Source organism: Pristis pectinata, chromosome 30 (genome assembly GCF_009764475.1).
Source record: "Pristis pectinata isolate sPriPec2 chromosome 30, sPriPec2.1.pri, whole genome shotgun sequence".
In the NCBI taxonomy this organism is placed as follows: domain Eukaryota; kingdom Metazoa; phylum Chordata; class Chondrichthyes; order Rhinopristiformes; family Pristidae; genus Pristis; species Pristis pectinata.
In genome coordinates, this window is record NC_067434.1 from 25,264,177 (window position 1) to 25,408,355 (window position 144,179).

Here is a 144,179-nt window from a genome sequence, read left to right on the forward strand (position 1 = left end):
TCCAAGGTCTCTCTGACCTACAACACTCCCAGGACCCAGCCATTTACTGTGCAAGTACTGCCCTGGTTTAACTTACAAAATGCAACACTTCTCACTAGTCTGGGTTAAATTCCATCTGCCATTCCTTAGCCCACATTCCCAGTTGATCCCGATCCTGTTGAACTGTAGGCAAACTTCTTCACTGTCCAATATGTCATCAATTTTGGTGTCACCTGCAAACTTACTAACCATGCCGACTACATCCTTATCCAAATCGTTTACATATATGACAAGCAACAGTGGTCCCAGCACCGATCCCTGCGGCACACCACTGGTCACAGCCCTCCAATCTAAAAAATAACCCTCCACTACAACCCTCTGACTCCTTTCACAGTCAGTTTTGTATCTAATTGGCTACCTCACGCTGGATCCCATGTGACCTGACCTTCCAGACCAGCCTACCGTGCGGGAAGTTGTCAAAGGCCTCGCTAAAGTCCATGTCGGCAACATCTACCTCATGTCCTCGTTAATCCTCTTGGTCATCTCTTCAAAAGACTCAACTCAATTCATGAGACACCATTTCCCAAGCGTAAAGTCAAGCTGCCAGTCCCTAATTAGTCCTTGCCTTTCTAAATGCAGGTAGACCCTGTTTCTCAGAATCCCATCCAGTAACTGTCCCAGCATTGGTGTTAGGTTCACCAAGATCTAATACTCTCATTCCATTTAAATAATTGAATTTAGAAGCTGGGAGGTATTGTTGCAGCTATATAGGTCCCTGGTCAGACCCCACTTGGAGTATTGTGCTCAGTTCTGGTCACCTCACTACAGGAAAGATGTGGAAGCCATAGCGAGGGTGCAGAGGAGATTTACAAGGATGCTGCCTGGGATGCGGAGCATACCTTATGAAAGCAGGTTGAGGGAACTCGGCCTTTTCTCCTTGGAGAGATGGAGGATGAGGGGGGACCTGATAGAGGTGTATAAGATGATGAGAGGTATTGATAGGGTAGATAGTCAGAGGTTTTTCCCCAGGGCTGAATTGGTGGCCACAAGCAGACATAGGTTTAAGGTGCTGGGGAGTAGATATAGAGGAGATGTCAGGGGTAAGTTTTTTACTCAGAGAGTGGTGAGTGCGTGGAATGGACTGCCGGCAACGGCGGTGGAGGCTGATAGGATAGGGTCTTTCAAGAGGCTGTTAGATAGGTACATGGAGCTGAGTAAAATAGAGGGCTATGGGTAAGCCTAGTAATTTCTAGGGTAGGGACATGTTCAGCACAGCTTTGTGGGCCAAAAGGCCTGAATTGTGCTGTAATTGTTCTATGTTCTATGTTCTAATACTCTGCTTTTCTATTTTTCTACCAATGTGAATGGCCTCACCTTTCCCCTCATTTTCCTCCAGTGTCCATTCACTTAACTTGTCCATATTCCTCTGCAGACACCATGTCTTTGTTGCAACTTATTTTCCCACTTACCTTGGTACCGTCAGTACCTCCAGATGCACTGCACTCAGTCCCTTTATTTAAGTCATCAATTATAGATCACACGTAGCTGTGGCCCGAGTACCGATCCCAATGGCACCCCACTCATAACAGCTTGCCAACTTAAAAATGAAAATGGTTATTGTCAACAGCTCTCTGTATTAAATATTTATCACCATCTATAAACATTTCACCATCTTCAATGTGTATGGCTAATTACCACAAAATAATGTAATTATATCAGAGATAAATATTTTTAATTTCAGTGTAATCCTATCAATGGAAACCAATATTGGCATTGCTCAGGGTTTGAAGGAATTGTACTGGGGTACTTGTCAAATAGAATTTCCTCAGAGAGCTCCTGAAGGTTTAATCAAGAGCTGAATGGGTTTGTAATCAGCCAGTCTGAGATATTTAGTGGTATGGAACTATAGTTGAAATGGCCTGACATCATCAATGAGAGGAAAATGCTGGAATCTATTATTAATGAAGTGGAGCAGAGAACTTGAAAAACAGCAGAATATTTGGGCAAAGTCAATATGGATTCTGGAAAGAAAAATTATATTTGACAACTTTGTTGAAGTACTTGGAGGCTGTAATGAACAGAAAGTACAAGGGAACACCATCTGATGTGGTGGAATCGGACTTCTAGGACGCTTTCGATAAATTGCCACACAAGAGGTTATTAAACAAAATTAGAGTACATAGTATTAAAGGTAACATACTGGCATGGTCTGAGGATTAGTTGGTGAACAGAAAAATCAGTGATCGCTGTGTTGGGAAGCCGTAACTGATGGAGTATCAGTGCTGAGGCCCCAGTTATTCATGACCCATGATGATGATTTGGATAAGGGTTCAAGTGTAATATTTCTGCTCACTGAAGATACAAAGCTGGGTGGCAATGTGGGTAGTGAGGAGGATGCAGAGAGGTTTCAGAGCATATCAACTAAGGTGAAGTGAATGAGTAAAGGGTGGGGCAGAATGTGGTGAAGTGTGGGTTAATCAATTTAGTAGAAGAAGTAAGAAGGTGAAGCAAAAAATGAGCTGCTGGAGGAACTCAGCGGCTCAGGCAACATCTGTGGAGGGAAACAGACAGTCGATGTTTCGGGTCGAGACCCTTCATCTGGACTGGGTGGAGTGATTTTTAAATGATGAAATATGGAAAGTTGTTGGTGCTCAGAGGAACCTTGTATGTGAATCATTGAAAGGTAATATGCATGTACAGCCAGTAAATAGGAAGGTAAATGGTATATTGACTTTCACTGCAAGAGGGGTTAAGTGCAAGAATAAAGATGCGCTACTACAGTTAATGAGCTGATGAAAGGTCACTGACCTGAAACGTTAACTCTGTTTCTCAGTCCACACAGGCAGTGTTTACCTGCTGAATGTTTCCAGCAATTTCTGTTTCCTCCCAGGAGCTCCCGTATCTCAGTCAGATTGCTTCTCTTCTTCACTCAGCCTCACAGACTTAATCCTTCCTCAAAGAATAATTCTGCATCCCAGGAATCAATCTAATGAACCTTCTCTGAACTGCCTTCAAAGCAAGAATACCCTCCCCTGAGACGAAGTATACACCATGGTGCAGGTGTGGTCCCGTTAAGGTCCTGTACCACTGTAGCAGTGCTGCACCCAGTCCCCTTTGCAGCAGAAGGCAACCCTCCACTCACCTCCCTAATTACCTCCTGCTTCTTCTGCAGTGGCAGCCAGTCCTCTCTGGACACAGCACGCGATGTTCTCCTGACGTAATGCACTGCTTTGTCTACTCTTCCTACCCACGTGGATAACCTCACATCTCCCCACGTTATTCTCCACCCTGCCACTCAATTCTTCCACTGATGTCCCTTCACAAACTCCTCTGTACAACGTCATTGTATCATCACAAAACTTCAGTAAAATACCTGGTCCCGTTGACAAGATCATTAATGGCTTGGATCACACTGATACCATCGACTAGCCACAACGAACATGCCGATGGACAGTTCAGCTGTGCCTGACCTTTCATTCACCCCTGGACTTAACAATGTGTGAAGCTGGGGGGCCTGATGTGGACTGTATCCAGCCCCTCAGCTTTCTACCATGTTCAGGGAGATGACAAGTACCGTAAAAGGCAAAAGGAAAACAATTGAGGATCTTAAGAAGCAGGTCTGCTCCCAAATGGAGGCAGAACGTTCTGCAGCCGCTGCACAGCTGCAAGGAGGAAGAACCTTGCCGGCTGCAGGTCCTTGATAAGAACAATGAGGTATGAAAGATGCACTGGAAAAGAGCCAGGCTGAAAATGTGGTCTGGGAAGGAGAGGTAGATGAAGGAAGAAAAGCACTTAGGGAAGTCATCAAGCAACCGCAAGGGGAGATGGACTGTTCTCTGTGTGACCTTAGGATGTCAGAGCGAATGGAGAGGTTGGGCAGGCAAAAGCCAGTAGTAACAGTGATAACTGTGACTCCATCTGGTTATAGTGAGGAATATGGATGTTCTGAGAGATTTTGTGGAGTGGCCAAACCTCGAGGTAGAGGCAGCCAATATACTGATGGACCAAGAAACATTCCTCCCCACAAGACCTCGGTGCCAGTATGGGTAAGTTTGATTAGTGACAGAGTTTTCAAAAATCCTGGTGATGGCAGGTGGCATGAAATCTGTCCCACATCTCAGAGGCACATTGGGAACCCAATCGCTGGAGATGGGAGTGGGGGTGGGATGGAAGCCAGGCAGGACAAGCTCCACTGATGGCAACTTCAGGGGACTGGAGATCTGGTCCAGCTCTCTGTGGAGTCCAACAATGAAACTCATAAAGGAGAAATGCAACACCTGCCCCACACACAGGTGGAAGTAAGAGGAGTCCAGAATGAAGGATGTTCCTGGGAGACAACATTTGATTGGTTGGGATTATCGGGCAAATTAGTTTTGTAATCTGCGTTCTATCATAGACCAGAGATATTGGCTATTGGAGCTTTGGTGGATGTGGAGGTGTTTGAATGATCAATGGGGGGGGGGGGGGAGAGAGAGAGAGGGGGAGAGGGGGAGAGAGATAACTGTTTACAACATCTGGGTACTGTCAAACAATGAATAGAGAAGCTGATCTTGAATCAATCAAACCAGAAGTAAAACACATGCATGTCTTTGAGACAAATGATGAAGTAGTTCATAGATGTTGGACGGTGATAGTTGGAGGTAATCCTTTGAAATGATCTCCTACAGGATGGATATGTCTAAAAAGGATCACTGAACAATGTTATGTCCATTTTTTGTAATGAGGCATTGTGATTGTCTTTGTCTGTATATGTTATTTGCAGCACCTAACTGAGACGTTACAGAACCAAGCCTGTGATCTAGAGACAGTTCACATAGTCAAGTGTTAACTGCCTTGGTCTTAAGGTGGAAATATTCAGAGTTTTGGGTAAAACAGTGTGGTAGAACGTTAGGTTAAGGATCTGTTGGCAGGGTTAGGATTAGTTGGAAAGGTTGAAGGAAAATACTGGCAGTAATATTGGAATAGGAATGGTTGGGATATCATGATCAAGGGAAAAGTCATAAAGAAATGGATGCTGAGAGGGACAGGGCACAACATCCATGGATCAGGATGATCTTCCTTGTGCCAGTAGCCATACAGTTCTGGTATTGGTTAGTTTGTTAATCTGTACAGAGGTCAAAGAGGTCACAGAGAGAGAGATACAGCACGGAAACAGGCCCTTCGGCCCATCAAGAGCGTGCTGACCAACCACACCTTTACACTAACTGTACAATCTTCCCATTTTTCACTCTCTCCACATTCCCATCAACTCCCCCCAGACTTTACGACTCACCTACACACTAGGGGCAAATTATAGTGGCCAATTAATTTACCATCCATCATGTCTTTGGGATGTGGGATGACACCGGAGCACCCGGAGGAAACCCACACAGTCACAGGGAGAATGAGCAAACTCCACACAGACGGCAGACGAGGTCAGGATTGAAGCGGATCCTTGGGGCTTGTGAGGCATGGTCCACTGTGCCATACGGAGTATTTGAAAAGATTAATTCAAGAACTGCTCATGAAATCAATAGTTATCAGTGCCCAGTGCTGAATGGAACCCAAAATATCCCCCTATGTTGAAATGGACATCATTAACCTGGTTGAAATTAAGAGCCTCGTGGTCCAGGGGTGGCACATCTGATACAAGATTAATGATGAGGGTGAAGCATGAGAATATTTGGTTGTCAATGTGGGAACTGTGGACATGAATAAATCCTTCTTGATCTTTTATCTGTTAATAGTTATAACATTGTACATGTAAAATATGAAGTTTGGTGAAGTAACTTAAAGGTTAAAGAATTATGTAGCTAATATGTAAACCACACATGTGCCAGGGTTTATGCTAACTGTGATAAGGATCTTTGGGTCTAGAATTCCCTGAGGGGGTGCTGTGGAACCGGGAGGAGGTATAGTTGCTTCTTTATTGAAGTGGTTCTTTCTGTTCAATGATCATTAGTGCAATAGTCGTCTGTTATTTAGAGAGGTTTCAATCAAAGATAAGGCTGACTAAACTTGCATGGTGCCACAAACAAGATGCTGGAGGAACTCAGTGGTCAGGCAGCATCTGTGGAGGGAAATAGACAGTCAATGTTCAGGGTCGAGACCCTTCACCTGGACTGAAAGACAGAGGGGAGGTAGTCAGTGTAAAGAGGTGAGGGGGAGGGATGATATGGTGATTGGGATGGCAGAGTCAGAGTTGTGTGAGTCATAGAACGTGAGATGAGAGTTCTGCAGGGAGATGTGGGTTGGAAGGGGTGTGTTTGATCAGTGTGCAGGAGTTAATGGTAGACAATGGTGAACTACCACAGCCAGGGTCACCGGGATATTTCTGGCTAAAGAAATCAAGTAGACTTTGGTAGAGACCACTATGGGCACTGATGGAAGCCTTCCTCTGACCTTTGAGGGATAAAGCTAAGCACATGAAGAAAGATTCATGGGGGCTGAGGGGTGAGAAGGGAAGTCAGGAGAGAAGAAGTTAGATTGAAGACAAGAGCTCCAGAGACCAAGGACTGCAAGCTACTCATCAGCTGTCACCACTGTTAATAAACTCTTGATCTTTTGCACAAACAACCAGTTGATGCTCTTGGTGACACAAGAGACCGTAGATCCTGGAATCTGGAGGAACAAACAGTCTGCTGCGGAAACCCCATGCAGGGTTTCGACCCAAAACGTGGACAGTTCCTTTCTGCTCAAACTGCCGAGTTCCTGCAGCAGATTGTTTGTTGCTGCAGTTTTTAAAATTTTATTTACAGCGTGATAACAGGCCCTTCTGGCCCAACGAGTCCGCGCCGCCCATTTTTTTAAACCCAAATTAACCTACCCGTACGTCGTTAGATTGTGGGAGGAAACTGGAGAGCTCGGAGGAGACGCACGCAGACACGGGAGAACGTACAAACTCCTTACAGACAATGACGGGAATCGAAGCCTGATCGCTGGCGCTGTAATAGTGTCACGCTAACCACTACACTACTGTGCTGCCCCCTCATGATGATGCTCATATTGTTTGTCCAGAGAACTGTTCCAGTCTTGGACACAAGGAAATGTTCTCCCCAGTGGGTGGATCTGACTTGTACTGCTGGGGAGTGGTGAGGTGTTCCACAGGGGGCTGTGGGAAGACCGTGGGAATGGGACTGATGGGAGGGTGCTCTTACATTGAGCCAATATGGATTTGACGGGCCAGATGGCCTTTTTCCATGCTGCAACCATTCCCTGATCCCGTGAAACTGTCTTGCAAGTTCCGTTAAGTCCACATTCTTGCCTGATTCCTATCCAGATGCATCACGGTTTGGTATGGCAACTGCTCTGCCCATGACCGCAAGAAACTGCAGAGAGTTGTGGACACAGCTCAGCACATCAGGGAAACCAGCCTCCCCTCCATGGACTCTGTCAGCACTTTCCACTGCCTCAGTAAAGCAGCCAACATAATCAAAGACCCCCACCCACCCCAGACATTCTCTCTTCCCCCATCCCATCAGACAGAAGATCCAAAAGCCTGAAAGCACCTACCACAAGGCTCAAGGACAGCTTCTATCCCGCTGTTATAAGACTATTAAATGGTCCCCTAGTATCATAAGATAGACTCTCGATCTTACAATCTACCTCGTCATGGCCTTGCACCTTATTGTCTGCCTGCACTGCACTTTCTCTGTAACTGTGACACTTTGCAAGCTTTTTATTGTACCTCAGTACAGGTGACAATAATAAACCAATTCCATTCCCGTATTGTTTTACCCTGTACTTTTTCAATGCACTATGTAATGAATTGATCTGTATGAACGGTATGCAAGACAAGTTTTTCACTGCACCTCGGTACGTGACAATAACAAACCAATTTATCAGTTTGTCCATATGACACGCACGCTGACATTTTATTCGCCTTACTTTTCCGTTGCCGTTAAATAAACATCTCCCAAATCCTGTTAAAATTATTTCCTTAACCAATTTACCGCTTTCCAGATCGGATGATGTGAGTGAGGCGGCCTGATTTTGCCGAGATCACAAACCTTCATCCTCCGAGCTATGAGCCGCTTTCCCCGCAGTTCAGCCGGCTGGAGGTGGAGAGGGGTCCCGGCGCCCACCCGCAGTGGCTTCACCCTCCCCGGCCTCTCCCGGGTGGGAGCGCGGTGAGTGGCCGGGAGGGTGTGACTGGGGCTCCGGCGACACGAGGAGAGGGTCCCGGCGACTGGAGGTGAGACCAAACTGTTCCACATTCCGACACCGTCGGCGAAAAGGTCGGTTCAGAATAAACATTGCCGATGGATCACATTATCCCATTAACTCAGGGAGCTGATGCCTGCGATTTGGAAACCGTTTTAACATTAGAACGGCAATGGGACTCCGTCCCAGAAAAGAATTTCATTTTTAATCTTTAAAAAGTTGAACTGGTCCATTCTGAAAATTCCCGTTGCCTCGCTGAGTGTTCAGCTCCCGCTCAAACGAATCTTTCTTATTTTTTAACTCATGGCGAAACAGTGAACAGTTCTGGTGATTTAAACTTGCCTTTTTGAGACAAAATATTTCCCCTGATCAGAAGAGGAATCATCGAGTTATCAATACAGGCTTTCTTGTCCAGAAAACCCGACCTCCGGGGGTCTAACCTGCCGGGTGGGTGGAACGGAGCTTGTCCCGGGGTCACCTCGTTTCGTTCAACTTTCCCCGGTTTAAACACACGCACAGTTTTTTCGCAGAGAACGTACTTTATCTAAAAGAATAAAAGGCCCCTTTGCAGCAGAGATTGTGTTGAAGACAACACGAGATGGACGAATCTGTGACATTTTCCATCTCGTACCAGGCGAGTTAGGGGCACGTTGACGGTTATTAAAAGTAACTGTACCTCATATTGTGCTTCGAGCTGACGTTTGTAGCATCGATAAAGGCTTTGCAAACTGTAGAAGCTATTACCAAGGCCAATAACCTATTACAGTGTAACAGCGTCTGTCAGTGCACGGGGGTGGGGGGTGGGGGTGGTTGGGATATATCAGGGACTGTCCACGAGGACAATGATAAAGGCAAATTGTCGGAGGTTGTGAGGGACACGTTAGATGCACATTCTCCGGTTCATTTCAGTTCCTCTCCTCCCTCAGTTGTCGGGTCTCGCTTCCAGCCGGGACACTGGAGCAGTCAAGGGAAGCGGTGGTTGTTGATCCAGATGTAAAATAAACGTGGCATTTGTTGCTTCTTTCCGACTGGCATCAGAAAAGGAGAATCATCACTTTCTTGCCAAATTGTGATTTTTTTTCATTTCTGCTCATTGCATCGACCGGGAAAGAACCTCCAGGATGAAAATGTAGTAGGCTTTCATTAATATTTCTTGATCAGATTTAGATCGGCTCTGCAGAATGCTTGGCTATATCCCCGCCAGTTATTTGAATTATTTGGGAAGAATCAAGAGGTTTTTTTTATTACTAGGTTTCGATAGTAATTTTTTTTTGCTGATGCGGGGCTTCGACACGGTGCTCACAATTCCTTCCCCCCCCCCCACCACCCCACAGATGCTGCTCGACCCGCTGAGTTCCTCCAGCAGATTGAGTATTGCTCCAGTTTCCAGCGCCTGCAGCCTTCCGTGTCTCTAAATATTCCCAAGTCTTGATATAAATGTTTAAACTGGGAGGAACAGAATCACATCTTCTGACATTTTACCTCTGTCACAGTGACCTGACTCCAACAACGGGATATCTAAAGGGATAATGAGATACCTAGTGGGAGATCTGTGGTCAGTTATGTCAGGTCACCTCTTCGATTTCGGGTTAGACTGGGTCGGTTCTCCCTCGGGTCGGGAGCTGAGAGTGAATCGCGTTCTGAAACAGGTGAACAATAACCGGGGTGTGGAAACACCATGTTTATTTTTCCTTCATTTCGGTTTAAGTCCTTCAACGTTCTTGCAGTCGAGGCACCATCAAGGGAGGACTCAAGCGTGGGGGTAAAAAGGCGAAGACAAGCCAACAAAAGCCAGGTTAAACAAGATAGGTACAACTTTCGGGTGATACCTGGGTTGGTTTTAGTTGAAAAATGTGGGGTAGGAAGAGTGTATTTCGCAGGTTAACACGGAAGGCGGAGGAACGCGGCGTTTCAGGGGTGTGCGGACTTGCTGAAAATTACCCTCTGGGCCGTTTGCTTCGCCCCAACAGTAAACGTGTCCACCACAGGAACGTTAACGTGGAGATGTGACGCACCCGTGTCCCGCTTCCCGTTCCCACCCATGCCGTTTTACAACAAATACTCAGCGGGTCAGGCAGCATCCGCGGAGGGCAAGAAACGAGTTAACTTCTCAGGTGGATGCGAAGCCTCCCAGATTTTATTTCCGACTTCCAGCACCTGTGGTTTTTTTTGGGTACACGGCGCTGTTTAACTTTCACCCTTCACAAGGATTTGCCTATTACCAATTCCGCAGATCAGTTTAAACAATGATAAATTGTTTATTCTCAATATATTTGCTAAGTTCTACGTTATAATCATTTACTGTCAATTCGAAACAAACTAAAGCAAATTTAATTTCCTGTCAAACTTTTCTTCAGAACAGATTCATTAACTAAAGGCTCCATTAAATGATTGTAAAGCATTATTTAATGTGTGTGGGAGTGGCGAAGTCAATAAAGGCCCATATTTTCATTAGTACTTTCTCACGGGGAAAATCTCGAGAAGCCTCGCAGGCCTGTAGTTGTTTTTCATTAGTACCTAACAATTCCGCTGACACGGTTATCTAATCCAAAGCGTTCTTTAGGTTTCCAGGAGCATTTAGGGGTTAGATCTTGGGCGGTATAATCAGTAAAATGTGATTGATAAGAAGGCGGCAGTTCAACAAAGTGTAATTACCAGGATTGATATTAACGTGTCCAGCTGTTGCAGGTCCAAAATGATCATTTGGATTGTAACTGACTCGAAGCCTGAAGCCAAGGACGCGCTCTACGTCTGTATTACATTGGTTGTGTCTGTTCTCACGATGCACAGTACAGTCGGTGCTGTGACTGGCTACGCTGAGCTGGATTCGACTTTCAGCTCCTGAAATCAGTGAGTGCAGAGGTCACAGAAACAACCTGCAGCACCCTCGTCCTACCTCACCAACGGAACACCTCTTGCACTACCGTGGACTTCCCTCTGATTGGGCTTGTATTTTTGCATTAACGTCTCGTTTTGCAGTCTTTTGTTTCTTCAGTCTGGTGTAATTTATGTATAACTTATGTTCTGTGTGTTGTCTGAATCTACGTGTCCGCGACTCTGCTGCAAGTTTTTCACTGTACCTGTACCTATGACAATAAACTCGACTTGACATGAGATACCTTGGTTTCCTGGCATGGCGGCCGCCCCACTCTCATTCCCGACCACACGATGCCATCACCGCACACTTCAACCCCTCACACCCCACCCCCTCCCCCTTTCCAAAGGGACTGTTCCTCCACATTCTCCGGTTCACTCTCTCATCTCCAGCAACACTCGCTCCCATTCTCACAGCACCTTCCCACACAACTGCAGATGCTTCAGATACCTTTTACTTCTGTCCTTCCAATCATCCAGACCCCAAACACTCCTTCCTGGGTGAAGCAACTTGCTCTTAGAACATAAAACATAACAGCACAGTACAGGCCCTTCAGCCCACAATGTTGTGCCTACATTTTATCCTGCTCTAAGATCTATCTAACCCTTCCCTCCCACATAGCCCCCCCCCCCCCCCGGGTTCAATTCCGGCAGCTGTCTGTAAGGAGTTTGTACGTTCTCCCCATGTCTGCGTGGGTTTCCTCCCACATTCCAAAGATGTACAGGTTAGGAAGTTGAGGGCATGCTACGTTGGTGCTGGAAGTGTGGCGACACTTGCAGGCTGCCCCCAGAACACTCTACACAAATAATGCATTTCACTGTGTGTTTTGATGTACATGTGACTAATAAGGATATCTTATCTTCTCCCACTCTGGTGGACTGCATTTAGTGCTCACAATGTCATCTCCTCTATACCGGAGAAGCAAAAGTAGTTTGGGTGGCTGCTTTGCAGAACACCTCCACTTAGTCTGCAGGGGTAACTCTGAGCTCCATTCCCCCATTACTTTTAATTCTCCATCTAACCCCCCACCCCGATTTGTGTCTTTGCCTTCTCCACTAAAGCCCAGCCAGATCTTGAAGAACAGCTTCTCAACATCTGTCCAGGCACATTACAGTCCTCAGGATGTAACACTGAATTCAGCAAGTTCAGACCACCAGCATGTTCAGTTGGTATGAGCACTGACCAGGTCATCCACCCATAACTCAGTTCCTTTCTCCATAGCTGGAACTCAACCTGCATTTCAGCTTTCTGCTACCCAGTGTCATATCCCACAGCTCCAGCATTGTACTTTACTCTTTCCTACTCTCTCCTACTCTCTCCATTCAGCCATTTCCATCTGTTCCAGACAAGGCAGTGGTAATCAACAAACTGTCACCACCCTCTCTCCTCCACCACAGTGTCATTCAGACTTGCGTGGTCATCACCTGTCACAAACATTTCCTTTGTTCTACCAACACCGGCCCTCCCTCCCCGCCTCCCGTCCACCCCACACTGCCCCTCCCTCCCCTCCATCCCCCAACGCCTCTCGTCTCTCCTCCAATGCCACCCCTCCCTCCCCAACCCACCTCTTCAGCTGCAGCTTATAAATAACTTTGCCTTGTTCTGATGGAAGGTCATCAATCTGAAACATTAAACTTTGCTTCTCTCTCCACAGGTGCTGTCAGACCTGTTGACATTTTCAGCATTTTGTTTCCATTTCAGATTTACAATATCTGCAATTCTTTGCTTTCTGTTTTTATTTTATTCAGCTATGAATTGGCAGAAGCAGATGTTGTCTCCATCGTAGTAACGCCAATTGATTGATAATCATTGAATGTGCTTGGAAATCAATATGGGAATTTTCAATGCATTGTTGGAATGATAAAGAATGGCTTCCCAAAATTAAGTAAAGAAATTGAATTTTATTTGAAGAAGAGAAATCCTCTACATTCAATATTGCTAGTTTAGAAACATACACCCTGGTCCTGTGTTGTCCACAGTAATGTGGAGGAATATGTGAATGATCCACACTGAAGAGATGAACCTGCCTCGCATTTTCTGAACCAGTATTCTTGACCTCAAATATCTGTCTTTCACCAAGCTTTTGGCCACCTTTGCTGGAACCCCTCTCTTCAGTTCAATATCCATTCAGTTACCAAATTCTACTTTTTTTTTACCCTACCTCCCATAAAACATCTGGTTATATTTTCTGCATTTGGATATTACATGAATGCAAAGCTAAAATATTAACCACAGTGTGTGAATTGGAAAAAAAATGTCCACTGAAATATAACTTCTAGAAACGTGAAGGCTGGTTTCACATGAATCTTTCTTCGTTAAAAATAAAGAATTTTTCAGCAAATATGAATAAGCCACACTAACTTAAAATACATTTCTGCATTTTAATATTTTGAAAATGTAATTAGAATGTGCAAAAACCTTTGCCATCAACATTTTACCACAATAATACAAAATGCAGACACTTTGATTGAATTGCAGTTGTCCTGCCTGCAGCACAGCTTTACATATTACACCAGGGAGTGGTGTTGATGCACAGAACACTACAGAAACTGCTTGTACTCTGTTGCTCGATATTTGATCCAGAAACCATGTAACTCTTAATCTTTGCCTCATTGAAGACCTTAGTTTAGAGCAAAGGGCCAAATCCAGGCACTTGTAGAAAACAACAATCAAGGGAAGAGATCTGGAATGATGGAGTAACAAATGTCAAATGAAACAGGTTCTCTGGCAGTCTACAGATAATTAATAATACCCTTAAGCTTAAAAAAGTTATCAACAACCCATCACCGGTGCAATCTGTAAGGGGGCATAAACAGTATGCACATCTCAAAAATGCTGAAAACAATTCATGGCCTGTTTTTACAGAACTTTAAGTTTTGCACACATTGGATATGATGAATGCACTGTTTGGTAATGAACAGTAGCACTTGGAGCTACAGTCAGCATTTGTGGGATGATGACTGTGGGTGTTGTTGGGGCAGCAAAAGTGAAATACCTTCTGCTGAAAGTTTAGAAAGAATATTGCAGGAAGGGAGATTTCAACATGCACCACGTCTTCACCAAAATGACTTGATTATACCTTCCTCCCTTGTGTGGACTGGCTTCTGTCCCTGCACACTATGTTGACAAAGACATTAGTGTTGGTCCATGACACACTTTTGATGTTTCATTTTAAAGCAGAGAAACAATTTAAGGAAACAGTCTGAAACAATGGACTAAGTTCATTATAAACAGTTTACAGCAGAATCATAAGAGAATTCAAAGTGTGAATGGACACACAAAGGAATATTTAAAGCTCACTTTGTTGCCTCTCAAGATTCCACAAGTCAGCTTCAAAATAATTTTAGTAGGCAGGAAGCAGACAACTCCTAAAGCAGCTTGGAAGAGAGCTTTGGATTTCACCATCGTCAAAGAGAGTAAATCAGTGCCAAGTTGTAATGTAATCACCTACACAAGTTCTATTCAGCTCTAAGACAGTTAACAAAGGTGTATTAAAATGGCTCAAAGTGAAACAAATTGAAGGTAATCTTTCAATGATAGCATCTAAATAAATTTAACAGTCGAGATTTAAAATCACTCTTAACATAAACAAGATTTTAATTAAGATCTCTCTTCCAGAACTAAGAGGGTATTCTGAAATAATTCCATTTATTTATTTGTTTTTTCACTTTATTTATTTATGCAGCACGGTAACAGGCCCTTCCGGCCCAACGAGTCCGCACTGCCCATTTAAACCCACGTTAACCTACTAACCCATATGTCTTTGGAATGTGGGAGGAAACCAGAGCACCTGGAGGAAACCCACAGAGACATGGGGAGACTGTACAAACTCCTTACAGACAGCGGCTGGAATTGAACCCGGGTCGCTGGCGCTGTAATAGCGTTATGCTAACTGCTACACTACTAATTTGCCATCGTCTGAACAGAAGATTATGGGTTCAAGTCCTGTTACAGACCTTTTAGCGTATGATATTGCTCTGGATACTGACACTACTGTATTACCAGTGGTGAAGCATTAAATCAAGACCCTGATAAAAACAGGAAACACTGGAAATACTCAGCAGGTCCACTGAGATAGCAGAAACAAAGCTAACATTTCAGGTTGATGACCTTTCATCAGAGTTAGGCAAGGTTAGGAAGCAGGCATGTTTGAGCTGTGGAGGGGGGGGCGGGGGGGAGCAGTGGAGAGAACAAGAATGTCTGTGACAGGATGGAGACAGCGATGCACACGGCTGTGCTGTCATCCTGTTACATAAGTAAACATAATGAAAGGACGTAGGCCCCTTCGAGCATGCTCCACCACTCATCAACATCATGGTTGATCTTCGACCCCAGGTCCGTTTTCCCGCGCTCTCTCCATATCCCTAATTTCCAGAAATTTATTGACCTGTTTTGAAAGTACATATCAGGAGCAGGAATAGGCCACCTAGCCCCTTGAGCCTGGTCTATGATTCAATGAGATCATGGCTGGTCACGTAGTAAACTCAACCCCACATTCCTGCCTTCCCCGATAACCTTTTAACGCTCAGCGACTCTCGGTTCTCAGAGAAAATAAATACTTCTCCTCATCTCTACCTTAAATGGATGACGCCTTGGTAAACAGTGAGCTCTGATTCTAGATCTTCCCATGAGGGAGCACCCTCTCCACATCTACCCTGTCATGACCATTCAGGGTATTACTTGTATCCATCACTTCCCCTCTCACTGTACTGAGCTCCAGTGGATACCAGCCCAGCCTATCCTCTGATAATAACCGGCCCATTCCAGCTATCAGTTCAGTTATTCAGAGTGGCCTGCAGGAGATGGATGAGATAAGATATCTTTATTAGTCACATGTACACTGAAACACACAGTGAAATGCATCTTTTGTGTAGAGTGTTCTGGGGGCAGCCCGCAAGTGTCACCACGCTTCCAGCGCCAACATAGCATGTCCACAACTTCCTAACCCATATGTCTTTGGAATATGGGAGGAAACCGGAGCACCTGGAGGAAACCCATGCAGACATGGGGAGACTGTACAAACTCCTTACAGACAGCGGCTGGAATTGAACCCGGGTTGCTGGCACTGTAATAGCATTACACTAGCCGCTAGAGGACAAACAATGTGGAACTGAAAAATGCAGAAAATTACAGTTGCTGGTAGAAAAACACGATGATGCTGGAGGAACTCAGCGGGCCAGGCAGCATCCGTGGAGAAAAGCAGGCGGTCAACGTTTCGGGTCAGGATCCTTCTTCAGGACTGAAGATAGGAAAAGGGGAAGCCCAATATATAGGAGGGAAAAGCAGAGCAGTGATAGGTGGACAAAAGAGGGGAGGTGGGGTGGGCACAGGGTGGTGATCATTAGATGCAGGTAAGAGATAGTGATAGGCAGGTGAGAGGGAGGAGGGGAGAGCAGATCCACCGGGAGACGGGGCAAAGGTAAGGAGAGGAAGGAGAAAAAAGGTTGAAAAAGAGGCTGGGAAAGGGAAGAAGCATGGTGGGGGGTGTGGTTTACCTAAAGTGGGAGAATTCAATGTTCATGCTGTCAGGCTGCAAGGTTCCAAGACGGAAAATGAGGTGCTGTTCCTTCAGTTTGCGCTTGGAATTCTCCCGGCAGTGGAGGAGGTCGAGGACTGACATACCAGTGATGGTGTGGGAAGGGGAGCCGGGAGATGCAGATCGCGGTTACGGACAGAGTGCAGGTGTTCTGTGAAAAGGTCACTGTTTGCCAGTCACTTCAACTCCCCCTCCCACACTATCACTGATATGTCAGTCCTCGGCCTCCTCCACTGCTGGGAGAATTCCAAGCGCAAATTGGAGGAACAGCAGCTCATTTTCCGACTTGGAACCTTGCAGCCTGATGGCATGAACATTGAATTCTCCCACTTTAGGTAATCCCCCCCCCCACCCCCCCCCCATGCTTCTCCTTTTCTTCCCATTTCTACCCTCTTTTTCTGCCTTTCTTCCCCTCTCTCCCTACCTTTGGCCCATCCCCCCGTGGATCTGCTCTCCCCTCCTCCCCCACACCTGCCCATCACTATCTCTTAACCTGCATCTCCCTATCACCACCCTGTACCCACCCCACCTCTCCTCTTTTGTCCACCTATCACTGCTCTGCTTTTCCCTCCTATATATCGGGCTTCCCCTTTTCCTATCTTCAGTCCTGAAGAAGGATCCTGACCTGAAACGTTGACCGCCTGCTTTTCTCCGCGGATGCTGCTTGGCCTGCTGAGTTCCTCCAGCATCACAGCGTTTTTCATCTGGATTCCAGCATCTGCAGTCCTTTTTTTTTCTACAGTTACTGGAATCCTGAAATAAATGAGAATGCTGGAAATACCCAGCAGGTCAGACAGCATCTGTGGAGAGAGAAAAAAAAATGAGTTAATGTTACAGGCTGATGACCTTCCATCAGAGCTGGCCAGTTCCGATACAAACCGGAGAGGCTGGCTATCTGAAATTATTGAATTCAATTTTGAGCTCTAATGTCTGTAAAACGCTTGCACAGAAAATCAGTTGCTGTTCCTCAGGCTTACATTGGGCTTTGTTAGAAGAGCATAAGAGGCCAAAGACATGTCATGGTGGGGGTGGAGAATTAGTGACCGGCAACTGGAAGTTCAAAGGTCACCTTTGTGAACTGATTAGAGCTGTTCTCCAAAACAGACATCAAATCCAGTATTGAGGCGATCACATCATGAGCACTAACTGTAGTACACCGGACTGAAAGTACAACTGAATTACTCCTTGGAGTATTTGTGTCATTGGATGGTGGGAAGAGAAGAGGTTGAAAAAAAAGGTGTTACCCCTTTTCCACCATCCACGAACCCAAGGGTGACCCTGAGCTTCCATTGTTTGGCACTTTAATTCTCCATCCCATTCTGATCTATATTTGTCCTCTTACACTGTTCCAACAAATCCCAACGTACATTCAAGGAAAAGATCTGATCTTCCATGCAGACGCATGACAGCCCTCAACACTCAACACTGATTCGGTAATTTTAGGTAACCAGCCTTTCCAGCTTGTTTCAGAACTGACCAACTCCAATGAAAGGTCACCAGCTCGTGACACTGTTTCAGGTTTTCTGTCTGCACAGCTGTCGCCTACCCTGCTGAGAGTTTCAGAGTTCTCTTCTATTTCAGATTTCCAGCAACCAACAAATCACACAATTCCAACACTGATTTTTCACTCTCTCCTTCAATTATTTCCTTCCAATTACAGTTGCTCCAGACAGATAAGCTGGAGTTAACATGCCGTCACCACCCTTTCCCAGCCAGCAGCAGCACCATTTGACCACAGTGTGTCTTGGTCTCCACCTTATCACAGACACCCCCTTTGATCTCTCATTCTAACATACTATTTTCCTAACTTTACCAGGTTCTGATGATCTGAAACTTTAACTCTGTTTCTTCATAGATGCAACCTGATCTAATTCCATAACATTGTTTTTTTTAAAAAAAAACATTCAGATTTAGTAGATCTACATGTCTGTTCAAACTGGCATAAGAGGTCCCATGACACCATGCAAAGAACTGCATAAAGTTCTAAGTTCAATGCCCTTGCCAGTAATCTTGCCAACACCAGAAACAAATAATCCGGTCGGTGATTCATTCGATGTTGCTGGACTTGTGTTCAAAACATTTATATACATAACATACATATACACAGAACAGTGACTGCACATCATAAAGCAATTCACTGATTGTAAACTTCAAATATCCTATTGAAGTGATAAGGTGCTATATAAATTCAAGTTCCTCATGTTGTTACTGGGATTCATGAATAGAATAATATTGGTGGTATGTAATTTGCGACTTCTGCCTGTTTAACCATCGAGGGAAAACCGGCCACAAGTAGTGATCACTGTCAGCACGGACACCAGGATGAGTTATGGGCAGTGAAGTGATCATGATGTGACACTGAACCTTTTCCCTATATGGCTTTTCCCATAACCTAAACCAAATCTAGTCTTAACTGCACTGAAAATTCAGGTGTCCGATGTTTAAAATTTGTAACTTGATAATCTATAAATTCACAAAGGTGAACAAATAGAGATCTAACTTCTGCATATTCAGGATGTTTCTCTATATCCAGTTCTTAATTATTACTTGGAATAATATTATCCACGTTATTAGAAGTAGCTGTTAAATGAGCTAACTTAAACACCCCCAGATGACCAAACTGACCAAAAGAAATCAGGTGATCCAATAGTGAATTACAAATAGTTTGGGACCAAAATAGTAATTGTAATGAAATGGAAGGTAGTCATAGATTTAACCTTAAAGCACGCAGTTTTAAAGCTTTTCCCACATGAGGTAGGTAGCAATATTTTCTCAACATTAAATATCAAAGAAGCTCAACATAAATATTTTTCTTTTAAGTCTATGCCACTGACTAAAATGGAAACATTTCAGTATTAATCCTGCACAGATGAAAACTGAAACAGTTATTGTACCATAAAGAATGTTTTGTTAACTTTCATAAAATTTGTCATGGATAATTTAAACTTTACTCATAAAATTAAATCAATAGTTGCCACATCGCTGATACAACATACAGCAATGGAATAGGCAGGAATATTCACCGGAAGTCTGGTTTCAGTTTCCAGATTCCATCCCCTGAGGAGCTTCTGTGGAAAGTGCACAAATTCCGAAGTAGTTCTCGGAAAACAACTGTCTGTGTTGATGATAATTTGGACTGGAACTCTTGTAACAACTCTGCAGTTGTGGCTTGCCCATCGCTACCAGCCTGGAATGCAATGAAGTTCCTCATTTCCACCAGCAGATCATCGTGTTCGGTTGGAACAGGGGGAGGTGCTGCTTCTGGCTCTGAACTCCCGTCAGTCTCGAGTGCTTGAGAGAGAGTCAGATGGTTCCTGGCACGCATTTTGGCCAGTAACGAAGATGAGGATGGAAGTACACGACTTGTCTCCTCTTCTGTTGCAATGCCACTGAAATGAGACCTGGCAAAATTGTCCTTTTCAAGTATAGCAGCATCCTAACCATAACAAATAAACCAAAAGAAAAGATGTTATTCAAATAATTCACAGCACTCTTCAGTTAAACAAAGTTATTGTGTACAGCACAGCTCAATAAAGACAAACCATTAACCCTTTCTCAACCTTTGCAGTAGCTATTACAAAAGTAAAAAAAATGAAACCTCTGATATAAAATATGAAGTCAATGCAGAGTTTCAGAAACTCAGTGCTCAACTTTATTCAATAGTCTTACGAAAGTGGGGAATTATCCAAGCACTGTTCATTGTTACCAGTAGAGATAGGTCATGTTATGATTAAAGTACTCTTTGCACTGGAGCTCCAGCACCTTAGCACTTAATGCTGTTGAAACTTTCATTTTGATGAAAAAAATTCTCTGCTTCTAACAATTAAATCAGAAGATAAATCAAATAAAGTGCATGGTGATGGATACTTCAAGCTACTTAATTGCAGGTATCCTGCCATGCTACTTTTCTGAACTAAGGTTAGCTCACAAGCCTATCTTTTAAATTTGTCTGCATGAATTCCCAGCTCAAATATCTCTTTATTCAACAGACTCAGCACACTATGAGCTTGGCTGAACACAGCTGATCAGTTCAACTAGAAACAGAAATTTTTGGGCCAGAGGATACAAATACTTATGGTATCATTTTACTGTCCATTTAATTGATGCAATATTCTTTCTCATGACCTCGTGCATGATAGGCACGAGTACAATTTCTGTACTTATAATTAATCTGAGGCTTCACACCTCATTCCTACAGCACAGAACTCACTTTTGGCTAAGGCTAAATCAGTAATGTTTTCCAAACAGGAACTTAATGTCCTTTGGTTCCAGTAACAACAATTTACACATAGATTATCATCTAACAAAAACTGTCCCAAGGAATATCACAAATATGCACAAAAGGAGCAACCAAGCCAAGGACTAAAGAACAAGGCAGTAGATCTTGGGTAATGCTTCTTGGATGGAAGTGGTTTTGATGATTGAGGTGACGTCTGGCTTCAAACTCAACTCAGAAATGACAGAAGAACCTTGCGCATTGGTCACTCGGAGGTTCGTTAGTAGTATATTTGACAGCCAAAGTCCAACTGAAACCAATTGCCAATATCGTAAATCTGAGAAAACAGTCAGTCCTCAGGATGTTTGATATGCCTGAATAGTACTGCTGCAATTAGTCAAGCAGGCAAATTATGCTGAACTGGTATAAAACACTGATTAGACGATAGCTATTGCATCATGTCCAATTCTGGTTATCTAACTTTTTGGATGGATGTGGAGGTCTTCGAGAAGATGCAGGAAAAGGTTACTCAAATGGTTCCAGGGATGTAAAATTGGAACAATAAGGTTAAGACTGCAGAAGCAGGGTCGTTCTCCTTGCAGCAAAGAATGTTAAGAGGAGGTTCTTAGAGGTGTACAAAGTCAAGGGTTGACTGGGGGAAGAAAGCTATCCCCATTAATGGATGGCTCCAGGACAGGGGCTCATATTTAAATTTTGGGCATGATAAAAGAGGGAGATGTGAGAAAAAAAATGTATGCAGGAAGTAGTTATGATCTGGAATTCACTGAATCACAGAATGGTTACAGCACAAGAGGGAGCCAACTGGATTGTCAAGTGTGCACAGCCTATAGGAAAAGAGCAATCTAGCTCATCCTACTCTCTCCATAGCAAATTCCTTCCTTTCAGGTACTTATCTTTAGAATACTCCCATTGACCTGCCTCCACCACTACCCCTGGACCCCAGCTAATTGCTGGACAAGGTTTGGTCATCAGTTTGGGTCCTTTTACTGATCATTCTATGACCCCTAGTTTTTGACCCTTTGACCAATAGTTTCAGTTTCTCTAGCTAGTCTGTCTATACTCTGTGTGATTTGGGATACCCCCACCAGACCTGTCACAACATCCTCTGTTCCAGCAACAATAATCTCAGTATGTCTAGTTCATTCACATAACCAAAGTTCCTCATCCCAGAAAGATATTGGTAAATCTCTTCTGCACAGATTCTAGAGCCTTTACATTTTTTCTAAAGTGTGGTGCCCAAAAAGTGACAGAGTTGTGGCCAAACAAGTGTTTTATAAAAGGTTCAACATGACTGAGGAAGTGGTTGAGGCAGGTACAATAACAACATTTAAAAGACATTTGGACAGGTACATGGATAGGAAAGGTTTAGAGGGATATGGGCCAAACGTGGGCAAATGAGAATCTTGATCAGCATGTTCTAACTGTCACCCTGGTAATAACATGCAAATATTCTCTTACTCTTTTTTATAAGTAATTTGTAAAAATCATGAAAAAACTACCTTGCATTTTTCTGGCGTGGATTTGGAAACAGGACTGCTAGTTGGGATCAGCGGGTTCTTTTTCTGACCAAATCTCAACCTAGAACACAAGAAACAGTAAATGATTTTGAACTTTCACAAAAACATTTTACAAGTGTGCATAATGCTCACACAGTATGTTATTAGACTTATTTTCAATGCATGATATTGCTTTTTAAACTTCATAAGAACATTGTTTACACAGCAATGTTTTTGAAATTCTCATTTTGCTCTCATCCTAATCAAACGGGTGTTGAAATTATATTACCACGTAAACAATGTAAAAGTAGAACTAAATATGTAACCAGAAGAATTGAATGACATCTATGGGTAAAGTTCAATCAGTTTATTGACTAAACTAAAATACACATTTTTAATTCATTGATACAATTTTAAGTTGGATTTCTTTCATTCCATTGGCATCAAGCATACCCAAGGGCTGTTCTAGGAGACTGGGCTATTATCTAGGAGTATAAATTTCTTAAAAGTAATTTTCCTCAGCCAGGTGGGTGGCTTTGGAGCATCTCTTATGTGGGTCTTACATTATGGTCTTCGCTGTTTTCTGTGAAACCAATGAAGAACATGGATGTTCACCTGAGATCTCACCAGAATGACTTAATAGATCTGCCAACCTGATCTAACATCACACGTCCCATGTCACAACATAATTATGATTCCTTGATGTCTTGTATTCTCCATGAAACCTATGATCATTTTGCTTGGTTCTCAATTCGTTTACTTCTAGTCAACATAAAAGCCAGTATATATTGGAAAATATATGCTCCCCAAGAACCAGCTTCTGACCTGAAGAAAGTAAGTGTGATAGTGTGTTGTAAGTTTGAACAATGCAAACCTTTTCCAATGCTTAAGCAAGAAATGATAGAAGATGCACAGAATCTCTTTGTGATCCATCTGAATCGACCATGACAACAAATCATTTGGCTTACAGCTATAAATCAGGTCAACTTATATAGAGCTAAGAATTGATTCAATAAAATATTTGAATGTTTCTTGCTACAAAATAGCAGTTGTCATTAGGCTGGATTTTGAGGTCAATGTGAAGTGATAGTGCTTGGTGCTGACCTCACAGGAAGCTGCCCACAAAGATCCAGTCATCTCTGTGGGGTAGATTTCCCCTTTTCTAATGTTGCTTGCGATCAGGCATCATTTCAAAAGGATTCCCTGGTGTTCAGCAACAGCAATGGCACCAAACTGGCTGAGCAGCCAATCGTTCAGAGGAATTCTCAATCAAAAAACTGGTTTTAAACAGTTTACTAAACACAAAATAAAAGACTGAAGCATTCACAAAATTAATGTGACCTACAGATAGAAGAGCTGGCCAATCTGTAATGTCTCAGAGTTTAAGACCTTAAAAGTGCTGCTGGCCTTGTAAGGAAACCAAATAATTTCTGAGAATGTACTATTCAAGGCAAAATGAGTAAGGGTAGTTGATGGGCATCTGAGAGAGAATAGGATACAGGAAATAAGTAGGAGAATGGAGTTGATGGAAAGCCCCAAAAGCTGGCATAAACTTGATGGGATGAATGGCCTCCTCTATGTTGCAAGAACAAATGGGGAAAAATATGCAAGGAATTACATTGTCGCCAATATCTTACTTTGGACCAGCGACTGCTACTGGTGACTGGCTGCTGCAGTTCCTGGATGAAACACCAGAAGAGACAGCCAAGCAACGTTGCCTTGATGCCTTCAGTGCTTTCAAAGCCTCCTGAGCAACTCGATTAGCCTCTGCTTCCACTAGCACATAATCAGGGTTGGATGACTCCATTATAACATCATGCTGCATCACGCTGTGGATTCCTTGATAAATCCAGAAAACACAGCTAAATTAAATTCCAATTCTGCAACAGTTTCCATCCTTGAGTTAAACGAGTAGCTCTGCTTCTATTTCTGACTACTTTAGCTTCCCACTATTATGAACTCACAACATACAAATTATAAGCAGGAAAAATATCTATTTTACAATAAAAATCACCTGACATCAGATTCATAGCCATGCACTTTACATTTGCTCTCCTGCTCAAATAGATTTAATGAAGTGTAATCACAGTGCTCAGTGCATAGTTACGGATCTAACAGTGAGCTTATCTGAGCCACTTTTGAAAGATTTGATTTCATAGTAACATGCAATAGAAAGAAATCTATTTAATATTTTAATATTTAATATTTTGTTATTTTTGTAAAGGCACTTAAATGACCAAAATTACCAGACTTTTTGAAGAGTTTTTCCAACACGTAATCATCACTCTGTCTGCGAATTTCCTTCTCTTTCTGTTCTTCCTCAGGGTCCCTCTTTTTCATTTTCTGCCTCTTTACCAAGTGTGGAATGAGCTCACCTTCACAGTATGCACCTTTGTGGTGCTTGCGTTTCCTGTGCTTGTCCTTATCTTTACGTCCACAGACTGAAAGACCACTATCCTGTTCACCCTCCAAGAGCTGATGTTTTGTTTTAGACTGGTGTTTATGAAGTAGTCTACAACTTTTGCTGGTGTCTGCTGTATTTTGCAATGTTTCTGAAATTAGGTGATTGTTTTTTTTCTCCTCTTCTGATGCAGATTGTCCTGGCTCATGGTCATCAGAGAGTCCAGCTTTCCTGATGGATGCTGGTTGCATCAAGGGTTTACATTCTGCACTATCTGAATTGCTGTTACTTGTCTCGTGCAGTGGATCAGTGGATTCACTTCTATCACAGTTAATATTCAAGCCATGATATTCTGTACGTAACTTAGTTGGACATTCAGCACAATTTGTTTCTACTTTTACCTGAGGCAGAGTTTCAAAACTCTCACAATTATTGGTCTCTTTCACTTCACTTTGTGAGCTATCAGGAAGTCTGTCTGAATGGGTTTTCTGTGAATCACAATGGGAAGATGAATACCGTGGCAATTTAAAATGCTTGATGGAATCTTGAGCTGATGGAGCAATTTTTCGTTTCTGTGAAGAAGTGAAAACTTTTCCAGTTTTCTTTCTGAGTGTGGTTGGCACTTGAACATCTGACCCTGTGCCTGTCAGAAGACAAACAAAATGAAAGATTAGTTGTACTATTTGATTGATGCACACACTTATTTAACTGCATTTCAAAGTAAATTAATTTGCTGTAAAATGATGAAGACCCTCAGACCATGAAACACAAGAACAAATTCACTCTTCTCTGATGACAATTGCTACCATCCATTACCCATTTGTTTGAGTCGTACTCTTTCCTTAACTGCCTGATTTTTCAGTTCAGTTTCTCACAGGAAACAAACTGTGCCATTATTCACCTCCTCTGGGAGAAAATTAACAAGACACAACTCCACAGTCAGCACTATCCAGGCAAGTCCTCAGTGAGTAGGACTCATGCCATTTCGCTCCACAGATGACCCATGGAGTTCCTCTAGCAGTTTGTTTTTTGCTCCAGATTCCAGCATCTGCAGTCTCTAGTGTCTCAGAAGATTGTGGGTACAAGTCCCTCTGCAGAAACTTGAGTAAAAAACCTACTCGAGAACTGACAAAGTGCTGCACTGTCATAATGCTATTACAGCATCAAAGACCCAGGTTCAACTCTGGCCACTGTCTGTAAGGAGTTTGTACGTTCTCCCCGCGTCTATGTGGGTTTCCTCCCACATTCGAAAGACGTACGGGTTAGGAAGTTGTGGGCATGCTATGTTGGCACCGGAAGTGTGGCGACACTTGTGGGCTGCCCCCAGAACACTCTACACAAAAGGTGTTTCGATAAACGTGTGACTAATAAAGATACTTACAGATAAATTATTAAATTGAAGCTTCATCTGGCTAGCTGGATGTAAAAGAACACAAGGCCAATGTTCATCTCTCAACCAAAAACTAAAAGCAAACTGTCTAGCTGTAGAAGCTTGCTCTGTGTAAACTGGTTGTTATGGCTCCTATTTTACATGAGTGCCTACACTTCAGAAATACTACATTGGCTGTAAGTGTTTTGGGACATTGTGAGGTTGTGAAAAGTATTACAAAAATGCAACTCTTTCTTTAATTCCGCATGGGGATTTGCAAAGCTCATGCTTGGTTTAAGAAAATGAAGGACAGCAAAACATGGTGAATTACAATCCTGGCACTCACCTTTACCACGTATTATTTTATTTGTTGACATTAAATTAGGTAATACCTGCAAAAATTGCACTTGTTTCTGTTCCCTGAGAACCATCTGGGCTGCTTAATGTGAAAAGCTCAGTAAGATCATTAGATTTGAAAAACCGTCTCTGCTTTGGATCCTTCAATACTCGATTACACAGGAATTGCTTGAAAATTTGTCTGTAATTAAGTGAGAATGACATAATTTATTTAAAGAAACCACTTGTAAAAAGAATTACAATTTCCTCATAATTACTTTAGCAATAAAAAAGGAAAATTAAAATCACAGGCCTTGTTGGTTATGATGCACTTTTAAGAACTGTGTTGGATTACAGCAAGCTAGCATTCATTTAAAAAATAATCACATAACCTTTCTACAACTCGTAAACTTTACTAGTGTGAATTTATTGCGTTTTAAAATTGTTTCATTTCCCAATTCTAATATAATATTTATCTCAGACAAAAATGTTTGAACATGTAAAATATTACCAAATAATTTTATACAGGAAATTTCAATTTCCTATAGTGCTCACAAAATGACTTATCTACCACCAATCTGATACTGTCCACAGGGGAGAATTCCAGCAAGTGCTCCTTCCCCAAGTGCTTGACAGAATTATTGGTTCTCATCTAAGTGTGGTGCAAACAAGACAAATCTGTTACAGAGGATTATGCAGGAAAAAACATTTGCAGCAGCATGTACCAATGCTACATTTAGTTAAAGATTACAAAAAAATTAACTCATTAATTTTATATTGAATCCTTTCTGTACATCTTCATTTTGATTTATTTACATGGGGAGAGTCAAACTGTAAAGTGCAAGTAACAGAAGGAGGCTGCAGGGAAACAGGAATACTGGAATCAAGTAGCATCTGGAAGTAGACAGGTTTACATCTGAAGTAAGATCCTTCATAGTGCTGCTAGTGAAAGGCGATTGACAAGAGCAGTGGGTAAAGTCATTCATGCCTGGGCCCTAGGTTCAAATAAAATCTAGATGAATGAATGAAAATATCTCCTCCCAGCTATTTTCAAATGTGTAAAATCAGATAACATAGATCGCAACAAAAAAAAGTCTGACAATAGCAGTAACTGGTAACATCACTCAGAGATGCCGAAGGATGGCTGAGAAGGGCCACTGAAATCGACTCATTGCTATAACAGGAGCTGTTCCACTGCTACTGAAGTTGGGTTGATGCATACTTTTAACCTAAAAAACTACTCAGCAGGTCAGGGCAGCAGCTATAGAGGAAAATGGACAGTCGACGTTTTGGGTCGGGAGCCTTCAACTGATTCTGAGGGAAAAGATATACAAACATTTGGAAAGACGGGTTGATTAGGGACAGGCAGCAAGGTTCTGTTGCATGGGAGGTCATGTCTCATGAATTTGATTGAGTTTTCTGAAGAAATAACCAACAAGGTTGATGAGAGCACGGCAGCAGACATGGTCTATATGGACTTCAGTAGGGCCTTTGAGAAGGTTCTGCATGGCAGGCAGCTATGGAAAGTTAGATCACGTGGGATCTAACTAGCTAGCTGGAGACACAATTTGCTTGATGGTAGGATGCAGAAGGTGATGGTGGAAGATTGTTTTTTGGACTGGAGGCCCATGACTAATGGTGTTCTCCAGGGCTCGGTGCTGGGCACATTGCTATTTGCCATCAATATCAATGACATGGATGAGAATGTACAAGGCATGGTTAGCAAGTTTGCAGATGACACTAAAATAGGTGGTGTCGTTGACAGTGAAGATGGTTCTCAGGATTTATAGAAGATCTTGATCAGCTGGGTAAGTGGGCTGAGGAATGGCAAATGGAATTTAATTCAGATAAGTGCAAGGTGATGCATTTTGAGAAGACAAATGAGGGTAGGACTTTCACAGTGAACGGAAGGGCCTTGGGAATGTTGTAGAACAGAGGGACCTAGGTAGTACAAGTACATGGTTCCCTGAAAGTGGCGCTGCAGGTAGACAGGGTGGTAAGGACGCATTTGGAATACTGTGTTCAGTTTTGGTCACCTTGCTATAGGAAAGGTGCCATTAAGCTGGAAAGAGTGCAGAGGAGATTTATGATGAGGTTGCCAGGACTTGAGGGACTGAATTATAGTTAAGCAGGTTGGGACTTTTTTTCATTGAAGCATAGGAGAATGAGTGGTGATCTTACAGAGGTGTATAAGATCACGAGGGGCAGAGATAGGTGTGGTTTTGCGCCTCTTCCCGTGCTACTGATCAGGCCGCAATCCCCCAACCCACTCTTGATCTCATACCGGGGTGCAGATGAAGGTCTTGACCCAAAACGTCCAGTGCCCATTTCTCCCCACAGATGCTGCTTGACCTGCTGAGTTCCTCCAGCATCTTGCTTATTGCTCCAGATTCCAGCGTCTGCAGTCTCTTGTATCTCCACACTTTTAACCTAAACTGGTGATGCCCCTGAGCATGACAACTGGAGTTCTAACCTCCTCATCTTTTGGGGCCATTTATAGGGCCGCAATTTTAATCAATTCTTCTCTTTTTAGTACTGAGCATTTGCAGTGTTTTCTTGTTTTCCTTGCAGTTGTTTCTTTTCTATTACATCTCCATATGGATGAATGCAGAACAATACATCTGTACTTATAACTGAAGAGTACTCAGGGGAGGGGAGAAAATCAAGAGCAATGCTTTGCTGGTCATCCAGTGTGAAATTAAAACGTTCTGGCTTGTAAAATAATTTAGAATAAAACAAAATGGATTCTAGGATAATTTGTATTTTCTACAAAATCAAACTGCAATTTCCATAGTTTAATGTGACAGGGCACATCACCAGTTGTGAACAGACCTGTGATAGATCTTTTCTTCAATCGATCCAGCTGTCAGTAACCTGTAAACAGTCACTTGTTTCTTTTGGCCTATCCTCCAGGCACGCTCTCGAGCCTAAGAGAAGGGTTTAAGTGAATATCATCCATCACTATGTAAAGCGCTTCAGAATCAAAAGGCAAACATGGAGAGCGCATACACAATTCATTTCTCTGAACAGTTACAGCTCGAGTATGTATTTTCATTGCTGAAACTATGAGCTTTTATTGCAGAGAAACTTTCTGCAGCAGGGCAAAGGTTTATAGTCACATTATAGTTCAGGAAAAAATTTGTTATAGCCCCACCTGCACTAAGCAGTCATATTATTTGAATTCCAGCAGTTTTTAATTAAGTTTTCTACTAGCTTTATACTTGCTTTAATTGCTGCCAGCTGAACAACCATACTGCATACACCCAAGCAAATGTGTGTCCGGCTATCTTGTAGGCAACATTTTATTTCAGAATACTCTTCACAGCACAGAGTGAACTGTTTAGTGTTAGCACTGGATCAGGCATTTCAAAGTAATTTAGATTGCTTCAGTATGTACTGCTCATGAAACCTGTCACATTCTCTGTCAAGACCGGAACATTAGCAAAATAAAATATCAGAACAATTGAAACCAGCAATCCCACCTGAGAATACAAGGAAACAAGATATACAGATGGCAGATTTTAGTTGTTATTCTTAATGTTACATTATGTGAACACATAATTGCTTAATAACTAGTCTAAATGCACATGCATGTTTGTGGCCTTATGTGGACTGCAGACAAGAGATGAAAGTACAGTATCTATTCAGCACTGTTTGCTCTGATATAAAATGAAAAGGGCTCACCTGTGTGTCAGTACTTGGGTTCCAATCAGGGTCATAGATAATAACTCTGTTTGCTCCAGTCAAGTTAACTCCCAAACCACCAACACGAGTGGTTAGAAGGAAGACAAATATGGAAGAATTCTGTAACACAAAAACACATCTGTTTTTTCAAAAAGCAGTAAATATTCTACACGCACGGCAAACAGCAAGAATAAAAAAGCATTGATGTAACATAAACAAGTACTGCAATATTCTGCGTAGCTTCTACCTCATTGAATTTAGAAATGAGTGGCTGTCTAGAAGCAATTGTTGTTGATCCATCCATTTTAAGATAAGAATAGCCTAGATTTCGTATAAACAGCTCCAGGATGTCCAGCATCTAGTGCACAGAAAAGGAAAAAAGTGTTTATCTAGCACATGGAAGTGTATCTTTATGGAAATACTTTCTAAGATATCCAGAAATGAACATACACATTTATAACAGAACATGCTCAAGTTGCCACATATATTGAGTATAGACTACAATTCTATTATTTGCACCAGGAATACATAAACTGTAATGAAAGTAGTGCAATAGGTGTACAAACTAATTTTATTTCAAAAGCTGTTTTTATCTTAAACTCAAACCGAATGAACTGAATATTGTTCAGTTATTCTCCAGTTGAAAATATGTCAAAATCTTTTTGAAGCAACATTATCTGTCACTATCAGTTCTGATACAGCTATATAATGAAGCGTTTGATTATATACAAAACACATAACCTTACAAATATAATGTAACTTAGCATTATTTTAATGGATCTATTAAAGGTTTGCATACAATGCACCAAGATGTGGAGGAAGTTAGCATTAAATGTAGTTTGCACTAAACAAACACTGAATTTTAAAATAGGATAAAAACTATTGGTGTTATGGACACCTGGCACTCTTTTATGTTAGGTAGGAAGAGGCAGTAAGTGGATTTGCCAAAACATCCTTAAATCTGACCTGCCGTGACTGTGAAAAGAGCAACACTCGATGTCCTTGTTTGTACCACAGTTTTAGCAAAGCATCGACTACGATCATTTTTCCAGAGCGCTTCCAATATCCAAAATGCTCTTCTTCAGTCAGGTGTTCATCAGGCACACCCTTCAGAATCTTGGGGCCACCTGAAAAGAGATCTGGGTGATTGCAGATCTTCCTGAGAGCTATCAGGCCAGGGAATACCTATGTTAGATAGGGTGAGGGTGTGGGGAGAGAAAGAGAAAGACTGCTTAGCAGCACGCCCATTTGCTCTACTGTTTAAACTATGACATGTTTGTATATAGAATCAGAATTAGGTTTATTACCACTGACTGAGATGTCATGAAGACATGAGAACATGCATGGGCAAGAAATCTTGGTACCAAAACTGAAGATTGTGAGTGAGTGGACGTGATGTATTTGGACTGTACAGGTATTCCATCAATGATAACAAGCAATTTCTACGTCAAAGAACAGAATGGAATCTTAATTACTCAGCAAACACTTTAAGCTCAATTTTTTATCCTCTGTAACCACTCAAGGATTCATATTCATGCTAAAGAGTTCATCATTGTTTCAGTAGTAGGTACTAGTCCCTACTCCACCCACTCCCTGAATTGGGACCAAGCTTCCTTGACGAATATAAAGTAACAGCAAACCAGACCTGCATTTCTCCGTTGAGAATCTGATAGACCTCCTTGGAATCTATAAAACTTTGATAGACCTCACGCTGCTCTTCAGTTAAGCGACAGAACAGCACCTACAAAAAAAGGGCTCCCGTCAGTTTGAAACATTTCTCGTTAAAGCGTTCATTAGGACAACGGTGTTATTTGGCATTGATATTTCAGAATAAAAAATTCTGTGAACCTGCATCTATTTCCTGATAGCACAACTGCTTAAATTGTGTCATGCAATCTATAAAATGTCACACTTGTACGACAAAGTTTAGACTTCAAACATGTTCTGTTTTAAACTGGATGGCATAGTTATTGGAGTCACAGCATGAGACCCAGGTTCAATCTAGACCTCAGGTGCCATCTGTGTGGAGTTGGTACATTCTCTTTGTGACTGTGTGGGTTTCATCCAGGCACTCCATTTTCCTCCCACATCCAAAGACATGTGGGTCGGTAGGTTAATTGGCCATTGTAAGTTGCCTTGGTGTGTAGGTGAGTGGTTGAATCTGAGGAGAGTTAATGAGAACGTGAGGAGTGTATACAAAAAAGAACTGATGTAGGATTGTGAGAAATGGGTGATCCACAGTCGGCATGGATTCAGTGGGCCACAGGGCCTGCTTCCATGCTGTATCACTTCATGAGTCTATTCGTGGTAAATTAACAGATTACAGAACAAGCACAAATTCAGACAGTGAGACACAGAGATTATATACATGTAATGGAAAAAGATAACCTGCATGATCAGTGCCCTTCAAACCAAATGGTCTTATTGATCAAACAACAGCTTACTGCCAAGCTGCTTAGATCATACTGTAGCAATAAGAATCTCACTCTCATCTCCTTGACAGTGTAGAGGCAACATACAACATACAAAAAGAAACACAGTAACACAAGGTATGAATTTTGGGTCACGTTTACAACAGATAATTCCTTTGGTATTTTATTGGAGGTCTCAGCTACGAACATATCTATTTTCCTGTCTCCACACTTAAAGAAAAAATAACAACAGCATCTGGAAGTAGCTTGTTATAAATATATTTTACATCTATGAATGAATAAAATCCTTATTTTTCAATAGTGAATAACCATACAATAGACATCAAAGAATACAGAATAAACCCAATTAACTTGTGGGGCATGTAATCTTATCGTAAGATCCAGATTATTGAGGTTTGTAAATGTGTCCTATTAAGAGTCAGGGCTCATGCACACACTAAACATTCAGTCCCTCTACCATCTGCACACATGGCTGTAGTGTGTACTGTTTACCTAATGCATTATGGCTACTCAGCTGGGCTTTTCCAATTTTACTTCCCGATATATGACTTTAGAGCCAACAAGAACAAGGGCAGCAAGTGCATGTGAACATCAGCTGCAGGTACCCCTCTGTCATGCACCTTCTATTCATTCATCATTGTTGGTCTAACTCTTGGGACTCTATCCCACAACACTGTGGGACCACCGTCAGAAGGACTGCAGAATTCAGGAAGTCAGCACTCCATTACTCTCATAAGGACCATAAATGCTGGGCTTGCCAGTAATGGCTGCATCCTGTACAATAGATTAGATACTACCACTCAAGTAACAGGAAGCCCAGAAGAAATGGAACAGCAAGGTAACATGATTCACAGTATTTCCACTGGGTTATCAATCCTCCCATAAATCTAGAATACAGTAATCATACATAAAAGGATAATATTACTATCTTAAATAGACCTGGGACGAGGTGGGGAAGCAAATACAATGGAAATTTTCTTGGCTCAGTTGCGCAGTACGGAATCCCTGCCAACTGCACCATTCCCTGTGACGTAAGGATTAATATAGTGCAAGGCACATTACATGAATCAGCTGTGTGTGCAAGTAGGTATGCAAAAGCTCATCCACCATCGATCAATAAGATATTAACTCGAGGACTGAGAAAACATGGACCCACTACACAAGGACCAAAAATCCTTTCCATTGCAAAGGGAATTATTTTCTAATACTAAGATACTTCAATAACTTGTTTTCTCAGTACACGCACTGTGCCAACATGAAGGTTTACAGTGTAAACCTGATGGAGTTACGACTTTTGCAGCAAACCATGGCTAACAATATGGAGAATAAATGCATCTGAAATGCTAATATTAGATTTTTTTCCCCCAAGCCCTGTCTCAGGGATAAAGCTTACAAAATAACAAAACTAACTGCAAAGGGAGATGGGATAGAAAAAAAGGCATCTCATTGCCAAAAAATGAAAAGCAGTCAGTGCTGGGATTTGAGGATCTTGAAGTTTTTCCTGATGATTTCAAAAAATCGTCACTAATGAAAGTAAAATTCCTTCAATAGACTGTAACATAATTAGCTGCTGGTAACAACCCAACTCTTCACTATCTCTAATATATACTTAGAAAGATTTTAAAGAATTGCTAAAGGAATACAAGGGAGCCAGTACCAGCAATGCCCAAGCACAATTCGGGACTCTGCCTTTAAAGAATAGTGGCGTCCTAGACCACTAGAGAGGGAAGACAACCAAAATAAGAGCGAGCAACGTGCTTCAGGAATTATTCATATCTTTATATGAAGTGATGATGTTATATCTATGGTATAATGCAGTAGTACAACAATAAAGTGTTGTGTATTATTGATGAATATTCCACTTTGTGATTAGTTCTGCTTTTAAATTAATCACTAGTTTCTCTTCACCACATACACCTTTGCTGGGATATGTTATTGCCAACTCTTTTGGAAAGAAAACATTAAACTGCTTACAATTTATGCATGCTATGTATTTTATAGCAAGCCACAAGACAGACTGCTAATTAATGAATTAAATGTAAAATATTCGTAAATATAATTGTAAAATAGTCATTAAATTTATTGGGATAAAATTAAAAATGATACACTTCCTTTTTAATTCAGCATTAACTTATATAGGTAATTAAAAATTTATAGGGCGCAATTTAAAAAAAACACAATCAGCATCTGCGTCCACAGATGTGAAGTGCTCTTAGTTTTGTATGACTGAAATCTTTGTTATCTTGTATGTATCACCCCTGCTGTGCCTCATGATGGCATTTTAATATTTAATGCAACTACTGTCACACCAAGCTCCAAAGGAGAGGGACCAGTGAAGCTTTGGAGGTCACCCCTCATATTTTGTTCATTTGCTTTCTAAGCAAACCAGCTATCATGCGGGACTCTTGTCTCATTGAGAACAAGAATTCATACAAATTATATTCACCTTTAACTTCAGAAATAAAATGGTGCAGCTGTTACTAATGCATCCCCAAAAGTGATTCAAAAAGAATCAATCTTTTCATTACGAAACGTGCAACTCTCAATAACTCCGTGGGTAAATGCACAAAGAGTGCAGCAGTTGAGTCTTAACAAATCAACAAGTTCCCAGGTGCATTCCCTGGTCTCTGCTGTCAAACAATCTGAACTAAGGCAATGATAGGTACGATAATTGGCCTGTACCCCCCTGCCAAAGGCAGGAAGTTCTGGTTCAGATACACTACAATTTATTCTGCGATTGAGTAAGAATACAGAATACAATGTGCTGTCATGTAACAGAACTTGGATAGTTAAATTATAAACTGCTAAGTAGAAATTTACTTTGAGTGCTAAAGCTCCCGTACTGCACTCACCTGTTCACTCTTATCTGGTAATGCCAGATTCATTTTTACATCTGCTTTTATTCTTCGCAGCAAATAGGGATTTATAGTGTCCCGTAAAACACAGGCACACTTGTAGGCAGTTTGTACCTGGGAAAAAGTGCAGAATAACAATTTAGTGTTATATACTTCAAAGTTCTAGTAATAAATTACAAACTATCAGGGATACATTCACAAGAGTAGTTAAAGCAGAAGTCTGTTTTAAAATTAAACCTTCATCAGCATTTAATAGAGCCCTTAGACATAATGTCCATAATACACACATTTTAGAACACATTAAGAATTGACTGACAACTCCTCTTGTATGTTTATTCTGTTAGATAAAACTGAGAAATAATGCAAGTAAGGTAATTAATACCACAATACAGCTATTAACTATAATAATCTTCAATTTGTGTTAATCCTTCTAGTGGCAAATGTGGTTTTTATATTTAATTTTTAATTGTATCAATGCTCCATTATACTGATATTTGGTTCTATATTTAATGGTTTAAGGCTTAAAAACAGGGTATAGTTCAGAGCTCTCAAGAGGACATGAAATGGAAGTTTTATTAGCTGCGCAAGCCCTTCCCTCAGGGAAATGGACCTTTCATCATGGTACGTTATCTTTGTGTCTAATCCTATCTCAGCCCAAATGTCATTTATCACTAATCTAAGTGGTCCAAAGATCAAAAGGAAACCTGCAGGGGGCCAATAAGAAGCTACATTATACAGAAAGATTAGTGTCCGCTTGATGCAACAAAAGCAAGCTTAAAAGAGAAAATATCATTACACAAACAGAGTGCTGTTTTTAGTTTACAGAACATATGGCAAAGTAATGGAGCTGTTGGATGAAGAGGGTGGGTAACTATAATACAATTTGGATACCTACTTAATTAATGCAAGTGTTATTGTAAACAATGTTTTTATTATGCAAATAAAATATAATTCACCATTCCCAAACAAAATACATCATCAATATATCTGTAACTACCAAATACTGGCAAGGGTAAATAGCCTCACATTCTGATGGCAAGGACAAATAGCTTCACATATTTACTGTAATGGGGGAAAATAAAGGTATAGCCAGCATCTTAAAATGTAGACACATTGGGAGATATTTAACCACCAATTTTACTGTGGAATAGTAAAGGTGGACCGTCTATCTGACTTCCATCCCACCTTTTCCCTCCTTCCCATTTGAAAGCTGTTTTCTTACTTTTGGTTCTGTCTTTCCAGTTCCTTTTTTAGCTTCAAGTTCCTCTTTTGCTTGTCTTTTTAAACTATGACTACTGGGTGTAGCGTTCAAAAGTCATGCATGTATTAATAACAGGCTTCCATTCCCTTAATATGATTAGGATTTAATGTGTAAACAGCAACTCTAAATTAGGAAAGGTTGCAAATACATAGATGGTTGATTTGCATCCAAAAAATGAATCTCTTATTCATTACACTATATGGAAAGCAGCCTTGCTGACGGGTACCTGAACAGGGGAAGCATTCTGATAACCTCCCATTGTGATAGGGACAGAAAACTGCTCCATAAAGACTTGCAATGTTCCAAGCTTTCCTGGAAAAATAAAGTCAAACAAGGACCAGAGCTCCTTCAGGTTATTCTGCATTGGTGAACCAGACAGGATAATTCGATGTGGAGTCCGGAACTGCAAAAATAAACACAATTTATGGAATCAACATTTTCCCCCAAACTTGTTGCTGTTGATTGACTTCACACAGTTGCTTCAAGCTCTCTATAAAATAAAATTTATAGCTCTGCAGTATAAAAATACTGTGACTACAGTTTAATTTTGCTACTCTTAGGCAAGTAGTATCCATTAACAGCACTGAGTGCAAGACCACTGTGAAACTCAGATCAAATACATCTCTTTAAATATTTATCTACATTAAAAGCTCTTATGATTCAATAAAGCAATGCCAAAATTAAGTTCACAAAGATTCTTTTAAGAAAGATATCAGGATAGTTCAAACAATATTAAGTCATGGGATTTCTTCAGCTGCAAACAAAGAGGGGATCTCATTCACTTTTTATATATCCAACTATAATAAATGCTTTTGATTATCTTTAATATGCACTAATTATCTTTCCCATCATTTTACTTCTCTTTCTGTAAGTATTTTATAATTAGCTATCATAGAATCCTGATTATAGCAACATACTGGTTATGTTCCTAGAATATAACGATCTGGACATGCAAATTCAATTCTCACCATAGCAGCTGAGATATTTAAATTCAATTAATGAATTAATCAGGAATTAAAGAATATTATTGGGAATAGTAACCATGAAACTACGCACTTGTCTTAAAAACACTAATGTGTTTTACAGAAGGGAAATCTGCCATCCTTACTTGGTCTGACCTACATCTGACTCCAGACCAGACCCAAGAGCAATAGGGTTGAATTTTAACTGTTCTCTGAAATTGCTGAGTAAATTTAAACTCTAGGATAATTAGGGGAGAGTGCAGAGTCCCCAGCAGAGACTGAGATTGAGACTCAGACTGAGGAAAGGCCAACTGCCTCAAGCTCCTAAATCCCAGCCTCAAGCCCCCCCCAGCCCCTCCCCAAGAGGAGTCAATGGAAGAGGGGAGGGCAGAGGGACAAGATGGGGAATGGCAGGTGGTGAAAAGGTCCCAAAAGACACCACCCAAGAGACAAAAGGCTGCTGAGAGTAAATGTAATGGGAAAAAAAGGGCAATGCAACAGACAGATGCCAGTAACCTCTCCTTGTTGATGAAGCAACAAACGGCACAGGCAGAGGAAGTGCCAAAATGGAGGGGATGAAGAGGAGGGGAGACTATAGACAAATATGGAGGAGGACGAAATTCAGCCTTCCACCCTCAGCTCCAGGAGACTGGTAGTAGCACAGCGTCCAACACACCCCAGCTCTGAGAGATGGAGGGTACAGAACAATCAGAGCCAGAGGTCTGATCTCCCTCCAGTGATACCACCAGCATCGCCACACCCTGGGGAGGACCATTCCTAGTACCTAAGCCTAAAAACAGTGAGGCAGTTCACCAAGGCCGTGGGCCTGAGGGCTCAGGCTGATTGGCAATGTACTGTATTTGTGATCCTCAAACCTGAAATAACTATGGAAATAAAACTGGCATCTCTAAATGTGTGCAGTGTGAAGAGCACCGTGCGATGTGCTAACGCCTTGAAATACCTTGCCAAGGTCAAGACACATGTGATTTTTCTACAGGAGTGTGGGCTGCCACACCTCCGTAACTATCGAAGGTGGTCATGACGGCGGCCCCTAGGTGGTGGTGGGGGTTGGGGGGAAATGATAGTCACGCATCTGGCCTGAGGATTCTGCAGCGCAGAGGTAACTTTTCTATCACTGAAGTCAGAGGTGGTGGGGGCGCAGTTCCTTGAGGCTGATGTAATGTACTGTAACACTCCTCTCTGGCTAATTAATGTGTAGGCCTTGCCCATGCTGAGCGAACAGCTAGCTGTCCTCCAGCAGCTTCCACTGCTGCTGGCGACATCCCTACCAGTTGTCCTGGCGGCTGGACAATCCAGCAGTGCTGACAGGAGAGTGGACAGCAGCCCTAGACTCCTGATGGAGATGGTTAAAGATGCAAAGTTGTGCGACGCCTCCAGCACCCCTGCAGGCGGAGCACAGCCGCAATATACCTGGACCGGACTGGGCAGCTCAGTATGGTCCCGGACAGACCTCCTCTTCACATAGAAGGCAGTCATGGTCAGATGCACCAGTGTTCTTCTCTGACCACCATCTCCTTTGTGCCTCCTGTCACCTATAGGAGGGCCAGAAGGCAGGCAGTGGGGTATGGAAGTTGAATGTCAAGCTGCTGACCCCAGAGAACATCAAAAAACTAAGAAGGGACTACACAAGTTGGAGAACCGTAAAGCCCCTATCTGATTCTCTGATTCACTGGTGGGAGGCAACCAAAGAGAACATCAAGAGGTTCTTCATCCTCAAGACAGAGTCAGAGGGAATTGTGCCATCTCCAGACAGACTTGTAGCAACTCCTCCTTCTGCAGTCGAGGGGGATGGATGTGAGAGAGGAACTCCTAGAGGTGAAGAGTTGGTAAACTGCGCTCTTTGCCTTAGGATCCTCCAAAATCATCTTCAGATCCAGGGTCCACTTTGTGGAGCAGGATGAGACATGTTCATGCTTCTTCTTCTGAAAAGTTCACGGGGGAGCTCTGTCATCCACAGCTCTAAGGAAGAGGACAGCCCAGTAACATCCTCACAGACAGACATACTGAGGATCTGCAGATCCTTTTATGCCAGTCTGTATCACATTAAGACCACAGACAGCACCCAAGATTTCCTGACCTCTATAACGGAGGTGCTAGACAACAGTAAGTGGGAGAGTCTGGATCAGCCACTGTCCCTAGAGGAGGTGACTGGCTCCATCTGTTCCCTTGGCATGAATAAAACTTCCAGAAGCGTCAGCTTACCAGCTGAGTTGTACACGGCTCTGTGGGATAGGATGGGCCCGGACCAGCTGGAAGTGTAAAACACTATGCTTCTGGCTGGCAGCATGTCAGACTCCATGAGGAAGGGCACTATCACCCTCATCAACAAGCAGAAGGGGGAGAGGGAGGACGTCAGGAATTGGAGACCTATTTCACTGCTGAATGTGGATTATAAGATCCTGTCCAAGGCCATTCCCAACCAGGTCAAGTCTGCTCTGGGGCAGATGATCCATCCAGACGAAACCTGTGCTGTACCTGGCAGGAAAATCTCTGACAGCCTTGCGCTGCTGAAGGATACCATTGCCTATGTGCAGGACAGAGGAGTGGATGCCTGCCTGGTCAGCTTGGACCAGGGAGAAGGCCTTCAACAGCATATCACAGACGTACATGATGAATGTGCTCTCCAAAATGGGTTTTGGGGAGGGAATCAGAAAATGGATTCAACTGCTCTACACAGATATCCGGAGTGCAATTCAAATCAATGGGTGGAAGATAGTTTCCCCAGTCTGGAGTCAGGCAGGGTTGCCCAATCTCCCCTATCTTGTTTGTGTAATGCATAGAGCCCTTTGCCAAATCCATTACGAAGGACGAGAGTATAAGAGGAGTGACATTGCAGGCAGTGGAGACACACAAGCAAAAACCTCTCTATACATGGACAATGTCGCCATCTTCTGCTCGGATCCATGGTCAGTTCGCAGATTGATCAGCATCTGCGACCAGTTTGAGTTGGCATCGGGGGCCAGAGTCAACCGCAGGAAGAGCGAGGCCATGCTCTTTGGCAACTGGCCCGACCAATCCAATGTCCCCTTCACCGTCAGGTCCAACTACCTGAAGGTGCTGGGGACATGGTTCGGAGGGGCTGAGGTATGTAACAAGAATTGGCAAGTCCCCTGAGAATGCAGGCAAAAGTGTATCTAACATTACCCTCATGCTGGTCACCACCTTCATATGTGGCGGTATCAGTCGGTGTGTGGATCCAAAGTACGTGGGCACCGAGTGTCACTACATACTGAGGTTCTACCTGTCCCTGGTGTTGTGGAAGATAGGCCTGGCCCCTCTACCATGCAGCGCCCCAGTCAGCTGGACATTGCCGCCCCACCTGTCCTTTGTGGAAGAGTTCTTCCCAGTAAACACCATTGACCACAGTCCATCAGGGAGTGGTCAGCGCAGAATATCCTGCAGACACTGCGGGACGGGGACACTATGGATTCTGTGGGTGATTCCCTGAGCAAACGGTCCAAACCATATGGCAGAACGCCTCATCACTAGATTTGACCAACAAGCACCAAGACCTCGCTTGGCTAGCTGTGAGAGGTGCCCTTCCCGTCAGAGCTTTCCCCTACAGACGACACATCATCCCCAATGTACGCTGCCCTTGGGATGGCTGCAGTGGGGAAGAAACAGTCACCCACCTCTTTGCAGACTGTGGATTTGCTCAGAGGGTGTGGAGCCAGATGCAAGGGTCCGTGTCCTGGTTCATCCCCAGCAGCTGTGTAACAGGACCCTCTGATCTACCGGCTGTTCCCGGGGACACACACCGAGACAGACATCAAGTGCCGCTGGAAGGTCATCAACTTGGTGAAGGACACCCTTTGGTATGCCTGAAACTTGTTGGCCTTTCAGCACACAGAGGTAACTGTAAGGGAATGCTGCAGACTGGCACAGTCCAGGCTGTAGGAGTACGTGCTGAGGGGTGCACTGAAGCTCAGTGCAGCCAACGCAAAAGCTCTTTGGGGAAGGACCACAGGATAGGCTCCTTCTGCTACCGCATATGGAGGGACAGAGTTGGGTGGGGAAGCCCCTAGAACAATGAAAGGGATATCACCTAAGGGAGCCACATAAGGGTTTGTTTGTGTTTTTCTCTAAAGTTTATACTACTGAATGTAACAACCATGAATGTTAAGGTTTTGTTTCTTGCACTGCTTCTTCCTGTGTACATAATTTTTGATCACGAATAAAGTCTATTTTTGAAATTAAAATAAAATTGGAGGAGACCTGACCTGCTATACTTCTTGTACTTATGACACCCAGATCTCTCTTAGCACCCAAAGTGGACAGACCCTCATTCCCTCTAACAATACAGCTTTTTTTTGGTCTATTCAATTAACCTGTCTAAATTTCTTTGCAGAAGTTAGTCCTTTCCTTTCACACTTTGCGTTTGGGACACCTGCCCTGAGACAGATGCCCTATACTCTCTCATACGAAGTTTAGTTTAACTCCCATATTCTAGGAATCAAGATTGATTAATGCTAGCTGGCTTTGGTGTTTAACCCACCACCAGCACTAATGAAGCCCTTATCATCCATCTCCACAACTCCTAACTTGTCCTGGACTGTCTCATGTGCAGCAAAGTTCTAAATGATCCATTACCCACATCATCAATGAACTGCCTGTTGCACAATAACTGAGTGCAACATTTGGTCCTCATGTTCAAATCATTCTGATATTTCAGCCCAACTTCCAGATTTATATTCTCTGCTGCACTTTCGATACCCAGAATTTATTTTACAGATACCCCAACACTCACCACTATAGTGGGTAACAATGGGCTGCCTCAACAATACTGTAAGAACTTCCTTCCTAATACATGCATTTATAAACTTCTACAGTTCCTATCTTTTTGATTTAGCATCTGCCAAGTTTCCCAACTCTCCTACCACAGAATTCAATCCAATCCTTTAATTAATTGGAAACACAAAAGCCAAATATTGTGGAGATCTGGATTCAATGGTGAGGCTGGTGTGAGGCAACAGAGTGATCTAAATGTTAAGACCAAGATTTTATTTGTTGAATTCTTTATGCATTGTGAAGCACCTTGGGATGCTTTGTACATTAACAGAGCTATATATCTAAGCTGTGTTCAGTTTAATGTTGACTCAAGTTTTTTTTTAAATATTCCTTCTCACACTACCATCAAGGAAGCAATCTAGCCCCTAGCTTACTGCCAAAACATATTGGATCTAGCCAATGGTTTGCCTCTTCTTGGTATTTCTGTTCATAAACTAGACAAATCTGTCCTGGTCTGCTGACCTGTCAATGTAATCAACAGCATGTGGTCAACTCATAACATCATCTAAAGAAGCTTAGCAAGTCATTTAATTATAAACATAACCACTTACGATGAGCAACACGTTGTCTGATCTGTGCTGTCCATACCCAAACTATAAGAAAAGGTAACATTATAACTATGATACCTGTTTACACGCAACAGTAACTGCAGCATTTGGGTTTCGGATTTTGTGCCCCTCATCCAGAATTATATAATGCCAATGGTAGTGTGCAATCGACTCCTGCATGATCCGGATGTAGGAATAAGAGGTGATCAGAATACCATTGCATGCTACAATTTCATGAATGAGCCTCTCCTGCAAGATCAAAATACATAGCTGTGATTGCAATAACATATATAGTGATGCTGTCTATATTGCATGTACGGAATGCTAACAAAAATCATTATAAAGTGTACTAAGACCTCCATCAGCAGATCTAATTCTCAAATCATCTCCCGTGATTTCAAATTAAGTGGTTGTAAAATATGTAACCTCTCCTAGTTTTTGCAATTAATAAACGATGCCTGCAATTAGCCTAACTCAATGAACACAGTTCTTCCATCATTAAAAGACATTTTGTGAAAGTGGTGCTGTTATTATTGATGCTCTGGAGACCAATCCCTCCTAGAGGGCAAACAGTGGACTGTTTGAAAACAGCAGCCATAAATCACACTGTCAGATACCAGCAAAACAGAACTCAAATGCAGTGCATGAAGGCCATTCACAGTGAACAGAGCAAAGGAGGTTCACAGACATGAATTGCTGAACCTGTAATTAATTTAAACTTCCTTCAAGCAAAATTTTTAAATAAACAAGGTCTTGTGCTGACAGGGGAAAACAACATGAGTGAAGATGCTCCATGTCAAAGTAAAAAGCCTGGTCTTTGTCAAGCTCTTAATAATGTACAGAACAAATGAAAAAAAACCTTTTTTTTTCATTTTCTGCACTGCTAAACACTAAAGCTGGAGATTGAGCATTCTCATCATTGCAGAAAGTACAGAAGGGTTTTATTTTTTTGAGAAACAAATGATTAGCATGTCATCCCCAGAACATTACCTCATTTCCAGTTATTAAAATCAATCAGATTGGCAAATGATCCATATATACAAAGACGACATTAAATCAGCAAAATGTTGTGAATGCTTCACTGGCAGAAGGAAATGCTTTCAATTAATAATTATCTGCAGAACTTGGATTTCATCACTTAAACTCATGCTATTAAAAGCTGTTGAACTGCAGATACCTAACAAATCATAACTGGTTTCCATATTTCAGTACTGTTGACACTAACTTGAAAATAGAAAGATATCAAGAGAAGTAAAAAGTTTTCAAGTATTCTGTCTGTAACAAAGAAAATGTCAATTTTCTACCAGGTCAAATATTTAAAAAGTATATTACTAGATAGCTGGGAGCACTGTGTGGCAGTACTCTCCTCATTGAATAAAAATAATGCATCAAATTATTAACCTTCCTTAAATCCTTTCTAATATGAAACAAATAAATTTAGAAAGATACAAATAATAGATTGTTGAATAGGAATTGGGAGGTAAGATTCTGCAGGGAGATATTTTCGTTTTAACCTTCTCTAAGCTTATATTAAAATACATTGATTTTGTAGCTCGCCATGGATACCTATTACTTTCTAAATGTTAAACATTCTAATGAATGTAATCTATGTAGCAAACCGTGCAGAAATAAAAGATAACGTTACTTGGTATCTCAACCTACTGCCATGAGGACCAGAAAACGAACATATCAGATTAACCTTGAATGCACCCATCTAACTCTTTTGTCCCAAGTCATTTCAAAGATTCCAGTATCTTTAGCTGGAACTTGTTAACTCTGATAACCAAAATTAACTAAATATACATATTGGTGTTGTATTGAATATTTTTTATCTTCAAATACGTCAGGAAATTATGTAAGATGACAATCATAAAACTGCATGCTAAACAGTAAATACCATAATCCTGTGCATGGAATCTGCATTACAATATTGGCATTTATTAAAAAGTCAACATACTACTGAGTGTAAGTTCATTAAATTCACAAAAATCAATCATTTTCTAAATAATGTGTGTGCTGTGATATGGATAGGAGCACATCCTAAAAGATCACTTTACTTTTGAGGATACTTTACTATAAATTTCTTCGCTTCTCTTGTTCACAAATGTTTGAACTAATGTGATTGTTGAAGTGAATACATTTATAAAACAGACCGATATAAGAATATCAGCAGATTTTAATATTAACCAATTTCTATCATATTGTACTTGTATCACAATTTCCTAATCAAAACTCTGCCAGGACCTTCTTTCATTCACGAACATCTCAATGCAATACCATGACACCAGCTTCCCCAAATACTTACCTTCCTGTTGGTAAAAGAACCTGTTTCATGAAGAACTGCCACTCTGAATGGCGGCCACCAAGTATGGAATTCTTTTACCCACTGGTGGATCACTGTTGCTGGGCAGACAATAACCACAGGCCCCAAGCCCTTATACCTTCAATTCAAAGGAAAAAAAGGAAACATCAACTTTAATATATTCACATGTCACTAATTGAACATGACAAAAAATAGTAATCAATATTGTTGATTATAATTGACAATCAATAATAAAACAATCTTCTAAATTAGGTATATTCTAGTTGCCTGGAAGTTATACACAACAGTAAATATCAATAGTGAAAATGAAAAAACTACAGATGCTGGAAATCTAAAACAAGCAAACAGTAAATTTCAATAGGTTTTGATATGAGAAAAAAAATTCTGTCTTACAAAAGCCCGCATGTTCCAGGACACCACAAAGTATAATCCTTGTGTTAAACCAACAGTGTACAAGAGAAAAACAAAGAGGTGCAAGTCCTCAGGGGCAGAAAAGTACATCTGCATAATAGCATCTTTTAAGCACTGAGTGACAGCATCCAAAGATATTCATTACTACGTAAAAGCTGTGTACATGGAATGCTGCCAAAGGAGATTTTAATACTAGATTTAATAAAGTAAGATAACTTTTTATATACTTGATTTAAAATTCAGTTTACACAAAATATTGATATTGAGGCACAAGTGAGTTTGCAAACAAACCCTATTGAGAAGGGTAACTGTATACATTTATCGACCCATGGCATCATGTGTTTCTCTTCTGCAAAATGAAGTTTCAATGTTTTGCCATTCATTAAATGTGTTACATGTTTAATTTCCCTTGCCCTCAGCTCCTACATCTCGTAAAAATTCCCTTTGATGGTCCTACTAAAAGAATTAAAGGAATATTGTAATTGAAATGTCATTAAAAATTCACGAGTCATTCCTACAACAGCAATACAAATGATGAAATATTAATTGAGCTACACAGACTGACAGTCTGCAGAGGGGCACTTGCCTGTAATTTGAGCCTCGTGTCCTTATCTTGCTGTAGCTCAGGCTTGCCAAAAAGGCAATTATCTGGATGGTCTTGCCCAGTCCCATTTCGTCTCCCAGAATTCCCCCTGCTTGCTGACAGTGCAATTCCCACAGCCACCTCACACCTGTCTGCTGATACCTGGCAGCAGCAAAATTTTGCAGAACATAACGGAAAGCATTTATAAATGAGTCATTAGCAGCAAAATAATCTCCAACTCAATTCAAAACCAGAAATAATAATCGTAATTGTGTCTTAATTTAGCAATTTTAACTCATTATACAATAGTGATGCCGTGACGCTAAGTAAAAAATGATTGAAAGCATAATTGATTTTACGAACCACTTTACAGATAACTTTGTTACACATTTATAGGGCCAGTAGCAGCATGGATGGAAAATTGGCTGAGTAACAGGAAATAGAGGGCAGTGGTTGAAGATTGTTTGTTGGACTTGAGGAAAGTGTGCAGTGCAGTTCCCTAGTGGTTGGTTTGAGAATAAATATAGTGGTTGAATAATGGTTAGATTTGGGTGTACAGAGTACCATTTCCGAATCTGCAGATGGCATAGAACGTTGAGGCGTAATGAAATGTGAGCAGCACAGTAATAGACTTCAAGGAGATAAAGGTGAATGGGCAGATGTCAGATTAAATTTAATGTTAAGAAATGAGAAGAGTTGCCTTTTGACAGGAAAAATGAGAGGTGGTGATATAATTAGAAAGCAGAATTCCAGAAGGGGGCACACCAACAGATATTGGGGTATACATGCATAGCTCGTTGGAAGTGGTGAGGCAGGTTGAGAAAATGGCTGAAAAAGCAGTGGGTGCCCTTGGGTTTATAAACAAAGCTACAGAGCACAAGGTCAAGGATGTGATAATGAATCTTTCAAAACAATGACTTGGCCACAACTGGTGTGTTGTGCCCAGTTGTCAGTGCCACGTTTAAGGAAAGGCATGTAGGCTTTGCACAAGGTACGGAAGAGATTTACCAAAATGATTCAGAAATGAGGGACGAGTAATGAGAATAGCCTGAAGAAGCTGGGGTTGTTCTCTTTGGAACATTAGCAGTTGTGAGGAGATCTGATAGAAGTATTTAAAATCATGAAGGATATAGACAGAATAGACAGAGAGAAACTGTCACCACTGGCAGAGGGGTCAAGAACTAGAGAAACAGAACGAAAGTGATTGGGAAAAGAATTAAAAGTGACACTAAGAAAAAATATTTTTGTTTTAAACAAGTGAGTGATTAGGGTCCGGAATGTACTGCCAGGGCAGTTGTGAAGGGTAATTCAATTATAGTTTTCATAAAGGGAGTTGGAAAAGCGTCTGAAAGGAAAGAATTTTCAGGAACAAGGGGAGAGGCAATAGCTAGATTGCTCTTAGACAAGCCCGTACTGACTCTATAGGCTGAGTCTCCTGTGTTGTGACTCTTGTGATTTTGCCAATATTTTAAAGTAAACAATAAATCCTGTAACAGTTTACGAACAAAGATATTTTGCAAACTATACATTAATGGATTTTAAGTAGGTATTGAATTTTACTACTAATTTGCTAGATGCAGAATGATCCATTTTTGATTCACTCAAAAATGGTTATTAATTGCACCAATGGTCAATAAAATGATCGAGGAAAATAAGAAAGTCTGCATTGCTCTTTCCTACATCAACATAAACTGATTCCATTGAAAGCTGCCTCCACCAAGATGGAAATGTCTACATTATTTAGTCTTGCTACTTGGCCAAAGCCAATAGGAAATAAGCACATGTGCAAACCAATTAACTAAAATGTAATTCAGTGGCAATGACTCTATAACTCCAATAAAGTAAACATATAGTCTGCCAGTTTTAACAATTAATTTGTTTTACATTCCCACATTAACCAAAAACTCAAGACCATACGAGTCATTTTCTTTTACAGCTGCTTATTTTGCTTATCCATAGACAGAGGAAATCCACATGAAGCAGCATTTCCAGATCTTGAAAGATGCATAACCACTCCCGCCAACCATGCCCCACTTCATTCTCGCCCCACCAACGTCTACATTTTAATACTGCCTCCAGAGATACAGAAATTTATGAATCCTTTTCATTCTAATCATCCTTTCCATAGTTTTACATACTTATATAGCTTTCTCCAGAAGAAGCCTGGCACCTTGAACCCCTCATCAAACTCTGCATCACTTTCATCTGATGCAGCAGCTTCTCCACTGGCTCGGCGCTTCTCCTTTTCTACCAGTCGTTTCGTTTTCCACTTCCTGTGTGAAGACAAATTGGGTCACATTAATACAGGAAACGCCTAGAACATGACAAAGTAGCCAAGCTTTTTTTCAGTTAATGGCACATCATGCTGCTGAGAGGGTCAAGTGTTAAACAGAGAACTCCACTGTTCCTCTGCAGCTTCTCCATTTCACCATGGCTCCTCCAGTTCTGCAAGCAGCTTGGTCTAACTGACCAATATATAATCCCGTAACCAAAGTTGCCAGAACTGTGTGTGAGAGAGCTTGCTTTGCTCACTGTGGTTGCCACATCTCCCACACTTTGCTGATTGCAAAATGCTTCTAGACATCTGAGATTATTAAGATAGTATATAAATGTACGTCTTTCATAGATCACTGCTAATTTAAATCTATTAAATTATTCCTACCCAGTAATATGTTATTTCAAAGCTCAAACTGTTCTGGCAATTAAAGACCTATTGCCTCAAAAAACAGGCAATACAAAACATCAACAGTGCTACTTAACGTAGCATTTTTGTTACTCATGACTTCAGGGTTCAAACCCTTTTGAAGATTCTCAGGATGCGATTCTGACACCTATGTACAAATAGGATATGATGAAAGGTAAAACACAATACATAATGACATCTGAGAAAAAACCTTGGCCGATCAACAAGTTGAATTCGAACAGCAGTTTCCAGACAGCACTGAACAAGCTGTTGTGCGCTGCAAAGGTTGCTAATCCTCATGCTTTCCCTGCAGAGCAGATTCTGTTGCTCCCTGCTGGGACAGACAGGTAATATGATTTCTTATTGCATTAGCTCAAAGATACATTCCTAATAAGGGCCTCATTTATTTTAACTTTACTGAAGCAGTTGTTGCTGGGGTTTGGGGGGGGGGGGTGCGGGCGCGGGGGTTGCATTGAATTCTCTTTCTTTACTCCTGCCTCTTTATCACAGCCTGTGCTTGTGACATTGGTATTGTGCAGCAAGTCCACAATCTTTTTTGCAATATACTATATGCATGAATTAGGAGCTCGACACCAAGCAGTTTTTGTAAAAGTTTACTTTTGAGTGCAGAAACCAAGCACAATGGATGAAAAGTGATACATGACAAATGCAAGGAGAAAACAGGCGAGCTACAGATAGCCAAAGTACAAATAAACATGAAAAAAGGAAGAACAGAAGAAATAGAAATAGCCATTTGGCCCCTTGCTGTTCAATAAGATTATGGTTGAACTTCTACTTGGGTGTCAGTTCCCTGCAGAACATCTTGATCCAATAATATTCAAAAATCTATTGATTTGTCTCATGAATATTCTCAGTGAATGAATCTCCACAATCTTAAGTACAAAAATCCTAAGAATCACTACCATCCAGGGGAAGAAGTTTTTTTTCATCTTTGACATTTTGAGACTGTGACCCCCAGTCCTAGACAGCAGCCAGAGGAAACATCATCTAAGGACATAACCTATTGAGCCCCTTAAGAAATTTATGGGTTTCAAAAATATCGCCACTCAAAAGAACAAAGGGCCAATCTGCTTAAAATCACTTTATAGGGCATTCCCAACATCCTAATAATCTGGTGAACGCTCCCTGCACTCCCTCCTTTTCAGTATATTCTTCCTTGGGTACAGAGTCCAAACTTGCACATGACATTCCAAATGCAGCCTCACCAGGGCCCTATATAGTTACAGCAAATGATCTGCTGGAGGAACTCAGCAGGTCAAGCAGCATCTGTGGTAGGAAAGGAATTGTGGGCGTTTCGGGTTGAAACCCTGACGCAGTTGGGTTCAGGGATGAAGCAGGGTTTCAACCCAAAACACCAACAATTCCTTTCCCCCGCCAAAGATGCTCCTGGACCTGCTGAGTTCCTCCAGCAGATTGTTTGTAGCTCCAGATCCCAGCATCAGCCATCTCGTGTCTCCCTATATAGTTACAGCAAGATAATTCTACTTTTGTACTCAAATCCTCTGACAATAAAGTTAGTATTCTTAACTGCTTGCTGTACCTGCACATCATTATTCAGTGATTCATGTACAAGGACTCCCAGGTCCCTCTGAATGCCATAACTTTCAATCTCCCATCTCAGAAAAATATAAGCAGTTTTTAATTTTTTTTCCCACCAAAGTGGATGACTTCATGCTTTCTCACATATTCATCACTTTCCTTGCCCTCACCCATTAACGTGGCTAAGTGAAGACTCTCTGTATCCACCTCACATCTCACACTGCCACCCCCTCACCTACAGCTCTGCATCAATAGCACGCTTGGATATATTATCCTTGGTCCCCATCCAAATCATTAATGTCGAACATGGACAGCTGGGGCCCACTAGTTAAAGCCTCCCAACCTGAAAATGACCTGTATATTCCCAACTCTCGGTATTTTGTCTGTTAACCAATCCATCCTCAAAAGAAATCTAGCTACAGTGGAGAATCATATAGTTTCTAGAACCTTGAAACTTACTGGGGCTGTGATAATAAAAAAAACACTGCTGGATTTTCAACACTAGTGCAAAAAAAATCAATCAAGTGCTACAGTAACTTATGTAGATTGATTTCTTTTCCCAAAAGCCATTCATTATAAGCAGCACTGAGAGCACTTAAACAGCTGAATTCAGATCTATGGAATGTTGCAGACAGGGTTATGCCTGTACAATGTGAAAGGCTACGAGTGGCAATCACAGCCCACATTACTTGTGCAATAACTACATATTTACAATAAGAGTTGGAATCTGAAGAGAAATCCAAAACAAATGAGGAAGATTGAGAAATAGTTTGGACATATAGAATGGTTAGATTGAGGGGTGATGAATGTAAAGCTTGTTATCTACTCATATACATAAATTTCTGGTTCCACTGAATTTGATCTGATTTTTAATAATTATGAAAACTTCTCCCAAGAAAATAAATTTATGAGCAATTGTCTCAATTGTCCCTTCTTCCAACTAGAGCTCCATTGGCCTGGGTACACAGGTCCAGTCTAAGGGATACTTTAAATTATCTCAAAGTGTAAACAATAAATAATGCTTAGTTGCAGATACTTAAACATCTCTGCACACAAAGAATTTGTTTCCCCTTTGACCAGATTATGTTCATAAAATAGGAGTGTAGGATTTGATTTCTGTTACCTTTTCATTTTGGTTTATATCAGGTGAGCAACAGGGAATAAGGGGTGGTGATATGTAATCAATGAGTTATGACTGAAGCATTAACTTTAATCTAGAATTAAAACAGAAGTGAAAAGATCATGAATTACGTACACATGGAACGAAAACAGAATATGGCAGGAGCAGACAGCAACCCTGTCAGCAGCTGTGGAGGGAGACAACACAAACCCATAATATAAATTGGCAATGCCTTTGTCAAACTCAAAAAGTAATGAAGGATAAAGGAAGGTAAAGGCAGACTACTGATATTAGAGGCAGAGTGAAGTGGCTCAATGACTTGAAAATAGATTTCCTGAGAGGTAAAAGGAGTGAACAAAAGGTGGTGGATGTCCAAATTCAGGATGCAGCAAGCATCAGAAAGATAAAGGAAACAGGATGGGGCACAGTTTTTGCCATTTGGTGACAAAACTACCATTTATTGCCCATCTGTAATTGCTCTGAGAAGACTGTGGTGAGCCTCATTCTGAGGCTACAGTAGTGAACACATAGGGAAGGTACTCCCACAGTTCTGTTGGGCAGAGAGACTGGTCATTTTGACCCAACGATGATGAAGGAAGGAAAACATATTTCCAATTCAGGAAAGAATATGACTTGGAGAGAAACCCGCCTGAGGTGGTGTTTCTACATGCCCTCAGCTATTCCTTCTTAGTGGTAGAAGTTGAGGTTTGGAACATGCTTTCAGTGTGGAGGCTAAGCAAGTAACTGCAGTGCATTTTGTAGATGGGAAACACTGTAGCTACTGTGTACCAGAGGTGTGTGAAGTGATAACTTCAGGGGCTGCTTTGCCCTGAATGGTGTCGACCTGTGTTGCTGCAGTTGCTTTCACCGCAACAGTTGAAGATTCCATCACACTTCTGATAATATGCAGTGTAGATGGTGAAAAGAAGGAAAGACTTTGGAAATTCAGAAGATGAGACACTTACCATAAAGACTCAGCCTTTAACCTGCCTTTGTGACAACAACACAAATATGATGTCCAGTTAAGTTTCTGAGATCAGTTTCAAGCCATTATTGGTGGTGGATTCATTAATGGCCATGTCAATGTTGTAAACCGTGAATGGGTAAAAGCAGCAGAACAATCAGTGATTTCAATCTGCTGCAGATAAAATGATGGAAAAAAATTCAAATCTGAAATTGCTCACCTGGACACAAAATGCATCATAAAGCCTGTCACCTTCTAAATAGTTTTCAACTGGATAGTTTTATCGATCAGAATAAGACTTGGTAAAAATGTACCATAATCATTTCATAGAGTGACCTTCATGTCTCTTTTAATTAAGAATGTTTAACTCTCAACTTGGTTATGTGCCAGTAAAAACTAAGAGCACAATGAGAGGCCAATACATGGGACTGATATATCAAAAGCGGGATAGGTTGATGTTCCTAATACTGTTTTTTTTTATTTCTTTAATATCCTGTTCTTGTCCAGGCTTGTGAACAACTTCTACTGGGGAAGAGATAAGACTGGAGCAGTCTCATCCTCACACTGCAGCACCTATATATCCCACAGTGACATGGCTCCCAAGTGGACCCTGGTACCTCTCAGCTGAAAGGAGAAAGGCTGTGAGCTGAAGTAATGAACAATTAAACATAAATGGGTGGGTAATAAATATACCACTTTTTAAAATAAAAGTGTACCCCACAATAATTTATTAATGATGGTAATGAAGTAGCAAACAAAAATTGCAATTTTTATACAAATGTTGTGAAACGCGTTTATGGTCCTGGAAAGCCAATAACAGTTGACTTCAAAGCACTGACGACACTGTTTCATTTGACTTTAAATAAAATAGTCAAGCATTCATAAACAGGAATTATTCTACTATAAAAGGATAATTAAGAATTGGAATCTGATTTCTTAAGTATTTCATTTCTTGGCTCCATACTGTGTTTTTAATATTGTTAACATGTTAAGGTAATATCTCATCCATTTAAAACAACACAGAATTCTCAACTGACTTCTCTAATTCAGTATTTGGACTATTCAATAAAACTAAGATGGAGACACAGTTACATGTCATATCTGAGTGCATTTCATTGATGTGTCTTAACTGCCATAATGCAAGCATTTATTGGCTCTGGAATCATCCAGCAAATTAAGATTGATAAAGTTAATTATACACTTGAGCAAGAAATTAAAGGTGCACATAACGAGGTTAAAATAACTTCCATCGTTCAATTCCCTATTTGGCCATTTTAAAATATATGTACCATCACTATTTTTGTGCCCTGGCAAAAACTTGCTACAGAATTGCTTTTGTGAGATTTGACATAGTCTTCAAGTAAAGTTAACGCACATTTTAAAAAAAGGTTAAAAGTGCAGAGTGAAGTAGATGCTCAGGGAAAAAAAAAATATATATATATGATTGAAAGACTCAGGACGTATTTGCTTTAGTGTAAATAATGCTTTTTCTGTTGTGAGTAGCAAAAACTGTGAAAAGTATGCACATTAAAGTCATCTGATATATACAGAACAGCAAAACACGTACAGATTCACAGAATATAAATAAATTAACAGTATTCCCATTTTTCTGTATGGAAAAAGCACTTTGTAGTCAACAAATCACTAATTAGGCAATAATAACAAAGGAGGTTTAGCTATTCAATTGGTCTAACAAAGCTGCAATCACTACGTTAATTTTTCCTGCTGTTCGGCCCCGACTCTGTAACAAATGCTGTTCAGTTCCTTTCAGCAGCCAGGAATAGCCCTAAGTTCATCAAAATAGGATAAATAATTCATCAAAATGGAAAATATTGACAACTCTTTTGGTGTGCATTTAATTCAAAGTATCATATCCATACAGTTAAAAAAATGTTTCCTGTTGACAGCCTCAATCTATCCGACGGCGCTTCTTCCTGGAATAAAAAATGAAAATGGTGAACACTCAGTGGCTTGAGCAGCATCTGTGGAGAGAGAAACAGAGTTAATGTTTCAGGTTGATTACCTTTGATCAGAACAGGTTAGTTCTGACAGAGAAGTGAAAGGCTGATTTCTAACTTTTCCTAGTTCTGATGAAAGGTCTTTGCACTGAAATGTCAGAGTCATATAGCACAGATATAGACCATCTGGCCCATCACATCCAACACTGACCAATGGGCACCCATCACTATTAATCCCAACTTCCACAGCCTTCAATGCCTGGGTGATTCAAATGTTCATCTAGACATTTCTTAAATGCTGTCAGCGACTCTGCTTCCACCCCTCTCTCAGGCAGTGTGTTCCAGGTACTCACCACTCTCTGGGTGTAAAAGGTCCATGTTAAATCCCCTCCAAATCTCTTATCACTTACTCAGAATCAATGTCCTCTGGTTTTATCCATCTCTGATATGGGGCACAGTTTCCTGCAGTCTAACCTGTCTGAACCCCTCATTATATTATGTACCTTAATCATGTCCCTGTTAACTTACTCTGCTCCAGGGAAAACCCCAGTCTCCCCTTATAACTGAACTGCTCCGTTCTGGTGAACCTCCTCTGCACGCTCTCTAGCGCCATCACATTCCTGTGGTGTGGTGACCAGAAAGGTGCACAGTACTCTAAGCTGTTCACAAGATCACAAGACAAAGGAGAAGAAGGCCATTGGGCTCAAGTCTGTTCCGCCACTTCACCATGAGCTAAACTATTCTCCCATCTAGCCCCAGCTGTTCCGACTAATGTTTTATAAAGTTGGGGCATAACCTTCCTCCTCGTGTTCAATGGCCAGTCAAATGAAGGCCAGTATCCCATACGCCTTCTTAACCACGTACTCACCTGTGCTGCCATCTTCAATGATCCTTGGACTTGTACACCACTCCCTAGGACTCAAGCTTTCATGGTGTATGTCCGAGCTTCATTATTACTCCCAAAATGCATCATCTTCCATTTATCTGGATTAAACTCCATCCACCATTTCGCCCATTTCACCAACAGATCAATATCACCCTGTAGACTAAGTCTAACCCTCCACGCTAAATCAACAACACCACCAAACTTTGAGTCATCTGCAAACCTACTGATCATGCCTCCTATCCACATCCAAATCATTCATGTTACAAACAGCACTGATCCCTGTGGAACACCCTCACTCAAAGACATCCAGTCACAAAAACAACACTTTACCATCACCCTCTGTCTCTGTTAACTATTTCTCCCTCCACAGACGCCTGCTGGGTTGCTGAGTGTTTCCAGAATTTTGTGGTTTCTATTTCAAATTTTCAGCACGTGTAGTTTTGTGCTCCTGATGGCTGATCTTGTGCTGATCTAGTTCCATCTATAATGAGAGATGTGATGGGATATCCAACTAAATGATGCACTCTGAGGAAAATGCTATATGCAGCAAATCAGGGTCAACCTTAACTAACATTGTTTCCTTAAAAGCCAAGTTTACTTTTTGTACGGCAGAACTGATGCTGCTTTAAATAAGCTGAGAATGGAACTTCCTCGTTAATGCAGTTTAAAAGCTCAATGTGATTTAGAATCACAAACCAGAGTCAGCATTCCTTATGATAAATGTCCCTTGAGTTAAAAGTTAAGGGGCACACTATGCACAATGGGTTTGTTGCACTCTTGGAAGACTGCTGGGACCAGTGTGAATGCCCTCTACCACTAGAAGGCACTACTGCATAATATTAGTTTCTCAGTCCAGCTTGCCGACAACAGATCTCATCCAGATTTCACTTTGCTAATAAAAAGGCAGTTTTCATTGCTGGCAAACTAGTTATATAATCTTCCAAGGCAGCTTAACTGGGCAACTTTCCAACTGGCATATCAATTACTCTCAGAAATGTGATGTTGCATAAGCACTGCCATTACATAACTAATCACACACTTTAGCTTTCAAATATAGTTATTTCAAACAATTGACGGAAAACTTAAAATATCCAGAGCTTTAGGACTTTGGGCTACAAGCTGGGGAGGTATTCTGACGTCAGATTTCCACCCCCAAAGTCCCTGGAGAATTTGATTTTGTTCCCTGTGTTACAGCTATTCTGGAAACAGAAATCGCCCTTACAGAATTCATAAATCTCTGCCCAAAAATTTGAGGCAGGGAGTAAAGTTTGCTCATAGAATAAAAGTGGGGAAATAAATAAACACAACATACTAAAGAAACAACAAATTTTGTCAATTTTTAGTTTTAGTCACTCAATATTGTGGGGGCTACAAGACTTGGATATGATGTCACTGCATCAATTGGGTTGGCAGTCACAGCCACCCCTACTTTGCCAGCCCGCTCCAGTCCGAGGACATGTGAACACACGCCTCAGAGTGCAATGCTGCCGCGGTCTTCATCTGCAACACATTTCCTCTGATGTGCAAGGCTAGTGGATTAGCAAAGGTCTTATGAAATGGAGATATCAGGGAAAGGGATGGGATTCGAGGATTGGGGTTCATGGGAAAAAGAACGTGTAGAAGTTTGGGGTATAATGGGTTAAAGCGCAGTGACTTGGTAGAAGTGGAGTAATGGCCGAGAGATTACTTTAAGGGGCAGGCCATGGCTACAGCGGTTCCCCACAATTAGGCAACAGTGTTCATAAACCTCAGGCGTTTCTATGGGGCAAATGTTTTTGATCTTCTGAAAAACTATATTTCTTTTCTTTCTTCCAGTTACAAAAATTGCCACCTTTTATATGAAAAGCATGCGTATGTTTCAAATTAAGGTCAAGTCTACTTGTGTGTTATCTTATGGTTTCATGTTCACTATTGGAGAAAAAAGCAGAGATTCTGTCTGCATTCCTCAATTCAACAGTACCGGTAAAGATATTAAATGCAATGAGAATAGATTTTAAAAAAAGACCTCAATGCAAAGTTGCTTGATTCACATTGTCAGTTCTTGTTCAAATTGAATAAACAAGGCACTTACGGAAAAGAACAGTTCAAACTGAAATAAAAGCAACTGCTAGAAACACTCAGCAGGACAAGCTGCATTTGTGGAAAGACAAGAGTTAACATTTCAGGTTGAACAACACACATCTCTGACCAGAAACAGTAACTCTGTTTCTCTCCACTGATGCTGCCTGACCTGCTGAATGTTTCCAGCATATTCTGTTTTTAATTCAGATTTCCAGCATCTGCAGTTTTTTTGAATTTCAGTTCAAAGTGAAGGTCATTTCTAATTGATTATATCCCTCCTCCTTGTAAGCTGTAGACATAAAGAGTGTCTCAGTTTGAACACAATTGGCAAAATAACAGCTAAAACCTTGTATCTTATTCACACTGTTTGTACTGACCAACAAATTTTATTTATGGTCCTACTGCAGAGTAAAGTCGACAATTCCTTTCCTCCCACAGATGCTGTTCGACCCACTGAGTGTTTGTTTCAACAAATGTTATGTGTTTCATTTTCTAAATGCTACTGGTTTTGCCTATTACTTTGTTGAACCGTTAAAACTACATCAAATCAAGTTCAAATATGACCTTCCTTTATCTTTTCACAGATATATTTCAAATCTGTGACAAAAAGTCAGCTTTTGCATCCTATATTTTAATAATATTACCATGAAATGCAGGGAAATATGATATTTATATAAATTTGGTAAAGAAAAGCAATTGCATAGCAGTACTTGTAAATTTAGGATCTCAGATAATTGTACATTTTATCTTACAACTTACCAGAAGCATTCTAGCAGAACAGGTACATGACAAATTCAAGTAAATTGAAGACAAAAGAAAGGCCTGAGTGCAAAGCTCTAAAATACAATTTGAATAGTATGAATCTATCTCTGGGTACAGAATTCCAAAGATTCATCACTGCGAGTAAAGAAAGTTCTTAATTCACTTCTAAATGGGCCACTCCTTATTTTGAGACTGGACAACAGCATTGATGTGCAGTGGGATCTTGGAATCCAAGTCCACAGCTCACCGAAGGTGGCCATGTAGGTAGATACATAGCATGCTTGCTTTCATTAGTCGGGCCAGTGACTATAAGAGTAAGGAAGTCATGTTGCAGGTATATAAAACTTTGGTTGAGCTGCACTTGGAATCTCGTGTGCAGTTCTGGTCGCCCTATTACAGGAAGGACGTGGAGGCTTTGGAAAGGGTGCTGAAGAGGTTTACCAGGATGTTTCCTGGAGAAGAGGGAGAGGTTGACAACTTGGGCTGTTTTCTCTGAAGAGTTGGAAGCTGAGGGGGGACCTGATAGAAGTTTATAAAATTATGAGACACACAGGTAGGGTAGACAGTCAGAATCTTTTTCCCAGGGTAGAATGTCAAATACTAGAGGACATCCATTTCAGGTGAGAGGGGACAATTTAAAGGAGATGTGCAGGACAAGTTTTATTTTACACAGAAAGTGGCAGGTGTCTGGAATGTGCTGCCAGGGTTAGTGGTGGAAGCAGATATGATAGTGGTGTTTAAGAGGATGTTAGACACACGAATACACAGGAAATAGAGGGATATGGATCGTGTACAGGCAGAAGTGAGTTAATTTAATTTGGCATCATGCTTGATGCAGACATGGTGGGCGAAGGGGCCTGTTCCTGTGCTGTACCGTTCCGTGTTTTGTGCTGAAGCCCCTGGTACATTGAACTCTCAGCTTTGGTTGCCATGTAACCACATTTCTGTTCTGACAATTTCAATGTACTCATTCAAGATTTCTTATGCCATGAATTCCATCTTCTGGTGAGTGCAACAGGTGGCCCTAAATTTTGACTTTTAACATTTTTCTGTGTTCTGACTCTATTTGCTGCCTCACTTTCTCTGCCGCTGATTTGTATTTCTTACTACATTCTCAACTGCCACTTTCAGCTTTCTCTCCCTCCTAACTCTTCCAACCTCTTGCCTAGCTTGATTAAATCCTCCCCAAAGCATTATCAAACCTCCTTGCCGGGATATTTGTTCCAATCCTGATGAGATGTAACCCATCTGATTTGTACAAGTCTCATCTGCCCCAGAAATGGTCCCAATGTCTCAGAAATCTAAAGCCCAGTGTCCTGTAGCCTCTCTTCAATTCGTTTATTTGCTCTATTGTCCTAATTCTCCATTCATTATTGTGTGGCACTCGGAGTAACCTAATAACCTAATGTTACTACCTTTGAGGTCCTGCTTTCCAACTCCCTAAAATCTACTTCAGGCCCTCAAGAGAAAAAACTTTGTCATTTTAGTCTGAAAGGAGGTATAAAAGGGTTGAATGGATTTCCTCATTCTTAATTATGTGTAATTACAGATGGATAATGAATAGACTTTTTTATTAATAACACTCCTGTGAAACACCTTGGGACACTGTTGTTAAATTGAAAGTGCTATATATGTAGTTGTTGAACTATAACAGAAGTAGTAATCACTAATCAATAGCAACAACATGACTAGTTATTCATTAAAAGCCTCCAGTACATTCACTCAGAATGTTGAATACAGAATTTTAACTTCACTCTTAGACTGAATCGACATCAAGTGTTTGACATAGATGATGTAAATAATACCTATTGGAATCTGTTTGACATCCAGCTTAAACAATCTTATTTTATTCAAGTAAATTTATTAGAGTTAACAATAACAGTGGTTTAATGCAAGAATATTGACACGTGTTCCATTTCTCTTTAGAAAAAGGCACATTGGCGATGACTTTATTCCAAAGGACCATTAAAGTAATAGTTAGGGGCTTGGCAAGCAAGAAGGCACACATCCTCTCAAGTCACTAACGTTTATTAAAGGATCAACCTCTGGAACATAGCACTCACAAGGTCAGGATAAGGGAATCCAATCAACTGTTTTCAATTCAACTACCTAAAGAAAGCTCCAGCCCCTTTGCCTCAGAATCCCATTGGTTTCAAGCAATTCCAGGATACTCACCCTTACTGCTATATTTGCAAATCCATTCCTTGTGTTAATCCTCGTGTGGAGACTAATCAAAGATGACATGGGTCCAAGATCCTCTAAATTTGATTATTTACAGCCCAGTAGCCACAAATCACAATGATAATGGAATTGTTGACTATTGAGAGCTATCAATATTAATTAGCTTAAACCAGATCCAACCCAGACATGATATAAAGAGACTTCTAATGAAAGGCCATGACAGATTATTCAAATATCAGTTCTACATTTTCTTTTGCATCTCTTGTCCACTGTCACAATTTAAACTATCCTAGATTCACCAATTCCAACCTTGGATATCATTATAAAGTCACCTCACGTGTGCTTCCTTTCCAGGTTGAAAAGCCCATTTTCTAGTCTTTCCTCTTTATACAATCCTGACATTATAAATCATCCTAGGATCACTGCTTAACCAAAGCCCAGTTTGACCATCATTAGATACCAAGGTTAATCAGAAGCCTATGTTTGGCCTCAGTTTATTACGTGGACAGAGAATGCATGTACTAAGAAGCAAAACATAAACAGAACAAGCTGCAAAGCATTTAATGTTCTCTTGCAAAAGAGCAAATTAACATTCATTATTAACATAATTTTCGTGATGCTCCAATGCAATGTGGGAGGATACATCATTACTTCAGAATAAAACAAAATGATTTTACCACACCAGCCATTGAAAGAGAAATGTTGCCTAGTAAGTTGAATTCCAGCTGGAACATTACACTTACTGCTGTTGAAGATGCCAGGATAGACATTGGCATTGGAAGGATTCTGATATTTGCTCAACTCAGTCGTGGCTACTACCCACAGAATGCCTGCCCACAATTCTGAAGGAATGAAATTCCTCCACACAATATGAGAAATGAACTTTTATTGTAATTGCAATGTGTCTATAATTGTGTGTTTCAAGATGTACCATTAAAGCAAGCTGCTGTGGTCACAAGAAATGAGGCACTACAGGTTTTCTTCTCAAATTGGTCCTCATTGCACATGAATGCAAAATGAAACATTGACATCGGTAGTCAGATTCAAAAACCTAATGATAAATGACTGAGCAGCTTACATTTAACACAGGAGTGTGAGCAGATGCCTCAGCCTTTATCCATAATCTGCATAGTGGATCAGCAGGTCCTCAGACAAAAGTTAGGTCCCCAAAATTTGCTTCACTATAATACAGTCACATATTTAATAACAGGGCTATTAAAGCAACTACTTAATTTTGTGCTGGATTTGTTGGTCTAGCCTTATTTGTTATAAAGTTAAAATCTACTCACCTTAATCTTTTCCGGTATAGATCCTCATTGCCATCATCCTTGTGTTTTCTCATCTTGTGTTTTGCTTCATCTTCAGAGCTTGGAGAGAAATCTTCATCCGTGTGCCTAACTTTTTGCCTTTTCTTTTTTACTTTTTTAAACCTATCGTGGTCCAGTAACTCATCACTGTTGTCAGCTATTTCGTCTGGGTCAAGCAGCTCCTCGTCAGGCACATAAACTGACCCATCACTGTCCGAGCCTTTGTCTTCTCGCTCTGTTATTGACTCCTGACGTGAGCTCTTCTTCACTGGAACTCCTGCTTTAAATTTAATCTCAAGAGCTTTGCTCTGCAATTTCTGTAAATGCTTCTTCAGCTTTTGGTCTACTCTAGATGTGGTGCCACTTTTCTTATGGCTACGTTTTGGATCTGGAGTGCTGCTGTTTGAAGTCGTAGCTTTTGCTGTCTTCATCTTGTTTTTTTTAATGAAAGGTTTCCTCCGTATAGCTGCCATCTTTGCCTGGTCAGCCAGATACTTTTCAAAATCCGAAGCATCATTCAGCATGATCTTGTGAGATTCCTTTTTTGTTTCTTTCTGAGGTATCTTAGTGCCAAAAGGTGTCATCTGTCCTGTACGGATTAAATGTTCCCATTCTGTTTCCTGCACAGGCATCAACATACTTCCCAAGGTTGAAGGACCAGGTTCTGTCAAGGACACAAGTATGATATAGCAGGAGTTCAGCAACGTTCGACAGAAAAACTTCTTGTACAAGTAGTTCTGCTGTAACACACGTTTCCATAACACGAATCGGCTAAAATGCAATTCATGGATTAGGGAACACTATTTGCATTATAGTTATAGCATGATTGTGATAACCTGTTTAAATCCGTGCTTTGAAGGCATCTACAGCTTGTTCTGCTTTAATGCGACTTTCTATATGTGAGGTTTCTTAGGAACATAACTACTGCGTTATAGCAGAAATACCTGCATAATACATTTATAAATAACATTTTTACATTAAAAGTATCAGTGACAATTTCAACAAAGATACACTGGATATACTCCTGCTTTCAGATGCCGAAACCATTCACATTATGCAAGCATTTCATCCCAAACTGTGAATGTAAGGAATACAAAATCAGAGTGTGGTCCCTATTTTAGTCTCGCACAGCCAATTCTAATTAGCAGTTCAAAATATGTTATATTTTTGTCTTATTGGAAAAAGGTACATTTTTTCCATTTTAGATCCTTGGCATAGTTAAAAACAGGAGCTAGTTAAAAACCTCTCTGCAGTGTTGCAAAGTCATACAAGACACCTTTCTGAAAGAGGAAGACTGCTGTATATACACCTATTTAAAATGGGTATTTTGTGTTAAATTATCACCAGTTGGCAAACCATATACATAACATTTGAAGTAGCAGTCTCAGTCGCACCTCCTCCATTATCCACATCTCTGCACTGACAAACCCCTCTCCTCCCAGCCAGAGCAAGGACACGCTCTTCTGGCCCTCACCTCCCAACTTCAACAGATCATCCACAATTTTCACCAACTTCAACGTAATTCCAACACAAGACACATCTTCCCCTCCCCTTTCAGCATTCCGAAGGAACCATTCCTTCTGCAATTCCCTGGTTTACAGTTTGAGCTCACCATCCAATCCCCTTTCATGGCACTTTCCCATGCAACTAAAGATACAACATCTGTCCTTTTACCTCATCCCTTGCCACCAGCCACACACTCAAACAATCCTTCTAGGATTCACTTGCACTTTCTTTCTTTTTCAATCTTTTTATTAAATTTCAAATTAATACACATAACAATAGTAATTATACACACGGTGCGAAGACATCGGGATTACAATAACAACACCTGACATATACAAACACAGGAGGTAAAATATATAATCTGAACCTCCCAATCTCTTACTAAATGAACATGATACAAAAGAATAAGAAATTTGATTACATGAAAAGAGAACCCCAAAATTAAAAAACACAGTAAAACAACAAAAAAATAATAATAATAATAAACAAAATAATAACAAGACAAAAAATTCAAAAAAAAAGCTGGACTGTTATTTCTTTAGTTGAAAAACATTATTATGTCATTAGCTCCGCTCCTCTATATTCAAATAGAAGGTTATTGAAAGGGATTCGCAAAAGGTCTGCTTACATCATATGGAGATACTGAATAAATACCTTTTCAACTTAGTGTATTACATTCAGTACTCATGTCGTCGTCTCTTCTACATTAGAGAAACCCCCCCCCCCCCCACACACATTTGGTGAGCACTTTGGAGAATGAATATACAGGAGCTGGAGCCCCCTTGCCCCTCAAGCCTGCTGCACCATTTAATAAGATCATGGTTGATCCGATCATTACTTCAACTCCACATTCCCGTCTACCTGCGATGACCTTTCATCGCTTTCTTATCAATACCTATGTATCTTAGCCTTACAAATACTCAGAGACTCAGTTTCCACTGTTCTTTGAGGAAGAGAGTTACAAAGATTTATGTCCCTCAGATAAAAAATATTGCCCCATCTCTCCACCTCTAGCCTGCAAGTTGTCGGTCACTTTCACTCTCCATCACAATTCTACACTGATCACCGTCTTTGGCCCTCCTACAATGTTCCAACAGAGCCCAACCTCAAGGAACAACCTCTCACCTTCCTCCTGGGGATGTTGCAGCTGTCAGAGTCAATACTGAATTCAAAGGTCTCAGACAACCAGCATTTCCACCTTGTATCAGACTGGGCAGTTCATCCATCTGTAGCACCCTCAGATTTTTCTCTTTGCATACATGCTGCCTGGTCTGCTGACCATTCCTAGCATCCTCTTTTACCTTAGATTTTCAGCAAATGCTATGCTCTGTATTTCATAGCTCAATAATGCTTTATTTCTCTCTTCTGGCCTCATTAATTTTTCTTTATTGTGCTTCACACTGTTTAACTATGATAAAGCACTCATTTCCCTCTATTAGTTGGCACTGAAAGCAATGTGTCACCTGGACAACCTTGGCTTTCACCCACCACAAACAGTCCCTTTGTTCTTGTCACCGCTCCCCAACGTTGCAACTTAAAACTCACTTGTTTTCCCACTTTTCCAGTTCTGAAGAAGGGTCCCTGATTATCTGTTTCTCTCTCCACAGATACTCCCTGACCTGCTGAGCATGCCCGGCATTTTCCACTTTTAATGTCTTAAATATGCTGTACAATACCCAGGGAACAGGCATCGTAGGAGCTTGAGGAAAGCTGGATAGTGACCTGAGAAAGAGGATCAGCAAATCATGAACCCACAGGCTGAGATGGATAAGGCCCCTACTACTGTTGCAATACTCACCTTCAAACATGCCCCAACGTAGATACGAAACAGTGATCTAACCTTACAAATCTGACACAAATTCACTTTACTAAAGCAGATAATGAAATAGATGGTACCAGAGCATGACCTGAAAAGTAGTAATATGGCTGGGACAAAAAAGTAAATGTCATACATTTTGGATTTTGACAGCTTCTACACCGCTGTTATAAGACTCTTGAACAGCACTCTAGTATGATAAAGACTAACTCCTGATCTCTCAATCTACCTTGATCACGGCCCTTGCACCCTGCTTGTTTACCTGCACTGCACTCTCTCTGTAACTGTCAGACTGTATTCTGTTATTGTTTTTTCTTTTATACTATTGTACTTAAGTAAAGAAGGATCTGTTTGGAAGGCATGCAAACAAAGCTTTTCACTGTATCTCGGTACATGTGACAATAATAAACCAATTAACAATTAAAATAGAAAGCCATTCCAACAAAGGTTATGACCCTGGAGTCAGGCCACAAATGGATTAATAAACAATTTATTGGTTAAAATATAGAAAGCAGGAAATATTTCTTGAAACATTGACAGGTTTCTCTTTCCACAGATGCTGCTTGACTGACTGAATTCTTCCAGCATTTGTGTTTTTGGTTGTAGCTTTAAATATAAGCCACACAACCCATTGAATCATTCAACAAAAAAGATTCAGTGGACTCAATGAACATTTGGTAAGTGGAAACTTTTAAGAAAGAGAAAGTAACTATTATGCAGACTGGCCACTTTACCTTCTTCACAAGGTTCAAATTCAGCTTCAAGCTTCTGAATATCAGCACCAGTGAGCACTGCCTGCAGACGTTTCTGTTTAGCTGTGATCTTCTTCAACTGTTTCTCCTTAGGAATGGTAAACAAAAACATAAGATTAACCATCTTCTGCATCAGTTTTCAACTCACTGGTTCAATAATTTTTAAAAAATCTCACACAATGGTCATACCACAGGAGAACATTCAGCCCATCAGGTCTACACTAGCTCTCCAACAGAGCAACTCTCTAATTCCACCTCTCAGCCCTTTCCCCCTTAGCTTTGCCTATTTTTTCCACACCATATAGTTATTCAAATCACCCTGAAGGCCACAATAGGACCTGCTTCCACCACATTTGCAGAAAGTGCATTCCAGACTCCAACCGTGTAAAGATTTTTCTTACGTCACTCTTAATTCTCTTTCCCTTTATTTTGTAGCTGTGATTTGTCAGCGACCTTACCATTGAGGGGAATAACCAGCCACCATCCACTCTGGCCACACCCTTCATTAACTTAAACACGTCTATCAAATCTCCATTAATTACCTTTTTAAACAAAATTATTCAGTTCAATTTACATTTTCAATTACTTAACTAACCCTTAAAATAGATGCCAATCGATGCACTGGGCTCCTGTAGGATACTTTCTATGGGGCAACAAGTGTGTTATCTCCAGATTACATTCTTGTTCTCCGAGGTCTTCGCACTCCAAAGAATTCATTTTGTCCAATTTGTTATAGTACGGTATTATTAACAACCGAATTTGACATACATATTTTAGGAATTCAAAAAAGAAAAATGATTACACTGAACGCTGAAAGAATGCTTCACAAGAATACAAGAAAATAGGAGCAGGAGTGGACCACTCGGCCCCTCAAGACTGCTCCACCATTCAATATGATCATGGCTGATCTATGCTGGCCTCAACTCCTCTTCTGTACCAGTTCCACATACTCCTCAATCTTTCAAATATTAAATACTCTCCTCCGATCAACAATAACATTCTTTTAGCTTTCCTACCTACTTTGTACTGTACACCAGCCTTTTGTGAATCATGCATTGAGATAACCATATCCTTTTGCATCTCAGAACTCTGCAATCTCTCACCATTTAGATAACGTGCCTTTTCTGGTGACCAAATGGACATTTTCCCACATTACAGCCCAAATGCATTCACACAGATCGCTGCCCTCTCACTTAACCTACCTATGTCCCTTTGTAGCCTCCTTCTGCCCTCTTCACAACTTACTTTTGTTCCTATTTTTGCCATCAGATAATTTTGCAACCATACTTTTGCTGCCTTCATCTAAGTCATTTACAAATATTTAAAGAACCATAAAGTCTCATTTTCTGATGGCACAAGAAATTTAAAGTCTTATTTAGGAGGTAAGAAATCAAGGAAGACCCTAAGAAAATGGAATTCACATTCAAAAGACATCGCTGTAATAGCTAAAGGAGAACTTGGAATGTTTGCTCCATAGAATTGATAGCATTCTTGTATTCTATTGTGGTGAAGTGTAATCCCAAGGAGCTATGTCATCAGTAATGTCACCAACTACTCATCTCAAGCCTGGCAGAGAGCGATGCTGCACCTCCATAGCCTATGTTCAATCTAATTAATTGTGAGCCACAGAAACATTAATGTATCGTATGCTGGGACTATTCCAGAAGGCATGTAACCAGCTCAAGCAACTGAGCACTCAATCTCTGAAAACAAAAAGGCTGCGGATGCTGAAAATCTGAAATAAAAACGGAAAAAGCTGCAAACACTGAACCAGTCAGGGAACGTAGAGGGAGAAGCAGAGCTAACAGGGTTTTCATCAGAACTCTGTATCACTGGCAATTTTTGAATACTAGATTGTGAATCAGCTCTAATCATTCAAATCTACTTGCTTCAGCCATAACTACAAAGGTACAATAACAGACAGAAAAGTACATTGACCATTAAGTCCATTTTTTCCACAAGCAGCAAACGATTTGTACTCCACAAGCAAGCTCAGAAAAATCCCCTGAAATGCAGAAAATCCTCAGCAGGTCAGGCAGCGCCAGTGGAGAGAGAAACAGAGCTAACTTTCTGATGAAAGATCCTCACCCTGAAATGTTAACTCTACTACTGTCCCTGCAGATGCTGCCTGATCTGCTGAGACTTCCTGTCTTTACCGCTGTTGTACACAAACTGTACTCTATCTGATTTATTTAATGTCCTAATAGGCCAGTTCTGAAAAGTGTATTTGCCTCCCCCTTAAAAAAAAATGAAGGCAAAGAATTTCTCAAACTCATAGCTTCTATCAAGTTTCATGGTACAGAATTTGGGGGCATCATGTGGCACAGCAGCTGGCACGTCACTGACAGGGATTTCAGAGCAAGGGTAGGAAGGGAAGCAGCTTGAATAAAGCTCGCAGAAGCATTTTCGATCTCACGTTGATGGTAAAATCTGAACTATCATGACACGTAGTGTATGAGGAGGAGGAGAGGGGCAGCACCTTGTTGTCTTTCTGCCTCTTCACGGACTCCAGCTTCCTGTTTACGTCCTTATTTGTGGCAGCATGAGGAGTCAGCTGCTCAAGGATCTTACTGGTGTGCTTCAGACATGCTGTCGTGGACCTGTAGCAGAAGGAAAACACACACAAACGTGTCACATAAAATAGTTTAAACCAGAAAAAGTTCTTGACTTTGTCTGCCTAACTGCTGGATTTGTCACTGAACATTCTAACAAACTTCTACAAATGTACTGTTGAAAGTATCCTGACTGGTTGCATCACGGTCTGGTACGGCAATTCGAATGCGCAGGAATATAAGAAGCTGCAGAGAGTAGTGGACTCAGCCCAGTACGTCACAGAACATCTCTCCCCACCATCGGTAGTATCTACAGGAGGTGCTGCCTCAAGAAGGCAACATCCACCATCAAAGATCCCACCATCCGGGCCGTGCCATCTTCTCGCAGCTACCATCGGGCAGGAGGTACAGAAGCCTGAAGACCCACACCACCAGGTTCAAGAACAGCTACTTCCCTTCAACCATTGGTTTTTGAGCCAAGCGGCAAAACCCTAATCACTATCTCAGTGTCGTGACACGATGACCACTTTGCACTAAAATGGACTTTGTATCTTTTTGTTTTAATTGTGTTCCTTCTTGTAAAAATTGTGTATAATTTATGTTTATGTTTTTCTTGTGAATGCTGCTTATCTGATGCTCTGTGCCTGTGATACTGCTGCAAGTAAGTTTTTCATTGCACCTGTGCACACATGGACTTGTGCATCTAACAGTAAACTCAACTTTGATTAATTCCATCAGATCTGCAGTGAATGTCTACTTGGAGATCAATGTTAAATTTCATCAAGTGAAACAGCTGAGGTCAGGTGGAGAGTTTATAATTGTGGTGAGTTGGTATCACAATGGAATTCTGAAATGCTGTTTTACACTGTTATACACATCCAAAATCCTAACATGCCCTTCTTTTCGTTAGCATTAATGGTAGGATTTGGCTCAATGTCAAAATAAAGTTTATTGTCATAGCACAAATATATGCATGCACAGGTGCAATAAAAAATTATAAATTATACGCAATTTTTACAAGGAAGGACACAATTAGAACAAAAAAAAAGAGTCCATTTTAGTGCAAAGTGAGCTTTTAAGTAGTCACAAACTGCTGATCCTGAAGTCTAAGGATTCTTTGTTTCCAATTTGGGAAGTAAGGTGGTATCTCAACCCACCAGCAGGGACTAATTTGATCCAGAATTCTAGGATTGGGATTCCTTATTTTGCAACACTATGCTCCATCTCCCTCTCCACATCTATGGTGCATAAGTGCCCCCACTGAAGACTTTGAGTGATGGGGTGGAGTGACATGGTTGGGCACAGCCGGAATTACCCAGCAAAACCTTGGTGCATTTCAGAGTGAATATTCTAGGCAAAATAAAATCTGAATTTCCAAAACAAAGTTTCCAATGGGGACTGGCCATGGCGCAATTCCTCAGGAAAGTCACAACTCTGGCTTCTTTGGGTCTCACATTTTGCTGGAATCTGATTCCAGGCACATGCACAGGTCTAAAAGGACACAGACTTTTTTTTAGCAGTCTAGTAGCATTCTTCATAAATCTACTGGAAACTGTTAAATCCAATCATTTTTTTCTAGTGTCACTTTAAAAACTTCATACCTCAAGTCATCTAACACTGAGTGGTATTCCTTTTCTGCCTCTGCTCTTCTGGCTGCTTGACTAGCTTCATTAATAGCTTGATCCACTTGTTGTAAAACTCCTCGCTCCAACACTTCTTGGTCGTAGACATCCACTCCCAGGCTCTGCAGCTCCATAACCTGGGCACTCTGCTCTGCCACCTGGATCTGCTGCCGGTCAATCTGGAGCAGCTTCGGAGCAGTCCGTACCTCGGCCGGGAGCAGGGTGCCTGAAGTGGACGGTCCGCTGTCAGAGACGTCAGGATCAGCTGAACCATCAGCAGCGAATCCACTTCCTCGTGGGGTCTCCAGGTCAGTCACTGGGGCAACAAGTGGTGCATCTGGACCCTGGCCATCCAAAGACTGGGCTGAGGGAGCTCCCTCGACCGGCATCATCTTCAATCTGCAACAGAAGCAGAGTGAACATGGACACAGACAGCAGCGTCCAGAACTGATTACAGGAGAATGGGATGTACGGGCTTTGAATAACTTAGTAAACAAAATAAAGAGAATCCTGTGGATGCGGCATACTTAGATTTTCAGAAGGGCGTCAATAAGATCCCACACAGTTTGTCAACAAGGTTAGAGATGTGGAACTGGGGTAATATGCTGGAACGGACTGAGAAGTGGTTAACAGGCAGAAAGCAAAATTTGGGAATAAGCAGTGTATCACAGAATGGCAGGCTGTGACCAGCGGGGAAGAACAAGGCAGATGGAATGTAATGTGGAAAAATGTCAGGTCATCTACTTTGGTGGACGTCACAGAAAGTTTTTTGTTAAATTGTGACAGATTGAGAAATGTTGATGTTGAAAGAGGCCCGAATGTCCTCGTCCACAAGTCACTGAAAACAAACATGCAGGTGTGGCAAATAATCGAGAGACAAGAGATTGCAGATGCTGGAATCTGGAGCAATGAGCAAACTGCTGCAAGAACTCAGCGGGTCAGGCAGCATCTGTGAAGGCAGAGGATTAGTCGATGTTTTGGGTTGAGACCCTGCATCAGCCTCCACAGATGCTGCCTGACCCAATGAGTTCCTCCAGTATCTTGTTTTTTGGTGCAGCAAGCCAATAAGGTGGCAAATGAAGTATTAGCCTTTATTATAAAAGGATGTGAGTACAAGTGTAAAGATGTCAAACTGCAATTGTACAGAGCGTTTGGTGAGACCACCTCCAAGTTATCATGCAGACACAAGAGATTGCAGATGCTGGAATGTGGAGCAACAAACAATCTGCTGGAGGAACTCAGCGGGTTGAGCAGCATCTGTGGGAGGAAAGGAATTGTCAATGTTTCGGGTCCTAATGCAGGGTCCCAAACCTAACTCAACGTCAGCAAGACCAAGGAATTGATTGTGGACTTCAGGAAGGGGAAGTCTGGAGAACACACACCAGTCCTCAGTGAAGGTTCAGCGGTGGAAGGGTGAGCAGCTTCAAGTTCCTGGGTATCAACATCTCAGATGATCTATCCTGGGCCCAACACATTGATGCAATCACGAAGAAGGCATGCCAGCAGCTCTATTTCATTAGGAGTTTGAGGAGATTTGATATGTCACCAAAGGCTCTTACAAATTTCTACAGATGTGCAGTGGAGAGCCTTCTGACTGGTTGCATCAACCCCTGGTGTGGGGGCTCCAGTGTGCAGAATCGAAAGAGGCTGCAGAGGGTTGTAGACTCAGCCAGCTCCATCACCGAGGACATCTTCAAGAGACAGCACCTCAAGAAGGCGGCATCCATCACTAAGGAACCTCACCATCCGGGACATGCCCTCTTCTCGTTACTACCATCGGGGAGGAGGTACAGGAGCCTGAAGACCCACACTCAATGATTCAGAAACAGCTTCTTCCCCTCCGCCATCAGATTTCTGAACGGTCCATGAACCCATGAACACTGCCTCGTTATTCCCCTTCTGCACTATTTATGTTTGTAATTTATGTAACTTCTGTCTTGCACTGAACTGCTGCCCTGATCAGCACACAGCTACCGAAACGTGAACCATCCCTCCCCCACAGATGTTGCTCGGGTCCCCCCGGGTACCCACCCCCGGGACCCCCCTCACCGGGACCCCCCACCCCCGGGACTCCCCTCACCGGGACCCCCCCCACCCCCGGGACCCCCCTCACCGGGACCCCCCCCACCCCCGGGACCCCCCTCACCGGGACCCCCCCCCACCCCCGGGACCCCCCTCACCGGGACCCCCCACCCCCGGGACCCCCCTCACCAGGACCCCCGGGACCCCCCCCCCCCCGGGACCCCCCTCACCGGGACCCCCCACCCCCGGGACCCCCCTCACCAGGACCCCCGGGACCCCCCACCCCCGGGACCCCCCTCACCGGGACCCCCCACCCCCGGGACCCCCCTCACCGGGACCCCCGGGACCCCCCACCCCCGGGTACCCACCCCCGGGACCCCCCACCCCCGGGAGCCCCCGGGTCGCCCGACGGTGAGAGCGGGAGACCGGCCCGTGTTCCCCGGGGGTAGAACGATGCTCCCCCGGGCAGGGAGCTGGTCGGTGCCGGGTGTCGGGCTCCTGACCCGGGGGGGGGGGGGGGGGGGGGGATGACCCGTCTCCCGGTATAACTGCGGTCCGGCCGGGACCCTCCGCCGGCCCCCGGTCTCCAGGCCGCTCCCTCCCCGAATCCCCGCCTCACCTGTCGGGCAGGGCGCCCGCTCACACCCCGGGCCGCCGGGCAACACAGCGCGGAGCCGCCGCCTCGCCGCCCCGTCCGGGCACCGGGCGCCGCGGTCCTCCCGCCACAGCGCCGCCACAGGCCCGGAGGACAACCCGCCACAGCGACCCCTGCAGGAGCGGAGGACAACCCGCCACAGCGACCCCTGCAGGAGCGGATGAAAATGCTCTTCACACCGAACCTCTGGCGATGGAGGATAATTCACACTATAGCGACACCTGCCGGAGTGGAGGCCAATCTCTGCCGCTGCAATACCGCTCAGCCAGAGGACAATGTCCTTCCCCCCGCCCAACTGTCAGTCGCGGCATCTGCAGGGGAGGCGGCAACTGGCCCGTCATAGCGAAACCTGCAGGGAAGCTGCAGCCTGAGGACAGTCCCCAACCTCCCTCCACAGCGACGCCCACTGGACCGGAGGACAGTCCCCAACCTCCCTCCACAGCGACGCCCACTGGACCGGAGGACAGTCCCCAACCTCCCTCCACAGCGACGCCCACTGGACCGGAGGACAGTCCCCAACCTCCCTCCACAGCGACGCCCACTGGACCGGAGGACAGTCCCCAACCTCCCTCCACAGCGACGCCCACTGGACCGGAGGACAGTCCCCAACCTCCTGTCATAGCGACACCTGCCGGGCCAGAGTACAATACACAACATCCCGCTATAGCGCCACCTACAGGCCGGAGGACAATCCTCAACCTCCGGCTACAGCGACACCTGCTGGGCCAGAGGAGAGTCCCCAACCTCCCTCCACAGCGGCACCTGCTGGGCCGGATGCTGATATTGAAAATTAAACCTCCACAGATGCAGGAAACCTGAGATAAAAGCCGAGGGTGCCGGAGACATCCAGCGGCTCAGGCGGCACCTGAGGGGAGAGAAGCAGAGTCATGGTTCCAGGTGTGGGACCTTTCACCAGAACCCAACCCACCTCCGAGGTCCCTGCTGCCAACAACGGGTCCCACCTGGTCAGATCAGATTTCTTTATTAGTCACATGTACATCGAAACACACAGTGAAACGCATCTTCTGCGTAGGGTGTTCTGGGGGCAGCCCGCAAGTGTCGCCGCGCCTCCGGCGCCAACATAACATGCCCACAACTTCCTAACCCGTACGTCTTTGGAATGTGGGAGGAAACCGGAGCACCCGGAGGAAACCCACGCAGACACGGGGAGAACGTACAAACTCCTCACAGACAGCGGCCGGGATTGAACCCGGGTCGCTGGCGCTGTAAAGCGTTACGCTAACTGCTACACTACCGTGCCTGCCTGGTCGCTCTGCTCTGATCTCAGTGTCACATTTTCTAAAAAAGTGTTCATTCTGCTTAAGTATATGACTCACTGATTAAATTATGTTATAATCTGCACTTGTTTCAGATTTCCTTTCCCTTTGTGAACACAAAACTGACAACCGGTATTTCTTGGATTTGACAATCTCCAGGTTTGGACTGACAACGTTCAACAATAAAGCCCTGATATTTCCACTCTGGCTCCTTCTCTCTGTTGTTGGACAAGCTCCATCAGGTAGTCCAGTTCGGAGCCAGAGCCTCTGTGAATTGAAGATCCCTCTCCCTATTACAGTCATTAATTGGGTAACGAAAGATAAACATCCCCTTCTAAATGATCTGAAGGCTTCCCAACAGCAGAGTCATCAAGTGGGAGCTTGGGGAAAGGAGATTCAATGATGAAATCCCCTGGAACTGGCCCACCCAGAGGTGGCAACACCAGGTCATCACCCTCCTCTCGCAGATGTCCTCAGCCCCCTACTCTACTCCCAATACACTCGTGACTGTGTGGCCAGGTTCCGCTCTAACTCCATCTACAAGTTTGCAGATGATACCACCGTTGTAGGCCGTATCTCAAACAGCGATGAGTCGGAGTACAGGGAGGAGATAGAGAGCTTAGTGGAATGGTGTCATGACAACAACCTTTCCCTCAATGTCAACAAAAGAGCTGGTTATTGACTTCAGGAAAGAGGGCTGTTCACATGCACCTGTCTACATCAATGGTGCTGAGGTCAAGAGGATTAAGAGCTTCAAGTTCCCAGGAGTGAACATCACCAGTAGTCCAACCACGTAGATGCCACGGCCAAGAAAGCTCACCAGCACCTCTACTTCCTCAGGAGGCTAAAGAAATTCGGCATGTCCCTTTTGACCTTCACCAACTTTTACCAATGCACCATAGAAAGCATTCTATCTGGATGTATCACGGCTTGGTATGGCAACTGCTCTGCCCAGGACTGCAAGAAACTACAGAGAGTTGTGGACAGAGCTCAGTACATCACGGGAACCAGCCTCCCCTCCATGGACTCTGTCTACACTTCTCACTGTCTTGGTAAAGCAGCCAGCATAATCAAAGACCCCACCCACTGGACATTCTCTCTTCTCCCCCCTCCCAAGATACAAAACCCTGAAAGCACGTACCAGGGACTCTTGAACAGTCCCCTAGTATGATAAGATGGACTCTTGACCTCACAATTTACCTTGTTATGGCCTTGCACCTCATTATCTGCCTGCACTGCACTTTCCCTGTAAGTGTAACACTTATTCTGCATTCTGTTATTGCTTTTCCCTTGTACTGCCTCAATGCACTGTAGTAATGAAATGATCTGTACGGACGGCATACAAAACAGTCTTTCACTGTACCTCGGTACATGTGACAATAATAAACCAATTCCAATGTGGGTGGGCTGTCCACAAATCCTACACTAGTTCATTTCTCAATGAAGGAACAGCACACTTGTTGTAATCAATGTAATAGAACCCCATGCACTGAGTCCTGAGAGTTGTTATTATGTTGACAAGATCACAGTGCAAAACTGCACATTGTTCAACATTAATTGGCAATATGTCTGTACTCCCTAATTGATAACTGCAGTGAGTTGGGTGGGGAAAAATTCAAATTGGAGACATGGCTGGAGAATTCATCTCTTGGTGCAGGGCTTATTCCAAGAGTACATCATCAATGCACCCTAGGATATGCCACTTTGGACCTGATGTATGTTGTGTTTGATCCAAACAACAGGCCTCCCGAATGAAACGTAGATCTGTTACAGGGCGATGATCTGCTGCTTTTTCATAAATGGAACAGATTCCTGAAAAGTTCCAGTCATCAGGATGGGAAAAGCGTTTGTTATTTCTGCAGGACATTTTCTCAGCTCTTCCAGATTAGTGACATTGGCAGTTTAAAGGCATGGCCTTGGTATTGCTCTGGTCTTTCTCCATCTTATAAGTAAGTTGTGCGTGCTCTGTACCCACCAGCATCTCCAGAACTGGGTAGCACGGAACCGCCAACGTTCGGTCCACTGTGTGTGGGCACCGTGGTCGGCATAGACCGGTTGGGCTGAAGGGCCTGTATCTGTGCTGTATTGCTCTGTGAGTCTATGACTCTGTACACCCCCAGAACACACACTCTCTGCCTGGAATGCAATGCACAACTTTTTCAACACTTACTCCCATTTCGGTCCATAACTTACTCCTTTTCACAGTCATTCTCGTCTTACACCCCGGGAGCCTCTCCCTCCCCTAGCGCCTCCCCTTTATGCTTAACCCTCACTGGTATCTTGGCCTCTTGTATTTAAGCATTACTTGTGGCTGGACATAAGATAAGATAAGATTTCTTTATTAGTCACATGTACATTGAAACACACAGCGAAATGCATTTTTTGCGTAGAGTGTTCTGGGGGGCAGCCCACAAGTGCCGCCACACTTCCGGCGCCAACATAACACGCCCACAACTCCCTAACCCGTACGTCTTTGGAATGTGGGAGGAAACCGGAGCACCCGGAGGAAACCCACGCAGACACGGGGAGAACGTACAAACTCCTTACAGACAGCGGCGGGAATTGAACCCGGGTCGCTGGTGCTGCAATAGCGTTACGCTAACCGCTACACTACCGTACATCTCACTGAGACTTGAAGTAACCCCTGCATACTTTCCATATCCCTACTCCAAATCTTCTTTTGTATTGACAGAGACCTTACTAAACACATAATACTTTAATTTTTCTTTTTAACTCTTTGTCACATGTTTATCAGAGAATACCTGAGGAAGGGTCCGGAGCTGAAACGTTGACTGGTTTCTCTTACCACAGCTGCTGCCTGACCGGCTGAGTTCTTCCAGCATTTTATGTTTTTTTTTACCCAGGAATGAATTTATTGGTATTGGTTTATTATTGTCACTTGTACCGAGGTCCAGTGAAAAACTTGTCTTACAAACTGATCGTACAGGTCAATTCATTACACAGTGCAGTTACATTGAGTCAGTACAGAGTGCATTGATGTAGTACAGGTAAAAACAATAACAGTACAGAGTAAAGAGTCACAGCTACAGAGAAAGTGCAGTGCAGGTAGACAATAAGGTGCAAGGTCAGAGTCCATCTCATCGTCTAAGGGAACCATTTATGTTCGTAGTGTTTTGCGTTGTTGATTCCACTTTTCTCTTGTTGCTGTCAGCTATTCACAGACTTTTGACAACATGGAGGTGTTTAAATGCAACTTGAGTGAGTACATGGGAGGGAAAGGATTAGAAAGAAATGGCGACAGGTCAGGACTGAACGAAAGCTCATGTGAGGCAGCAACACAGGCAGACCAGGGGGACACAGGCTCCTGCGCTGGAAATCCCACCTCATTTTAAATGAATATTTTTCATCCTCAACCTTCCAGTCCTTCTGATTTCTCTTTGCATCTGATGCATCGTTGTTGATCGTTCACTGACACATTTGCACAATTTCACAGTAGCATCAGAGGGATGGGAATGTCCCGGTGACCCAAGAAGCTGGCTAGCCTGGCTTGGGCAGCACAATACACCCCTCTCCAAGAGGCTGAAGCACGGATTTTAAAAATTCCAGCTGGTTGGGGAGAAACTGGAACCATGCTTCCCAAAACACCCTTCAGGCCTTGAAGCCAATGCAGAAGGCTGCTCCAATCTGACTATGAATCGCGGATCCCCTCCGTCCAGCACACACCACCATCCACCGTTTGATATGAAACACAAGGGAGATGCATTCTACAAAGCTCTGAAAATGCCTGAAGTAATTTACTCCTAATCAGTATCCCGATAATTTACACATTATTTCATGTTACTTTGTTGTATTTACGCATTTGTACAAAAATACATAATCATATTGTATTCTACTTTCTGTGCTTTATTTATGTATATTGTTCAACTTGAGTGGAAAGTGCAAACTCTGTCAGTTATATTATTTTATTCCCCGGTCATTATTTCTCCAATCTGCAGCACTGGATTTTAACCCCAACCCAATGTCAACTGCAAGATCATAATTTGCATTCTGCTGCCCTCTGTCGTCACATATCAAAACTACATCCTTCCTCACCAATCAACTTCTAAATATCTTTGTTCATTGCAACAGAGCCGTTTTGAAAACTTTGGAGATCGGTGCAGAAGAACGATTTACCCATTTTGTAGAAACTGGTTGCCTCTGATTGCCATGATCAACAACGTGTGGCCTGTGACCACACTACAGTTCACACCACAGGACAGCCACACCTTGACCACTCCGATCATTTTGTACAGAAATGGACTTTTTTTTGTTATAATTGTGTTTCCTATCTTATAAAAACTGTGTATAATTTATATTTTTCTTGTGAGTCTTGTGTATCTGATGCTATGTACCTGTGATGCTGCTGCAAGTAAGTTTTTCATTGCACTCTGTACTAACTCAATGTAACTGCACTGTGTAATGAACTGACCTGTATGATCAGTTTGCAAGACAAGTTTTTCACTGTACCTCAGTAAAAGTGACAATAATAAACCAACACCAATACCAATACATGTACTTGTGCATCTGACAATAAACTCGACTGTGACTTTGGCCTTGACAAGGTTCCCTTTTCACAAGAACTGGCTGGTAACAGAAACCTCAAGTAAAAGTCGGCATCTCACAAACCAATAAGTATTATTATTTTTTAAAAAACTAAATTGAAGTTGAGAGGAGTGCCGGGTTGATTCTGGGGAGGGTTGGGGTGGGGGAAGGAGGGAGGTGGTCACAGACTGGGAAAGGTCCAGCGATTCTCCTCTGATGTTTTGATACGATCCTCCATTCTTTGCCAGTATTACTAAAGTCTTCTCATCTTTCCACAAGATTTTAATAGCATTAGACTAGTCAATAGCATTAAATTCACATGAATGTGATACTATCAGAATCAGAGTGCATGAGATGTAATAAAATAGGGTTATGAAATATATAAATCGGGTGATGGAATGTAATTAAATTAGCCATTGAAATGTTATAAAATTAGGCTGTAAAATAAAATAAAACCTCGCAGTGCGGAGTAATGAAAACCGGGTAGTGAAATGTATTAAAATCAGATTATGAAATAAAGTCAATGCAAGAGGATTAATGGAACTCAGTGGAAGAGAGGATATTACATGAAATGAAATCAGAGAGCAGGTTCGTAAATTACTTGGGCTAAATCTGGAAACCACATATAATCTGTAAAGTCAACAATAACAACAGAAAAACTATTATTTCTTAGTAATTTGAGCATTGTTCATAGTCTGATGAAATTGCAGCAACCGTTGTCGGGCTTTCTGTGGAGACAGAAGATTTCTCCAGTCACTGTTGTGTTGCTTTATGTACCAGCCCAGTGATATCCTGGTGACTACAGGTTGGTTATCGCTCAGTAGATCAGCTGTTCATTTTCACAGTGTGGATGCTGTTACAGATCAATAATCAGTAGCAATTTGACTGTCAGGTTCAACACTCCTGGCACTGTCAGCTATTAAACCCCATTAAAACCAGTGCAGCTACTCAAAGCCTAGAGAGACAAGAGGCTGCAGATGCTGAAATCTGGAGCAAGATGCTGGAGGAGCTCAGCGGGTCAGGCAGCATCTGTGCAGAGAAATGGACGGGCGATGTTTCGGTGAAGGGTCTGGACCTGAAACGTTGACTAATTCCCTCCACAGATGCTGCCTGACCTCAGGAAGGCAACATCCATCATCAAAGATCCCTACCATCTGGGCCGTGCCATCTTCCATCAGCTCCCATCGGGCAGGAGGTACAGAAGCCTGAAGTCCCACACCACCAGGTTCAGGGACAGCGGCTTCCCTTCAACCATTCAGTTCTTGAACCAAGCGGCACAACCCCAATCACTACAGTTGAGCAACACTATGACCACTTTGATCACTTTGCACTAAAATGGGACTTTTTTTTGTTCTAATTGTGTTCTTTCTTGTAAAAATTGTGTATAATTTATGTTTCATTTATGTTTTCCTTGTGAATATTGTGTATCTGATGCTCTGTGCCTGTGATGCTGCTGTAGGTAAGTTTTTCATTGCACCTGTGCACACATGTACTTGTGCAGATGACAATAAACTTGACTTTCGACTTTTTGGCTTTCGATCCACTGAATTCCTCCAGCAGATTGTTTGTTACTCAAAGCTCGGTACCCCGCGGTGACTCCTGGAGTGACGTACTGTGCCAGGAGCATGGACGGTGGCGCTAAACTGCCCGAGTTTTGCAGCCACAGTTCATCACACCCTTTAAATCTCTCTTAACATTCACAACTTGTCAACAATCAATATTCTCTGTGTAATGGCCTCAGGTGTGCATTGTTTCCCAGGAACAAATTTTAAACTTTGGTTTCAGAGTTTATTTAACATTGATTGTTCCGTGCGATCATTTGAACAAATTGCTGGTCTTCTCACCATAACAAATGGCAGTGGGAGAAATTTTAGGTGAAGTTGGTTCAAGTCAGCCCCTGTTTGACATCTATCACCTGGTTCCGAGGAATTGAATTCATTCCTACTTCTTGCAAACTCTTGCTTTCTTCTGGACGCTCAGAATATACGTGTAATTCACCCATCACATCCGTGCCTTGTATGGATCAGACGTGACCTAACCTGTCATTGACTGGAAGCAATTTTTGTAGAATTTTCCTGCTGGGATTAAATAACTAATCGCAGGTCTGCAGAGGAAACATGAACTCTGGATTATCAATCATCCAGTTTCAGGTCCATTATGCTGTGGAGCATAAGCCCCCCGCTCCAAAGTAACCTCACCAAATTCAGCACAAATGCTCCTTTCTATTTATACTATTGCTGTCAAACATTTGCCAGCTGTGCTTTGGTATATCAGGCAGAGGAACTTGATATAGTTTAAGGGAAAGAACGTGAAAGAAGAATGGGTGATCTCATTAAAATGCACTGAATTCTTGCTGGGTCTGAAATGGTGGGTGTGATGAGGATGTTTCCTCTGGCTGAGGGGTCTGGGAGCAGGGGTTACAACTCCACAAGAAGGGTAGGACATTTAGGACTGGGATGAGGAGAAATTTCTTTACGCACAGGGTGGTGAATCTTTGGAATCCTCCCCTTACCCCTCCCCAGAGTGTTGCAGAGGCTCAGTCATTGAGTTCACTCAAAGCTGATATCAACAGGTTTCTCAGCACTAAGAGAATCAAGGGATGTGTGGACAGTACAGGAAAATGGTGCTGAGGTAATAGATCATATCTGGCACCATGTAACATGACTTCATTCCGTGACATCATTCCATGACATCATTCTGTGACATCATTCCATGTCACCATTCCATGACCCATTCCGTGACCCATTGCGTGACAATGTTCCATGACAATGTTCCGTGACAGCTTCTCCCCCACTTTCTCCCTGTCCATTCCATCAAACTCTTTCATAGTTCCGAACACCTCCATCAAACCTCAACAAACTTTTCTCCTTCAGGTACAATGAGCCGAACACTTCCAGCTCTTCCACACTCTGGTGACGATCTGAAACACAGGGCTGGCAGGGATGCAGAATCCATCAGGGTTCTTGAAAGGTTCTGGAATGAAAATAATTTGCAGGGCTGCATGGAAAGAGCTGGGAATGGGACTGACGGGATTAGTCTACTCAGAGACAGCCCAGACTTGATGGGCCGAATGGTTTCCTCTTGGGCCGTAACAGTTTCATGATTCCGTCATATTAGTGTTCTGATCCCTTCTGTCCGTGATTTCAACAGAGTGGAAATCCGAATTCAAAACTCTGCTTCATTCTGGAAAGAACGTAAACTCTTTCAACTCCAGACAGTGTACATGTGTGAGTGTAAAGCCAGAGGAATGTATTTGTGCTGGACACCAGTTAAAAGCATGGCACTGTGAATTCCTGATCACACTGCACCTTTCAGTGCTCAGTAAACCTCAGGGTGTAATAGATCATGGTTACAGCTGAGGTGCTCCCATTAATTTCACTTACGTTAGCTCACGATTGCTAGCGTCAGTAGGCTCTCATTCCACCTCTCTGGATGGTTGAAAGGACAAAGCTGTCACAGGCATATGCAAATATTCCTCCAGTGATCCATCATCTCACGTGGCCCATCCCACTCTCTCTTCATCACTGTGCCACCATTCACTTGATTATTTTTTACCCAGAGAGTGGTGGGTGCCTGGAACAGGCTGCCAGGGGTGGTGGTGGAAGCAGATACGATAGAGGGGTTTAAGTAGTTTTTAGACAGACACATGAATATGCAGGGAATGGAGGGATGTAGATCATGTGCAGGCAGAAGGGATCAGTTTAATTCAGCATCATGGTCAGCACAGACATCGTGGGCCGAAGGGCCTGTTCCTGTGCTGTACTGTTCTATGTTGTATGTTCTATGTTCTTTGTCCCGGACCAAATTCTGTTTATTGCAGTTATTGGGAGATTAAGTCAAGAATATGGATTTAGGCACGGTAGTGTAGCAGTTAGCACAACGCTTTACAGCGCCAGTGACACAGGTTCAATTCCGGCCACTGTCTGTAAGGAGTTTGTACGTCCTCCCTGCGTCTGCGTGGGTTTCCTCCAGGTGCTCCGGTTTCCTCCCACATTCCAAAGATGTACGGGTTAGGAAGTTGTGGGCATGCTACATTGGCACCGGAAGTGTGGCGACACTTGCGGGCTGCCCCCAGAACACTCTACACAAAAGATGCATCTCACTGTGTGTTTCCATGTACATGTGACTAATAAAGAAAATCTTATCCCTTCAACGTGGGTTTTTACTTTGAGCTGTGGTTTTCACGGACCTGATTTTGAATTTTAGTTTCAAGTAGACTTCTACTCAAATTGGACTTTGCCCTCAATATTCAAAATTTGGATAACTTGTAATTTCTCATTTTCAGAGACATAAATTCTGCTTTCAACCCGTGACCTTCATTGGTTCGGAGATGCAGGCTCAGGAACTCTACTGGATAAAGCAAAGTTGAAATGCTGCATGTGATATAATTTCAATGAATGTGTAAGAATCAGATTTATTATCACTGATTTAGATGACGTGTTGTTTTGCGGCAGCAGTACGGTGCAAAGACATAAAATTACTGTAAATTACAAAATAAATAAATAGTGCAAAAAATAGAATAACAAGGTAGTGTTCGTGGGTTCATGGACCGTTCAGAAATCTGATGGCGGAGGGGAAGAAGCTGTTCCTGAATCATTGAGTGTGGGTCTTCAGGCTCCTGTACCTCCTCCCCGATGGTGGTAACAAGAAGAGGGCATGTTTCGGATGGTGAGGGTCCTTAGTGATGGATGTGAAATTCTCTGCTTTGGCTGGAGAGAGGAGTCAGACCTTTGAACTGGTGAGGGATTGCAGAGGTGTGAGGAGCAGAGGGATCTGGATGTCCTTGTCCGCTGTGTGGGTACAGTGAGTGACACTGGAGGTGTGGGCTGACAACTGCCCAGTCCTGATGGATTTACTGCAGTTTTTTGCTTTGAGATTGTTTTGGTAAACCTGTTTCCAGTCTCCAGTCACCTTGAGTTTACTCACCTGAATTGGGACCTTGCCCTCCACTGTTGGCAGTCTGTGGCCACGTCTGATCATTCACTCTCTGCTGGAATTTGTAAACTGCTGCTGCTTTACCCTGGATTGTCTGGAGATGTCACCAGTTCCCAAGCTGAGCTGTACTGAACCAACTCTGGTCAATCTGAGCCAATGATAATTAGTGTAATTCAGATTAGGCCTATTTTCACAGACTCTCTTATTAAGAGCTCTTTATTGTTCCTAAGTGTAGTTAATTACCATGTTTCTATATTTGATCAAACGGTATCTGACACAAGCCTTCATCCTACTTATCTACTTTAATACACAATTTGTACTCCTGATTCACAGAGAAATGACCCATCTGTTGCTCCCCCAAATGGAAGAAAACACATTTTCCTTGCTCCTGTCAAACCATCAATAGTCTTCATGATAACACTAAGGGGAGTGATGTCTGAAAATGCTCTTAATTGAATAACCGGCCCAGGAGACAAACGAAAAACTCCTATCTCTCCCGCAACTGAACTTAATCCTTCAAAATCCTAAAAATATCGATGAACTGAAATTTCTGTCTCTGCACAGCTTCTGAGTTGTGTTTGACATCCTGTTAATTAGTGCACAGTGGTGTGAATCAGAGGGGTTTAATTAAAACTAATGAATGATCAGGGGTGTGATTCTGCTCCGAGCAATTAAAAAACATCAGAGGAAATAGTTCATACAAATCAAGGGGAAGGCTGTCTTTGTGTAGACAGGCGATATTCCCTCCTGTGAAAGTCAGTGCTGCAAAGATAAATTCCCTTTAGAGTAGCTTCATAACTGTGTTCATTCTTGATTGAATAAACCATAGGTGGTAGTTGTCCTTTGCAGAGAGAAACTGGAGGAAGGCATCACTATCATTGTAAGTTACCTCATTTGTTTGGGAAGACAATTTAATAAATCCTGAATAATTAAAATAAATTGTTTACCCTTGTTTAAAGAGGAGAAAAGCAAGTTCCTTATGTTACTGAAATGGTAAAGCTTTAACATCTCAGCTCTATGGTGTCACTTGAGGTAATAATTCAGGGGAGGAGGAGAATTTAGTTGCACGATGCATTGCCCCAGAGGTATAGAGCACAATCTTGTCATAGCTTAGCAGAAATGAATCTTCTTGGCAGATCTTAAAGGAACAGTTAAGGCACAAACGAATTATCATGATTAATCAGAGATCTTTGCGCTCTCCTGCGCATATTATTCTCGATAAAGTTGAATGCCCTGAAATGGGTTGTGCTCAGGGGGTTGGATCGAGCCAGAAAGGAATGCTCAGAGATGCCACTCACCAAACAGCCGAAAGTCAGTAATAACACAGAGTACATGGTGGTGAGTGCCTCGTGTGAAGTGCTCCCAAGGAGTTATTGTATCCCAGCAGCTCCTTTGCTCCTGAACATCCCTCCCACCCACCTTTTTATACTGATTATCTCCCCTCTTTCTTTCCAGTCCTGATGAAGGGTCTCAACCCGAAACGTCGACTGTTTATTTCCCTCCATAGATGCTGCCTGACCTGCTGAGTTCCTCCCGCTTCTTGTGGTTGAAGTGGCTCTGAGGTCACACATAGACCAGAGTTGGTAAGGGTGGCAGATTGTGTTCCCTGAAGGATGCTCCTGGCCCAGTTTTGGACTCTCTGCTGCCGTGCTGGGACTCAAATTCATGTCTCCAGATGAGTGGACAAGTCGCCTGGATTTTACAGATGCAAAATACTGCAGCTGCTGGAAATTTGGAATAAAACAGGAAATGTTGGAGATACTGAGCAGGTCAGGCAGTGCCTGTCAGAAGAGAAATACAGTTAACGTTTCAGGTCAAAGATAACTGGAGGCAGCCCATCGACTAAAGCTTTCACTCTGCTTCCCTCTCTGCAGATGCTGACTGACTGCTGAGTGTTTCTACTGGAGGATAGTCTGTAATCCAACCGCTTTGCTATAGAATTTTTTAAAAAAACATCTTGGGAGGAATATCATTATCCAGGAACTTGTGGGCTAAGAGAGAGCGATAGTTCCCCTGTACAATCCTGATATTAATTACAGAAATTCATAAAAAGATTTTTAGTTTATAATTTAATGCAAGGTGAGGTTTAACATCTGGTGGCAGTTAATCTTTTTTAACAGAGACCAGACCTCAGTCTCCATCTTCGACCTGTATAGTCGAGCATTTTCTTACCCACTATGTAGCTGTGTGAAATAAACCACGGCATGGTCACTGTGGTTAGTTGTCCATTGTTCTCGGCAGCCTGAGTCCACGGCTTTCAGTAAAGACCATGTCCATGCCAGTCAGCTGGGGGATCAGCTGTTGAAGGATCAGCCAATGAGAAAGCCTGATGCCAAGCTGAAGTGACCAATAGCCCTTCCCCTGTCACCAAACTGAGGGAAGACTCAGTCCTGCCCAAAGTTATGAGAATCTTAACACGTCAGGGCTTCTCCTGAAGGTGTAACTGAAAGGATGTCCACCAATGGAAGCCAGAGAGGAGGAGGGTAATGGGGACAGGACTGATGGAATGATGTGTATCAGCATTAAGGGAATATGGAAAGATGTTTACAAGAGACGTTCCTGGAGACCGCAGGCTGCCATATACTCCTCGTTGATTTATTGAAAGCGATTAACATCGCTGAGTTTTTCGGTGAGGCTGAGGGTTTGGGGTTGGAAGCTGGGAGGTGTGAACTATCAGGAGCCCAGTGTCCTGCTGTACATTCTCTACACTTCCTGTAGCTGGACTCAGAATCACCCAGAAGGGACTTCCATACAACATAGAACATAGAACACAGACCATCGATCATCAAACATAGAACATACATCATCGAACATAGAACAGTACAGGACATGAACAGGCCCTTCGGCCCACGATGTTGTGCCAAACTAATTAAACATAATTAAATGCCTAACTAAAGGAATCCCTTCTGCCTGCACAATGTCCATCTCCCTCCATTCTCTGCACATTCATGTGCCTATCTAGGAGCCTCTTAAACGCCTCCTATCATATTTGTCTTCACTACCACCCCTGGCAGCACATTCCAGGCACCCACCGCTCTCTGTGTAAAAAGACTTGCCCTGCACATCTCCTCTCCACTGGTATCAGACATTTCAATCCTGGGAAAAAGAAACCGGCTGTCTATACTACCTGTGTGTCTCATAATTTTATTATCAGATCTCCCCTCAGCCTCTGCCGCTCCAGAGAAAACAACCTAATTTATCCAACCTCTCCTTATAGCTCATGCCTCTAATCCAGGCAGCATCCTGGTGAACCTCTCCTGCACCCTCTCCAAAGCCTCGACGTCCTAAATTCCATCACACCATGATCTTCCCCTTTGATTTATGTCATGTTACAAACTGTGTAACAAAATGAGGTTCCTCCCAACCATATCCCCATGTAGTAAAATGCCGTACTATCCCACCAACACATCCCCCTACTTGCATCAAACTTCATGAGGTTGGTACGGGACCTCCAGAGGATTATTGACCTGCTTGGCTGCCTCTGGCACTGTTGGGGCGCTGCCTTGCTCAGACCAAGGCGCTGCCATAACCGACACATGTTGGTGTAAAGGGCAATCCCGGTCAGCTATCCCGAGCACTGAGAACACAACTTGTAAAGGTCCCTCTTTAAATGTCATGAAATGATCCTCATGGCCCACACTGGAGTCTGGTGTCCAAATGTAATTGGTTACTCAGACACCAGAAGTACAACAACCTTGATGGTTACACAAGGAAGTCATTCAGCTGAGCCCCCGGGGTGACCAGGCCTGGTTCTGTGGGTGCTCTTCTCTCTGCAGCTCCTGGGAACCCTTCCCCAGATGACTGATGAATTCTCCATTTCCTTTACATCAAGTCCTGCCCCTTTGATTTATAAGATAAGATATCTTTCTTAGTCACATGTACATCGAAACACTCAGTGAAATGCATCTTTTTGTGTAGAGTGTTCTGGGGGCAGCCCGCAAGTGTTACCACGCTTCCGGTGCCAACATAGCACGTCCACAACTTCCTAACTTGTACATCTTTGGAATGTGGGAGGAAACCGGAGCACCCGGAGGAAACCCACGCAGTCACAGGGAGAACGTACAAACTCCTTACATGCCATGTCATGCTCAAAATGTGCAACAAAATGTGGTTCCTCCCGTCAAGGTTTCTGGACATTGATGAAACAGCCATCAATGCTTTGACCATCATTCAATGTAACCTGTCCCACCAAGGGGCAGGAGACATCCAGAATATGCCCGGTGGCTAGTGAGATCACTGCTGACTCATGCATGTTCACATCTAATCTCAACCAACCACGTCAGTGACATTTTCACTGAGAGACAGCACAAAGCTGTGAATACTTTGACAGGGACACAAGAGAGACTGCAACTTCTGGAAACCTGGACCATCCTAACATTGGGCAACTCCTTGGCTGAATGACCATCTCTCCAATCTGACTGGTGTCTTCCCGTCTCTTTCTCTGGCTCCCCACTGGTGAAGGAGGAGATCCCACCCCTCACCCCCTGTGATACCTGGTGGTGTTTTCCCACAAAGCTCAGTTACATGAATGAATAAGTTGTCACCTGTGCTTCACTCACGCTTTTAGGATGAAGGCTTTTATGAAGCCAACATTCCATGGAGCTTTATATAGTTAAAGTAATCAGAGGGGAGGCAAGGATGAATTTTTGGTGGAGAGATTTACCACCCACAGCCGAGAGAGACAGCAGAGTAGATCCAATTACAACTTTCATAAAGGAATTTGGCCACAAGGCAGCAGCACTGAAGGGCAGCAGGTAAGTAACCAGTGTTTAGGCCCATTGAACCAGAGACAAGTTTAAATCCTGTACCTGCTGGTGAATTTAGAATCAAGTTTTTAAATAATTCTGGAGCTGAAGCTTGGCTGTGTAAGGGTGACCTTGAACTCTCTTTTCGAGGTGGAAGCAGAGTCTTTGAATATTATTAAGGCAGTGGTTGACTTACAAGGTTCGGTAAGTCAAAGCAAGGTCAATATTTTTTTCTTTCTTTTAACCCAGTACTAACTCCAGAGGTAGAAATGGCAGTGGGTGGAGTGGTGCGCTTCTCCTGAGAGATGTGGGAGATCAGGAAGTGGTCAAGTGTTCCTGACGACCATGTCTGCAGGATGCAGGAGGTGTGTCTAACTGCAGCTCCTCCGAGACCGCGTGGATCAGTTGGAGCGGCAGTTGGGCTCACTGAGGAGCACGCAGGAGGCATAGGGTGTTATAGACAGGGGTTTCAGGGATGTTGTTGCATCAAAGGTTCAGCCAGATAGATGGGTGACGGAGGGGGGGGGGGGGGAATAGCCTCTCAGGAGAAAGCAACAGCAGCAGCCGGATGAGTAGCACCACGACTGGCTGTGTTGTACAGCAGTGCAGGGCACAGACTAGCTGAGCAGCAGTGATAGGGGACTCCAGTCAGGGGCAGACAGGCGTGAGTGAGACTCCAGGTTAGTGTGTTGTCTCCCATTTGGCAGGGTCGAGGATACCTCTGCTCTATGCGGGCACGGGACATTCTGAGAGGAGAGGGAGAACAGTCAGAAGTTGTGGTCCATATTGGTACCAATGAATTAGGCAGGAAGGGTGATGAAGTCCTGCCAGGAGAATTTAGGGAGTTAGGCAGAAAGTTGAAAAGCAGGACCTCTAGGGGTATAATCTCAGGATTCCTCCCTGTACCACGTGCTGGTGGTGGTGGGGGGGGGGGGGGGGGGGGAGGCACTAAGAGAATACGGCAAATTAATGTGTGGCTGAAGAGCTGGTACAGGCAGGGGGGCTTCAAATACTTGGTCCATTGGGATCTCTTCTGGGGCAGAGGTGACCTGTACAAGGGGGATGGGTTGCATTTGAACTAGAGGGGGGACCAATATCCATGCAGGTGCTACTTGGGAGGGTTTAAACTTGTCTGACAGGGGTGTGGGACCCAAATAGTAGGTATCACATGATAGTTTGCAGGTAAGTCCAGTAGGCAGGACAGTGAGGGGCAGGACAGACAGGGGCAGGACAGGCGGGGGCAGGACAGACAGGGGCAGGACAGACGGGGCGGGACAGACAGGGACAGGACGGACAGGGGCAGGACAGGCGGGGGCAGGACAGACAGGGGCAGGACAGACGGGGCGGGACAGGCAGAGGCAGCACAGGCAATGAGGAAGGTCTGGCAGAATACACTGCATTTACTTTAATGCAAGAAGTCTGACAGGTGAGGCAGATGAACTCAGGCCCTGGATCAGTACACGGGACTGGGATACTATAGTTATTAGGGAAACATGGTGAAGGGATGGGCAGGACTGACAGCTCAATGTCCCAGGGTACAGATGCTTCCAATGTGACAGAGCATGAGGTAAGGGAGGAGGGAGAGTTGCACTATTGATTCGGGACAACACTGAGGCAGCACTTAGAGAGGATATCCTGGGGGGATCGTCCAGCGAGGGCATATGGGTAGAAGTTAGAAATAAGAAAGGGGATGATTTTGATGGAATTAAATGCAGGGAAGGCACAGAGAGGTGTAGGAATGACAGGATTGTGACAAGAGGTGACTTTTACTTCCCCAATGTTTACTGGGGCTACCTTCATGTTAAGGGACTAGATAGGGCAGAATTTGTTAAGTGTGTCCAGGAGAGTTTTCTGAAGCCAAGAAGTAGATGCCCAACCAGAGAAGGAGCAACACTCCACCTCCTCAGGAAATGAGGCTGGGCAAGTTGTTGATGTCAGCAGGGGAGCACTTAGGGACCAGTGACCATAGATCTATTAGTTTCAACATAGTCATGGCAAAAGACAGGACTAAGTTGAGGGGTTGGGGGGAAGGCTAACTTTGATGGCATCAGACAGGAACACTCAATAGTTCATTGGGAGAGACTATTGGTAGGTAAAAGGATGTTTGGCAAAAGGGGGGCTTTTAAAAGTGGGATAGGAAGAGTTCAGGGCCAGTCTGTTCCTGTTCGAATGAAGGGCAAGGTTGGTACGATGAGGGAGCTTTTGGTTGATGAGGGTATTGAGGATCTGGTTCGGAAAGACTTTCTGTGCTGCGTCAATTTACATTCCTTTAGAAATGATTTCCATCTTATCCAAATCACTTTGCAACAAAGGTTGGCAATTAAATAATTTAGTGAAAATTAATTTAATTAATTTATCCGTTCCTTCCTCCAAACTTGAGTGATGATGGGATCTTTCAAGAAATTGCAGGTACTTGGATTTCAATACCCAAGGGCATCCAGACACATTTTGGCCATGAAGTAGTGCAGAAGTATTTCCATTCTGCAGTCTCTGTAGGAATAATGAGTGTAACGATTAAACAAATAAAAGGAACATGGCTGGATTAATCTTTTGGAGAGAGAATAGGTTGCAGGGAATGGGACTGATATATCACGAGGAAAAACGAAAATATCAACACATAATTCCCGTAAAGCCTTTCCAAGTTGTCACTGTTCTTGTCTCTCCTCACCCCACGACTTTGTGCTGCTCTATTTCAGTCCAGGGCCCTCGTTGTACTTCCTGGAGACCTGAAGTGTGTCTTACTGGTGCAATCAGCAATCTATACTTAAAAACACAGTCACTGTGTTGCTCCAGAGGAGATAAAACTTAGTAAAACAAAGTCTTTTCAAACTTCTCATTGGTCAGTATAGCTCTTCTTAAATTATTATTGTCGTGACTATGATCATGACCCTTATATTGTCATCATTGTTTTGGCTCCCTTTCATCTGTCCATCTGTCTGAATATATGCTTTCCCCACCATGTCCTCAGGAAAGAAAAATTATGAACCACAATGAATATGTGTAAAGCATTTGCAATTTTATTTTGACTGTCTGAATCTATTTCTCAGCTATTAACTCTGTCACTTGCCACCAGGATCTCTATGGCCTTGGCTCAGACAAGAGCTAAAATTAGTAGTGATGCTGCTCGTACAGAAGTGCACAGCGCTTCCCAGTGATGAGCTGTTCTGTTGCAGAGGAAACGTGCTTGGTCCAATAATAGCTGGAGCTCGCACTGACCAGCACCCGAGGATTATGGCTTGAGTGCAGAAAGCCAGCAGGAAGCCTGTGGTGACCCACTGGAGAACAACTACAGGGAAATCAAGGATAAGATCTGAGGAACAGCAGGAGGCCATTCACCCCCAGCCAACCCAAAGTCCCATTCAATGGATTGACAAAATCTTGGGATCAGAATCAGATTTATTATCATTGACTCCTATGACATGAGAGTTGTTGTTTTGCAGCAGCAGTACAGTGCAAAGTCATAGAATTACTGCAGATTACAAAAATAAATAAATAACGCAAACGGAAAGGAATAACGAGGTAGTGTTCATGGGTTCATGGACCGTTCAGAAATCTGATGGTGGAGGAGAAGAAGCTGTTTCCGAATCGTTGAGTGTGGGTCTTCAGGCTCCTGTACCTCAAATCTTCATTCTTCAGTGGTTAAACTCCCTTTTTCAATTGCTTTCCCACTTGGTGCTTTTCTGTTGGAATAGCTAACGGATTTGACCATTGGTCCTGGATGAATAGCTCTTGCTATTATCCAAGGTTTAAGCAGGGCCAGCTCCCTCATCGCATCAGTATGGATCCTTTGTTGCTGGGATTGACAGAGCAGCTTTCTGTTACTGGGCTGCAGCTTGAGAGTTGGGAGCAGTGGATGTTTGGCCATGAGGGAAGACCCTGCTGGAACCACTCAGATTTGAGAAGACCAGCATCTGGTTTGCTGCGGTTCATACGAAATAACCAGTCTACCAGGAACATTTATCACAACTCTGTTTGCATTCCTGAGGTCAACTGAGCAAGTACTGGGGTTGCTGTGCCTGTTAACACCATAATTAATGTCCGAACAACCAGCAAAAGGGAAAAGAAAACAAACTTTTCGACTCTTGTTCATGAAGCACGCATCACTTACTGAATTCTGTGCTGAGGGCTCCTTTGTCTGAAGCCAATTATTTGTGGAGAACGTTCACTGTTGTGTAGACGGAGCAGCAGTCGATCAGTCAGTGTGAAAGTTAATGATATTAAAAGGCCAGAGCACACAAGCTAAAATGGCCAAATATGTTGACATAAAACAGCTGATATAATATTCATTTTGGGACGCAGAAGGTAAATGGACCACAAACTCAACATAATTCCATGTGAACTGAATTAAGCAGCAGGGTCACAAATTTGGGCTGCGTTTGATCCTATTTTCAGGCAGTGTGGGGACTCCTGTCCTCTGCTGCCTGTTCCCGGAGCTGGTCTGGGTGGGAGTTGGAGTGGGCCAGTCAGATTGGTTGAGGAGAATGAACAGTGTCCCTGCCCCACAGCTCAGCATGTCTCTGACTGCCCCGGCTGGAGGAACCAGTCCCATATTTTCTCACTAAGCGAGGCCATTCATTCCATCGAGTCTATGCCAGCTCTCAGAGCAATCCCCTGCCCTCACTTATTTCCCTGTAACCTATTCTCTCATACATGCCCATTAACACTCCCTTGATTTGCCCACCAGCTACTTACAGGGTAATTAACAGCGGCCAATTAACTGACCAACCTGCACATCTTTGGGATGTGGCAGGACACCAGAGTACTCCGGGGAGACCTACATACTCACAGGGAGAATGTGCAAACTCCACACAGACAGCACCCAAGCTCAAGATTGAACCCTGTGTACACCCACAGTGCCCCCTCTGTGTACACCCACAGTGCCCCCCGTGTACACTCACAGTGCCCCCTCTGTGTACACCCACAGTGCCCCCTGTGTACACCCACAGTGCCCCTCTGTGTACACCCACAGTGCCCCCCGTGTACACCCACAGTGTCCCCCCTGTGTACACACACAGTGCCCCCTCTGTGTACACCCACGGTGCCCCCCTGTGTACACTCACAGTGTCCCCCTCTCCCCTCACCCCCATAAACCAATACATTGTGTCCTCTAATGGAAAGATCTATGGGTTAGGTGGATGGACCAGAGAAGAAGATCACAATAATTGTTTGTCAGTGTGCGTGATAAAGTAGAAATGATGATAATGAGAAATGTTTATACCTGTGATTGTGAAATTTTCATTAACAGTTGGTGGGTTAGTTTATGGATCATGAGAAGTTGACTGAAGTTAAAGGTATGAAGCCCATTAGAATGCACCTGGAGATGAGAAGAACCCTGCCATCGGTGGTATCTACAGGAGGCACTGACTCAAGGAGGCAACATCCATTGTCAAAGATCCTCCCACCATCCTGGCCACTACCATCCGGCAGGAGGTATGGAAGCCTGAAGTCCCACACCACCAGGTTCGGGAACAGCTACTTCCCTTCGACTGTTCAGTTCTTGAACCAACCGGCACAACCCCAATCACTGCAGGTTAGCAACACCATGACCACTTTGATCACCTTGCACTAAAATGGACTTTGTTCTTTCTTGTCAAATTTGTGTATAATTTATATTTAATTCATGTTTTTCTTGTGAATGCTGCTGATATGATGCTACGTGCCTGTGATGCTGTCGGAAGTACGTTTTTCATTGCACCTGTGGGTATTTGTACATGTGCAGATGACAATAAACTCGACTTTGACCTGAAAGTGTTGCTGTGTACTGCAGGTGTGAAGTCAGGAGTGTGTCAGTGACATGGATTGATCACTAAAGTGGTTAAAAGAGTGACTATCCTGTTTAACGCCTTAAGATTCTGAGCTGGCTGAGTTACAGGGGACATACAAGACCTGGCTGACTAACATCATTTAATGCAAACACATGAGATTCTTCTCATATGTTTTATCATAATGATATTTGGGTCTCAGATCTACTTTTAGTGGGGTAGGACATCAAATCGGACCATACCCAGAATCACGCAAGTACAATAAATCAATCTCCTACTGGACTTCATGACTATAAAAGCAAAATCTTTCACTTCAAATTTCACCATCAGTGGGGACATCCGAGAACATTCAGATAACATCTTTGTGCGCCCCCCGCCCCCCCCCCCCCCCACCACTCTGGCTGAATCCTAAAACATTAAAAATCAAGTGCTTAACTCCTCTGTGTGAGGAATATTCACACAAAGCACGGTAAAGAGCAGGTAGGACAGTTACTGAGCACAGGAATGATAGGAAACTAAATCTAACACTAAGCCATGTGAGGGATACTTGGCTGTTGACAGAAATAATGTGGTCAAAGAGATGGATTTTAAAGACCCTTGTAAGGAAGGATAGAAAGGGAGTGATGAGGAGAGATTTGGATGGAATTCCGAACTCCTGGCTTTGACAGTTAAAGGTCTGGCCACCAGAGACAGGATAATTAAATTAAACGATGATGAAGAGATCAGAATTGGAAATGCAGAGATTTTGGCAGATTGTACATTGCTGGAGGAGATTTAGAAAGACCACAGAGGGATTTGAAAACAAGAGAAAGAATTTAAACAGGTAATTTACATTCTCTCACTCCCTGTGAAAGATTGGACATTCTGGAGCAGCCTGATTTTCCAAACATTTCCGCTATTTTATTCTGATTGATGAGGTTCCCTATCAGGATCCCAAAGTTAGAAATTTGTCCCCACCCCAGGAATAAAGCCCCTAATAGCACAAAGAGTAACACCAGGGAGTTATTTAATTGTTAGACAGGTGTGGATTAGTAACTATATAAAATAAAACATTAATCTCTTTGAGCCATTGGAATCTGTGCTTCGTTTATTGAGCTCATGTGAAGGTTTGTGGCTAATAAATTATCTGAAATTTGAGAAATGGTATTGGAAGCAGCACTAATAATTGGAGTCACAAAGGTGCCGGATATGGACAGGGGAGTGTTTTGCAGTCTGTACGGTGACCTGGGTGGTTTCTATTGCAGACAGAGTGTCTCTCTGAATCTCTGCCAAACTGGAACACACAACCTCAGATCCTTCCTTTCTGATGTCAGGGGACATGCTGGACGAGAACTCGGTGCAGCAGCCTTGGCATCTCAAGGTGTTTTTGTTTTTGGGTGGCTGATTCACATTTCCCATCTGGTTTGAGGCTGGAGTTCTCTGGCCTGTCTCGCAGAGTTGGAGTGTTGACAGTCAGCGCTGAAGTGGTGAAGAGGAGGGTGGGGGGTGGAATTAACCCAGGGATACCCAGCTACAACAGCCCAGTTTTTCTACAGTCAGACTTTTATTGGGTTGCTGTGGGGCTGTGTTTCCCTGCAAACAACATTGATTTTGACTCGCAAACCATCTCCAGTGTCCCGCTGTCCAAGCGAAGGTAGGTAGGAGAAAGATCTGCATTGTTATGGCATCTGTTGTGACTTTCAGGTTATCAAAAAAGCTTTGGAACAAATGAAGAACTTTGCAAATGGTCTCAAATGTAACATGGGAAACACTGGAGTAGATTTGAGCACAGCAAGCTCCCACAAACAGCAATGAAATAATGACCAGATATTTGCCTGAAAATTAATTGTCATTGCCAGTAGGTTTGTATCAGCCTGAGGAATGAACGTTGAGAGTCACCACTGGGAGGTTCAGTAGCACACATGGCCCAAGGTGTGTTCACCATGGAATGGCATTGCATACTCAACACTTTTCACTGTGTATCTCACTCCAGGGAGCTCAGGTAAGTCAGGGTGAGGATGTGGGTTTACCAGGGAGAGAGATCCAGGAGAAAGGAAAAGCAATGGTTGGTGCTGATCAATGGGCAGAGGAACTAGGGGAGGGGTCAGCTCCTGGCATTGGTGGGGCTGGATCATGTTTCAGGGTTCAGTGTTCAGTGTGTGGGATCAGTGTGTGGCAAGGATCAGGATTGGGCTGGAGGCTTTCCTTGGCAGTCAGGGCTACAGTCAGAATCTGGGGGTGAGTGATTGGTGGGGGGCAATTTCCAGGAGGGGGAAGTGGGGGTGGGGGAAGACAATCAGATTGGTAGGTGGAAGAGAATCAGCTGAGGACTGATAAGTTAGAAGGTCCTGTTGGCTGGTGTGGGGGTCTGGAAGGAGAGCTGGGAAGGAGCTATCTCGAGGTGGACTTCTCTGAGTAATGTTCCCCTTTAAGACACCTGTAATTTACCATGGGTGTGTGCTCCAGTGTTATGGATGTGACATCTAAGTTTTGATCGCAGACCATTGAATGACACTGTGTGTCCTGACACATGTTAACACGTGATACACATGGTTGTCCTGGACTGTAACTCGTGGACCTGGAAACTCACATAAAGTAAACATAGAAAACACCAGAGATAACCAGCTGGGCAAGCAGCATCTGTGGAGAGAAATGTTCATTGACCTTTCTCTCTTCTCAGATGCTGCCTGACCAACAGTTTCTACTTTAGACTTATGGCAGTTTTTTTGCTTTTCAAAGACACATAAAGTCCCCGATTTTCAAATACGTTGTAGTTTTCATTGAAATCAGATGGTGTAGTTCACAGAAAGGTGGTGTGACACAAGCCAGGTTCCAGGCTGGTGTGTGTTGGAGATGTTGAATGAGAAGATCCCAGGCTGAACTGTCCTGCTCTTCCAATGGTGCCAGGAGACCTTCACATCCACCTCGGTTTGAAGTCCCAGGCAAAACAACAGCACAGACTTGCTGGGCTGAAGGGCTTGTTTCCTTGCCGACATTCTCTCAGTAGTTGGGGGCTCTGCTCAGTCCTTGAGCCTGGGAGTAGAATCTGCTGAGGCAGACCAAGGTTTGAAGTGCAGTCTTGGACCTCTCAGCAGCTCCTTTCCAGGAGCCAAGGCCTCTCTCTGGCACTGCCTTCCCTCAGAATCCCCTCTCCTACTCCACCATCTCCAACCTCAACTGAGTATCAGGATAGGCCTCCCCACATCTGGGGCTCATTTGTTCTTTGTTCTTGGCTCACTTCAGATTCCAAGATGTTCTGATCTGAGAGGGGAAAAACACTAACATCATAAAAATAATTACTTCCAGGCTAGTAACTGTAATAATAATAGAACAACCAAGAGGGGGAGCAAATAGTGTGTAGGTGAGTAGTAGAATCATGGACGATGGGAATGTGGAGAGAATAAGGTGCAATTAGTGTAGGATTCTTGTAAATGGTGGTTGATGGTTGGCACAGACTCGATGGGCTGAAGGGCCTTTTGCTATGCTGTGTGACTCTACGATTCTAACACACAAGGGAGGATAGAACCAACTCAGTGCAATTTGTTTTGGACAACCTGCAAGTGGGGATGGTGCTTTTTTAAAGCAAGTGCAAGGTGACTGTCTACCTGATCTAGCGGACAGTGTGGAGCACAACATTTACTTTGGGAGCAGGGCCACGATGTTGTGAGTTGAAAGACAAGCAAAGTTTAAACGTTTGCAGTGGTGGGGCCAGTGGAGAAAATACAGAATTTCCTTCACATCGTCCATGAAAGCTCAGACTCTCTCAATGCAGCAACGAGACAGAGATACAGAGAGAGAAACACGCCAGCTCACATACTCCCTCCCCACTTCCCACACATCAAGTAGAGGAATCACAGTCTCACTCCCCCCACTCACCATACCCCCTCCCACAACAGCCCACTCCCCCAACACCCACCACACTCCACCATCCCATCCCACTCCCCCCACTCACCACACCCCCTCCCACAACACCCTACTCCCCCAACACCCACTACACTCCCCTCCACCTCACCACTCTCCCCCACCCCAGTCCCCCCACCCCATCCACTTCCCCAACACCCACCACACCTCCCACCACTCACCACACTCCCCCCACCCCACCACCACACTCCCACCACCTCACCACCCCACTCCCTGCACCTCACCACACTCTCCCAACACCTCACCACCCCACTCCCCCCACTTACCACACCCCCTCCTACAACACTCCACTCCCCCAACACCCAATACAATCCCACTCCCCCCAGTAACAACACCCCATCCCACAACACCCCACTGCCCCACCCCACCCCATCAAACTCCTCCCACCCCATGAACTGAACAGAACTCTCACCTTGTTGTCACCACTTTGCTGTTCAAATTACATCACCACCAGCCGGCCTTGTGTGAAAGGCATCAGCAAAACCACCTCCTCCCACCACAGATCCTGACCAGCTCCAACAAATATTGCCCACCATTGTCACCTGGTGCAAGCTCAGAAAAAAAGTGCTTGATAACCCTGGAGTCACTGAAACTATTCCCCATAACCTTGAAAGAAGAACAAACGTTTGATGAATTGACACGAGATCCCTGCCCGTGCCATTCTGCCAAATAATTATCATTCTTGTGAGTGAGCACCTCCTCTAGTTTATCTGCCCAGTTCCACATGTTAGTTGGCTCAGTTCACTTTCGAATTCATTCTGACTTGGACTTTCTCCATCAGTTGGATGCCAACCAGCCACAATAAACAATCCATGGTTTATCCAGAGTCCTGATAAAGGGTCTCGCCATGAAATGTCGACTGTCCGTTTCCCTCCGTAGATGCTGCCTGACCTGCTGAGTTCCTCCAGTGTTTTGTGTGCTGCTGAACAATCCATGGTGATCAGTTTTGCACTTTGCAAGGACTGAATCTGTTGTGTAACTGGTAAGACGTGGAGTTACGCAGTGCAGCAATGGGTGTTGAGAAAAGCTGAAGAGTTCTTAACATAGAACATAGAATAGTACAGCACAGGAACAGGCCCTTTGGCCCACCATGTCTGTGCTGACCGTGATGCCAATTTAAACTAATCCCTTCTGCCCGATGAGCCATATCCCTCCATCTACTCCCTAATCATGTGGCTGTCTGAATGCCCCTTAAACGTTGCTATTGTATCTGCACCCATGTTATTTTTGGACCTGACCTGACCTTGGCTTCACTGCAAAACATGGATTCTGATGGCGTAGGGCCTCTGCCTGGTGCATCCTTCCCACTCTGAGAGCTGCCCCAGCTCCAGCACTTGCGGTTGGTGTGGTAACCCAGCTGCCGGGAGACTTGAAGTACAGGATGTGCCAAATGATATTTACATCGAAGGCCCCACTGGTCCACTTTTGTCAAATCTCTGCAAGGAAAATACACACTGTAAGTCAAATAAATTGCCATTTCTTGCTTTTACAGTCTAAGCACCAGTAATTATGCACACAATAGTTAAAGTGCTCGCCTGATCTCTGGCTTACCTGTTCATTAATTTCTCCAGAGCTTCACATTCATTTACTCATGGAAACTGTTACAGCCGTGTAATGTGTGTTCATGTGAGGACACAGTCCAAATTAAGAGGACGCAGTTTCAACTCATGACGTGTTGACAGATTAATGTTGAATTAAGTGGTTTCCTACTGAAGATAAGGCTTTGAAAGTGAGAACTTAATTCACAACAATAATCAACTGATACTTCCAAATTTAAACCCAAACAGCTTCTCCTGTAGCTCTACACACTCTGGGGTCATTTACTAACTGTAGGCCCTCAGAATGTAGCCCTGCCAGCAAGGACACGTCCCGAAATGATATCCTTACATCACAATGATTTTACCAGGTGCTTCTTGATGGAGATCAACGTCTTCCAATTGCTTCCAATTCTGGTTGCTTGCCACCCTCGATTCCCTTTGCTTCACCATTGTTAGCTGGGCCTTCAGCTGCCTGGGTCAAGCTCTGCAATTCCCTCCTGAAACGTCACCACCCACCTCATCCTTCTCTTACGTTGCTTCAGGTCAAGGTCTTGAAGGAAGCTTTGGGATGATTTATGGGGCTTAGGATTCTAAAGAGATAAAATTTGTTGTTCTTTCATTATTCTGAGAATAAAGATCTTGCAAGGCATAATAATTAAGAGGACAGTAAATCAGATGATTGCAAAATGACATGTGTGTGAGAAAGCCACTCCTTTAACCTTTTCAGTCTGGAGTCTGCCAGCCAGGCTCAGATTCAGTGAGTGCGAGACATACCAGAAGCACATCATACCAGACAACACAGCCGAGGTTTTACTCTGACAACGACACACTGCCATCACCTGAAACCAAGAGTCACTTGGTGCAACACACTGGATGGATTCCAATATTACAATATATTTTCTAACATTGGCTGCATTGGTTAGGTGCTCAGATACTGGGAGAGTATTGCAGAGGGTGTGAGAGCCCATCTGGCGAGTGAGTTGGTTGTGGTCAATGAGCCTCAGTGCTCCTCTGGGTCACACAGAATGTCCTGGACAACTCTTCTGTCCCAGTAACATCGCTGAGACAGATCGTGGGCAAGTTGATATTATTTCTGCTTGTGGGATCTTGTTGGGGTTTTACATATCACATTAATTGCAAGTGAAGGGCTTTGGGAGGACTCGAAGAGGTGAAAGGTGTGACCTAAATGCAAAGTTTGATTTCTTTTATTGTCATTAACGCGGGAGTGTACATTGGAAGCTGAGGTAACTAGTAGAATTGTAGAATCATCCCAACTGTGATGTCTACTTACGCTAATCCCACTTGCCTGCATCAGGTCTGCATCCCTCTACACATTTCCTATCTAGGTGCCTGTCCAAATGCCTCTTACACATCGTAATTGTCTCTGCCTTCACAACCTCCTCAGGCAGATTGTTCCCATTAACTACACCCTCTGTGTGAAAAACCAACCCAGCAAATCTCCTTTGAATTTCTCCTCTCTCACCGTAAACCTGCGCCCTCTAGTTCTAGACTCCCCTGCCCTGGGGAAAAAACTTTGACTATCTGTCCAATTTATGCCCCTATAATTTTATAAATCTCTATGAGGTTACCTCTCTGCCTCCTACATTCCAGCGAGGAACCTCTTCTGCACTGTGTTGTTACCACATCATTCCTGTAGCATGGTGACCAGAACTGTACACAATAATACATTTTCTTCCAGATGTATCTTCACGATGACACTGAGGTTGATCTACATTGATGGAAACTTAAATAGGCAATGCAGTAAATGTAATTTCGACTGGATCAGTTCGAGGCACAGTAAATGTTAATAATTAACAAATACGTCAATAATTTTTGAATAAAGAGATCCATATCATTGCAGTTTATTGGTTGAGATTGGGACTAAATGAAGTGTAATCAGGTCCTCTGTGCTCACAAAGAAATGGTGTTTAAGGTTAACCTGGTCAGGCAAGGACTGGGTGGTGATTAAGCATTGACACATGTTAATTTAATCATACCTTGGGGAAGTGGTCTTCAGAGCTCCAGAGCCGGGTGGTCTCCTGCTCTAACAAGCAGGTCACTTCTTGATTTCTTCTTTATTTGTTTATCCTGGCGATGGAGGGTGATTAACAAGGGCAGGGGAGAGGAAATATTGACCGTCTGCAGAAGTGTGGAATGGTGTTGCTTCACAAAATGGCCTCATTGCCAGAAGCTTGGGAGGACTTGAGGAGGTAAAAGGTGCGAGCTAAATGCAAAGTTTGACTTCTTTTATTATCATTAATGGGGGAGGCTTCATCAGAAGTTGAGGCAACTAATAGAACTGTGGACTCAAAAACTGTACAGCACAGATACCAGCCCTTGCAGAACTGTAATGCCAACCTACGCTAATCCCAGTTGCCTACATTAGGCCTCTGGAGATGAGGGAGAAGGTGTCGCAGAGTCAACAGCTCTTCTATTGGATCGGATACAGCTGCCTTACCCTGGGAGCACAAACTGGAAAGCTGAAAGTCACCTGCTCGATTTTCCTGATTATCAGTCATGAAACAATAGGCAGTGTTCTCCTCACAGTTCCAACACCCCCTCCTGGTGTAGGCTGTGCAGCTGAAGGGAAGTTTCCACCTTGCCCTCAGACCAGTAATGGATTCCACTGATAATCCTGCTTTCAGTTGAACTCTGAGAGCAACAGGCGTGTCCTTCAGCAATGTGTGACACTGGACCAGATATCAGGACTGCAGTTCAGCAGCTTGTTCTTCGAGGTAGATTCCAAGCCGCCACTTCAAGCAGGAAAACAAGGTGGAAGGGTAAAGAGGCTGGAGGAGGAATCTCCGATGCTCGGGGCTCAGGCAGCTGCTGAACATGGGGAGCACAATAAGAGCGAGGTATTGATTGATGGGGAGTCAGTGAGTGTAATTAAACATGTGATGGCGGGATACTGGGATCTGTTTAGTTCTTTATAGCCTCAACTTACAGAGGGTAAGACTAGGAGCGAGTCAGGCTTGAACTGACGTTGGCAGGTTGAGTGGTTATGAAGGCACAAAAGGTACCAGTGTTGGACGGAGCAGTGTGGGAGTGGGAACAAAGACATTTCAGACCATTTTCTGTCTGCAATTTGACAAATAGGAGTGAGACCAGCTGGGCAGTGGTGAAGTGTTGGAGTCACCGGATTCTTGAAGGTTTGGCCGATAAATACAACTGCTGAGGTTGACGTTCATAGCCTGATGTTAACAAATGATGCTTGCAGAGATTGAAGGAGCGGTAGGAGGAAGGTCACTGGGTTGTAGGCTGCAGACGTTTCCCTTCAGTATCGGAAGGATGTGTTGTGCTGGAGAGCATCCAGAGGAGATTCACCAGGATGTTGCTGGATTGGAGGACTTTAGTTATGGAAAATGTTTGGGTAGGATGCATTTGCCTGGAGTGAATGGCCTGATAGATATTATGATAATATTATAAGAGGCTTGGGTTTAAGTAAGGGGAAGGAATTGAGGGGATTTTTTTTTCACAGAGAGTTGTGGAATCAGATACAACCACTACAGTTAAGAGGCATTTAGACAGACACTTGTACAGGCAAGGCATACAAGGATATGGATCTAATGTGGGCAAATGGGATTAGTGCAGATGGGGGAAAAGGTTGGCATGGTCATGGTGGGCCGAAGGGCCTTTTTCTGTGCTGTACAACTCCATGACACTATGACAAGTCAGGAAGAAGGGATTGTTTATTAGGGATACAGCACTGGTGCCTGACAGCGTATTGTAGACCAGCCTCTTGACTAGCGCTCCTTGGAATGGGAACTCCACCATCTAGGCAGCAATATCTTTCATACCCTACCCAATGCAGATCGTGATGAAGGCCACGCTAAAGCTGGATTGGAGGGATTCAGACCCACGCCATGGGGATGTTGGTCATGCAGTTGGGAGGCAACAAGATGTTCAGGGACTTGGGGTGGAAAAGTGAGCTGGCAGTCAGGTGGTGGTTTGCAGAGACAGAGTGGTCAAGGGTGAGGTTTTCCAGATGTTTGAGGAGGTAAGGAAGGATGGTTTCAGAAGACAGTTTGCATTCTGGGTGGTCTTTGGATGATCAGTTTTAGCAATGGAGAGCTTGTAAATGCTTAATGTTGTCCAGTCAAATCCAGCAAGGGATGGTTCATCTGGTTCTGCACCAGGTGTTCAGGCCTTGGACATAAGGAGATAAAGGTGAGATCATGGGGAATGGCACACGTAGTGGCTTCAGGTGAGACAAGGGATTCAGTTGTACTGAGTTAGCAGATCCACAGCTGAAGTCATGTTTTGAGTGTTGAGTTGAGAGTTTGAAGGTGCAGCGGAAAGAGATTTGAAGGAAACTTTCTATCTGGTGCAGTGGGGGGAATCTGGAAGGAAACACTGGAGGTGGGAGGGGGGAGAAAGGATGATGGACAAGGCAAAGTGGTCAGAAATTACAGAGAGAGGGAGAGAGAGAGTGAATTCAGAGAGACTTAAGAACTAGGAGCAGCAGGGGGCCATCCAGCCCATCAAGTCTGCTCCGCCATTCAATAAGATCATGGCTGATCTGGCTGTGGACTCAGATCCACCTACCTGCCTTTTCCCCATAAACCTTCATTCCCCTACTATGCAAAAATCTATCTAACTGTGTCTTAAATATATTTAATGAGGTCGCCTCTACTGCTTCCCTGGGCAGAGAATCCCACAGATTCACTACTCTCTGGGAAAAGTAGTTTCTCCTCATCTCTGTACCATAGAACCATAGAACACTACAGCACAGAAAGCAAGCCATTCAACCCTTCTAGTCTGTGCTGAAACTTTATTCGGTTAGTCTCATTGACCTGCACCCAGTCCATAACCCTCCAGACCTCTCCCGTCCATGTATCTATCCAATTTATTCTTAAAACTGAAAAGTGAGCCCACATTTACCATGTCAGGTGGCAGCTCATTCCACACTCCCACCACTCTCTGAGTGAAGAAGTTCCCCCTATCGTTCTACCTAAACCTTTCCCCTTTCTCCCTAAAGCCATGTCCTCTCGTACTTATCTTTCTTAATCTAAGTGGAAAGAGCCTATTCGCATTAACTCTGTCTATACCCCTCATAAATCATAAACTCCATCCTAAATCTATTCCCCTGAATGTTGAGGCCATGTCACTTAGTTCTAGTCTCACCTACCAGTGGAAACAACCTTCCTGCCTCTATCTTGTCTATCCCTTTCATAATTTTATACATTTCTATAAGATCCCTCTCTATTCCAGCGAGTATAGACCCAGGGAACTCAATCTCTCCTCATAGGCTAACCCCCTCATCTCTGGAATCAACCTGGTGAACCTCCTCTGCACCGCCTGCAAAGTCAGTACATCTTTCCTCAAGTAAGGAGCCCAGAACTGCACGCAGTACACCAGGTGTGGCCTCACCTGTAGCCTGTACAGTTGCAGCATAATCTCCCTGCTCTTAAATTCAATCCCTCCAGCAATGAAGGGCAACGTTCCATTTGCCTTCTTGATAACCTGTTGCACCTGCAAACCAACCTTTTGCGATTCATGCACAAGCTCTCCCAAGTCCCTCTGCACAACAGCATGCTGCAATCTTGCACCATTTAAATAATAATCTGATCTTCTATTTTTCCTTCCAAAGTGGATGACTTCGCATTTACCAACATTGTACTGTATCTGCCAGACCCTTGCCCACTCACTGAACCCATCTACATCTCTCAGCAGACTCTCCGCATCCTCTGCACAATTTGCTTTTCCGCTCAATTCAGGGTGTCATCAGCAAACTCAGATATGCTACACTCGGTCCCCTCTTCCAAATCATTAATGTATATCCTGAACAGTTGAGGGCCCAACACCGACCCCTGCGGCACCCCGCTCACCACTGATTGCAAACTAGAGAAACACCCACTAATCCCAACTCTCTGTCTTCTATTGGTTAACCAATCCTCTATCCATGCTAATACATTACCTCCAACTCTATGCATCCTTATCTTATGGATGTCTTTTCTGTGGTATCTTATCAAATGCCTTCTAGAAATCCAAGTATACAACATCCACCTGTTCCCCTCTATCCACTGTGCTCATTATATCCTCAAAGAACTCCAGTAAGTTTGTCAAACAGGACCTGCCCTTCCTGAATCCATGCTGTGTCTGCCTGATGGAACCACTTCTGACCAGATATCTCGCTATTTCTTCCTTAATGATAGCTTCAAGCATTTTCCCGACTACAGACGTTAAGCTAACTGGCCTATAGTTATCTACTTTTTGCCTACATCCTTTTAAAACTGTGGCGTGACATTCGTTCTTTTCCAATCCTCCGGGACCTGCCCAGAGTCCAGAGAATTTTGGTAAATTATCACAAGCACCTCTACTATAACTTCCGCCATTTCTTTCAGTACCCTGGGATGTATCCCATCAGGACCAGGGGACTTGTCTACCTTTCGGCCCACTAGTTTTCTCATCACTACCTCTTTAGTGACAGCGATTGTATCAAGGTCTTCACCTCCCATCGCATCCATAACATCTCTCTTTTGCATGATAGACGTGTCCTCCACCGTGAAGACTGTCACAAAATAGTCGTTCAAGGCCTTGGCCATTTCCACATTACCCAGTATTAAATCCCCCTTCTCACCTTCCAAGGGACCTACGTTCACTTTAGCCACCCTTTTCCTCTTTATATAATTATAAAAACTTTTACTATCTGTTTTTATATTTTGTGCTAGTTTACTTTCATAATCTACCTTCCCTTTCCTTACTGCTTGCTTAGTGGTTCTTTGTTGCTTTTTAAAGTTTTCCCAGTCTTCCGATTTCTCACTACTCTTGGAGACTTTGTATGTATGAGCTTTTAGTCTGATGCCTTCCTTTATTTCCTTAGTTGTCCAAGGCCGGCTCTCCCCACCCTTACTGTCCTTGCTTTTAACTGGAATATACTTTTGTTGAGCACCATGAAAAATCACTTTGAAAGTCTTCCACTGTTCCTCAGCCCTCCCACCACACAGCCTGTGTTCCCAGTCTACGCTAACCAACTCCTCCCTCATCCCATTGTAGTCTCCCCTGTTTAGGCATAATACACTGGTTTTAGATCAAACTACTGCACCCTCCATTTGTATGAGAAATTCAGTCATACTGTGATCACTCTTTCCAAGAGGATCTTTAATTATAGTTAATTTTACCTGTCTCATTGCACAGGCCAAGATCTAAGGTAGCGTTTTCCCTTGTAGGATCAGTAACATGCTGTTCAGGAAAGCTATCACGGATGCATTCTATGAAGTCCTCCTCAAGACTGCCTCGACCAACTTGATTTGTCCAATCTACGTGTAAGTTAAAATCCTCCATGACACTGCCGTTCCGTTCTTCCATGCATCAAATATTTCTTGGTTTATTCCCTGTGCCACCGTAGTGTTATTATTCGGTGGCCCATAGACAAATCCCACCAGTGATATTTCCCCTTTACTGTTCCTAATCTCTACCCAGATGGACTCAACATTCTGCTCCTTAGATCTTCTATTGTCTCTCACTATCACCCTGATCTCATCCTTAATTAAGAGCGCTACCCCACCTCCCTTACCTTTCTGCCTATCCTTCCGTATTACCTGATACCCCTGGATATTTAATTCCCACTCATCTCCACCCTACAGCCACGTTTCTGTAATGGCCACTAAATCATACCCCTTTGTGCTGATTTGTGCCACAAGTTCACTGACCTTGTTTCGAATACTACGGGCATTCAGATAAAGTGCCCTCACACTCATTGTCCTTTCAGAATCCAGTAACCTTTGTGTCTTTTGCATTTGACTTTTCTGTTCTCCACTCTTTCTTTTCTCCTTACTAACTTTTGCTCTGGTCTCTGCGTTGTTTCCCTTCTGTCTCTCTGCATGGATTCCCATCCCCCTGCCATACTAGTTTAAACCCTCCCCAATAGCACTAACAAAGAATCCCCCTAGGCCATTGATCCCAGTCCTGCCCAGGTGTAGACCGTCCAGTTTGTACTGGTCCCACTTCCCCCAGAACCAGTTGCAATGCCCCAGGAATCTGAAACCCTCTCTCCTTCACCACTGCTCGAGCCACATGCTCATCTTAACTATGCTGCTATTCCTACACGTGGCACAGGTAGTAATCCTGAGATTAGTACCTTTGAGGTCCTACTTTTTAATCTATCTCCTAGCTCCCTAAATTCAGCTTGTAGGACCCCATCCCACTTTTTTTCCTATATCATTGGTACCTACATGCACCACGACAACTGGCTGTTCACCATCCCCTTCCAGAATGCCCTGCAGCTGCTCCGAGACATCCCTGACCCTTGCATTTGGGAGGCAACACACCAACCGGGAGTCCCGTTTGCGGCCACAGAAGCTCCTGTCTATTCCCCTCACCATGGAATCCCCGACCACTGTAGCTCTGTCGCTTTTTCCTGCCCTCCTGTGCAGCAGAACCACTCACGGTGCCATGATCCTGGCTACTGCTGCCTCCCCCTGATGAACCATCTCCCCAACAGTATCCAAAGCGGTCTATCTGTTTTGGAGGGAGATGACCGCAGGGGACTCCTGCACTGCCTCCCTGCTACTGCCCTGCCTGTGGGTCACCTGTTCCCTGTCTTTCCCTCGGCCTTTAAACTGCGGTGTGACCAACTCACTAAACGTGCTGTCCACAACATTCTCAGCATCGCGGATGCTCCAAAGTGAATCCGTGCACAGCTCCAGTGCCGGCATGCGGTCTGTCAGGAGCTACAGCTGGACACACTTCCTACACACGTGGGCATCAGGGACACTGGCAGCCTCCCTGAGTTCCATATTGCACAGGAGGAGCACGACACAGGTCTGAGCTCACCTGCCGTGACTAAAAAGCTTTGAGGGAAAATAAAGAGGCAGAAAAAAAGAATAAGAACCTGCCCTCACCTTACCTTAGAGACAGCAATAAAATAAACAGAATGATTAACATTATTTACTTTTAAATTCTCTGATAATAATTTGCTATATGCCATAAACTTGTTCCTGTTCTTCTTGGAGAAGTTGATAGCTTAGCACATCGACAATTATCACATTGTTAAAAGATACTCTCCCAATTAAACCTGACCCTGGATTTTAATAGGTCGTTAACACACAAATCCAGCCTCTTCCTCAAATTTACTGGAAGCCTAATGATGCCGTGCCCGTTGTGCAGAGCAGGCAGCACAACGTGTAAACCAACCAGAAGTTCTGGAGATTCACAACACTAACATTTCTGTCAGCCACCTGAATTTGTTGGTGGATTTACATTTTGCAACACTCTGCATTGTTAACACATTGTTATTTTTCCAGGAAATATAGTTTATGCATTACCATTGAATACTAACTTCATGAGAAAGTCTGTAAATGTAAGCTCTGTGAGGGGGACACAGAGAATATTCCATCCAGTTGTCAGGGTTCCCTCCCATTTGCTCATAAGGGCTCTATTCTGGCAGATAGTTTGCATTCCACCTTCATGTGGCAGTGTTATATTTATTGGGAATTGTTTCTGGTTCAACTATCACTCGTTAACATCAGGCCCAGAACAGTGACCAGCACATCTGTCTTTATTTACAAGAACCAGCCAAATATTCAGAAATGAAATGACTCCAGGAGCAAAGCAATTGATAGCAATTGTGTAAGGTGAGTGCAGAACTGTACACACAGAGTCAGCACTGGCGGAAAGATCTGATTCAGAGTGAGGCAATCAGATCTAAACTTCTCAAATTGCAGTTATTTGCAGGTCAGGAAAGGTCAGACGGATTTATTTCCAGGAGGAGAGTGAAGTAACTACATCTTTGACAAACGTTGTTTTTGGCATCATTGGGATGCTGTGAGGACATGGGAATAGAGGAGGGGTAACTATATTTAAGTGAGGAAAGACTTTGTTTTCATGCACTTCAAACTGGAATTAAAAATACCAGCAGTGTTAAACAACAGACAGCAAGTAATAAAACATAGAGCAAGAGCTTTTTATCAAAGCAGCACCAACCACAAGGTTCTTGGCTTTCAGTACATCTGTTTAGTTCTCCATGTAAATCTTGGAATCTGTTCTAATTTTTGTTTTATTGCCTAGACAAATCATTTAAGTTTTTAATTTGTTCTCTGGTCTGTGTTGAATTGATTAGTTTCACCTCAGAACCAAAGGGAGCACCACAACTGACTCCACCACCTCTCAACTGAAATCAAAATAATCTGGTGTCCAGATCCTGATTGCTGAACCACCTCCCTCTGTGGTCAGTGAACGGACAGTGGAGAGAACAGAAGCTTTGGCACTGATTCATTCACGTGTGAAGGAGGGAAACTTGAACAAGTATCAGACGGCTGTCAACATCTATGGAGCAGTGGTAATTCTGATGTTACTTTATGTGATGACGTGAATATTGAAGTGACTACCCATTGGACACCTTAGAACATAGAACATTACAGCACAGTGCGGGCCCTTTGGCCCACAATATTGTGCCAATGTTTAATCCTGCTCTAAGATCTATCTAACCCTTCCCTCCCACATAGCCCCCCATCTCTCTATCATTCATGTGTCTAACAGTCTCTTAAATGTCCCTAATGTATCTGCCCCCACCATCTCTGCAGGCAGTGCATTGCACACATCCACCACTCTCTGTGTAAAAAACTTACCCCTGACATCCCCCTTATACCTTCCTCCATTCACCTTAAAATTATGTTCCCTTGTGTTTGCCATTGTCGCCCTGGGAAAATGTCTCTAAACCTTGCCCGATTTAGGTTTGGATTTGGGTCTCTGGTGGCGATGTGGAAAGGTGAAGTCTTGCCCACCTCAGACTGTTGTTATTACATCAGTGAAATTTGGAATTAGCCCCATGAGGAAGGAGAGAATCACAGGAATTTGGGCACAAAAGAAGGGCATTCAGCCCATCATGTCCACCTCAGCCTGTGGCAAGCTATGATTACCTTTAGCCGAAGGCTGGGAAGCAAATGGCCAGTGAGGTCTGGTGAGGTAAACTCCTTCCCGTCTCCCACACCTGTACATTACAGCAGGGGGTACAGAACACTCTGGAGGTGAGGTGTCAGCATATCTGCCTCCCCTGCCGCACTGCTGCACTCGGTGCTGAGTCCAGGAGCAGAGCACTAGTGGCTGCACCTCTGGTGTGGTTAATGCGATCCTATTCATCTGAGTGGAGCCACTGACCTGAATGGAAAAGGGCAGTGCAGGTAAATTGCATGATATTCTTTCTTTACTTATGTCAATAATAATGTTTTAAGAAATGTATACAGTTACATCTGTTTGTAATTATATTTACTTTCTAAAAAAATATATTTTAAGATACTTAAATCTATTGGAACGGTTTTAATATCACTGATTATCAGATGTTTGGAAACTGTTGTAATATTCTCTGGATCCACCACCTGATGCCTTGTCACTGTTGGCAGACAGCTCTGCCCCACGAGCAAACCGGACCTTGACAGGACCCTTGGGGGCTGCAAAAGGTTAGTGTGTCCTCGTGAATCCCAGCAGAGTGAGTGTGAGGCACGATCTGGCCCCGTTTGGGTAATACCACCTTGTGGTTCACATCCAGGTAAGTGGATAGTGTTTCACTTGTGCCTTGTAGATCAGAATCAAAATCAGATTTATTATCACTGACTTAAATGACACGAAATTTGTTGTTTTGTGGCAGCAGTACAGTGCAAAGACAAGATTACTATAAATTGCAAAATAGTGGTAAAAGAAGGAATAACGAGGTGGTGTTCATGGGTTCATGGACCGTTCAGAAATTTGACGGCAGAGGGGAAGAAGCTGTTCCTGAATCGTTGAGTGTGGGTCTTCAGGCTCCTGTACCTCCTCCCTGATGGTAGTAACGAGAAGAGGGCATGTCCCAGCTGGCGAAGGTCCTTAGTGATGGATGCTGCCTTCTTGAGGTACCGCCTCTTGAAGACGTCCTCGATGGTGGGGGGGGTTGTGCCTGTGGTGGAGATAGTTGACTACATAGATGGTGGAAAGAATTGCACGCATCAGATGGGTCACTCGCAGTGGGACCCCCAGCCTGTGACCTATTCCTGGAGCCATTGACTATTGAAAATTGATGATGTGAGAGGCCATTCAGCCCATTGTGTCTGTGATGGTCAAAAAAAGCCACCAGCCAGCACGGGGTCCACAGCCCTGCAGATCAAGGCTCCAAGTCCATATCCAAGTACTGTTTCTAAGTTACCGCTGCACTGTTCTATGTTCTGCTGTTTAAATATGACGAGGGTTTCTGCGCCTCCCACCCTCTCAGGCAGTGAGTTCCAAACACCCACCACCTTTTCATGGAATGAAAATAATGGTGATCTTTGACTGGATCATATATCACATAGAGTATGGAGATCAGGGGTCAACAGACTACTAACTGATCAATTAGTCAGTATATATTATTAATACATTTTTTAAGGATTACCAGCATTAACCAGTTTAAGCCTCTTGCTCGTTGTGCCCCACCAATGCCCCTCTGATCTTGTTAGTAAGACCAAGGTGTTGGGGAAAAGAAGGCACATGTTCTCTGGGTGAGACATTGTGTAATTAACAATCGGAATACAGCTGCCACAACAGAAGGGTAATTGGATCCAGCCCAGACTGGTGAAAGTTCAGTATGTGTCAAACAAGTTAACTCTTTGTGCATCAACCTTCAACAGAAGTACAGAACAACAAATCTCCCTTTTATAACAGATTGTTTTGCAGATAGGCACTTTCAAAATATTTTAATCAATGGTAGAAATATAAAGTTGAAATAACATAATGGTTTTGTCACTGTAAAAGCCAAGCTAAAACAAAAATCTGCAATGTGCTCACAGGTAAAAGTTTACAATAAGCACCATCAATGGTTTTTTTTTGAAACACACAAGCAGTGTAACACATGGCTGCCCTGGGGAAACGGAGGCTCTAAGTGACCAATTATCAGCTTCAATGAGTTGCATTCCTTACACATCAGCCCAGCACGAGAGAAGTTTACATCTCATGAGGTTTGTTGCTGCTTATTATGGTGCAGAGAGCATAACTCCAGTAACAGATTGTGTGCTAAAGATTTCCAGGTGGCTGTGTCTCCCAGTACAACTGAACTAGCCTCACCTCAGCTGTTGCTATGCTATAAATGTGGTGGCAAATTCACACGGCATACACCTAATTCATGAGACACACACTGAACTTTCAACAGTCTGAAATCTTCTAGAGGCTGGATCCAATTATTCCTCTTTGGACACAGGTGTCCCAAGTTTTTTGGTATAAATTTCTGTGACCCAGAACTGGGGAAGCATTGATCTGATAGAGAGTCCATGTACACCACTTGGGCACAGTGTGAAGCTTGGACCACTTTGGCACAGTCCAACTGCACCGGAGCTCTGCACCAATGCAGTACTCACACTGAAGATCAGCTTTTGCATGCAAAGCTTCAGAATCCAAAGCTTCATGTACCTACATTCTCATGGGCTGCCATGTTCACAAGAGACACGGGAGACTGCAGACACTGGAATCTGGAGCAACAAACAATCTGCTGGAGGGTGGGGCATCATCTGTGGGGGGGTTCCTGATACAGGGTTTCGACCTGAAATGTCGATAATTCCTTTCCTCCCACAGATGCTGCTCGACCCGCTGAGTTCCTCCAGCAGATTGTGTATTGCTCCTTTCTAAATCAGTCAACACTGCTGCATCGTGTTAGTGGGACACACACTCTGGGCACATATACCAAGGAAAAGCTGTAGATTTAAAAGGCATTTGGATAGGAAAGGTGTCGAGGGATACGGGCCTAACACAGGCAAATGGGACACAAGAGATTCTGCAGATGCCGGAATCTGGAGCAACACACACAAGGTGCTGGAGGAACTCGGCAGGTCAGGCAGCACCTATGGAGGGAAATGAACAGTCGATGTTTGGGGCCGAGACCCTTCATCAGGACTGGAAAGGAAGAAGGTAGAAGCCAGAATAAGAATGTCTGGTGAGGGGGAGGAGCACACACTGGCGGGTAACCAGGTGAGGGGGGAAGGTAGGTGGGTGGGGGAGGGGGGATGTAAGAGGCTGAGAGGTAATAGGTAGAAGAGGCAAAGGGCTGAGGAACGAAAGGCTGATGGGATTAATGTAGATATCACGGTCGCACGGACAAGGTAGGGTGAGAGGTCCTTTTTCTGTGCTGTTTAATTCTTTGAGTCTATGACTTGCTTCTGGGCTTTGAGTTCACATATACTACCACAGAAATAACATTGCTGCATGTTTTGATAGAAATGACAAGACATTCCCTCCTTGCTGGTGTAAGGCAGACAGAATAGATTAATGAATCTCACTGGTCCCAGTGAGAGGGATTTTCAGCCACACCAGTGCTAAATTGGAGTTCTTGATCGGGTTACTGATGCTACTGGTTCCTGTGACATTACTCAACAGGTATCTGCTCGATGCGTTTGGTGGGAGCTGACAGATTTCAAAATCACCAGTCTGCTTGAGTTAAAAATAAATTTTATTGCAACATGTTAGGTGAATATTGTAACCAATATGAGTACTGGGAGTTGAAAAATTAAAAACTGCATAGAGTGCACTGCACCGTGTTAACTGCTGTTTTTAGAATTATTTGGAGACTTTTGGAAGGAGATAGACTGTACTTAACACAGGCCTGATTGTTTTACTCAAATCATAAGGGAAGCTGGCGTAAAAGGTACAAATAGGTTTTAAAACAAAAATGGAATTAAATTCCCGTTACTAAGTGCTGACCAGTGCAGGAAATGTCATTTTGAAAACACTTTAGAAAAGATGTTATTCTGCTCCTGATCCAGTCTGGTTTTATTTCACCGTCAATAGTTGGCCAAAAGGCCACTAAAATCGTCACAGAAAGGTTCCAGACCTAAACACTGCGCTTGGCAGAAAGCACGGAGCTGAAGACAGATTTACAGCTATTCTGCATTTTCTTCCTTTACTTTTTGTCTAATAATTGAACCACTGACAAAAAAAAGTTCTGATTCTGAGGAACCATTCTGGGGGAATTCCAGGAATGCAGAATGGAAAAAATACTCCTGTAAGCAGAATGCCTGAGAATATTCAGTGCTGGGAATTTCATTATCTTGCTTGTATGTTTGAACCTTCCCCCCACTTACCCCCCTCATATCTCAGGGGTCTGGTCTGGGGCGGAAATCCTCACTAGATTGTCGACTGGGTGTCTGTAACTCTGCACAGTAAATAACAGAGAAGTCAGTGAGCCACCCTGCTTTGTCCTGACAACGGGTAGTATCTGGGTACATGACAGAGAAGTCCACAGCAGACTGCATGGACCAAGGTTCCTGTCTGGCATCAGGTATCCCAGTGACTGAGGCACATTGACCAGAGATAGGACCTCACCACAACGAGCTGCAACAACAAAGTCTGTTCAATCCATTGATGGTTTGAAGCATCTTAACCTGAACCACAGCCACTTCTATGGCAGAGTATTTTCCAAAACTAAGTAACACCCTTGTGCGAACTATTCACACATTTACAAAGTACAGGCCTCACACACTGTCCTGCAGTGCAAGCTTTGCAGGCAGCACTCATATGTGGCTTACACACACTACTCCAGCACGCAGACACATTTAGATCATGGGAATTAACAATTAGCCTTTAAATTTAATGACGATCACGTACTTTGAAACAGGATTGTCTTATTAACACAGCACCAATTTAACAAATCCCAAAGTAAAACAAAATATATTCACATCCATTCACAAGGAGTTGTGATAAATATCTAGGCAGGGTAGGCAGGAAGCCATATCTGCACTGCACAATATACACATTGTGCTGCTTATTATCCTCAGCTGTAAAACGTTATCACAAACTGCTTGTTTATCTTCAGTTACATAATGCCATTGACATTTTGGGAACATGAATGTGTTTAACTGCAGCAAACATTGACATATGTCCAAGGGGAAAGTTTTCTTTAAAGAAGAAGTCCAGGCTTCAGATCACTCGTACTCTGTCTGGAAATGGACAGAAAGGTTGGCATTGACCGTGGGGTCGAAGGGCGTTTTTCTCTGCAGTGCCACTCTGTGACTCAAAGGCTGAGAAGGAAATATTTGCAGGGTTGGGGATTTACTGGAGGCCCATCCATTGACCACTCTCCTCCAGTGCTCCCAGAGCCCAGCTCTAACTCATTTGTACATGGTCCAGTGCAGAATGTTGTCCTTGTTCTGGCCACCCCTCTGTGGTGGAGGTCCCTTCAGTTCCCACTCCTCCTGTCACCACGCACCTCCACACCCTGCGCTCTCCTGAGCTCCACTTACCCTTCCTGCTATCTTCTTTTCCATGGTGTCCATATTCAACAAGGTTTGGTGTGGATTATATTTTTCTAGGGCTCTGACTCCGTCAGCCACACTGACAGAAAGCTGTCTGGAGTGACTCTTGCCGTGGTGAAGATGCTATTGTCAAGGCTGACCATCCATAACCAAGGCCATGGGTGATGACAGAGCTTCTCCATAAATCACCTCAGTCCGTGCACTGAAGGTAGCTGAATGGGGAATACACTGCCTCGGCCCACAATTGGGAACTGTACCTTCTCTTGGAATTGGAATTGGTTTACCATTGTTGCACCTGCCATGGTATAGTGAAAAGCTTTTGTCTGCATGCCATCCAGGCAGATCATTCCATATATTTAGTGAGTGAAAAGGAAAACAGAATTCAGAATATAGCGTTACAGTTACAGAGAAAGTGCAGAGCAGGCAGACAAATAAAATGCAAGGGCCACGACGAGGTAGAATCGGAGATCAAGAGTTCATCTTTAGCGTATGAGAGGTCCATTCAAGAGTCTGATAACAGCGGGATAGAAGCTGCCCTTAAGTCTGGTGGTACGTGCTCTCAGGCTTTTGTGCCTCTCTGGGAGAAGATCAGTACACATGACTGAACCATGGTTTGTGATTCAGTGTAAGCTCAGTTCCTCTGAGGTTGCCTTGGCCTGCTCTTCAGAGTGCAGAAGCTTCATACCCGGGGCAAGACCTTGGAAGGAAAATATGTATTTTGTTTTGGTTTTTGCCATTGGGTGGTTATTGAAGGAGGGGCTCAGAAAGGAGAACTGAGTGCATAAACCATTGGAAGTGTCGCCCTTCTAGAGGAAATGGAGGACTCTGCCTTGCAGCTGAGAGAATAAATGAAGAGTGTTTGCTGAAGCTTTACCTTCAACACTGGTGGCGATACCCCTCTCCTTCACATCATCCGTCTCTGACTCGCCTGCTAGAAAACAACAAACTTCACATCATAAAAGTCAGTAATAATAAATCTGCTCTGATTCCCTTCCCTTTCTGGATCTTTCCATCTCCATCTCAGGAGCTAGACTAGCCACAAACATCCATTACAAGCCCATACACCCACACAGCTATCTTGACCACACTTCCTCCCATCCCACATCCTGTAAGGACTCCACTCCATTCTCAGTTTCTCCATCTCTGATTGCTCCAACGATGAGACATTCTGCACAGATCCTCTGAAATCTCTTCCTTCTTCCTAAGCTTCAGCCTCCTCTCTGCTAGTGTGGACGGAGCCCTTGGCCTCATCTCATCTACTTCCCGCATCCCTGCTCTCACCTCCTCTCCTCCTGGACAAAGGACAGAGTTCCCCAGGTCCTCACTATCCATCCTACCAACCTTTGCTTTCAACAGATCATTCTTCACAACTTCTGCCAGCTCCAATATTATTCCTCCACCAGACATACCCCTCCCCTTCCAGTATTTTGAAGAAATTTCTCCCTCATCCACTCTCTGTTCCCATCAACTGGTCCCCATCATCCGGCACTTTCCCAGTGCAACCAGAGGAAGTACAAAGCCTGTTCTTTCACCATTTCCCCTCCCACCATCCAGGGACCCAAACGGTCTTTCCAGGTGAAGCAGTGATTCACTTGCACTTCTCCCAGTCCATTGTACTGCATCTGCCATTCATGGTGTGGTCTCCTCTACACTGGAGAAACCAAACACGGATCTGGTGATCGCTTTGCAGAGCCACTGCATTCAGTCCATGGGAGTGAGCCTGAGCTTCCCGTTACCTGCCAATTTATGGGAGAATGGACAAAGAAGTGGCAGATGGAATACAGCGTAGGGAAGTGTACGGTCATGCACTTCGGTAGAAGGAATAAAGGTGTAGACTATGTTCTAAAGGGGAGGTGAATTCAGAAACTGGAGGTGCAAAGGGTCTTGGGAGTCCTAGTGCAGGATTCCCTAAAGATTAACCTGCAGGTTGAGTCGGCAGTAAGGAAGGCAAATGCAATGTTAGCATTCATTTCGAGACGACTGGAATATAAAAGCAAGGATGTAATGCTGAGGCTTTATAAGGCGTTGGTCAGACCACATTTGGAGTATTGTGAGCAGTTTTGGGCCCCATATCTAAGGAAGGATGTGCTGGTGTTGGAGAGAGTCCAGAGGAAGTTTACAAGGATGATCCTGGGAATGAAAGGGTTAACACATGAGGCACGATTCATGGCTCTGGGCCTGTACTAGCTGGAGTTTAGAAGGATGAGGTGGGATCTCATTGAAACCTACTGAATATTGAAAGGCCTGAATAGAGTGGACGTGGAGAGGATGTTTCCAGTAGTGGGAGAGTCTAGGACCAGAGGGCACAGCCTCAGAATAGAAGGATGTCCCTTTAGAACAGAGATGAGGAGGAATTTCTTTAGCCAGAGGGTGGCGAATCTGTGGAATTCATTGCCACCGAGGGCTGTGGAGGTCATGTCATTGGGTGTATTTAAAGCGGAGGTTGATAGGTTCTTGATTAGTGAGGGTGTGAAGGCAGGAGAATGGGGTTGAAAGGGAAAAATAAATCAGCCATGAATGAATGGCGGAGCAGACTCGATGGGCTGAATGGCCTAATTCTGCTCCTATTTCTTACGGTCTTATGTCCCACTCTGACCTCTTTCTACGGTCCCCTGCACTGTTACAATGAGGCCCAGTGCAAGCTCGAGGAACAGCACCTAATTTTCCATCTGGGAACACTATAGCCTTCAGAGCTCAATATCAAATTCTCCAAGTTTAGGTAACGTAGTTCTTTTTTCTGTCTGTATCAGAATCAGACAGTTCTGCCTGTTGTCCATCTGTGATGTAAGCTCTGTTCTACTCTCTCCATCCCATTGCCTTGCTATTGTCAACACATAACACAGGCAAAGGAGCACAATCACTGTCAATCTGCCCCATTAATCTATTTGATCTGGTCTCACCCTACTGCAGATATTCCCTTTGTCCTATCCATTCCTCCCACCACTTTCTCTGCAACTTCAAGTTACCTTTTCTGTCTCCCTTTCCCAGTTCCAACAAAGGGCCTTGGATCTGAAATGTTGACTCTATTTCTCTGAACATTTCCAGCATTTTATGTTTTTATTTCAGATTTCCAGCAGCTGTGGTGTTTTTGATTTTCAATGGAGATATGAATTTGTGTGAATAAGACCCATCAGAGAAAGTGTCCATTTGGTGAAGGTGGTCCCATTTCATCATATTGCCCTCGTCTAGTGTGTGTGTGTGTGTGTGTGTGTGTGTGTGTGTGTGTGTGTGTGTGTGCCTGTGTACCTGTGTACCTGTGTGTGTGTGTGTGTGCGCGCGCGCACGCACGTGTGTGTCTGTGTACCTGTGTGTGTGTGTATGTGTGTGTGTGCGCGCGCACGCACGTGTGTGTCTGTGTACCTGTGTGTGTGTGTGTGTCTGTGTCTGTGTACCTGTGTACCTGTGTGTGTGTGTGTGTGTGTGTGTGTGTGTGTGTGTGTGTGTGTGTGTGTGTTTGTTTGGAGACAGAAGGATGGGGCTGCGTGATATGGCCTGTGTTACGTGCCTGGCAGATTTCAGTGAGGGCCAGACTCAAGGTCTCTCACAGCTCCAGTGGTGCCTGTGGTCTCTCCATCTGCTGGTCACCAAAAGTGTAACTCAACCCCATTGTTCCCAACATCAGTTGCAGCAACTTCACTTGTAACCACACCAGGAGCTTCTCCTCACATCAGCCAAATGCTCTTCCCTTTAACAAGCAAGACCAACTGCAATAATGGCCCTTGTCTACTTAGATTTAAACAGCTCTCTCACTCTGTCACATTCAGGTAAATATTTGTGCAGCTCATGGAGAGAGGTCTCTGTTCCAGCCTCTGGAACTTCCAACTCAAACTCAGTTTGTAACTTTAGTTCACATTTGATTTGTTTTCTTTTGCAGCTGTCGTTCCAAATACAGATTCATTGATGCATGTAAAATACAAAATAATCTGAAACTTCAGATAGTCAAACTTATGTCAGCAGTTTGAACCTATGATTTAGGATAATTGTTCTGTTACAGACTCAGGATATTTTACATGTTGATGTTATTGGTAAGCAGTGGCATCAGTCTGATTGTAAAAATACCAATCTAGTTTAAGATGCATTAACTGTTTATGTTTATAGATGGAGTGATCTAAATAATCTCATCAAGAAAAGGCAACGTGAAAGTTTAAAAGAAACACCTTGCTCAGCCTAAAGTCAGACTCCAACATCAAAACTGTGATGTCTGTCTGGTGTAAACATGTCTCCTGTGTCACTTCACGTGGCTGGTATTGTTAGATGGCAATGTAACTTGGTCAGTAATGCCTGGGACTCATTACACAAGTTTCCATTTCCGGAGTGGGGAAGGATGAAGAGTTGCCGGGATCAGGGATGGATGAGGTGACTGAAGCAGAAGCTGGATAAACACATTTGGGAAGCAGGAACAGAAGATGGTGCTGAGGAGCCTTGTGTATCAGCTGCGACGAGTGGCCTGTTTCTGTGCTGGAGCTCTATCATGTTGTCACGTTTTGTTGCTGTGTACGTGGATACTGCTGCCCTTCTCAAAGGAAGGAAGAGCAAGTTTACAGTCAATGATTGAGCTTTGAGTTGCAATCATTCTGTAATTGAAACAGCAGCAAATTTAAGCCATTGATAGAGGGATGGGGAGATAAAGTCAACAATGAACAAATGCATCATTTGCAAGCCTGTAGTTAAAGATTACAAGACACAAACTTCGAACTGAACTGTTCATCTTTGCTATGTTACACACCTTCAGACTAGGTAGTTGTATATTGTCGAGTCATCCAGGTTGTCTCTGTGAGGTGGAAGGATTGAAGGGGAGCCAAACAAATCAGCTTCCACCCAGAGGGGTATAAGTCCTCATCACATTAAAAATGAACACTGGGACGAGCACTGGAAGAGCCATGGGAAGTGGGATTAGCCGGGACATGATGGGCTGAATGGCCTCCTCCTACCCCATGAAATCCCACAATTCTATAAAGTCACAATTGTAGAAAAGCCCCTTTAGAACAGGAACAACAGGCTCAAAATTAGTCCTAAAAGAACCCAGTGACTTCTGGTTGAACCAGGTGGGATGAGATCCATGCGGCCAATCGACTTGAGCACCTGGATCGGTCCTTTAGGTGTTGGAGTGAGGCAGCAGGCCATCCTTTCGATAGTCATTCAGAGCTCTGCATGATGGAGGGATGTGAATGTTTGCTTGTGAGGCAGAACTGTTTCCTTAAGCCGCAGTAACCATTCCCCCTCAACCCTCTGCTCCCTTGGAGCCTCATCATCAGGCCTCCACATGGAACTGGGAGCTCTGCTTTGGGAACCCAGCCCCTCTATCGTGACAAGGCTTGATTGGTTTGCCCACTACTACGCCTCCTTATTCTGCAGGCTTCCTTCAGTCTGGACCTTCAACCTGTGCATCCAGCTGCCTAAGGCAGAACCGGAACAGGGTAACACCAAAAGGAGCCCAGTTAAAAACCCCAGGACATGAGAGAACCCCTTTCCCAGGTTTCCCAAACTCAAAGAAGCTCCTCTGGCACAGAACATACCACTGGTTAAAATCCAGACTACCGAAACATTTTAACAGTGTTCAATAGTCAAAATAACTACTTCAGTTCCTAGAAAGCTCTGCCAAATGGCTGCAAATAAAGGCATTGACTCAGTCTATTCACTCTCCAGCTGTCCCCCTGCCTCCCTGCCAAAAAGCAGTAAAGAAGGCAAAGCATTTCTCTTTTATAGTGCAGCAGTTAGTGTAATGCTTTACAGCACCAGCAACACGGGTTCAAATCCGGCCACTGTCTGTAAGGAGTTTGTACGTTCTCCCCGTGTCTGTGTGGGTTTCCTCTGGGTGCTCTGGTTTCCCCCCACATTCCAAAGATGTACAAGTTAGGAAGTTGTGGGCATGCTACGTTGGCGCTGGAAGCGTGGCGACACTTGTGGGCTGCCCTCAGAACACTCTATGCAAAAGATGCATTTCACTGTATGTTTTGATGTACAAGTGACTAATACAGAAATCTTATCTTAAAAGAAGATGGTTATGGAGATCTTCCAGGGATTACCTGTATCTCAAGAATGTACAGAGACCATGTTTTCAACCTAGGGGTTTCGAATGTATTACACTGGCATCATTTTTCATTAATTTATCATAATATTAAAATAGATCAGCATTAATCATTCATTCCATGTTCTCTGTTTCGTTCAGCCCATTTTGTTGAATTATATATTATTTATTTGATTCTAATAAATTATTTCCTGTATTGATCATTATTTCATTGTGTTCCATTTATCTGGTCCTTTATTCTCTGCCAGTCTACAGCAGACGGCTCAGTTTCCACACTGAACCCTGAGCAAGTCATATCGTTGGAGATTTACATCGACTGTTCTACAAAGATTATTTTGAACTTAATAGCTTGGCAATTAGCCAAAGTTTGCAAAAGCAAACATTAACAGGAAAGCATTAATAATTGCACCTGAAAACTTAATCAATGTAATATTGTTGTGGTAAATCCTCTTGGAATCAGTTCAGGCTTATTTGACTGAACATTGTGATTTGCAGGGAAACGCCTAGAATTAAATTATACTTTGATTAAATACAAAACTTGGCCCAGGTTTGGTTGATTCACATCTCCCCGACACTGCAACTTTTGGTTTGACACCAATAAAGTTGCAAGTGACAGTGCTGAGTGGCCTGTTGGATTTACAAGGTACCCATTGCTTGGTCAAACCAAGTCTCTGTGGCTCCATTCCTACAGTATGTGTCCAGGGAACTTGTCAACCTCTGATCTCTGCTGGAAGAAAAGACATTCGGCTTCTCTTAGAAAATTAGAAAATTCTTTTCCAGAATTAAAAGCGCTTAGCCATATTGGACAGCCATATTACACCAATATCCATCCATGCTAATGTCTTCTGTGGAATCAGGAGCCTCAGATAAAATTTATCCCATCTGGCAGGACCCAGAAGGTAAGACAAAAGTAAGTCAGCACTGTGGACCTCTGCTGAACTTTTGCAGGACTTCCCCCTTTAGTGGACACACAGCAGACATCAAATGTCCCACTGAGGCAGACCTGCCTACAGTTCAGCTGCTCACTCTGCACAGCCACAGTGCAGAATTTGCACCGAGGATCTGGTCTGGTGCAAGTTTGCATATCCCAGAATTATGATGGTGAGCATCTTTTATTAAATCCAGCTCCATGCCAATACCAAGATAGTCTGTGTGGCACTGTAACATTTTTTAACTTCTCCCTGAGCACTGTGACATCCAGTGTGCTAAAACATGCAATTATTTTTTTATCCTTTTTGCAGCATACTTCCAGAAACTGTATCTAATTCATTCAGCTATTTGTAAAATCCGACTTCACTGTTGATTATGTTCCAGTCTGGTAATTTTATGGATTTGATTCATCTAATCTTCCTGATAGTCCCAGGGATCTCTGTTGACCAATTTCATGAGTCCGAGGCCCATCCACTCTCTCCTTTTGAACCCACATATTATTTTTGGCTGAGAATTTCGGCTGAGTGGTTGTTCTGGCGTGCCTGTTAATTCTCGCTGGATTTGAGTATTCCCACTGCATATTCCATCTTTTCAGAACCCTTTGATAGCTTTCACAGCTGAAGCAGTAATTTTGAAAGCAATAAAAATTAATGTGTCAAGATTATCAAAAACTTAATGATGTGAGATCTGGCCTGTCGCTCGCTCCATTAATACCACACTTTGTCCAACTTCACCAGCACATAAATCAGTAATACAAATGTAATGATGCATTGGCAGCCTTTGATATCTTTATTTAATGTTGCTTTATGCTTATAGAGGCTAGCTTATAAAGTACGATACAAATAATCAACCAAGACCTTGGGACAAAATAGTGTAAATACTTAAATAATGCAGTAGTAGTTAAAGTTACAGTCTGACGTTGAGCTATTTTTTTTCTTGTTTCAGTTTATTGAACATAATTACAGATATCAGGGTAAATCCAAGTTCCAGCCAAGCTGTCCCCATGTTTATACAATGATAAGGTTCCAATGGGCTTAGAGAAACAGAGGACTGTTGATTAATAATCATTCCATTTTACTTGTTTATTGCTTGATGGAAGTTGCTTATGACTGTAAGTGGAAATATATGCCTTGATTGATAGATTGCAAAGGAAGTCATTTATTGCATTACTTTTAAATTTGACATAACATTTTTGCAGTAACATTTGAGTCTTTTGATTTAATCATCAGTACACTAACGTGCATTATGTTTAGGAATAAAACCTGAAGGTTTCTGGCAGAGGATTTGTCTGTGCAATGTTAAAAAGTCAGTGTTGCAATGTTGAAAATCGTAATAATGTGTAGAGATTCCATTTTGTATGTTTCTGGGTGGGTTTGCACTGGTCACAAACATCAATTGTTCACTTTTAGGTGAGATTTCTTTGCTTGCATTCTTTGTTTTATCTGGTGTTCAATTCAGTCAACAGTAATATCAGTGCAGAATTTGCTCTCAGTGAGACTTTCAATCACTTTGAATACTGACAAGTGACTGTTCCATTTGGTTCATGGGCATCCTTCAGGGAGGGAAATCTGCCGTCATCACCCAGTCTGACCTGAATGTAACTCCAGACCCACTGTTGGGATTCACTCTGAAAGGCCTCCTTAGTTCAGGGGCAAATAGACGAACAATAAATGCTGAGAATGCTGGGAATGCTGGGAATGCTGGGAATGATCACAGTCCATGAACAAATAAAATTAAATAAAAGCCTCAAAGAAGAACTGGCTTTTACCACTGCTGGAGATTCCATACCAATGCTACTCAAAGGGCCACTTACACCAAATCTGCATTCACAGGCAGACCACCGCACACCATCCTTCACACCCACCACTCACTCTGGAGCAGAGTAATCCTGGCAAAACCCAAACGGAGCATCAATGAGCAGGTTATTGGTGAGTTGGTGCCACTCAACTACAGTGTGGTGACCCCCTTCCATCACTTCGCTGATGGTTGAGAGAAGACTGGCTGGCTGGTTATTAGTTGGATTGGACTTGTCCTGCTTCTTGTCAACACGACTTAACCTGGACAACTCTCCACATTGTCGGGTAGATGCCTGTGCTGTAACCGTACTGGGACAGCCTGGGTCGTCCTGGAACACAGGTCTTCAGTACCACAGCGGAGATATTCTGGTCCCATGGCTGGGGTGCAGGGCCGTTTGTTCTGAATGTCACCAGCAGCCTTTCCCTCACCACTGAACACTTGCTTTATAGATTCTGCTCCGTCAGTCTCACGATCTGCAGAAAAGGTGAAGGTCCATGGGAGTGAAGTTCACGGGATCAGACTCAGTAACACAGACTCTTCCTTCAGGTTTACCGGTTAATGGAAGCACACACTTTGCATGGTGGGTAACAAACTGAACCAATCTGGTAGGGAACTGACAGCTTGAGTAGCAGGCTGGTTTGCATCCTCTCTGTTGGCTGTGTTACACCCACACTCACCTTCCTCCCACCAGCTGGGTGCGAGTGAGGGCTGTTTATGTTGTTTCCTTTGCTTTCATATTGTTCAGAAGAATCACTGCCAATTTAAAGCATAAATCACTGCAGCTAATTGGACCAACATTAGTGATACAAATTATTTCAATGTGTTAATTGTGAAATGATTCAGGAAAGGGCAGGTGGACCCTGTAATTGCAATGAATTTCCAGGAGTGTGAAACAAACAGGGATATTAAGGGCACGTGATAAAGTGCTTGGCAGACGTGTTGGCCACTGCTTCCAAAGCAAAGCGCAATGATGTAAACTGTGTTGGGTTTTATCATCCATCATTTCAATGAACGTGACCTGTGATCCTCTGCAGCCAATATTTCCCTCCCTTAATGGTTGAAACCAATGTTCCTCTTTAACAAAGATGTGACATTTAGTTTTCTTTTCCGTCAGAGAAACAACATTGGAATTATTTAGAGTGTCCCATTCAGAAGGGAGACAAGGAGAAACTAGAGGTGAGGAATTTGCATGCCCATTGACAAAGGAGAGAGTGGAACCAACTGGAGCACTCTTAAGAGACCTGGTTCTGAGCTCGCCACCACTGCTCTTAACTCTTGGCTGTGTCAACGTAAACTCCTGCTTTGCCCAACTTTTGGCACATTGGCCTTCAGTTTAAATGTTGGGAGGTTATGTTGCAGTTGTACAAAATGTTGGCGGGGCTGCACTTGGAGAACTGTGTTCCATTTTGGTCATCCTGCTATGGGAAAGATGTTATTAAACTGGAAAGAGTGCAGAAAAGATTTATCGGGATGTTGCCAGGACTTGAGGGACTGAGTTATAGGGAGAGGTTGGACAGGCTAGGACATTTTTCCTTGGAGCGGTGGGGGCTGAGTTGTGATCTAAAAGAGGTGTCTAAAATCATGAATCAGAATCAGAATCAGGTTTATTATCACTGACAAATGTCACGAAATTTGTCGCAAAATACAGTGCAAGACATAAAAATTACTATAAGTTACAAAAATAAATAAATGGTGCAAAAGAGGAACAATGAGGTAGTGTTCATGGGTTCAGGGACCGTTCAGAAATCTGATGGCGGAGGGGAAGAAGCTGTTTCTGAATCATTGAGTGTGGGTCTTCAGGCTCCTGTACCTCCTCCCCAATGGTAGTAACGAGAAGAGGACATGTCCCGGGTGGTGAGGGTTCTTAGTGATGGATGCTACCTTCTTGAGGCGCCGCCTCTTGAAGATGTCCTCGATGGTGGGGAGGGTTGTGCCTGTGATGGAGCTGGCTGAGTCTACAACCTTCTGCAGCCTCTTTCAATCCTGCACATTGGAGCCCCCACACCAGGTGGTGATGCAACCAGTCAGAATGCTCTGTACTGTACATCTATAGAAATTTGCAAGAGTCTTTGGTGACATACCAAATCTCCTCAAACTCCTAATGAAGTAGAGCCACTGGCGTGCCTTTTTTGTGATTGTATCAGTGTATTGGGCCCAAGATAGATCCTCTGAGATGTTCTCGCCCAGGAACTTGAAGCTGCTCAATAAATAGCAGGGGCAGTCTTTTTCCCGGGTTTGGGGAATCGAGAACTGGAGGCCATAGGTTTAAGGTGAGAAGGGAAAGGTTTAATAAGTACTTGGGGAGCACCTATTTTTACACAGGGTGGTCCATATGTAGAACAAGCTGCCAGAGGAAGTGGTTGAAGCAAGTACAAAAGCAACTTTTAAAAAACAGTTGGACAGGTACATGGAAAGGAAAGATTTAGAAGGATACGGGCCAGATGCAAGTAAATGGGATTAGCTTGGTCAGCATGGACCGGTTGGGCCAAAGGGCCTGTTTCCATGCTGTATGACTCTGTGAGTCTATGAACATTGGTACAGGATGAGCAGAAATTTCCTCCTACTTCCCCATCCCTGTGGCCATCCTCTCCCTCTTCGACACTGAACCAGTGAAAAGTTGCAACCTTTGTGTTATATTAGATGTATTAGACCATGAGATAAAGTTCAGTTAGCAGACTCACCCCATGACTTAGACCACTTCTCTTCATCTCTGTCACATCACTTGACCCCATCCCTGCTTCATCATCTGCAGCTGAAACCCTTACCTGTACCTTCGATACTCTGGGCTCAGTGACACCAACGTTCTCCTGGTTGGCCTCCATTGCTCTAGCTTCAGCTTTGAACCACTGCCCATGTCCTATCCCACACTGAGTCCCACTAATCTACCCCCCTCACCACACCCAGTGCTCATTCATCTCCACTGGCTCCTTGTTTGGAGTGTGAACCTCCCACATTGCTTTACAGACCTTTCTTCCTGTCTTCCAATCTCCTGCAACCCACAACCCTGCCTGCACTTCTCAAGTTCTGGACTCTAGATCTTCGTTTCAGTCAATTGCTCCATCACTGGTATTCATGTTTTGAAATGGCAAGACTAATTTCTTCCCCAGATCCACCTTAAAGCGACACATGACCTAGCCTCTGGTCATTTGTGATGCCATCTCCTCCCTGGATTCGAGCTGATTAAGGCTCCTGTGAAGCCCCCGGCACAGTTTCTTATGTTGAAGCCTCCATATGAATGGAGGTTGGCATGTTTACTCCTTGAGGCGAAGTCTGTGTAACTGACAGGCAGCTGTTTGAAATCACTTGGGGTCTTCACTTGCCAGAAACCTGTCAGTGATCAGTCTGAGTGTTACCCTGCTTCACCCTTCTGACCAAGGACACCCGTTCAAATATCCCAGCAGGATCCTCCTCCACATCCACACCACAGGTCTGAGAAGAACAGAAAGAGTGTAAACAAGAGAAGGCCATTCAGCCCCTTGTGATTGTTCTGACATTCAGTACCATGGCTGATCTTTTACCTCACTGACCCCATCTCATTTAATTCAGTTAATATCCAAAAATGTATCAAATATACTCTGTGGCTGAGTCTCCACAGTGCTCTTTGGGACAAGATTCCAAGGATTCACTGCTCACTGTATGAAAGTTATTCTGCCTCAGTCCTGAATGGCTGATTCCTCTTTCGAGACCGTGCCTCCTGTTTCACCACCGCCTGGGGAAATGTCATTCCTGCATCTGCCTTATCGAGCCCTGGAAGAATTCTGTGTGTTTCAATGAGATCACCTCTTATTCCTCTAAACTCTTCAGAGAGTGTCTGCTTAAAGTCTCGTTAAAGGATGAACCTGCCATCCCGAGAATCAACCTGGTGAACTTTTCTTGCAGTCTTGCTATTTGCTGCTCATCTTCAGTCCATCCCAGTCCACTCTCTAATTTCATTTAAGAACTCCTTGTGTGGTGGGTTATTGACCTTCTGACAAGATGGTAAAGAGATTTGTGGCTGGAAGTTCTTAAGTCCTCAAAAGGCAGATGAAACTTTCACTAGCAGGGCTCTGCACCTGTTGAGTGTATTGACCCCCTCAGCACACACCAGGGACAGACAGACCTGACATGCAGAAACTTGCACAAAGGCATTTCCTCTTCTTGCTTCACCACTGGAAAGGACAACAGAAGCATGTGGGCTGTGGTGGTTGGGAGGGGGAGGGGGCAGATATTGGGAGAGGGCCAGCGGTGCGACTGTAGGAAGTCCTGGACCACCAAGGTGGGGTGGGTTGTTAGGACATCAGTCATCATAGAAATGATGGCTCAGGATGCTGCTGGGGTGATGGTGCAGTGATAGTGAACAGTAAGAGCAATCAAGATCTACGAGAGACCATGGCATCAATCTCCTTACCTGTGGGCAGGATAAGGTAAATCCCCTTCAACTATTGCAGAAGCAGATCTCAGCTCTCCTGTTCAGATTTGCTGCTGGTGGGGTTGGCCAGGCTTCAGATCACAAATGAATTTGATCCCAGTGACATCAAAACATGCAATGCCTGCCTTTCAACCCCAGTCTGGCTGCCTGACAACCTCTGTGTGGTACTGCCAGAGAATGCAAAGCAAATTTAACAAACTGTGATACACATGGATTCTGGATTAAACCTTCCGTGTAGCAAATTAGAATTGGCCAAGGACTGAAAAACAATACAGAGCGAAGGTGTGGCTGTGATCAGGAACAATGAAATGAAATGTCTAAGTTGGCCACAGAACCAAATATTCCAACCGTGATACTCACTGTGCCATGTCCCTAACTTGTAGTTTACCCAATCACCCAATCTCTGACTGCACCCAACCTCCCCACAACTGTCACCCTGGTCTGCCATGGATCGATGAACAAGACTGGGGCTGACAACTGATTTTGCCAGTGGTGGCTGGTTCAAGGATGTCGAGCTCTGGTGGGGAGTATTGCCCGAGAGCGTGTGTGAGTGCTGAACTTCCTTTGCTAATTCAGATCATGAAAGTACTTAAGTAACAAAATTATTAAATCTTTTAAATATAAAGTAAAAAACGGTCCAAGGCAGTTCATGTACAGTGATTGTTATGTAATCAAGTGTGGCAGCTAATTTGTACATAGCAAGAACCCACAAACGACAATGAGATGAATTAATAAGTGATATGTTCTTGGTTTGAGCAGGATGGGTGGCCTACTGGTCCTTGCGTCATTACGTTAGTGGGGTCTTTATCATTCACCTCAGCTTGGCATCACTTTTAAAGAACAGAACCTGGCACAGGATGAGTGATTCAAGCCAACAATCCTCTGACAATGCAGCAGTGCCTGACATCTCCAGTTGAGCAGCAGTCTAGACCTCATGCTTGAATGTGTGTCACTCTTACATCTCACTGAGTGAGGAGGCAGCGTTCCTGAATGAGCCAAGAAAATATAAACAAAACCTTGACTACTGCTGGGATCCTTGCTCATAAAAACTATAATAGCCCAGGCTTAGCTGTACATTGAAAAACAGTTCACCCTGCCAGGAGTAACCCTGCAAAGTGGAAAACATACTAATTAAGCACAAAACAAAAAGTGTAACGATGCAAATATTTTTAAACATTTTACAATGCCATAAAGTATTTTTAAAAGTTGCCAAAGTGGAAAGATGTGGGTCCTCAAGGGACTAATCTTTTGGGGCAAGGAGGATGGCTGTCTCGGCTAGAAGACTAGGTATGCTTCTTATTGTCCGATCGCCATCTGCAGGAGTCAGCCTCGGCTGGATATCTTCCTGTAACTAAACAAAGCTGCAGAGTATAACAAGCATGAACAGGAAAGTGCTCAAAACAGAATCAGATGCACATAGCAAACCCAGTATTGGGTGGTGGTTGGGAACCACTGATTCTAGCAAGTAAATAGTTCACCAATTCATATAGCTTGGGAAATTCCTGATTCTGAAATGCATCCAGCACTAAGTAACAACTTTTACAGGAGGAACAAGACCCCACCTAGTCTGAGCAGCAGAATATCTTCCCTCATCATCTGCATTGGGACACCAGTGGAACTTGGAACAGTTTGACAGCCAGAATCATCTGATGGCTGAATGAAGCTAAGCTGCATTCTATTTTCCATGACCCTACAATGAACAAGACTAAGAGCAAACTTAATTTCAACAAAATCCATTATTGATCTAAACCAGTTGTTTTATACTTTCCTTTTTATATAATGTGGCAGATCAAGCCTTTGTGATCCACTCCACCACAATTGCTACCTTATTATTGGCACATTACTGTTTGTAGGACTTGCTGTGTGCAGATTAGCTGCAGCGTATCCTACACTGGAACTGCTACTGCCTATAGAGTTGAAGACACAGCTTGCAGAGTTTTGACTCGAACTGGTGACAATTCCCTTCCCTCCACAAATGCTGCTCGAGCTGCTGAGTGACCCCAGCAGATGGCTTGTTGCTGTCTTTAAAAAGTTCTTTGGGCACCATTGCAGGTGCTACATGATGGTAGTTTTTTCTTATTTGTCCAGTGTTTCTTCATAACCCAATCTTCAGGCAGTGGAGATCAGCCGACGGTATACCTCTGAACTTCCACCAGGATTTAACTTTGTATGGCGTGTTCTGGTGACTGGAGCTGGAACAGCAGACTGTTTCAGCGTGGATCGCTCCATTCACTTTTGTTGATGTCTGTTCTCCAGTCACTAATTGCCAAGTCTGCTGAAGATAGGGAAGACATACAGTGTCTTACATGCCTAAGGTCACCCTAAAGGGCTTTGCAATCGGTTAAGTACTCTCAAAGTTCAGTCAGTGATTTAACTGAGGGAATGAGGCAGTCAGTTAGTACACAGTAAGCTCCTGCAAACCAAAATGCAACAAATGACCAGCCTTCTTGTTTCAGTTATGGGCTAACGGTGAGTTACTAACTCCACTGACTCAGTAGTCTGGATTCTACGTTGGTCTCTGGAGACAGAATTAAATCCCCAACCTTTCAACTCAGATTAGAGGGTGCAATGAACTAGTGGTGAGTCAATTCTACTGAATTCCGTTCAGTGTTATTTTTGTTGATTTCATTGCTGGTGTAATGCCTACATCCCTTGTTTCGTGTTCTCTGTACAATGGTGTTGTGCATTAAATTTGATCTCTGCTTTACGTGTGTTTTATCCAGCTTATTTTGCACACCCCAAGCTACCTTGGCAGCATTTCAAAATTCGCATTGATTTCACGAACCCAAGTTGTGAATGGAAATTCTAAGCAGCAGGTGTTATCACACCTTTCTCCGGGTGTACCACCAACCCCTCGCGCCCCCCCTTCCATTCCAATGTAACTCTCAGCCAGTAGCCCCTGTTTACTGATCTCTGGGGGCAATTGTCTTATCCATTCCCAGTTCTGTTCTGAACGTCCCTGGTTTATATGTGCGCAGCAATGTGTTGTGTGGAACTTTGCCAGTTGGTTTTGGGAAGTAAAGAAGCAGAGAGGCAAACATTTTTTCCCATTTGAAACTACATGATTGACTGGAATGGTGCACAGAGGAAATTCAGAAATGGAACTACAAGGTTCTAATGCAATTCATGCAACTTTTCTTTATTTGCAATGCAAAAAAAAAGTTGGTTGGAAAGATCTGTGCCCACTGAGTCTGTGCTGACAGTCACTTATCAATTATTATGTCAGTAAGTTTCCTGGTGATGATCAGTTCTATCATTCTACAGCCACCAGCACAGGCATTCACTGAAGCACAGTGGAAAATTTGGTCGAGATGAATGCAACCTGAGCTTGGAAAGCACAAAGCCAGAGGTAGTGGACATTGGTGGAGATGCTAGACTTTGGAAGGGCCACCAAATATTGGGAGGAGTTTTGGACAGTGGGGAGGTATTGGTCATTGGGAGACGTACTAGATATCAGGGGGGGTACTGGATGCTGGGGGTGGTGGTGGTGGACATGGGAAAGGCAATCGTTGTAGGTATTTGACGCTGGGAGAAGAATTGGACTCTGGGGGAGTATCAGTTTTTGGAAAGGGTATTGGACATTGGGAGGGTATTCACCCATTTTCAGGATCTGTACATCTTTGTCAAGGCTGACATTTATTGCCCATCCGTACTTGCCCTTGAGAAGGTTGGGGTGAGTTATCTTCTTGAACCACTGCAGTTCTTCTCATGAAGGCACTCCCTCAGTGCTGAGTGACGATGAAGGAAGGATGTGTTTCCGTCAGGATGATATATGACTCAGAAGGCAATCTGTAGGACGTGATGTTCCCGTGTGCCCTTGTTCTTCTTGATGATAGAAGCTATGGGTTTAGGAGGTGTTGTTGGAATAGCTTGGGCAGCACATGCTCCAGCCATGGTGGTGGAGGAGGGAATGAATTTTTATACTGGAGGACTGAGTGCCAATCAAGCAGGCTGCATTGCCTGGATCCTGTTGAGCTTCGTGATGAGAGTTGTTGGAGCTGCAATCATCCAGGCAAGTGGAGAGTATCCTATCACACTCCTGACGTGTCTTTCGGAGAGGACCTGGGGTGTCCTGAGCTGCAGGATTACCAGTTTCTGACCCACACTCGTAGCCACAGTATACAGTATATGCAGCTGGTCCAGTTGTGCTTCTGGGCTATGGCGGCCTCCAAGTTGTTGAGGGTGGGGTCTCAGTGACGGTTATTCTATTGAATATCATGGGTTGGTGGATGATGGTCATTGCCTTTTAGACCAAGACTGTGATGAGGTCGGGAGTGGAATAGTTCTGGTGAAATGCAAAGTGTGCATTGGTGAGCAGAATATTGCTGAATAAGTGCCTTTTGACAGCACTGTTAATGACTGCTTCCATCAACTGATGATGACTGAGAGTAAGAGGTTGGGTGGTAATTAGAGAGTTGGATTTGTCCTATTTTTTATGTGAACAAGGAAAACCTGGGCAATTTTCCTCATCCTTGAGCAGAAGCCAGTGTTATAGCTGTCCTGAGAAATTTGGATAGATGTACAGCTATTTTTGGAGTGCTACTGTTGGAATGTAGTTCTGTCCCACAGCCTTTGCTGTATCCAATGCTCTCAGCTATTTCTTGATATCACAAGGAGTGAATCAAATTGGCAGGAGATTGACTTCTGTGATGGTGGGGATCTCGGGAGGAAGCTGAGACAAGAGGGGTATTAGGTGCTGGACGTTGGGAAGAGTATCAGGCCCTAGAAAGGTGCAGGACACTGGGAGAGATATTGGAATTGGGGAGGGGTTTCCTAGTCATGGTAGAACTCATCAACAATCTGGCAAGTGAAGTTTGAACCTTTAAGGTCATAGACCTATGGTCCAAAATATAGGAGAACCTGTCACTTAATAGTAATGGATAAAAATGTCTTTACTCACTGGGCTGTGAATTGACGGGGTTCTCTTACCCCAGAGCCTGTGAGTGCTCAGTTGTTGGATATATTCAGCTCTAAAGTCAATGCCAATGGAAGTGAGATCTGGGGATCAGCCATGAACGTATTGAATGCTGAAGCAGCCAAGGGACAGAATGTCTTGAATTGTGGAACAGTTCGAGGGGCTGAATGGCCTTATATCTCCATGCTATTATCAGTTTGCGCAATTACAGTTGAGACCTCAAGGGGGTCTAAGTAAATGAAATGTTGGTTTCTTGTAAATTTCTTCTATATTAATGGCACTGACATTTTAAATAATCATAATTACCAGAAATATTGAAGATAAAAGAAAAACTTGTTGCATAAAGCTGGAAAGGAAGTGTAATCTCTTGGGCCAGTTCTGCTGCACTGGCGTTCAGTGAGCCTGTAAACCCTGGCGGACTCTCAGTGGGAAGAGAGTCAGGAAGCAGATGCTCTGAGTCCTGGCACTTCACGTCTCTCCAGCAAAGCTGCCTTTCTACAGCCAGACTTGCTGAAACCAAAAAGGATGCCATCCGTTCTACTCATGGCAATGTTTGCACAGTGGAACTTGTTTTCCCTTTTCATAAGAGAGACTTGGAAATCCCCCCGCATCGTAAATGATGGTCTCCAGCCAGGCGGAGATGGAAGGTCCCTGCTTCAGGTTCTCGGTCCGTGGGGACCTGGCTGGCTCTGAAGGACAGGAACGCTTCTGATGTCCAAACCTTGAGGTTGAAAGGATGGTTAGAATTAAACAACATATTTCCTCTGATTCACCAGCTATTGTTCCTTGAGCAGAAGTGGGTATCTTCTGATTGCAGGCTATTTTTTTTTCTCGGGCTGTTGCTTCTCAGGACATGGTTGTTGCTGACAAGGCTGATCTTTATTGCCCATCCTGGATGTGCTGAGAAGGTTGTGGTGAGCCACCTTCCTGAGCAGCTGCTGAGTTTACCCTTGGTGGCGATGTGATAGGATGGAGTGGCTGCCTCAGAGGGCAGGCTCAGGGTCAATCAGGTTGGAGTGAGGCAGGAGTCACACAGAGGCCCTCAAAGGTAGGTTTCCTTCACCAGAGACGTAGAGTAATACAGCACGGAAAACAGGCCATTGGCCCAACGCATCCATGTCAACCAAGTTATCTAACTGAGCCAGTCCCATTTGCCTGCATTTGGCCCATATCCCTCTAAACCTTTCCTATCCATGTACCTGTCCAAATGCCTTGTAACCGTACCCACCTCTACCACTTCCTCTGGCAGCTCGTACTCACCACTCTCTGTGTGATAAAGTTGTCCCTCAGGTCCCTGTTAAATATTTCCTCTCTCACTGTAGACCTATGCCCTCTAGTTTTGGACTCCCCTGACCTAGGAAAAAGATTGTGACCATTCTCCTTATCTATGCCCTTCTTGATTTTATAAACCTCTTTAAGGTTACCCCTCAGCCTCCAACATTCCAGTGAAGACAGTCCCAGCCTATCCAGTGCCTCCTTTATGCTGAAGCCCTCCAGTCCTAGTAACATCCTCGTAAATCTTCTCTGCACCCTCTGCAGTTTAATGACAGCCTTCCTGCAGCTAGGGAGCACAAGTGAAACCATTCAAATATTGACAAAAATCTGGAAGTTCATGGCCACTTTTTTACTGATGTTAGGTGTGACACTGATTCAGCTGGAGGGAACCCCAGCCCCAACACTGTGGGGCCCAGTGTCCAAAATGCTAATGATAAGGCTGAGATGTTCCTGATCCTCTTCATCCAGTAGTAGCAAGTGAGTGACCCTTCCTCAGCCCCTCCTGTGGGCCCCTCCATCAGTGTCCAGTATTCAGCCAATCTGATTCACTCTACCGAGTGCAGAGAAACAGCTGAATTCCCTAGGGGTGGCAGAAATCCTGACAATAGCCCAGCTACTGTGTGGAAGACCTTGGCTAAGCAATGCATGTACTTTGGAGAGGGTGCAGAAGAGGTTTACCGGGATGCTGCCTGGATTAGAGGGTATGTGCTATAAGGAGAGGTTGGACAAACTAGGGTTGTTTTCTCTGGAGTAGTGGAGGCTGAGGGGAGACCTCATAGAAGTGTCTAAGATTATGAGAGGCATAGATAGAGTAGACAGTCAAGAATCTTTTTCCCAGGGTAGAATTGTCAAATACTAGAGGACATGTATTTAAGATGAGAAGGGATAAATTCAAAGAAGATGTGTGGGGCAAGTTTTTTACACAGAGAGCGGTGGGTGCCTGGAATGTGCTGCCAGGGTTGGTGGTGGAGGCAGATACGATAGAGGCGTTTAAGAGGCTCTTAGATAGACACATGGATGTGCAGGGAATGGGGGGATGTGGGCATTGTGTAGACAGAAGGGATTTGTTCAGCCAGACATTTAAATCACTAGTTTAATTAGTTCTTGTGACTAGAAATCAGAGTTGGGTGCTCACCCAGTGGTGCAGTTTATAACTCTGAAATATATCACCACTGCCCTTGACTGAATGCGTGCATCTGCCACAACATCGGTATTGCCAGGGCACAGCAGTCCAGTGATCCACATTCCTCTCACTCCCTGCATTAGTGTTGGGTTAATCAGCCAGAACTCGCCCACACCTCTTCAGCAGCAGATGCCTAACCTGGGCCTTAAGAAGAGATAAGAGTTTAACGGAGTAATAGGACAGTAAAAGGCCCTTCAGCCCACCATGTCTGTGCTGGCCATGATGCCAAATTAAATTAATCCCTTCTGCCTGCACATGATCCATATTGCTCCATCCCGCCATACTCATGTGTCTATCTAAAAGCCTCTTAAATGCCACTATCGAATCTGCTTCCAGTACCACCCCTGGCAGTGTGTCCCAGGCACCCACCACTGTGTAAAAACACTTACCCCACACATCCCCTGGAAACTTTCCCCCCTCACCTTAAAGCTACAGCCTCTAGTATTCAACATTTCAATCCTGGGAGAACGGTTCTGGCTGTCCACTCTATCTATGCTTCTTATAACTTAATATAGTTCTATCCAGAATAAGAACGGCAATGCCACCAATCCCAAGTTCCCTGCAAGTCATCCACAGATTTGCATTGCTGCTGCTGCGTCAAGGATCTGAGAATCCCTAGCTCACCACATTGAGGCTTCACCGCATGGACTGCAGTGGTTCAACAAAGATGCTCACCTCTACTCTCTGAAGGTCAGCCTGGGGTGGGTTATGCAGTCTGGGCCATGCCTTGGTTAATTTATTCCCTGAGACAATGAGTTAATCAACCTTTGTCGAAGCCAACAGCCCCTCCATTCACAAAAATACCACAGGTCACAAATATTTTGACTGGACACCTTTATTTCCAGAGCCATCTAACTGACGGTTGACAAAAGCATGGAGACATCTAGAGACGTTAAACAGTTTGCTCTCTCTTCACTCAGAAAGGATTAGTCTATTAATTCTCCCATTGCTCTTGTGTGGATTTGAAGTAATCATCCTAATCGTACCCTAAGATTTGACCATCCATGCTCAGAGATTGCCCTTCTTGCACGTATGAAAAATATGTGTTAAAGGTCAAGTGAAATAGATGACAGAAAATCTAATTTTGATGTAACTCTTATTTCTGTGTGATGAAGACGCGTCAGGAAATATTTGAATTCATGTTCACCAAACCAGATTAGAGGCTTTGCCATGAAATTTATGACTTCAGTAAATGGGTGATTCATTGCAAAGCTCCCACCAACAAATTGAGGTTATCTCTATCAGAGTTTAATTGTTGTTTGTACAGATGTTGGTGCTGTATACATTGGTGTCACCTGACACCAGAGCTCATTGAAAGATGCAAACTCTGACCTTTACCAATGGGAAAAAGGTTCTAAAAATACTATTTGCTAAAATCACCCATTGATTTATCATCAATGCAGACCTAGGCACACTATATTATTCAGTTTCAGAATATTACTTTGCTTGCTGGATATTTACTTCATTCCCACAGTGACATATTCAAAAGGGAGCAATGAATGAAAGGTCGGTTGGCTCACCCTGGCATTCAATGTCACGTTCAGATGGCTTGCATTTCACTTCTGTCCTTGACATTTTGCACCTTCCATTAAACCCACAGAGAAAAGGTTCTGTAACTCAGTAACTGAAACACTTGGTGTCCACCTGGAGTTTCCAAAAGGAAGTCAGTTCCATTAGTTCACAATGTTGAAGTCATCATCAAAGGATGAAAGAAGCAGAGGTAACATTTCAGGGAGTAGGACTAAGCCTCACATCTCCACTGCTGCTCCTCTGTTCATGAAGGCCATGTGTGTACCTGCATCAACTCCACTAACTTTGATTCGCCCCTGTATTCCCTGATCCCCCTCGTGCCCAAAGGGACTGACGCAAAGACTGTTCAATTGTACCACAAAGAGACAGGCAGAGAACATAGGACATAGACATGGAACGTAGGACAGTACAGCATAGGAACAAGCCCTTCAGCCCACCATGTCTGCACTGAAACAATGCCAAATTAAACTAATTCTCTTCTGCCTGAACGTGATCCATTTCCCTCCATTCCCTGTACATTCATGTGTCCATCTAACAACCCTTTAAATGCCACCATTTTACCTACTTCCACCATTACCCCGGCAGCCCGTTCCAGGCACCCACCACTCTCTGTGTAAAAAACTTGCCCCGCGCATCTCCTTTAAACTTACCCCCTCTCACCTTAAATACATGTCCTCTAGTTCTTGACATTTCTACCCTGGGAAAAAGACTCTGTCTCTCTACTCTATCTATGCCTCTCATAAATTTATAAACTTCTATCAGGTCTCCCCTCAGCCTCCGACGCTCCAGAGAAAACAGCTGAAGTTTGTCCAATCTCTTTAATAGCTCATACCCTCTAATCCAGGCAGCATCCTGGTAAACCTCTTCTGCACCCTTTCCAAAGCCTCCATTCCTTCCTGTAATGGGGTGACCAGAAATGCACACAATACTCCAAGTGCAGCCAAACCAAAGTTTTATATACCTGCAACATGACTTCCTTACTCTTATACTCAATGCCCTGACCACTGAAAGCGAGCACACCATATGCCTTCTATACCACTCTATCGACTTGCGTGGCCACTATCAGGGACCACAACTTGAAAGCATGCACCACAGGCTCAAGGACAACTTCTACCCAGTTAAACAGACCTCTTGTATGATAAAGATGAACTCTTGACTCTCAGTCTACCACATCACAGCCCTTGCACCTTATTTGTCTACCGGCACTGCACTTTCTCTGTAACTGTAACATGACATGCTGCATTCCGTTATTGCTTTTCCTTTTGTACCACCTTGATGTACTTGCGTTCTGGAATGATCTGTATAGATGGCATGCAAAACAAAGTTTTTCACTGCAACTGGGTGCCAATTACCAATTACTAATTACTAATTACATCCGTGCATAGATTGGGCCAATGCACCTTCCCACAGATATGCCTACAGCACTCACATCTACTGTGATGAAGTACTTTGAGAGGTTGGTCACGGCTAGAATTATCTCCTGCCTGAGCAAGGACCTGGACCCACTGCAATTTGCCCACCGCCACAACAGGTCTTCAGCGGACATGATCTCACTGGCTCTTCACTCGGCTTTGGAGCACCTAGACAACAGCAATACATACGTCAGGCTGCTGTTTATCGATTACAGCTCAGCCTTCAACACCATCATTCCCTCAGTACCAGTCAACAAGTTTCAAAACCTGGGCCTCTGTACCTCCCTCTGCAACTGGATCCTCGACTTCCTTATCGGGACATCACAGTCAGTGCGGATCGGTAGTAACATCTCCTCATTGACAATCAATACAGGCACACCTCAAGGATGCGTGTGTAGCCCACTGCTCTCCTCTCTCTACACTCATGACAGTGTGAACAGGCACACATCAAACGCCATCCATAAATTCGCTGATGACACCACTGTTGTTGGCAGAATCTCAGATGGCGACGAGGAGGCGTACAGCAGTGAGATAGACCGGTTGGTTGAGTGGTGTCGCAACAACAACCTCGCACTCAACGTCAGCAAGACCAAGGAACTGATTGTGGACTTCAGGAAGGGGAAGTCAGGAGAACACACACCAGTCCTCATTGAGGGGTCAGCGGTGGAAGGGTGAGCAGCTTCAAGTTCCTGGGCATCAACATCTCCGAGGATCTATCTTGGGCCCATCACGTTGATGCAATCATGAAGAAGGCACGCCAGCAGCTCTACTTCATTTGGAGTTTGAGGAGATTTGGTATGTCACCAAAGACTCTTGCAAGTTTGTACAGATGAAGTGGAGAGCATTCTGACTGGTTGCATCACTGCCTGGTATGGAGGCTCCAATGCACAGGACTGAAAGAGGCTGCAGAGGGTTGTAGACTCAGCCAGCTCCATCACGGGAACAACCCTCCTCTCCATTGAGGATGTCTTCAAGAGGCAGTGCCTCAAGAAGACAGCATCCATCATTAAGGACCTCACCATCCAAGACATGCCCTCTTCTCATTACTACCCTCAGGGAGGAGGTACAGGAGCCTGAAGACTCACACTCAATGATTCAGGAACAGCTCCTTCCCCTCTGCCATCAGATTCCTGAACAGTCCATGAACCCATGAACACTAGCTTGTTATTTCTCTTTTGCACTATTTATTTATTTTGGTAACCTATACTAATTTTTATGTCTTGCACTGTACTGCTGCTGCAAAACAACCACATTTCATGACATATGTCAGTGATAATAAACCTGATTCTGCTTCTGATGTGGAAGTAGTGAGTGGGATTACAGAAATTGTTCATTGTGAGAACAAGTTCAGCCAGGGGGTGGGGAAGGTGATTGGTCCAGCTTCTTTGGAAGGATCATTCAGACTTTTGTGGAAACAAAGTCCCTCAGGATGTCCTGGTGTGGGATGGAAGTGTCAAGGGGTTGGACATCCATGGTGATGAGTCAATTGGAACCAGGAAACCGGAAAATGTCAAAACATCACAGAAACTACGGACCAGACAAAGGAACAAAGAATAGAGTCAAGATAGTTAGATGTGGGGCAAGGACAGATTGAAGCAATGGACGCATTTGGAAACTGGTTACTGAATGGTCACTTTGATTTCTGAGTCAGTGTACCACTCTTGCATTGACCTTGGGCTTGGGCCTCAGAAAAGGTGTCTGTTTAGGCACAACAGATCATATGAAAACGATCACAATGATTCCTAAAGAAAACCATGCTAACATATTTTTATATACATTTAAGTTTCACCTTTATGTTAGTTCGCAAGGTCCAAGGAGACAAGTGGGATCGGTCTGCTCTGATTTGGGTGCATTTCACCAGCTGACTGCAGTGGGCAGAAAGGACCATTTCCTGATCAGACCTCCTGTTACCTTTCACTGTCCCGAGGCCTGTACCTGGAAGTGCCTTGGTGTGGATTTTTGGGTTCACCTCTGGTGGCCCCAGGGCCAAGCTGCCTGCACTCACACTGACGTTGTTTGGTTATTTATTCTGTTGTTTCTCGCAGCAATAATAAACCAATATTGAAACATAATATTATTACTGGCCTCTTGTGTGAGGCACCAGAGAGTATGCCTGGTACCTAGAAACTTCAGGGGAAGAAGGAACCAGTGTCTTCAATGTCATTAAAACACAAGTTAATCATTTTTAAATAATTGGAGGAGGAAATATATAACTTTACTGGTTTCTGAATTATTAATTCTTTGTATTTGGAACTAGGTGCCGGGAGAATTGAAGGTTTTCTTGGTGCTGCATTTCCAGTGCTTGCTGGACAAGGATAATAGTTGACATTTAACACCGTTAGGACTTTCAGCGGAATCTCTTTAACAGAGACACTTGTTTATTACTTGGCCTTCGCAAGGTTCTCATCCACCATTGCCATGAACACCAATGCTGTGTAATTATTGACATTTGGAAATTTTATGGGAAAAATTTAAAAGTTTTCCGAATGAAGTATATTATGCCCTAATCGTAAATACTGCCATGGCATTTAAATCAATGTACCTGTAATATATTTACATTATATGAATCCACTGTGTAACCTGGTACAGCTCAAAGCACATTCCATTCATTGAAACCGAGATTAGATTTTACAGTAATGGCTGGCAGTTAATTTTATGAACATTTATCTTAACTTATTTGCATTTAACCAATCCATGCTGCCTAAAAATCAAAACTATTCCAAAAGTCACTGTTAAAATTAAGTAACATTTCAGGATCCTTGGCATCCAATTCAGTAATTTCCTTTTGAGGGTTATCCAAAGATTGCAGAGATGGGAAAGTCATCTATTGCAACATGATGATTAGGCTCATGGTATTGTGAAAGCAAATGGGATATTAACATTTCTTGAAAAGACTATAAAACTAGAAACACCACTCTTTCGTTGTGTAATGTTTGAATCAGGATCCATCCTTAACAGTAATTTTATAACTTAATCGCTTTTCAGGCAATCCTACTTGTAAATGTACTCCCACAGCTATCGGGGAGCTCCAGGATTTAGACCCAGTGATGATGAAGGATTAGCAATACATTTGCAAGTCAGGATGGTGTGTGACTTGGAGGGAACATAGCGGTGTTCCCATGTGTCCACCTCTGCTGTCCTTCTTGGTGGTAGAGGTGGTGGTGGGAGTGGGGCAGGGTGGTTAGGAGGTGCTGTAAGTGTAGCCTAGGTGGTTAACTGCAGTGCATTTGTAGATAGTACCCACTGCGGCCACTGTGCCCTGGTGGTGGCGAGAGGGAATGAATGCCTCAGGTGATCAATGGGTGCTTATCAAGTGAGCTGCTTTCTCAAGTTTGGATGGTATCAAATTTCTTGATTGTTGGAATTTTACTCATGCAGGCAAGTGGAGGATGTCCCTTCACTCTCCTGACTTGAGCCTTGTCGATGGTGGAAAGGTTTTGGGGTGTCAGAAGGTGAGTCACTCATCACAGAATACCCAGCTCTGACCTGCTCTTGAAACCACTGTATGTATGTGACTGGTCCAGTTGAATTTCTGGTCAGTGATAACCCCCTGGATATTGATGGTGGGGACCAGCAACAGCAACGTCAATTCCATTAAATGTCACGTTTTGGTGGTTAGATTGTCTGTTTCGAGTGAATTGAAGATTGGGTTCGGTGATAGTGGGTTCCTTGATGCCATACTTGCTAAATGCTGCCCTGACATTAAAGGGCTGTCACTCACCTCAACTCCTGATGCTTCCTGATATGGTCAGCTGTGGACAGCTGCAGAGACCTTGAAAGGATTCAGAGGACAACTGGTAGACTGTGATTAGTTATCTAGACAAGGTTAAGGGGCTTCAAGGAATTGAAACAGGGGTCTTCAACGTTATAATCGGATTACATTCAGTTTGCGATTTTGTGATTGGGAACTCTGAGGCACACAGGTCAAGAGGATCAGGGAGATATCACTACAAATTGTCAAATCTCAATAGCAACCACTTATGGAGCACTTTTAACCAACAAAGTATCTTCAGGCATTTCACAGGGGCATCATCAAACAACATTTCACACAATCCTTCACATCAGAAGAGATGCGTTTACTTAAAACGATGAGTTCTAAGGAGCAATTTAAAGAGGTAAAGAAAAGGAAAGAGTTTTAAGGAGGGAATTCCAGAGGTTAGGGCTCTGAGCTGGTTGTAAGGCTGCTAGAGATGGAATGAGTACATTCAGGATGATAAAGCGTCAGGATTGCTAGAGTGCAGAAACTGCATGGCAGCAGACAGCTGGAGATCAGGAGAGATATCCCACGGAAAGATTCAGAAACAAGCTTCAGAACTCTTAAATCGAGGCATTGTTTAACCAGACACACTTCCGATCAGGAAGGACAGTAGTGCTGTGTGAAAGGATTTCAATCTGATTTAGGGTGAATCAAACAATTTTTGGTGACCATAAGATTATGAAGGTTATAGAAGCTGGTTAAGTGTTAGGGGGGTACTACCTGCCACAGTCTTTGTTCTCTGCAGTAAGCTGTCAGCACATGCAGTAAGTGTGTATTCACTGATCAATGGGCTGTGTTGACCACTCACCATGATCCTCAAGTTTATTCCATCACCTTCATAACAGATAAAGAATTTACAAGAGTTTTCAAATAAACCTTCTTGCTTCTCCTGGGAGGTTGTGCACTTCTGTGGAGGGATCGGTGAGGAGACATGAGGGGCTGATCTGCTTACACTGAACCTTGCCAGAATTGAACAGGCATGCCCCAAATCTCGTTGAGACTTTTTCATCCAACTGTCCCACATTTTCTGACCTACAGTGGTTTCTGATTTACCAAAGTTCCATTCAAAAAATTCTTATACTTGTTTCCAAATCCTTCCATTCTCTTGGATCTAGGATTTTGCACCTTATGGAATCTCTGAAACTCCATGGTGAAGAATTTTCAGAGATACTACCTACATTGAATGGAGGAAATTTCCAAAAAAATACTTTTAGTTTCTCCCATCATTAAAGTTAAGAGCTCCATAAAATGAGTACAAGGCCTTAATAATGAACATTAAATAACTCCTAGACAAGGGACTATGTGGTGCAATGAGCCAGCACACTGTCCTTTGATCTTAAGAATACAATTCTGAATGGATCCGAGATTGTTGAGATGAAAGGGTTTTGGTGTCACAACTGTAAATGTCCACG

General features: G+C 43.5%; 1 protein-coding gene across 1 annotated transcript; it reads right to left on the bottom strand.

Annotated features, from left to right (window-relative positions):
* Positions 1 to 17,247: 17,247 nt before the first annotated feature.
* Positions 17,248 to 72,714, bottom strand: ercc6 (excision repair cross-complementation group 6). Its single transcript, XM_052041641.1, has 21 exons — positions 72,611 to 72,714; positions 69,949 to 70,368; positions 68,275 to 68,395; positions 65,778 to 65,883; positions 61,704 to 62,385; positions 48,378 to 48,512; positions 46,243 to 46,401; positions 45,228 to 45,363; positions 43,001 to 43,171; positions 36,830 to 37,006; positions 35,340 to 35,456; positions 31,701 to 31,796; positions 31,022 to 31,240; positions 30,303 to 30,413; positions 30,056 to 30,175; positions 29,204 to 29,298; positions 26,428 to 26,573; positions 24,512 to 25,309; positions 23,903 to 24,104; positions 22,269 to 22,347; positions 17,248 to 19,968 (listed from the first exon to the last, which is right to left on the bottom strand). The coding sequence occupies exons 2-21, from the start codon at positions 70,359 to 70,361 to the stop codon at positions 19,552 to 19,554; spliced, it is 4,500 nt and encodes a 1,499-aa protein (XP_051897601.1). The 5' UTR covers positions 70,362 to 70,368; positions 72,611 to 72,714; the 3' UTR covers positions 17,248 to 19,551.
* Between the last annotated feature and the right edge of the window lie 71,465 nt (positions 72,715 to 144,179).

Bases quoted from the DNA above. Each gene is read 5' to 3' on its own strand.
- ercc6 (XM_052041641.1), bottom strand. From the start codon at position 70,361: ATGATGCCGGTCGAGGGAGCTCCCTCAGCCCAGTCTTTGGATGGCCAG. The intron at 35,457-36,829 runs GTACCCGTCAGC...ACTTTTTCCCAG, and splicing joins AGAATGCTTCCCCTGTTCAG to GTACAAACTGCCTACAAGTG. The intron at 31,241-31,700 runs GTCTGGTTTGCT...TATCTAACATAG, and splicing joins TTCTCAACGGAGAAATGCAG to GTATTCCCTGGCCTGATAGC.